We start from the raw sequence: 144,179 nt of genomic DNA on the forward strand, positions 1-144,179 counted from the left end.
GGTTAAGATTGGTCTGTCTTCAATCTATAGTCAGACCACATTTTTCATTTTCTTCATAGTGAAGAGCACACATTCACACACACATTAAAAAGGAATAAATTTAATTATGAATATGAACATAATGTCACATTCATTTCAATCTTGTAGAAAACCTGGTTAAACCTCCCAGAGGATCTCTCTTGTGTCACAACATCATCTTCTTTGTGACAGATTTCACACTTCTTTTATATTATAGGGTAATGACTAAATTGCTTCTAAGGGAAATGGTATTTGTCTAATGGAAGAAAAATATTGGTGCAGTGGGGAGGATCTGAAACTTTCTGAATTCCTAGACCAGTTTCTAACCTGAGAAATAGAGGGCAGATTATATTATTAATCAATATGCTCCCCTTGTCTTGGCAGAAAAGAAAGATGCTCCCCTTGTCTTGGCAGAAAAGAAAGGGGGGCTATGGCTAATCCCAATGAGAATTACTGTAGATCAGAAAGTAGCACCAATTCACAGACATTTTCTACAATATATGTCCCATGCAAAAATGTGACAGTGCTTTTATGCCAAACATATATCCGATAATGACATAATGAAATGCACACACCTTCTGGGGAAAGGGGAAGTTATTTCATTCCATTGAGAGATGTAATGTATCAAATAACTAAAAAGCTCCCTTCAATACCACAATTTTCTTCAAAAATACTCTGGATGCATTATACTAATGCAAAATGTATCCATTAAGACTAACATTATCTACAATATTTTGAAAGAGTATAGACTGAACCTTATGTAATCCTTCATATATAAGTTTCCTGGCATGATATAAAGGAGAGAGTAACAAAAAAAGTCCATGTCAAAACTTCATTGTAGTTCTACATCTCCATTCCTAATTATTTTTCATCTATGTATACATGACTATTTAACAAAAACACATTAAATACCTACCGTGTGCCAAGAATTCTAGTACTGTGAATGAAATGATGAAAAGAAGGTTATTATTTCTTACTTCACAGAACTTATATTGGGCAGAAATATTTTAATCTTTTTAAATAATAAATTCAGAGATTTATAAATTCTCCGAAGAAATAATGCAAAGCAATAAAACAGAGAACTATAGGTTAAGATGGAGGCTTATCAAAAGTCTTTGTATAGAGATAATAAAACATGGGAGATAAAGAGAGAGCCATGTAGGATCAGGAAGTATCATGGAAAACTCTAGTCTATTAAGATGTTATAGGATTTATGTCACATCATAAGCCTATGCAGGTAATGTACAGAATGTACATTGTTAGGGCTCTGTTCAGGTTTACTTTACATTCTTTCTCTGTGTATGTTTGTCCAAAGTTTAGTTACCTGCATTATTAATACCTTGTATCTATAGTATCTTCCTTCAAATGTATTCTTTTGGACTTGGAATACAGGAGCTGCTTTGGGTAGAGTCCCAAGTTCACATCTCTAAGGGGGATCCAAGTGATTGACTGGTAACAAGTATGAAAGCTTCTTGACTCTAAGAAGGAAGCTACACAGTATCATTTGCATGCTTGATACAGCCTAAGTTGTAGAAGATGGTTTGTTCCTGGCTGCTCAGTCTCGAAATAACCACACAGAAAGTGTATAATTAAATCACTGCTTGGACAATTAGCTCTAGCTTCTTATTGACTAGCTCTTACATCTTAATTTAACCCATTTCTATTAATCTGTGTATCACCACGTGGCTGTGGCTTACCAGCAAGTTTCTGTCCAGCACTGTCCATCTCTGGCAGGGTCTACATGGCTTCTCTAAGACTCTGCCTTCTTTCTCCCAGCATTCAGTTTAGTTTTCCCTACCTACCTCTTCTTTATTAACCAATGTTAGTCACAGCATACAGAAGGGAATTTCACATCACTAAGTGATAAAATGAAAACTAAAATTTGGTCCAAAATCATTTCTTCCTTTCCTCTCCACCACTGGTTTCTTCTATACTGTCACCGGTTTCTCCACAGAGTCCAAATTGGAGAAATTGCCTTTGGTCAAACTTCATGGTAGGATCTGTTCCTGTTGAAACAACCTTCAGATATTCTACACACCAACACAAACAGCAGAAATTACATCAAGGTGCATATTGTGTTTGTATAGATTGTCCTGATATTTTAGAATTATGGTGGAATCCTAGAAGACACACTGATGACAATCATGAGGACTGATTTTTGTCTTTCCACCATGAAGTCATGTGACCCTAAGCAAATTCACAAGCCCAAGCTTAAGTTTCTCATGTACTTTGTGTGGAGCAGACTCATGGTGATCTCCAGGCAATCTTTCCTAGTCTAAAATAATACATTACATACATGCACTATATGGATGAATTATAAATAAATGCACATTCTATGATGCTACAAAGGAAATGGCTCACACATTGGAATATGCAAGCCTTGTGAATTATTTTTCTAGAAAGTGATCTCTATTTGACTTATTGTTACCTGCTAGCTTAAGAAAAGATTAACAATCAAAAGGTCAAAAGTCAGCTAATGAAGAGGTGCTATTACAATATTTTTACCTCATATCTAAGTAACCTTGGAGGAAGACAACTGGACCAATGTAAGAAAAGTAGAAAGAGTCCAAAGACAACTGATCTAAGAAATGTCTCTTCTCTGTATGGGAAAAGTTAAAGTTGAGAGGGACCATGCTAAAACCTGGCATATCATGATTGCTACTGAGTCACCAGATCTGGACCTGTTCAGTAATTCCCTTTCCAAAAACCTAGAACATATCAACGTTTCAGAAAAGGGCAACTTCCTGCTGGAAATATGACAGATGCTCAGAAATTCATAGCATTGACTTAAAAACAATTACAGTTGGGCAACCAGATTTAAAATTAGCTATGAAGCATTAGTGATGTGTCCGAGTTTCAGATTTCCAACTCTAGGGATAGAGAGCCTATTAAAAGATCATAGACAAGTTCAAAGAGCAGCTGGCCCAGGACAGAACACAGCATGCCATGGCCTAGAACCAAGCAAATAGATGTAAAATTCAGGCCAACACCACCCAACACCTGTGCTAGGCAAGTTTGCTCACTTTAAATCTGGTTTCCTCAAATGTAAGGTAAGACAATAATTATATGCAGCTTATAGAAGTGCAAATAAATGAGTGCACTTGGACCTTTTATCATAATATATGCTCCCAATAAAGCTTTCTTCTCTTTGTCCGAACTTGCCCACTAAACTTAAAAACAAAATGTTAGCAACAAGTTCCCTGCCTAGCAGCTCTGTCTTCTTCCCCACCATATTCATCCTCATGCTGGTTCTGTTCCAATTACTCATGTGGCAACCCCACTTTCTGGATAAACTAACAGTTTTGACATGCTTTTTCTACTTTATTCGTTGCACTTATACTGAGAGAACATTCTGGCATTTATTCACAACTGAACACTCATTGACATTAAAATGAGACCCCCTGTCCCAATCCTCTATCCCTCTGTAGTCCTAAAGGCTCAATTAGATATTCTTATCAATACTTAAAAGTATCTAATGTCTATTCCATAGGTCCTTCATTTGCTTCCTTCAGTGTATGTGAAAATCATAACAAGGTTTTTTTTTTCCCTGTTTCTAGCAAGTTTTTCCACACAATCTGATCTTGTAAAGAAAAAAAATAGCCTTTCCATCCACAGGCATTTTTGTTCTTATCTCAGAATAGTCCAGCTGCTGCTACACTGTTTTAGGGAACAGAGGACATGCATCTCTCCTGAGACACACCAGCTTATTCAGATACGAAGCAGCTTAAGGTATGAAGTATGTATGTTTGGCATCAAACCTTAACACCACAAGGCTATGGCTTCTGCACATTTACCACAGAGCTGATAAGTGTATGGTTGGTGAGCACAGTGGCTGGTAGGAAGGAGAGACATAATTTGTATATGAAAAATAGCTAAGAGAGCCAGAAGGTCAGAAAAGAGTGCGTCTATCCCAGTTTGCCTTCTCTTGCTGTGACAAAAGCGGTGGAGAGAAAGGGGAGGGGTTAGTTCATCTCACAGTTACAGCCATCATGAAGGGAAGTCAGGACAAGAAGCAGAGACTAGGGAAGAACGCTGTTTACTGTCTTACTCCCCATGGTTTGCTCAGCTTGGTTTTTTAGACACCCTAGAAGCACATGCCCAGGACTGATACCACCTAGAGTGGGCTGGGCCCTCTTGTACCCATCATTAAGAAAGTGCCCCACAGATTGGCCCACAGGCCAGTGATGGAGTCATTTCTTCCATTGAGGTTCCCTCTTTTCTGATGACCCTAGGTTGTGTTACAATGACAAAAGATTGGACCCATAGGTCTGGCTCCTGTACTCTGCAAGCAGAGCCTGCAAAGGGACACTCAGCAAATGGAAGGGCTCTCAAGAGGAACCTGTCAAGGGTGGGAAAAGTGGAAGACCGCAGAGAAGACGAAGGTTCACAGGAAGTCTAGTGGCAACGTGGCTTCACAAGAGCTACAAAGCGAGAAAGACACCACACCCATCACCAGCTGCTAGCTGCCTTGGGAACAAGGAACCTTCTGCAGATGTCTGCAGTGGTACAGGTCTTTAAAGCAGACAACAAGCCTCCCAGGAGGAGAGGCCACAGCAGGCAACACACAGGGGCTGCGACAAAGACTCTCATCTGCAATTTAGATTTGTGTAAGAGAATTCTTCTCAACTCTTATGAGAAAAAAAAAAATAGAAAGCAGAATATGGGAAAAATAGAGGGTTTAAGACAGAGGCATCCCATTTTCCACATTTGTTAAGTTCTCCAGTACTAGTGATAATATTTCAGCAAAGTAAGTATTTAGTAAGCATAGCAAATTGAAATTTCTAGAAAATGAAACAAAATAGAAGAAATAATTGTTAAATTTAAAATCAAGACATGTGTTGATAGCACATGGAGATATTTTTATTTTCACGATATTAAAAATTGTATCTAATCAGGCAGTTGACTACACTTCATCAGTTTGCATAGTTTTGCCTTCTCTGGTCTTCAACAATAAAATTAAAATAAAAATAAAACAAACAAAAAAGCAAAAACCAAAACTGTGATAAAGATGAATAAAAGAACTGTATTTGTAGAAAAAGGAAGGGCAGATGTGGAGCAACCAATAATTCCAGCACTTGAGACACTGAGGTATAGGGAGAATAAGTCAGACACACACACACACATACACACACACACACACACACACACACACACACCGGGGGGAAGAGAGAGAGAGAGAGAGAGAGAGAGAGAGAGAGAGAGAGAGAGAGAAATGCTCTGGTATTAGGCTGCTTACCTGTTTGTTTTACCAGTGGATTAGTTCCAAATAAGCATAATTGCAGCTAATTCAACTCCAAAACTGAAAATGTGGTAATGGTGAAGCTGTTCATGCTTTTCTTGCATGGCTCGGATGAAATAATGCACTGGCAAGGAACTCTGTGGGACTCATTAAAATTAAAAGTGACAAATTCCAAACTGAGGACTTAGCTTAACTGAGTAACTTTGTTGGCAACCCAAGAAATGTGCAGAAATCCAGGTGTAGGTGCACAGACTTATAATTCTAACACTGAGGAAGTAGATTCAAAAAGACCATTGAAAACTTGAGGGCACATCACTCTACACAATGAGCTCCAGTTAAGCTAGGGGTACATAGGGAGATGATGCCTTTGGAAGCAAAGAAGAAAGGAAGGCATGGAGGGAAGGGGGCAGGAATGGGGGTAGGAAGGGAGAAGAAAGTAACATAAAAGAAAACAAAAAGGGAAGAAGAGGAAAAAGGAAAGAAAGGAAAAGAGAGCAGGAGATGAAATGAGTGGGTCTCACATACAAGAACCAGCAGCTTTTAAACCATAGAAACTTTCTTGGTCTTATAGCGTATCATGGTACCAATGGCATTCTCATGAACTGGCTGCATGGCCATTTTCGTGTGTCTAAAATTATGACCAGCAGAAAAGAGATGTGACATTCAGTGCCTGGTTTAAAAAAAAAAACAAATATTTTTTTCCCTTGGCTCATAATAGAAAAAAAAATTCACTGGGACTCTTTAAGACATGGGCCACATACACTCAATGTCAATAGGGCTCAGCATTCAGCAGCTACTCCATGGCTTTTATCTGGAGTCAGGAAGAAATGGTTTCCTGAGTGACGGATGATCCCAGAGGAAAAGCAGATCTGGAGAAACCAGAGTTAAATATCTACAGAAGAAACAAGATCAATTCTTTTTCATGTGTTGTTTCTTTATAATAACCAATGCATCTAGCTGAACCCTTTCATCTATAAAATGGAAATACCAATAAATGTTTTACTAGGTTCCTTGAGAATTAAAATGGATAACTTATGGGTAAAGATATTGAATAAAACATAGTGTAATTTCAAATTATGGTAAGGTGATGTCATGGATTACAGTGTATTAATTTTGGAATATTTCCCAAACATATTGGAATTTTAGATTAGTTTCTTAAATGGTTAAAAAAAAAGAAAGAAAGAATTCAGTGGATACCTTCTCAAAGTTTTATTCAAATCCACCACAACATATAAATAATTAAAAATAAGCAAACAAGGAAAGAGCCTTGGCTGAAGGTGGTCCATTTTCCTGTCAGTTCTCTCTTTGGAGTTGCTGTTCTCTGCTGGGAGTGACACACGGTTCTGTTTAGAGGGGTGCAAGCTCTGAACCATTCTCTCCTTTTATTCTCAGAAATCGAAAACGATCCGGCATAAAGCACTTGCAGCTGTGTTGGGGAACGTGCTAAGTCACGCCTCAGCAATTTATGACCAATTTTCCATTAATAATAGAGAATGAAGAGTGGTTCAATCACTTCACTATCTAAATACTTGTTCTTAAGAAGGGGGGGAGAGGGTACAATAGTCTTGCTCTGCTTCTGAAAGAGCATTAATTCAATATTGTGCATCTTTGATGAAAAACATTTAGATGGCTCTACGTGGTAGGAAGTGAGATTGATTAGGAAAATATTCATAAAGTCCTGCATTTTCAGCATTACCTGGAGTCCTTAGAGAGAGTGAGAGAGACCTGAAACCCATGAGTCAATAGAAGGAAAGTGAAGGGTAGATGGTGGACAGCTAGAGAGAGAAAGAGAAAGTACAACTGGGATTCTAGAGCTTGAGTCGGAGTCTCAGAAACGTGGTATCCTGTAGCAAGCATTCTTATGGGCCACCAACCAGTTTCCAAATCATGGTGTGGAAACTTATTATTAGTTAGAAATGTTTGGTATTATCTGAGGCTTGTCCCATCAGCTCTTCTAAATTAAATTAACCTGTTTCTCTTCTTCAATGTCTTGCCTAAGAACTTTCATTCATTTTTTCATTCATTATTTATGTCTTATTCCACATCTGCATGGCAGCTACCTGCTGGGTGGCCCTGGGCTTCTCCCTCTCTTTCTCCCTTGTTCTATTCTCCTTAAGTTTAGATTCTTCCTCCTACTTATTTGCTCTGCCCACCAGCCCCACCTACCACTCCAATGGCTAGCTATTGACCATTCAGCTTTTTATTAAACCAGCCTGGGGCCTTAGGCAGGCGAAGCTTGCCTAATCTTTATATCATTAAACAAATGCAGCAGACACAAATAAAACACATCTTCACATCATTAAGCAAATGCCGCATAAACAAATGTAACACACCTTTACATAGTTAAAATAATATTCCACAACATAAACAAATATAGCACATCTTTGCATGGTTAAAGTAACATTCCACAATAGTGGATCATTGCAGTAAGAACCCCAAACTACAAAGGACTAGAGGCTCAAGTTGAATGTGTGTTAGAAACAAGACTAGGTAACCGAAATAGAGATGAAGAAGATGCCTACCATCCAAGGTGGCCAGCTTGTAAATTCAGATAAAGCTAAAGACCCATTGAAAACTTTGGTCCTAGATGGAAGCTTGTAACACTTTCCTAGAATGTGCCGTGCTAAGGCCCTCAAAGTAGAAGCAAAAATGTCAGCTGCAAAGACAGACCATGTATCTGAACATAAGTAAAGAAATCACCTAACAGTGTGAAGGAGATGAGGCAGAGCTAGAGTCCCCTTGATGGCGAAAGATGTCTTACCTAGGGTCTACTTGATGTGCTGTCTTAATTTTCTACCTCCATAAGAAAGCACAATGACCAAGGTAACTCACAGAAGAGTTTACTGGGGCTTTATAGTTTCAGAAGTTGAGTCCATGACCATGCATGATGGGGAGCATTGCAGCAGGCAGGCATGGTTCTGGAGCAGTAACTGTGAGTTCACATCCTGACCCACAAGCAGGACACAGAGAGAAATCTAACTGGCAATGACGTGGGCTTTTAAAATCTCAAAGCTCAGCCCCAAGGACACATCTCTTCCAAAAAGGCTACACTTCCTAATCTTTTCCTTGTGCTTGACACCAAGTATTCAACTACACAAGCCTATTGGGGTCATTGTCATGCAAACCACTATATCCAGGACCCACCAATTCTTTCAGAGCTCTGTGATTAACATTTCAATGTATATTTATCTTATATTGGGTTTCCTCAAAAGAAGAACTCTCACCAAGGATCACAGTGGAAGTTTTCTTGGTTTGTTTTGCTTTGCTTTCCTAGGAAGACAAAGGAGGAAATGGGGAAGAAAGGGCTGTTGCTGGGTGGGGGTGACTGTGAGAAGTCAGAGACTAAATAGATAGTTTCAAAAACAGAAAGCAGAAGTATTTTTCCATCTGTCCTTCACTGTCATGAATTTCATTCCTTGGGGGTAGTTGGCACTTCCAGACTTTGCTCAAGTAGAGATAGAGGTACAGGTATTTGAGAAAAGAAGATACCAAAACTATGCATGTAGCATCTATAAAATGCCAAGCAGCTAGTATTGGTTATGGGTATAGTCCAAAGCTTCAGCAGTACCTTAAATATCCCACTCCTTAGTCCACAAATTTTGTCTAGTAGCGCAGACAAAGACCTTGGGTATTTCTACCCAAGATCACCCATCTTTACCAGGAACCAGTCGCAATTGTTATCAAATTTATTAGAGTGTTAATTGTCATTATACAAGCATCTAAGTGTTATGTAAATTGGATTCCTGCAAATCAATGAAATATGAGTTTGTGGAGGAGAAAGTTTCAATGAAAAATACCTTGAATGTTTCCAAAAGCTTTTATGAAAGCAAGTCAATAGAAACATGTTGAATGAGGTGTGGCTCAGAAAGCATTAGAGAAACTGAAGCAACTATTTATTCAAATAGATTGCTTCAAAAGTCACATTAATTTTGCTTCAGTGTAGAGAAATTGAAGTCGGAAATCTTAAGGGATGCATTAGGGGTGTGATTTATTAGGAGAGACAACATATCAGGCTAATTAACAGACCTGGAGTCAGAGAAAAGGCCTTGTTTTACATCGAAGATTGGCAAATGAATGTCAATTTCTATATTTTAAGTTAAATAAAGGTGTTTAAGGCATGAATGAATCATCTTTATGATCATGGGCTTTAAATACATCTTTTCAATGAATCAACCAACTACCAGCCTTGTGTTTGTTGCACCACACTTACTTCAGTTCTCCCCGAGAAAATGTTGAGAAGATAGTGTGGGAAGGTTGTATGGAAGTTTCCCAGGGGAAAAAATAAAATAAAATACCAGGAGCAAACACTTCCATGAAATGACATAAACTGGGATTAAAGATCGCAAAGGTGGGGCTTTACGAGGCCAATGAGATGGACTGATAAACTGGATGAGATAGCATGTCTAAAATCTCAGCATTCCTATGGCTGGAGAGATGGAAGACAGACATGGGAGAATTACAAGAATGCACACCTGGAGTATACAAATCAGTGGCAAAAACAAGGAAGAACCTGCCTCAACAAGGTGGAAGGTAAGAACCAACTCCTGAAAGTTGTCCTCTGACCCCAAATGCACAGGGTGGCATGAATAATGGCATGCACTGACTGTGTAGTCTCACCCCACGTGCGTCAGTAATAAATAAATTAATTAATTAATTTTAAAGGTTAAGCCTTTACTGTGGCATCTGTTTGACTCAATCATGAAGAACAACAAACCAAAAAGATAAATAATGAAATTAAGCAAAGATTTAGGAAGGTAAGTATTCAAGTTTTGTTGATGTACCTTAAACAGTGTAGCACAGTTTCAAGACTGGCTGTACAACTTCACGATAAGACAGACCTCCAAATGTAACTGATCTTCACAATAAAGTTTAGAGACATAAGACTAATGCTGTTCAAGCTCCACGGACTGCTTGGAGCCCCATATTCTTGTCATTTAACACCAAACTCAGTTTATGTGATACTCTGGCTACTTGACACCTGTCATGTTAGAGAGAGCTGTCTGGTTCTTCGTGTTGACACAGTTCAGAATCTGGATACCAGCTTTTCAGCTCAAAAGCATACATTGTTCTTACTATAGACCAGAAATGTTCTAGAAATTTAAAACAAGCCTAAAAGACTTGTGTGTGTGTGTGTGTGTGTGTGTGTGTGTGTGTGTGTGTGTGTGTGTATAGAGAGAGAGAGTCTCAAATTTTCAAAACCAGGTAACCACACAAAGGGCTCTTTCTCCCTGACCTTAAGTCATTCATTGGGTGAGTAAATGCAATTAGGAATGAATGTGGCTATGTTCCTGAGCTTGCATGCATAAAAAGGAGAGTTTCCAGGAAACCTGCAAACTTTCTTTGACTTCTTTCACATGTAATTCCAGAAATAATTAAAGCTAGCCTATAAAGCGAAATGGAACTCAGTAAAAGCACAGAAACATCTAAGATGGTAACTTCTCAGAAATAGCAGAGACCTTACAGAATTTAGTTTTAAGAATTAATTAACCTATTAAAACACAAAATCGAAGCACTGTGTCTCCTTTTTTTTCCTTTCAGTGGTGTAGGCCTGCCTTGAAGCAGACCCCTGGGGCAAAAGTACCAAGGAAAACTTTTCCAACCAGGCTGGTGGGCTGCTGCCTTCTGTTCTCCAGACCCTGCCTTAGTCTCCTTCATTCTGTGGGAGGTCTCACATGCACCGGAGACCAGCTTGCCTTCCTCACATCCTTGTAACACGACGGGCTGGCTTGTTGGGGTATCTGTCTCACCCGGTACCCCACAGCCAGCAAATCCCAAAGAAAATCAATCACACAGAGATCTCTATAAGTTATAAAGCTGATTGGCCCATTAGGTCAGGCTACTTATTAGTTCTTATGACTTATCTTAACCCATTATTCTGATCTATGTTAGCCATATGGCTTGGTACCTTTTTCAGCTGTCAGCTCACATGTTGTTTCTTCGGTGATCTGGGAGGAATGGCGGAGGGAGCTTCCCACTTCCCAGAATATTCCTGTTCTCATCGCCCTGCCTCTACTTCCTATCTGGTTGACCCACCTATAATTCCTGCCCGGCCAATCAGCGTTTTATTAAAATACATGATTGACAGAATACAGATAATTCTCCCGCACCACATCCTTCCAGGGTAGTGCTTTGCCATCATTAGGCTCTAGAAAGTTCTCACTAATCATGAGTTTGCACTCCAGGTAAGCTGGAGTCTATCTAGGCTGAAACTCTAGACCTTGGAAGTATGATAGGCAATATGGTGACTCCTTCATCGTTAGAACTGTGTGCTGATAAGGTATGCCAGAAACACAGACAGACATGTATGTTTCTTTCTATAATGTTTGGAGTTATTAAATAAATAAAATCAGAAGCCATCTCAATTTTGTTAGCTCTAATTCACCTATGAATTTCATGTTGTAGACTTGTTGATGATAATCATAGGTTTTCATTCCAGTCTTAATAATTAATGTTAATTCTCATTACATTTTCTACAAATCTATATGGTACAGAATGACTACTAAATGGTTGCCAAGTTCTAAGAAGTCTTATTCAAGACAAACACATAGAACTGATACAGATGGGAAGAGATCCACTGATGGTGTTTGTATATAAACAAACCTAATTAGAATCTGCCTCAAGACAAAGAGCTGATCCAATGTACAGAGCCAGGTCTGGACAGTGATTTGAGTATTCCAAATCAAGAAGAGTGTCAAGTTAAGCTGAAGTCCAAAGGACAGAGTTGGATTTGTCATCCATTGATCCTGTGAAATAAACCAGACGGTCTGATGCATATCAATGGGATTCACTATGTTCTGTGGGATGCAGATGATGAACTTGTAATATTCATTGTATTTGGAAGTTCAGGGGCCTACATGTATTTCTGACTTCACTGGAAAAGTTTATGCCTGGTAATATTCACCTCCATAAATACATGTTATTCCCATTGTTTTGCTCTATAGATGGTGGGTGCTTACATGAACAGGGAAAATGTAGCATTATTTCTGCCTCAAAACATTGGCTATCAAAACATTGCCTACTGCTCTTTTTTATAAAATGATATTAATCAGAGTGAAGTACAGCCTGAAAGAAGGATGGAAGCAGCATGCATTGAACTACAGCAGCCACAGCCTGAGCTCCACATGTGTATATGGATCCATGTCACATTACACACACCAAGGTTCAGAAAGTGACACATTGCAGTTTGACACTTCAAACCCCTGAAGCTGTTGGAATTACAGGAAAGTGGATGACCTTCTTTCAGAAGCTCTCTGAGTGTTCCTTCTTTCTCCCACCAAGTTCTTATCAAGCTGAGATTTCGTTTTTAAAAAAATGCATTTATGTAAGGTCCTGGGAACCTGCTGAAATTAGCATAGCAGGTCCACTACTAAAAGAGACACCAAACCCAGATAGACTTTATATCTATGATCACCAGCTAAGACAGACCTTGTGGGGAACTTCCTCTGTGAAATGACAGCTTTTACCTACAATGAAGTCCAATCCCCCAGTTCTTCTGAACTGTTGGTAACACCCAGGAAACCAAGAGAAACTGTACCTGGTGATTATATTTGGACACATTCCTAATTCCTCAAACCTATTTCCAACCCCTTTAAAATCACCTATTTTCCATTATTTCCCTCTTCCCTGTGAGGAAATTATTTAATCTTCAACCTTGTGAGACTTCCTTGATTGTTTTTTTGTTGTTTTTTCTTTGTTGCGTTTTGTTTTGTTATGGAGACAGAGTCTCACTTTGAAGCCTCGGCAGGCCCAGAATGCACTATGTAGACCAGGCTGGCCTCAAACTCCAAGCTGCCTCTCTACCCTGAGTGCAGAGATTCAAGACATAGACCATCATGCACAGCATTCTCTGAGTTTCTTATTTTGTTTGGTTCTTATGATTAATAAATTTGTATGCTTTTTTCTCTCACTAATCTGTGTACTGTCGACTACTTCCAACAGACTTTCAGAGACAGGAGGTTAAACTTGCATTACCTTTTTTCCTATACATAAGAAAGGACAAATGACAATTAAGACAGCATGTTGAATTAAGGTGACTGTAATCTCTCCTTAAAATAGATTTTTATGGACCATTCAGATAGGCAGAATCATCACAATTTAATTAGAGAAGAGGGAGACAGAGAATGAAGAGTCCACAAGCTGTGATGGGAGAAGGTTCTGATAGGCACTTGCTGACGCTGAAGACAGGAGGGACTTTAAGGAATACAGGCAGTCTCTAGAGGCTGGGGAGGCAAAAGAGCAAATTCTCTGCTACAACATCCAGAAAGAAACCTGAACCTCCCAGCACTTGGTTCTAGACCAATGAGACACATTTAGAGTTCTGACTTCTAACACTAATAGATAAAGGTTGGTGCCCATTATAAATCCCTGAGCTGATGGTAATTTGTTATATCAGCAACAAGAACCTAATATACTTAGGAGCCTGCTGCTGGTATTGCTGCTGCTGCTGGTGCTGCTGCTGGGTTCTCAAGGGGGCATGCAACCTCTGGGTAGACAAAATGTAAGACAGTGTTGATATGTTTGTGGGTGCATGTTTCTGCACAAAGTACAAGGGCCTATAGGTCTGTGTCTAGAGGAGGTAGTTAGTACTTGTGAATGCAACATAAAAATTCTAGATCACACTGCAGGGAAGGCTCATGGCTACTCAACAGCACTGGGGGACAAAAGTGAGGAAAAAGGACAAGTCTTCATGCCCTTCACCTTTTCAGGTTCTATATTTAAATTGTGAGAGAAAAATGCCACATTTTGCTTTTCATAAAGGAAGGGATAGTCTGAGGTGAGACGCAAGTGAGAGAAGAAAGGAAAGAAGGGGTCGATCTAGGAATATTCTGGAAGAATCATTTTCCACCAACTCTAAGCCTGTTTAAATTAAGATCACTAAAACTCTAGATAGATTTTCCTACAGATACTGGAGGAGGAATAAGGCTTTGTACCTGCAGCAGCATGGGGCGCTGGGGATGCTAGAGCATGTCACCTGAATTGTTCATTGGAGGAGCCTTTCACTTTCACAGTGCTGGTTCCAACAGCTGCTGGTGACACATCATCCCCCCTGGAGACTGGCTTCTAAGATCTTTCCGCCTCAGAAAGGCTACCCCAGATCCAGGGCACCATTTAGGGTTGTCTGAGATTTTAGCCTGATTCAAAATGGCAACTCCTTTGGCTCTACTCTATCCCTTTGTCTCCCACATAGGGGTTTCCAAAAGAATGTCTCAATAGAATTCTTATATAGAAACCATAGAGTTTCAAGTGCGCGTCCTGTCAAAACACATTTTTGGCAGGAGTGAAAATGCAGACAGCCAAACTCTCAAAGGTCATAAAATCAAAAGGAAATGAGAAGAAGAATGGTTATTAAGTTAGTAGAGGTCTGAGCAGCAAAAGTCCACGGATCTGCAGTGATTTAGGTCCTTGAGAGTCGTGGCCTGGGATGGTCTCAGGAGTCACACATGCTCAAGAGCCAAGTATCTAGGTCCACTTGGAAAGTCTTTGTCTTTGGGTCACACTGTCATTTTCAGGATTTAAGAATTTCTTCTGCATCTTTCTCTTTATATTTTATTAGAATAGAAATGGCTAGAAACACAGGCCAGAAGAGATATTGTTCATAGGTTGTAGAGCGACGAAAGATATCTCTGGGGTTCCCATCTTACTGGAGTTTAAATTGCTACAAGTTCAGTCTCCTTGATCCAATACTAACTCTAGCAGTAATGTATTTGAGGGGATTTAAGTAGCTAATGCTGAGTATGTGATCAAACATTATTTAATACTCTTGATCTCTTCAAAATAAAAATTGCATTGACCAAAATAAACCTGAAAGTTTCTACAAATGCTGAATGACACACATTGGGTGGCAGGAGCCTCTTATTACTCTTCCCATTTCCACAGGGTTTGCATGTGAGGATGAATATCGAATAGGAAAAGAAAATCGTCTATATAATCTGGCAAAAAAAAGTGAAAGTACATAAACACTCATTGTTCTTAGTTTGAATGAAAAGACTTAAAGTGGGCATTTAGAGATGTGGGCTCCTTTGTGTTGAATGATGCTGCAAGTTTGTTTTCTGGCCACACAGACTCCAGAAATAATCACACAAAAACTATATTATTTAAATCACTGCTTGGTTCCATTAGCTCTAGCTTCTTATTGGCTAACTCTTACACATTAATTTAACCCATCTCCATTAATCTGTGTATCACCACAAGGCAGTGACTTACTGGCAGTTTCAGCATGTCTGTCTCTGGTGGCAGCTCCATGGCTTCTCTCTGGCTCTGCCCTTCTTTCTCCCAGCAAGCAGTTTAGTTTTCCCCACCTAGCTAAGTTCTGCCCGGCTATAGGTCCAAAGCAGTTTCTTTATTCATTAATGGTATTCACAGCATACAGAGGGGAATCTCACATCACCTCCCCTTTTCTGTATAAATAAAAAAGAAAGGTTTTAACTTTAACATACTAAAATTACACATAACAAAAGCAGTTATCAAGCAAGAATTACAGTTACAATATTTATATCTACTTTATCTTTTATCATAACTAAGGAAAACTATAATTATAAATTCTTCAACTCTATCAAAGATGCCTGAAGTATACAATATTACCTAAGTTAACAGGAAGTGTATTGTAAGCAACTTCCAAAACTCTTGAAATGACAGAGACATTTTGCTGCTGGAACAGTCACCCAAAGTTCTTCTGTACCATTGGCGCATCCATCCTTAGCCCCTAGGAAAGCTTTGTTCGACCCCAAGGGGTCATGACCCACACGTTGGGAACCACTGCTCAAGAAGATGTATGTGAATGACTGGTGCCCTTGGGGAAAGTAAACTTTCCTGCTACTTCTGACCCTGAAGTGAATGTTCAGCAAACAGACTAAACTGATTGCTTTGTCTTCTTTTATATTCCGTTCTCCAGGAGAGTCTTCAGAACCTTTATTAGGAGCTCTTGGCTCTACTAAACTCTTGATATTACCAGATATGGTGGTACTCATGAATATCAATACTTCAGAGGCCATGGCAGCAGCAGGATCTTAAACTAGAGACTAGCCTGGATAGCAATGTCATCTCAATACCTCTATTTAACTAAATAAATGAATAACAATTAAAGGATATTGACTATTTATTCAGAAAATAATTTCATTTCAATGTTAGTCCCAACTTGAAATTACTTGGGAATTTTCTCTTAAGTAAAACATAACAGATCACTGAGCTATTTCTCCCCTACTGTAAACTAATATTACTCAATGTGGTACTTGACTTACTGTTCAAACAGAAACAGGGTTGGACTGGGCCATTGTTCAATGTCCACTCCAGTGACATTAATCTCTACAAATAAAGACAAAGTACAATAACCAAGGATGCTCAGCCCTGCCTGTTATAGTGTAACAGAGTTGTCTGTATCACACACACCTATAAAATGATGAACAGTGCAGTCTAAGTTACAAAAGTCTTCCAAAAAGGTTCTAACTTTCAGAAAATGAAAAGGATGGGCTAGACAGATAGCTTTGTCAGGAAAGTGCTTGCCTTACGTGTGAGGACCTGAATTTAAGGCCAGAACCCATGTAAAAATGCTGAGTATGATGTCACATGTGGATAGCCCAAGCACTGAGGAGACAGGAACAGAAGGGTCCTTATTGCTGTCCAGCTGCTACAGCCCAAGTGATGAGAGCACTAGCCCAATATGAGACCCTGTCTCAAAGGAGACAGACAGTATTACCAAGAATGGCATGACCACACACATAAAAGTGCACCTGCTCAAGTAAACACAAGCATAAACATATGCCTATGTATACATGTGCACAAAGGCACTGAAAATGTGTGCATATAAATAGCTGCATCTTTGTATATGGCATTAGATAATGTTCAGCACTGAATTTCTGTGATCCTATTAAAATCAAGTTAACAGAGGAAAATGTAAATTTATGTCAAGATATTGAGATATATTCTACAGTGTTCTACTTTTCTTACTTTTTCCTGCTCCCACTCAACTATTCGCTTGAAGAGATCAATGATATCACATATTTTAAAATATTCATTATATTAGTTATTTTTATTGTTTGTATTAGTTAGGGTTTTTATTGCTGCAATGAAATACCATGACCATGACCAAAAGCAAGATAGGGAGGAAAGAATTTATTTGCCTTACATTTCACATTGTAGTCCATCATTGGGCAGGAATTCAAACAGTGTAGGAACCTGGGTCAGGAGCTGATGTAAAGGCCATGGAAAAGTGCGTTTACTGGCTTATTCAACATGGCTTGTTCAGTCTGCTTTCTTATAGAACCCAGGACCACCAGCTCAGGCTAGGTACCACCCAAAAAGGGCATATTATCAAAGTGACACTCACTGATAAGGAAATGGAGCACATTTCTTCCCATTTTATCAGTTTTGCGTGTGTGTGTGTGTGTGTGTGTGTGTGTGTGTGTGTGTGTGTGTACATACATACAGGTGTGTATATACATCCCTATGTAATTTTGTGCATGTACTTACATGTGCAAATATATCACTGGGGTGTTGCCTGCCATGAAAATTTTAAAATGTGGCTTTTGTCGGTGAAGACCTAAGTACACTAAGGTAGAAGGAAGTAGGGTGACAAAGCAAAGACCTTCCTCTCCCCTTGAAGTAAATCAATGAAACACAGATCTAAAGCTGAGGGGGGAGCAGGTGAGTATAAAAGAATTTGGGGGTTCATCAATAAAGATGGTGTATAGGATGTTATAAATCAGGGTGAGTTGAGAGTATTCTAGCCAGATTCTCCCCCAAACTACTAAGTAAATGCTTTAATAATGGATTTTGGAAAAATAAGGAGGAGTCAGTCTAGCTATTGCTCATCCAACTTCCAGCCCAGACAGCAAGCAGCTTCCCTACAAGCAGCTCCAGCCTCATCGCTTATGAGTACATTCTGACATTGATGCCTTACCTTCCCCAACCTGTTACTCTATGGATCATATTGGCCTTCTTTGGAATCACTTTGGACAACACATCTGTACTCCAGCTCCTTCTAAGTTCTCCATTTTGAGGGAAAGCAGAGGGAAGTCAGACTAGTTCAAGAACAGAGGTAAAAATATCCTGAGAAGTTGCTGGGATCTTGAACATGTTCAGGACCGGAAAACTTCTGCAATACTGTTGTTCCTTGCATTTGTTTTCTGGGTTGTGACCGAAATCTGGAAAGTCATCCTAGAGGTCAAACTCAACTAGCCGTTCTTGTCTTTCATCCTCCATAACCCCGACACAGACTATTGAGGGTGAAGACAGTGCCTGGTGCCTTGTCTTCTTCATTTTCTATCTGCTGAATCTAGTGCATTCTCCTCTTTCTTAACAAGCCCCCTTCAGCTCTTTTCTTGTTTCCTCTTTGCTCATCACTAGACTCTTGAGTTTAGTTGACCTGTCATGAAAATTTCAAGCAGCGAAGAATCCATCTTGTACTCAGGAGAACGGGAGAACTCCTCTTTACACTCAGACAAGTGATACCTGGGCTAATGCCCAGAGAAGGTCCCCTACAATTTCTTACAGCTTTTAGAGGTCCACCCGAGGGCGGATTCTGAGTTCTCTGATCGCCAAATGGAATTTCTGTCATAGTGAGACATGTTTACAGGAACAGAAATGGCAGAAACAAACATTTATAGGTAGATGTTTTTCAGGTCAACATTAAAGTGTACAGACGTTTGCAGGTGGCAACAACAACAACAAAATTTTACTTACTTATCAAATAGGATTTACAGCAAGACTTTAGGCTGAATAGCTGTGATAATCACTTCTTAAGATGCTTTCTCTCTAGGGGTGTCCTTTCAAAGATAAGAGAAAGGAGTTGCAGGTAGAAACAGGCACACTCTGTAATGTTTGAAGTCATTCTAGTTCTATACAATCCTATAGTTCCTAGGAAGAAACTTCTATTATGCTACCATAATGTATAGCAGTAAATTTTGTTTTGTTCATGTGCATATAATAGTATAAAGTATAAATTCATGTCATCTCCTCTTCATGACCATCTCTATCTAACATATTGTCAGGTGATCTCCCCATCTCTTCTTATGAGTAGTGTTCAAGCCTGGATATTTCTGTAAACACTACAGTTTCTTTTATAATTCTACATTGGTTCATTTAACATATAAAAGCTGAATATATCTCTTAATAAGACAAAACTTCACTCTAAACTAAATATGGAAAAAATAATTAATATCAACAAACTGTGAATATAAGAGATGTTTAAAAATAGAAATAAATAGCATGTTGTATAACCTGGTATTAGGAAAGACAAGAAGATAATGTCTTAATGATTCAGCATCATACACTGGCAAACCAGAGCCACAGGCAATGATGGAGAATTTGGGGAAAATGGGAGAAAAATCCTAGGATGAAAGGTAAGATAAAGGGTTCTGTTTCGTCCTATCAGGTCTGCACCCTGACCACAGTTCTTGCTCAGTTTGTGTATCAAAAGGCCTGGGTCTTCACGTTTCCTCGTTGATGTTGGACACACATCCATTCTTAGATTTCTGTTTTCTTTAGTCTCTCAGGGATTTCTTGAAAAAAAAAAGTCAGCAACTCTCAAAGCATTTCTTTCCTAGCCTAAAGTCCAATCCCATTGCTTTTATAACCAAGACATAAAGTATAATCATACATAAAATTGAATCAGAAACAAAATCAGCATAATCAAAAACTGCAACATACAAAATTAATCAACAAAACCCCCAAGTAGTACTCTACAACAATCAGAACTTCTAAAATTTCCTTTTCACAAAGAACTTCAATGTCTGTTTCTTATTATTTAATACTTGAAGCACACCAATATAAACACTATTCTTAAAATCTCAAGCGACTCAATCCAGAACCTGGAGAAAAATCTCCACCCTCATGTGAGGAGGTGAACAGTATGGGGAGGGTATGCTACATCTATTGTGATAATGCCAGACTTGTGCCCAACACACTTGGGTCACATGTCCCATTCAGCACCTTCATCCCCTTCAAACACCTACCAACCCACTTCCCAGCCAAGTCGGCCTTCTGCCCTCCTGCCCCCTTTTCTGTTCTTTCTTTTCTTCCATTTTTTTTTTCAGGCATTGGGCAGACGGTTACAATTGTGATGCCTTCATGATTGCATCAGCGCATCTTATCCATTAGACAGCCTCGCTCCACTCCTCTCCATCTTCCGGTTCTTCCACAATGTTCCCGGGACTTGGAAGGGGTTCCACGGATGTACAGGTTACTTATCTCATTATTTTAGCTAGGTATAACTCCCCTGTTAGAATATAACCCACTGCCTAAACAGGTGGTCAGAGCAGTCTGATAATCTTAGAGCCCTGCTTCTCTCTGCAGAGGCCTGAACACATCCGCCTTCTTCCTAACAGCCCGTTTTTCCTGTCACCCACCTCTGTGCCATTAGAAGCCTGCTAATTGCTACCTTGGTGACATAGGAAAACAACACCATTGTGCTGCTAATAAAAGACTGCGAATTGCTTCCCATCTGAAATGCAATGGTTTTAATTGACTTTATTTGACTCCAAAAAGAAATGAAGATGCACAGTCACAGTGAGGTCTGCCCTTATTAAAGGGGACTTGTCACTAATTTCAGATTAAATAGAAGCCGGACGCTTATCTATCCTGTTGCTCCTATCCCACAGCATACAGAACCAGGCTTGTGAGTTTCTTTTATTCCCCTTCTCTCTCCGGTTTCCCTCCTGGGACCCAATAAAAGACTTTGGAGCAGGTAAAAAGCAGCACATTATTCTGTAGCTTTATCCCAGCTGTGCTTTCAAAAACAGATTTGCAGGCTCTGGACCAACAGGCAATAAGTCACTCAGCCCATTTGCTCAGAATTTCCGCTGCACCGTTACTGCTTGCTTTCCAATAACGCTATAACCATGGACAGTAACAAATACACGACGGCATTTTCTTCTTTGCACTCAGAAAGCTACACCTTCATGAATATCTCTTCCCTAGCTATTTCCTAATCCAATTTTTTCATGTCAGAGTTAGGAATTTGTGTGACAGGATATTGGTGAATTTCCATAAGGCAGGGCTCAGCCAAAACTGCCTTCCTTCTGTGTAGCTTTGACTTCTGACTTCACATCTGTGACAAAGGAGCAGAGGCAGTAAATTGGTAAATTGGGGGATGGTAGTAATGAAAGCCAAATTATAAAAGAAACATCAGGAATGTTTATTAATAGTGAATAGTTTATAATCCTTATCATGATTTGCCAAAGGTGTTACGTGATAAAACATTCCATGCATTCATTACCTAATAAATATTAATTTGCATTAAGCATTTGAGAGAACATAGTATGTGTAGATACAGTTATGAACAAAATGCTTCATTTTCATACACTTGTAGGAATTATAAACTGACTAGGAAGTAACATGGAACTCAGGCAATTAAAAATATGTTTACAAACTGTGCTCAGGTAATATTGTCATGAAGAAAAATCAAAGCACAGCGACAAGAAAATGACTACATTGGGCAGTCTGTGGTGGCCATGCAAGACCTCTCTAAGGAAATGGCATTCAAGCTGATGTGGTAAGTTAAATATGGTACCCATATGATTTGAAACTCTTCCTGTAGACAGTGGGATCTATGATCTCAACCCTTGAACCTAGGCTCTCTGACTATTGCACAGATGAAGCAGATGTAATGCCGTACCAGTTCCCGGGCTCAGACCTTAAGAGATGGACATCTTCCATCTTGTATTTTTAAGAGTGCATCGGGGCATCTGTCAACTGCACTGTGAGAGAGCCCAAATGATCAATGAGAAGGCCATGTCTTCTATATGTCAGATCTGAACACTAGTGTCATGTCACTAACCAGAAGTGGAGGGTACTTCTGTCATTGTAGTAGATTCCTGACTTAATGGAAAGTACCTCTTTACCAGGTCTGCTTAGAAATGAAGTTGCTGCAACCAATGCCGACCTCCAGGTTAAGTACTACATACTGGATCTCTAACAGTCACAATAAACTTAAGAACTTAAGAAAGGATACTGTATGCATTTCCCACTGCTGTTGCAAAATACCTGAGAAGGGAAAAATTAAAGGAGTTAAGATTTATCATGGCTAATGTTTCTGAGATCTCAACTCATTGTCAGCTTGGCCTGTGGTGAAGAAGATCATCAGAAAGAGGAGGTGTGGCAGAGTGAAGCTGCACCCTCATTATAGCAGAGAAGGGTAAGGAGAGGAGTGTAAGAGAGAGGAAAGAGAGGAAGAAGGAGAGGAGAAGACCAAGGAAAATGTCAAGGGTTGGAATATCCCACCCTTCAAGGACACACTCGTGATTTAGCTTTTCTTCCCCTTTACATTTTTCTACCACCTCTCAATGGTGTCATTAAATTGTGCATCTACTAAGAGATTTTGTTAGAACCCTCTTGATCCAGTCACCTTCAGACATTTCTGCATGGGACCAAACCACCACCCTATGAACCTAGAAGAGACATTTCTGATGTAAACCTTACTTCTCTAAGTACTGGAATATAAAGTTAGAATTGTAGGAAAGCTAGAGGTCAGAGGAAGAAATAATGTGGATCAGGAGACCCCAGAGCACGGTTGGAGCTATGGTTTCTGTTGATATAGACTCACTCTTCCTGCAGCGGTCTGTGTTTATACCTGGGATGAGAAAAGAAAGGCCCAGCAATCTGCCTCATCTCCTTGGAATCTCAGAAGTTGAATCTGCGTGCCTTCTTATTTCTCGGATGAGCTGATTAAGTCATTTTGCTTCATCAACGTTGAAGGGTTTTGCTTGATTTTTCTCCTGGCAACAGTTAATTTTGGTGAAAAGACATCATGAAAATATTGATGGAGAACAGCAATATTAATCCATCCGCCGTTATTTATTAGTGATGTGTTGTATAACAAGTCCAACTCATAAATTTAATGAAATGCAATGCCGTTAATCACTCTCCATTTATAATGAAGGCCCATGGACTTCATTTGAACATTTTCTTCCTGCAATCTGCTTATTACAAGCTTAGCCGTGGCTGCCTCCTCTCTGCTGTGACAAATCCCCTTTCTTCTTTACTTGCTAATTGCTAATCCTCCTTTACAATTCTAAGGAAAGTAACTGCTCTCTCGGTCTTGTTGCTATGGCTTCCAGCCTTGAGTAACTTCTTCCTGCCTTATTGCTGAGAGCTGGCTAGACAATTTTTTTAGGGTGTAATGTATGCAGTCCCTCTAAAGGACAAGTCACCTGAGCCCACCAAAGAATTTGTCCCATTCTGCCCATGATTTGTCTAGAGGTGACCAGTGCGATATGTATGTATTGCTAATAGGATAGAAGGGGAGTCCTGATGGGCCACTCATGTGAAGCAGTCTGCCAGAGAGAAAGAGTACATTCTAGGAAAAGAATGGCCTTTTGGTGCTCGCTGCTTCTTGTTCAAGATACTGCCAAGTGTGTGATGGTTAGTGCTGTAGCAGCCGCCTTGGGAACAAACGGACAGGTATTACTCCTTCGGGAGCGACAGCTAAGAAAGAAGGAAGATTCTGTATTTTTGATCCTATCCAGGGTTTTCCAATAATGAAAACAGTTAAGCAATAGAACTCTTCGTGGGCACAACACAGCTTGATTCTGGTGCTAAGATGGAAAACTTTGTATTTGGCAAACCGAAGAAGAGCACAGGAGCTCAAGAACTTTCATGATAGGACTGTGTGGATAAAAAGGAACCTAAGGCTATGTAAGAAGCACTTAAAAGACCCCTGAGCCAGGCATGGTCTATGTCTGTAATCCTAGCGCGAGAAGGAAATGAGACACCACTACACACACATAAAAGTATGAGCTGTCTCCAGCTAATAAGATGTGCTATGACCTCATTGAAGGGACCCGTGTACTGTGGGTACTCCCCTCTGGATTCCTGATTAAACACAGACCACACCCAAACACCAATTTCCAAGCACACACCAAACACAAAGAGATCCTTTATTGAACAAGGCAAAGGAACAGGTGGCTGAATCCAAAGCAGACAGAAACGGCAGCAAATAACTTTTCAAGTGTTAATTTTAAGTGTGGAGGGGGGGTCTGTGTTAGAATGAGCTAGGATGTGTTGGTAAGTTCTAGTTGGGTGTTTTAATTTGTTTAGTCAAAATAATGCTTTCTGCTTGCTGGACCCTGCTGTTTTAATAGTTAGACCCTGATGATCTGTCTCAGGAATAAGTCAGACATTAAGAAAGTGCCCAAACAGGGATAGACGTTGGTGGCCAGCTTTAAGAAGGTAATGTAAAGGTTTAGCAGGGGAGAGGGAAGGGGAAAGGACAAAAACTGCTGGCTGCTGGCACCAAGTTTGTCTGCCATGCTCAAGCCTGTGTTTGCCATGGTCAAGCCAGCTCGAGCGCTGCACTCATGTCTGAGAAAACATCATAATGACTGTGAGATTCAAGACCAGTTTCAAAGGTTCAGACTCCTTTTGAAGCACTATGGTAGAACATGGTGGTAGGTGATTAGCCACTCTGTGGTGTCAACTTTCCACTGGCTAGAGTCACCTAAGTAGAGAGCCTCAACTAATGAATTGTCTTGATGGCCTTAGTCAGTGTGGTAAGAGCCACTTTGAATGAGTGGCATTTTCAGGTAGCAGCCTAGATGAAAAAGGATATGTCTAAAAGAAGATCATGCTCTTGTTGGGCCTGCCTCTGTATTGGCCGTTGAGATGATTCCCTATTGCTGTTGCTTATTTCAGCATTCCCAGGCTTCCACGGTGGCTGCATTCAGTGGCTCTCCAGGAACCTTCCAGGTTTTCCTTCTCAGATTGGACCTGAGGGGATCCCTGCAGGTGTCATACAGGGAAACATACCATGCAGAGATAAGATTGAAAACCTGGTGCAGATTGACTTCATCAACCTTGATTACAGGAGGCTATTAAAAGGCAGCTTATTCTGAATGTATTTAAGTCCAGCATAGTTTGGAAAAAAAGTTTCCTAGTGTAATACAATCCCCATTGTACAAGGAAGCATAATTACAGTGAAATTCAACTTAGGGTACATGACGTTTCCTTCAAAGAGATGGGTTCTAGACATAGGTTGCTTGTACTAGCTAAAGGGCTAAGGAAGGGTCTGGCCTGGTCTCAGCCGTCTAGTGTAGAGGTCATTTGGCCTGTTATCCACCTCTGGCCTTGGCTGTGGAGCTTGAAGGAGCCTCTGGCTGTAAAGGTCATTTAGATGACCAGTCACTTCTGGTCTTGGTTGTAAGAGCTTGATATAGCCTGGCCCAACAGATAACACAGATCACCAGGGTGTTAATCACTTCCAATTCTCAACTTTCTGGATGGAAAAATAGGTTTTTTCCTCTTTCCCATTGGAAAGACAATCCTGCATGCTTAATATCTCTTGTTTCTCTGGAGATCTGTGGGTACAAGAACCTTCCTGCTATGCTCCCAACAGGGACTGCTGAGGTACCAAATCTAGCAAACTGAATAAGCACTGGGTTCTTCTGTGAAACAGTCAGTGTGCGACCCCACTGCTGTTGAGGCATCACGGAACTGGAGACAATGGATGTTACTATTCTAATGTAAACTGATTTAATAAATTCTATTTATGTATATATGTATGTATGTATGTATGTATATACTAATTCTTTTATTCCTGATCCCCTAAGGAACTTGACAAATGTACACTGTATCTCAGACCTGGATCCACATCTTAACCTTATTCTCTTTCCCTGCCCTTGTTCTGTGCTCCCTATAAAGATTTGGAAAAATCATGTTTGGGCACATTGGTCTCGAAGTACGAATGACACCCACAATTCTATATTTTCAATGATATCCTTCAGCCAACCCTTAGGCACCAGGATGTAAATAGTTTCAAAAATGGTAGGTTTAAGAAAGAGGCACACAAGGGCCTAGAATAGAAATCATGCTACTTCGGAATGATGTTTCTGGGTCTTGGCTATCTGAGGAACAGTCTGTAATGGTAAAAATAAAACAGTGCCATTCCCTGAGGGGCAGCAGCAGGCAGCAGGTCACGAGAGGCAGTGAGACTCAGGTAGGGAGCTGAGACAGATAGACTTGCCATGCATAGAGTGGGTATTTATTTAGTGGGTTATGGAGAGGAATGGGAGAAGGGGGAAAGAGAAGAGAGAAGTGGGGGAGAGAGAGAAAGAAAGAGAGAGAAAGAGAGAGAGAGAGAGAGAGAGAGAGAGAGAGGAAAAGGGAGAGAAAGAAAGAGAAACAGAGAGAGGTGGGGAGGGAGAGAGGAGAGGAGAAGTTACCCTCTTTGGGAGAGAGATAGAAAAGAAAGAGAGCTTGTAGGATGGAAGAGGAAGAAAGATCAGGTTACCTTGGTGGACAGGGAGGGAGTAGGCAGGGCTTGTCTCTTAAAGGGACAGTGCAAATCAGTAGCAGGTCATAACACAGTTCACATAGAAGAAGCTTGACACTCTAGAGCAAAGTAGGAGTAGGTGGTATCTAAAGTATGAAGCCTGTGTGGCACTCACTGTGTGTTCTGAGCCTTTGATGAGCTAGGCTTCAAGGAACATTGTTAAAAATCCTTTAAAGGCACAAGGTTGACCCAAAGTTCCATACTTTATGATGATTCCAAAAGCTGCAAAAATAACTGTACTGTTTCTCATTTTGCTTATCGGATGAAAGCATCAGTGATTATTCTGCTTCTGTTTTAGGTTTTGTTTCTTGGCACAGGTCTTCACCATGCAGCCCAGGATTCCTTGGAACTAGCTACATAGTCCAGAGTAACCTGAAATTCATGATCCTCTAGCCTCAACCATTCCATGGCATGTGTGTTCACCCATTCCAGGATACAGCTTCAGTGGCTTTCAAAACACCAAAAATGACAAGCAGTTAGTTATTCATGCATGAAAGTCAAAGTGAAAGATTTGTCGTAAAGTCACACAGGGATGTGATGACCATCTGGGAAATAAAAAGGTAGGTATCGCCACAGGCTGAAGAGGGAAGACTGTGTTTTGTTATGTCTAAGTTAACATATCTCGTTTTTATTTTTATTTTTTAAATTGTGTGTGTGTGTACATGATTGAAAGTGCTTTGTCATTACTTTAGAGGAAGTGGAACATGGGAAATTGGAGCCAATAAATGAAGCAAACTAAAGCTTAATGCAATAGTCGACTTTATTCAAGCATCGGACAATTTATACTCTGAGGGTTAAGAAAAAAATGACACCAATGACGTTCTTATGAATTCAAGCTGTATACAATACAAGGACAAACTGAAAATGGCGAAAACATATTTTTTCCATTGAAGGTATAAAAATAGTTTAAATATTTAATTGAATAACAACAGCAAGCAATAATAAGTAATCTGAAGTAAATTCACTCCTAACCACCATACCTAGGAGGAGCACAGAAAACACATTGCAACAACAATTCCATGTTTTGAAGAAACTGAGGTCACAAGACTGTTGTCCTGTTTTCTTGGAGTTTTCTCAAAAGCACTCCAAATTCTCCTCGCATACTCCATCCCTAGATCATGTTCCAATAGTGCTTATGGATGTCAAGGTGAGTAGATCCAATGGAACTGGAATTACAGGAGGATGTGATCCTTCTAATGTTGGTGCTGGGAACGAAACTAAATTTCTCTGAGGAAACTACTGAGTCATCTTGCCAACCCAACAGATTTATTAATTCTTAGCCTTACCTCCAATGTAAAATTGTACCCACCATGAAAAACAGTTTGGCGATTCGCTAAAAGGTTAAATATAAAATTACTATGTGGTACAGAAATTCTACTCCTGCATGTGCACCCCAAAATCGAAAGTGGGACTCAGATGATGGTGTGTCAATTTTGCAGTATACTTATTCATAGTAGCCAAGTAGTGGAAAAAACTTAAGTATAAGAAAAGAAAAAAATGGTGCATGTGTATTGCATATGTGTGAGAAAGAGACAGAGAGAGAGGGAGAAAGAGAGAGAGATTTTATTTTAAAGGAAAAAAACTATATATGACATGGCATTGAGGTATCATGATAACATGCTACAAATTAAGCAAGCCTGATACAAACGGACAAAGATTGCGTGATCCCACTTATTTCAGACTCTAAGTTTATTTGTTAGTTTGTCACCACTACTGGAATATACCTGAAATTACCAACTTATAAAGAGTTGGCTACCAGTTTTGACAATTTATGGTCATGACTGATTGGCCTGGCTTTCAGAGATATATGGCAGCCTGTTAACATACCATGGTGGGGCTGTGTGAGAAAGAAAGTCCGCATAACTCATCAAGAGCAATAGGGCAGGGAAGTGCAATCTAGAATGAGGCCAAGGTCCCATAACAGCACTGAGAATAGAAAAAATTCACAGGTACAGAAAGTAGAGTAAAAGTCACAGGTATGAAAAATTGGAAAATAGATAGTTGGTTCTTTCTGGTTACAGAATATCTGAAATAGTGACAATAATTATAAAAAGAGCAATGATGATTTTAAAATATTTTGGAACATATTAATTGCCATTTAATTGCATACTGAAAATGGCTAAAATGCTATATTGTGTTATGTGTACTTCACAGTAAAAAGGTCTCCCATCAAATATTATTAAGATGTGGCTCCATAAGACAATGTCTCATTTCTAATTATTCAACTCATTTACATAATCATTGAGTGTTTATGAAGCACACAGCAGCACAACAGTCCAGGGAAACAGAAAGCCACCCTGTTTCTCCTCAGATCCTTGAAGAGTGTCATGTAAGTGAGATTCTTTTTTACTTTTTTTGAATGAGTGGCAAGTATTACTTTGCCTCAAAGAATTTTGCTGTATGTCCAAGGCCTAGCTGTGCAAGAATAATCCTAATGCAAATACAGACAGATGATTAAAAATTTACTGTGCATAAAGCATTGAACATGGGTCTTATAAACACTTGACTGTTGTGGAATATTAGTTGAAGATGTGTTACAGTTATTTATGCTATGGGATATTTGTTTAATGATGCAAAGATGTGGTGCATTTTTTTATGTTGCATTTGTTTAACTCTGGGTTATTTTGCCTGTCTAAAACACCTAATTGGTCTAATAAACTGATTAGTATTAATGAATAAATAAACTTCTTTGGACCTAAAGCAGGGCAGAACTTAAGTAGGCAGGGAAAACTAAATTGAATACTAGGAGGAAGGAGGCGGAGTCAGAGAGAAGCTATGTAGCCCCACCAGAGACAGACACCGGTTGAAATCTTGCCAGTAAGCCACAGTCACATGGCGATACACAGACTACTAGAAATGGGTTAAATTAAGATGTAAAAGTTAGCCAATAAAATGTTAGAGCTAATGGGACAAGCAGTGATTTAATTAATATAGTTTATGTGTGATTATTTCAGGGCTAATCAGCTGGGAACTAACAAGCAGCCTCCTTACTACAGGGAGGCAGAGAAAATAAATATAAGAGAGAAGAAGAGCAAGGAGGGAGAAAGGAGAAGGAGTCAAGGGAGTGAGGGGTCAGTCATCCATTCACACAGCCAGTCATGGGGTAAGAAGTAAAAAAAAAAAAGTTATATAGAATAGAGAAAGATAAAAGCCCAGAGGTAAAAAGTAGATGGGATAATTTAAGTTCAGAAACATTGGTTAGAAATTAAAGTCAAGCTAAGGTTGGGCATTCATAAGTAAGAAGAACAAGTCTCTGTGCGGTGGGTGGTGGGCCCCCAATGAATAAAAAAAGTAAGTTAAAAAAATCAACAACTACACTTAACATCATAAATACAACTTCTCTTCATAACTCCCAGATTCACCCATCTTCTAGGAATCCACGGGATTACGTAACAATGTACTTACTGTTGAGAAGTATTTTGTTGGTTATATATTCATTATTTGGGGGGAAGTCCATCATACCCTAAGAGCTAACATGGGAAGAGTGTATATAGTCTTAGAAGCAGTCAGTCATAGATGTAAATTTGGGTACCACAGAGTCTTTATGTTCTGGCAACAGGGTTTTGTTTGCAATTGTCCTAAGGCAAATCCCTGGATAATAATGAAACCAAAAAGTAGACAAAGCTACTATTTGGGGGATTTAGGAGCAGGTTGCCCAACTAAGATGTGGACAGCCAGTGTGTACATCCATTTGGAACCTCCAGGCAATTGTATAGAGGGCACCTGAGCCCAGTCACACCTCCAACACAAACAAGTGCACTTTCCTCCATTTCCCCTCCATTATTAGCTGGAGCGTTCTGGTATAACTGACTTGAAGTTCTTCCAAGCATATGCTGACATAGAGATAATCTGGGGTCTAGGAGAGATCCATCAGTTTCTACCTCTAAGAATAAATTCAGTAACATTGACATGATAAGAAAACTACTCTATACTAATTTTCTGAGGCTGTTGTTATTAAGTACCATAATCTGAATAGCTTCAACTGGTGTGGGAGAATTGTCTGTAATCTGTCAATCATGCTTTAAATAAATGCTGATTGGCCAGGCAGGAAGTATAGATGGGAAAACCAGACAGGAAGTAGAGGTGATGCAATGAGAACAGGAGAATTCTGGGAAGGAGGAAGCTGATACCTCCCAGTCCTGCGCAGATCACTGAGGAAGCAGGATGTGATCTGCAGGCTGAGAAAGGTACTGAGCCATGAGGTTAAAATAGATCAGAATAATGGGTTAATATAAGTCATAAGAACTAGGGAGAGGCCTGAGCTAATGGGCCAATCAGTTTATAACTTATGGAGACCTCTGTGTGATTTTCTTAGGGGCTAAACAGCTGTGGGAACTGGGCAGGGCAGAAAACCACAACAAGCAGGCCCCCTCATGTTACATTCAACTTCCTGAAATTCTCAAGTCTCATGGTTCTGGAAGCAAGAAGTCCAAAATCAAGTTGCCATGAAAACTAAGCTCCCTCCTGCAACTGAGCAGAGTCCTTCCTTCTCAGCTTTTATCCCTTGACATTCCTTGGCTTGTTTCTCTTGTCATTTGTGGGGAATTCTTCTCTTCCTATAACAGTGTAACCATAATAGACTAATATAATAGTAATCTATTTACCTATGTAGAAACTGTGTCTACATACTTCACAATGGCCAGAATTGGGGATGCATGGATGTATCATTCAACACATCAGTTCAGGGGAAGGAATTCAATCTGAATGACCTCAGGGCCTTGGGTTTTCTTGTAAAATTGAAAATAATCTTATCAATATAAGTAAGGGGGCTCCAAATTGCACAAATCATTATTTAGCAGTCCTTGCGGATGCAATGAATTGAATTGACCACTAAAAGGCAAACTTTAAAATGAACAGAATCAGAGCAAAAAATAGAAAAACCATTCTCAAAATAAAGCATAATAGGTGGCCTGATGGGAACTTCCTCCTCTCCACACAACATCTTGACTGGAAGTGGCTCCTTCAGTTGTGGAAGCAAATGACTTAGGCAGACTGCAATCACTGCTTTCATTTCCACAGAGCTCAGGGAAGGGGACCTTTGGGTTTCCCAATAGGCAGAAGCCCTCTCTGCTGACTTCCTAGGGACACAGGTCCTGTCCTTAATTCCCTGTGAACCCACTTCTGCTCAGTCAGTTACCTGCTAGGCTGATTGGATTCTCCTGTTGCCTATCTTCCCTTGGAGACCAGCATTGCTGCTGCACACCTCTCTCTACCTGCTTCGCTTTTCCCTGTAAATCAACACCCAAGTAACCTAATTTTACACCTCAGTCTTAGTAGTTCATTTCTGAACCCCTGAGAAAGGCATCCTTCTTCCCAGTGCATATTAGCAAACTTGGAACAGTTCTACGCAAATGTTGTGGGAAGGTGGAAAGCTCCTCCACTGTTCACAGTGCCCTTTAGTGTCTTTCAGACTCAGTCACCTAACATGTCAGCTCTGAGTCTGGAAGGCATTGGTGCTGCTGATCCTGCTGATCCTGCTGGTTTGACATTTGCATTTTAAGGGCAATCAGCCCTCAGGTCCAAAGTATGGCCCCTGGAACAAAAGCATCATAACTACCTACAGCAGTGATTCTAAACCTTCCTAATTCTGTGCTGTGGGAGTACCTTCCGCTCTGCAGCATTGTGGGCTTGTACTTCAGTGACTATTGGCTGAAGGAAATGGATAAGCAGAACTGTCAAATCTTGCCAAGAGAGGGTAAGATGGTTTTGAAAACTCTCTTGCCTGTTAAAAATAATCTGTCAGTTATTCTAGACCTTAATCAAAGTTGGTTGCTTCAACGCTGCAAACACGACTTTGGTGATTGCCCAGGTAGCTAGTTGTCTCTGTGATTTGTTGCATGTTTTGGAAGTTCTTTGATTGCACTTCCTAATTACTCAGGTAACATTATTTCCTTTCTCGGATCTTCTGTGGGGTTGAAGACTAGATAAATGTAGCTACTTTCCTCTCATGACTTGACCAAGTTACATATTATACAAGACTTAAGCTAGTTAGAATAGGATATTTGTATTTATTGTATATAATTTTGTAGGTTTGTACTTACTGTATATAATTTCATAGTAGGCTTAGAACTCTCTTACTTAAACAAAAGGGGGAGATGTTACAGGAGTACCTTCTGCTCCTTCAGTAAATAGTCGCTGAAGTACAAGCCCACAATGCTGTGGGAGCGGAAGGTACTCCCGCAGCAATTCTGCAATCAGTTAATACAGTCCTTCATGTCATGGTGACCCCAACCACAGTACTATTTTTTATATTTCTACTTTATGACTGTAATTTTGCTACTTTTATAAATTCTAGTGTAAATATCTGTGTTTTCCAATGATCTTAGGTGACCCCTCTGAAAGGGTCATTTGACTCCAAAATAGACTGTGACCAGTAGGTTGAGAACTACTGGCTTAGGGACACATCAGAAGTGCATCTCCTTGTGCCTCAGGTCATCCTACTCCATTAGAATCTTGGAGAGTGGGACCCAGAAACCTGGGATTTGACCTACGTATGAGAGCACAGATCTAGAACTTGTCCTAACTTAGGTTACAACTTTGTTGCTTCCATGAAAGATGGAAAGAAGTAGAACATGCATACATTTGATTCCATTCCTATGAGCATCGCTTAAAACAAGGAGCAGAAACGTGATGAACTTCAGAGATTCTCAGAATCATTTCAGATGGCAGAGGAAGGGAAGAATGACCGGTCCAGAGGGTCCAAACTGCTGCATCCTGAAGGTTTTGGTCCACGCTTGTGATGAAGTCAGACACTTGAGAACAGGGAATCCAGGAACCAGAATAGGAAAAGAATTATCCTGGAAATAGGCAAAATGGGCATGAAGGCTTTCCTCTCAATTATCGACCTACTGAGCATTATAAAAGGTATGGTTTACACTCAAAGGATATTTAAAATTCAAATTATACATAATCATTATCCAGTGAGAAAATGTGCTCTCTCTACATTGGATATTTTGGAATGTTTCTAAATCCTATTTAATAGCATTCATAAATCCACATAGCAAAACTCATTTTTATCTATGAATGTGTTCTTATACACTTTTATCCATGCTTATATAGAATAAATATGCATGTGCATATAGTAATGTTATATATGGCATTTATACATATAATATTTATATGTTTTATTTGTTTTATTGTGCTGAAGATCAAACCCAAGGCCTGAGAACATAAGATGGACTTATAGGTATACACATAAAACATACAGAAAGTATTTTCTCTAAATATAGGTATAAATTTTCATATTCTGTATCATATTGTACTTTATTTGTGTAAGTAGTACATTCACACACACTAAGTGAAAATCTAAACTTCACCATATTGGAGTTGGGGATTTAGCTCAGTGGTAGAACTCTTGCCTAGCAAGCACAAGGCCCTTGGTTCAGTCCTCAGTTCTGGAGAAAACAATTCACCACGTGTCCACTACTAACCATATCCCATCTTCCCACACATACCACTCACAGGTAGAGCCATAAACCTCTGCGATCACAAGATGACTCAGGGAAAAGTTAAAAGCAAAGATCAGCTCCTGCTTCCTATTAGACTCAGTGGGTCAAGTAATTACAGTGGGACGGCCGTCTCTAATCCCAAAGTGCTGGGTCGCCACCTTGCCGGAGGTGCCCTTCACACCCCAGCCCATAGGCTCAGAACTCCAGCAGCTGATGCCCCATCCCGCCTCTCTTATGTTTCTCAGTTCAGCCACCCCAATTTTCAGAGTAAACTGAAATTAATTTTCTTCCTAGATTGGGAGAAACGATTCCAGATCTTCTCTTAACGAGGGCATCTGCTGTCACGTCCTACACTGGCTCATGGAGTCACACCCAGTAAGTCCACCGCACACAAATGGTCCTAGCTCTGTTCCTCCTTGTCTTTATTGAGAAGTCTAAACAGGCTGTCTAGGAAACCTTGAACAAAATGGTGCAGCCCTTCCCTTAGAGCCTTTCAAACAAATGACTTCACAGAGCTCAGGGCCATGTTTATTCTACTGATTAAATTCCAGACAAATTGTAACACAGCACTCAAAATAAGCCGAAGCGGTCCAGGGATCATTTTCATTTTTAGGATAATAAGTCTCATTTTTTTCCCTCCTTCTGCTGCTGCAATTATGATAGAATAGAAAATTAGATTTTAATTAACCAGCAGGGTTCCTCTCCTCCAATCACTGGGAATTTTGAGCCCGTAAAACAATCAAGTAGAGAAATCACAGGGCTGCAAAAAACAATGGCTCTAAGGCCTGCTCTTCCTCCACCCACTGAAGTTGCAACCAAATTTCTCAAGCTAAGGTAGAAGTTTGGAAGGGCATTAGACAAATCTGTTGTGAATACAAAAGTTTTTCACAAGAACAGAAACTAGATGCAGCATCCATGGTCCCTCCTAAGGCCTTGGTTGACAGTTCATCATCATCCCCCCCCCCCCCCCGGTTTGTTTTTCTTGCAACAAGCTTGTATCACTTATCTTACTGCTCAGAGAAAGCTGCTACTGTCACCAAGATGCAATCCAACTTCGGATGTGAAAAGCACGCACTGGCAAATTCTGTCACTAAAACTTTTCGGTGCCCTCTTCCCCCGCTGCCCCCAAATCACTTTTGTCTCAGGTACTGGCATCATGAGCCTTATTAATTATACATCAATCTCTAATTTGAAGGTAAGCGCCAAGACTGCAGGGGGTCTCATTAACATAAGATTAAAAGCTGACTCAGAGACTAATTATTTTGTAACCATAAAAACTCAGGCAGTCCTAAAGTTTGAGCAAAGCAGTCCCGCAGCGTGAGCCCATCTGTGAGAGGTGTTTTAAGATCCACCTGCCCTTTTTTTTTTTTCCTGAGTCTGTTTGTAACGCTACCTTTGTTTGTTTTTCTCGGTGCTCGTGAACACGTCTGCTCCTGCAGACGTCCGTGGGCAAACAGCAGGGGAGAGTGATTCCCAAGTTGATGAAAGGAGTTCTCTGGGAATGTGGCGACCAAATGTGGGAGCCTGGAGTAAGCCGGAAAGACAAAGTCAAGGTCCAACACTGAAGAAACATTAAGTGAGCTAAGTTTATTAATGATTACTGATGTAAGTTAAGCGGAGGCACTTCAATAAATGAACAGCTTTATTTGCCTCCACCATAGCTCATTAGGGAAGAATGGAGCGTGCACAGTCTGCGCTAGCAGTTAGCAAATGTTGGTCGAGAATGTCTGTACGTCTCTGCCTTGCTTCCTTTTATTGTTGTCAAAATGAGAATCAAGATGTTTCTGAAATCTAGCTTTAATTAGTTCGTTTGTTCTGCTTGTTTGTGCAGGTTGAAACCCCCGTTTATCACCATGGTCACAGAAGATGGAAGCTTACAGCTGTGGCTGTGATGATTATGTGATTGGGAGGTTTGTTTTAGTTTATTTTTGTGTTTAACTTAAAAGAACGACTCCTTCCTTCTTCTTATCCTGCTTCCCTGTCTCTGTCTCTGTCGTCTCTGTCTCTGTCTCTCTCTCTGTGTGTGTATGTATGTGTATGTGTGTGTGGTGTGTATGTGTCTCCCTCCCTGCTCCCTGCTCCCTCCTCCTCTGCCTCTCTCTCCCTTTCTCACCAGTCGCCTTAGAAACTGTTTTAGCTGTAAGTAACAGGGAATCCAGTGGGCTGTGGTCCAGGGGCCAGGAAGGTTTTTGTGTCCTGCAAAATGCAGCATCTGGAAGTAAAGATTCTCAGCGCTGTTTTGCTGTCCCTGACTAGCCGCTGACATCCTTATTCTGTGCCATGTCTGTGGTCCCAAGAAGGCTGCTTTACGTCCAGATATCCACACTCGGAGACAGGGAAGGAGAATGGAAGCTCTTGGACTGCTGTTACACAAAGAGACGCTCTTCTCAGAGCTGCTCTCAGCCCTTCAGACTTCTGCTTTGGTTTCCCTGACTGGAACTGTGTTGTAGGAGTGCGTGCCGGCTCCTAGGTGCAGAGAAAGTGAGCATTCAGCCTTTTGCAATTTCAAGATGAGAGACAGGCAAGGAAGAAAGAGCATGGGTGGCTGATATTTGGCTAAGCTAAAGTATACACCACACCAGGAAAGCTTGAAGTCTGAGCTGCACCACAATATTTTCTACTTCCTTAACTTGGAAATTGCCAAAATGTGGTCTGCCCAAGCATTGCCTGGGAATCTGTTAAGAAATGTCAGTTCTGGGACAAAGTTAAAAATCTATAGTCAAGCTAATAATAATGAGGTGATTCGGCATCACTTACCAGTTCAAAAGACGCTATTTTAGGAAACATGCTGCAATCGTATCTCCCAAGAGCAATTGCACTTCCTCCTCCTCCTTCTCCTTTCTTTTTCTTTCCTTCCTCTTCCTCCTCCCTCTTCTCTAGTTTAGAATTGAATCTGGGTCCTGTCCATGCCAGTCAAGTGCAGCAGTGCTGTGCTACATGCCTACTCCCTACCAATATGTCATATTTTAAAGGGTTCTATTTTTGTTCTGGTTTAGTTTGATAGTTGAGGCAGGGTCTCAAGTAGCCCACCCTGGCCTGGCACTCAATCAGTGGGTGAGCATGACCTTGACGTCCTGAGCCTCCTGCTTCTACCTCACAGCTGTGTAGGCCTATGCAACCAAGCCTACTGAGAACATGTTCTTGAGAATACAGTGAAATCACTTCCAGAGAATATTTCAAGATACTCGTGGCCTGGATTAGTCCGGGTTGCTGACTACCACCTCGCAAGCTTAAGTTGGAGAAGTGTCTTTGCTGTCACTGTGCCCATGCTCTAATGGAGGAGGAATAGTCTGGGGCCTCTTAATAGATTTTCTATTGCTTTCCCTATAAGGTTCCGGCTGGTCTCACTGGGACACTAAGGCGTTGTGGGTAGTCCAGCAGAAGCACCGAAAGCTTATTAGAAATACAGGTCTGCGGAATTAGCCCTTCTGGTAATGAAGCTCAGCAATCTGTAGCTTAGCCCTTCTAAAAGTAACTCTTAAGGTCTCCCCAAATTTTCACAGCACATGTTCAAGACTAGTATTTGTTATATGCAGGGATTGCCTGTAGATGATGCTAAAATGCAAATTCTCACGAAGCATGTACTTTAGACTACTTTGCGCTTGATAAGAAACAGGTCGATATAAGGCGTAGGGTTTTCTTTTTTGCTCAGTCGTAGAGATTTAGTGAGATAAGGCATAAGCAAGGCTTATTCTCTCTGAGGTCTCTCTCTTAGCTTTTAAGATGGTCACTTCCTTTTCAAATTTTTTTTAAAAAAGAAAATAAACTATCCTTTTTTCATTTTACATACCAATCCCAGTTCCTACTCCTTCCCCTCCTCCCATCCCCTCTGCCTTTCCCTTCCCCTATCCCTTCTGCCTTTCCCTTCCCCCACCCCCTCATTCATTCCCCCACAGAAGGCAAGGTACATTACTCCCAGGAAGGACCAAGGCCCTCCCCACTATATCTAGACTGAGCAAGGCATCCATTTGTTGGAGGACACTGCTTGTTTGTCCCGACCACCCAGAACCAAATTAACCACAAAGAAACTGTATTAATTAAATCACTGTTTGGCCCATTAGCTCTAGTTTCTTATTGACTAACTCTTACAAATTAATTTCACCGATTTCTATTAATCTGTGTACCGTCATATGACTGTGACTTACCGGCTAAAGTTCCATCTGGCTCCAGCAGGACTCCATGGCTTCTCTCTGACTCTGCCTCCTTTCTCCCAGCATTCAGCTTAGTTTTCCCCACCTAGCTCTGTGTTCTCTTTAGCTCTGCTCTACGCTCAAAGTCCTTCTTTATTCACAGCATGCAGAAGGGAATCCCACATTGTCCATTCAAAGAAAATGGGTTCCAAAATGCCAGTACAAGCAGTAGAGACAATGCCAGTGACCCTACAATCTGCCCCAGCATACAACTGTCATCCACATTCAGAGGGTCTAGTTTGGTCCTATACTGGTTCCTTCCCTGTCCAGCTGGAATTGGTGAGCTCCCATTAGCTCAGGTAAACCGTTTCAGTGGGTGTCCCCATCGCGGGCCTGACCTCTTTGTTCATATTGTCCCTCTTCCTACTCTTCGACCGGACTTTGTTACATGGCCACTTTCATCTCCGTCGGTCTTCATGTGGTCTCTGGCCTATGTGCACCTATATCTGAATTTCTTCTAAGATTAAAATCCAATCCCCACAACTAAAGGATACCCTAAACACCTCATTTGTAGTGGCATCTTGAAATTCTTTGTCTCTAAATATGGTTCTGCGGTATCAAGGCCAGGAATGGGGAGTGGCCATTCTGATGAGCTACCTAGTGCGGATGAGGATACCAGATGCAGAAGATGCTGCTGTTCTTATTACCATATGTTAAGTAGCAGTGCCAGGATTCTACATTTCCTACTCTGTCTAGGCAAAGGCTGATCTCCCAGCCTCATTTAAGGAACTGTCTGTATAATTCATGCATGACCATATATCTTTTATGCATCTTTACACTTTAATGTGGTATATAATATAATAAACCTTCCATTATCTGATCTTCTACAAATTGATTCCTCCTGGAGTTCATATAATTCTTAATTCAATTGTCCTGAGGACTCTCCTTGAGAGCATAAGAATTAGAATGTTGGGCTATGGGAGGAGAATCCTAAGCAGCTTTGACAAATTAGAGAAGTGTTACATTACAAACAGGCAAGATAAAGTCCAGCAGGGATAGGCGCAAGACCTTGCCCTTAAGCACCAAGAGAGAATACAGCCTGTGGAGATGTAGAAAGCACACATGATGGGAATTCCAGAATCTCATCACTCATGGTGAGAAATTATCCTCAAAATGAGCAGTCAGGCATGAAATTGCAGGAGAGCCAGACAGCGAATGCCTCTTCTCTAAAGTAATGCCCTGACTTAGGGAGAAACACATAAGTAAGTATTAAAATCTCTCAGCGTGTATTACTAGCTTTTAAATATGATCTTTGTGACAATTGTGTCTACATGGCATAATTTGGGTATTATTTCCTATTTAGGTTGCACCTGCAGTATACCTGGTGCCCTCAACAGTAGATATCATAATTAAAATCAATGCCTGTTACATATCAGAATCACCTCAGTAAACTTCTAGTACTCTGCATGTCCAGGCTCATCTATATTAATGTCCTCGGGCTGCTATTACAAAGTGCCACAAACTGAGTGCCTGGAAAATAGAAACTAGGCTGGAATGCTGACTCACTGAGTAAAGCACTGGCAAAGCAGCCAGAAGGACAGGAGTATCGGTTCCCACCACCCATGTAAATGCTGGGCAGAGACAGCCCATCTGTAATCCCACCACAGAAGAGGCAGACATAGGATCCTAGGAGCAAGTTACTGCATAGACTAGCTAAATCTATGAGCTCTGGGTTCAAGTGAGAGAGCCTGCTTCAATTTACAAGGTGGAGGACAATTGAGAAAGAGACCCAATGTCAACTTTGTTTCTGTACACACACATACTCCACACACGCAAACATGCATACTCCACACACGCAAACGTCTGTACTCAAATGCACATCCATTACATATGCACACACACAAAGAAAAGGAGAGCAATTTTTGTTGCATAGGCTCAAATTAATGTGTTGATCATGTTTCCTCTGAGACCCCTAGGGGAAGGATTTTTTTCTTGCCCATTCTGTCTTCTAGTAGTCAATAGCCCCATATATTCTCCAGCTTGCAGCAGTAAAGCACTAATCTGACCTCTAGTCAGCAGGTGCCAGTCTCTCCATACACCCCTTTCTCTAGGTCTGTCTGACCCTGGGATCAAATTTCTCCTTCTCATAAGAGTACCGGTTACAGCAGATTGGGACCTGCCTTGATGATCTCATTTTAACTTACAATCACTAAGATGTTATTTCCAGTGTAGGTCATAGCTGGAGGAACTTGGAGTTGAGATTTCCTTGTACTTTTTTGGAGGAACACAGTTCACTCATAACAACATCCCAGAACAATTACATCAGAGTGTCTAGGGTAAGGTTCAACCGTTAATATTTTGTAAGTGCCTCCAGAGAGTCTAATATGTTGCTAGGCTTCAGAACCACCAGTTTCGGTGAAGGTTGACAGGGACAGGACTAGCACTGGTATTGAAAAGGCTTCAGTGTGCACACAGGAGGCACGTTGCCAAACTGAAGTCTCTTCCGTTGATCATAAAGTATGGACAAGCTTTTCTCGTCTTAAAAAAATAAAATGCAACATGACCTACCCTTATTCTCAACCAGTATTCCCCCAACCCCCTTCCACTACTGCCAGGCAAATCCTCAGCTCTAATTCTAAGTTTACCCTCACCAAGCTTTGACACTATTAACAAATATATGTCTGTTTACTGACAACTTGAAAGGGTCTCAGGGAACCAAGGGCAACATTTCCTTGGTAGGCCAGCAAAATGGAGACGATGAGCCAGTATTCAAAAGGGGCTCTCCCAGCACTAGTTTCAAGTACCTTTTACACTTAGGCAGAGGGAGAAGAAGGGCACTTAGTTATGGCTCTAGTGTTCTGTAAAGGGACACTATGAAACCTGGTAGCTGGTACACACATAATCATAAGGTCATTACATCCCGGTAAACAGCACACATAGTGCCGTCATCCTCTCCTTGGCTCCCTTAGTCTACAAAGGGGAAAAACAACTTAAGGCAGATTTTTGTAGGCCAGGCTGAACAAACAGTCCCTAAGTGAGGAACATGTCTACGTGCAGAGTTGAGGAAATAGCCTGACTCAGAGTGGTGGTAATAAAGGAGACAGGCACAACCCCGAGCAGAGATGCTCAGCCTTTCACCCTGGTTTACTCTCCATCAGAAGTGCGCATAGGCACACATGAAGAAGAGTCTTTGCTTGATAAAGTTGGCCGTCAGTCTTTAAAAACTAACTCAGTAATCCTAATGGCTAAACCCACATTCTAGAGGGACTATCTATAACAAAACGTGGGAGAGTAATAATGCACTGTTCTAAAATTAGTCTTTTTAGTCAACTGAAAACAAGCACCTCCAGACAAATGAAACGGGAAGATGGCTTTAGGTCTTCCCTGGGGAACAACACCCCAGTAGCTTTATCTTAAATGCAATTGCCTTGACCTTTTCTCAAATACTGAGTTCACTCAGTCTCCAATGGTCCCTGCCTTGCCAAACACAAAAGGCACAGCAGGCTCTTTGTCTCTCTTCCTCCCCCTTGTCCCCTAAAGCAAGCACACACAGCCTTTCCACTCCCTTCCTCTCAAGGGGAGTTTTCCTTTGGCCTCTACCCAGCCATTTCTTTCATTTCCTTTTGAGGGCTTCTCATGGTCCCTGCCCCCTCCACAGTTACTTGTTGGTGTGCATTTTAGACCCCTTCTCATACCATCGTGAATTAGGATGAAGTATATGAAAGTATTTTTTTTATAGGCCCAAAGTAGGTAAACACTGATTTAATATATGATTTAGCTTAATTCTCAACCCTAGTAGTAACATTACTCATTAATCTTGGCTTTAGCTGTTACATTTCTGGTTGACAGTAAAGATTACTATTATGTCTCAATAACTCACAAAATATCTTTGTAATCCTCTTCTTGATGGGACTGGTCTGCAAAGGAAACGAGCAACTTGCAGAAGCTTTTTATATATCAGTTTGGACAAACAGACTGCAGGATTTCCCACCAGCTCCTACCCATTGTCTTCCCATTAGGGCCCTCCCATTGTTTAAATGCCCTACTTTCTATTCTGGGACCCCTGAAAAACCTCTAGGGTCACAGATTCCTGAGATTCTGCTGTGAGTCTAAAGGCAAAAATCTGTTCTAACTGCTTGCTGTCCTTGTTGCAGCAACTGTTGAATATTTATGTATTATTACCTGCTTCTGTAATTCTAACTTCTAAACATATCTGCTTAGCTTAAAGATATTTTCTTAGCTTTAGAAACATGGCACGTGACTTTCCTACGTTGACTGCATTCAACACATCTTAGTCAACATGCCCAGGTGGAATTTATGCAACACCCCCTGGCGGCTGCTTTTAGCATTCTGATTGCCCTAGAGCCCGGGCATCGATGCTCATGGGTGGTCTCCTCATACACTGACCCTAGCCTTGACTGTGAGCTTTGTTTGAGACAATGGGACATTATCAAATATGATACAAGCAGAGGTCCAGGCAATGCTTTTGCTCTTGGAATGCTGTCTTCCGGGGACAACTGCTATGAAGAGGCTTAGAATAGCCTTCATGTAAGGAGATTGTGATGCAACAAGGGTCTAGAAAAGATCTGAAATATCCCAGAGTATGCCATCCTGTCCTGTCCACATGTCATATTAGAAGCAGAATGCTTGCGGAAATTTCTACATTAGTATTCCCCCAGAGCACGGAACTCATGGCAATAGAATAACCTCATGTTAGTTCATGAGGCAAAGAAGCACTAAGAGCTGCAGGATCAACTAGCAAGGGTGGAGATCCAGCAAGCCAGCAGCTGCAGTGTGAGTGGAAAGGCCTCAGGAAGAAAACAGACTGTGATAAGGGAAATTTGGAGGTGACTTTGAGTTCAACGGAAACTTTTCCTCTCTCTTTAGATAGGCTCAACTGGAGTCATGGAGCAACGGCGCAAAAAACTCCCAGGCTACCAAAGCCACCTTGAGCCAGTGGCTTTTCAGTGCTCATCCTGGGACCTTGAAGAACAAAGCTACGGTGCACATAAGGTGAGTTGTAAGGACAAGTTGACTCTAGACTGATGGGGACAGTCTGAGAGCTAGAGAGGAGAGGAAAGGGCCTGTGGAGTAAGAACAGGTCTGAAGAAGTATGTGCCATTGAGCTACGAGTCTGGGGGATTCTTAAAGGACTTACAGCAGAACCAATGTGGGATGTGGGCATACAGGATGAATGAGCAAGACAGTTTAGAAGACCCAACCAGGAGACGTCCAGGTGCCTGATCTCAGTGTCAGTCATGTCTTCATCGAGACTCCAGGCAGGAGTGGGAGATGGTAAGGAACGTGGAAGCAGCAGGCTGTGATCAATTTCTGACCTCTCTCTAGAACGCTCTCAGCCCTGCTCCTTTTACTCGGCTACATTTGAGTCCCCTGCTCTCATCAGTTATGCATGTAAAGTTCTAAGAACCAGGAAACTTACAAGAGAAGTTATAGTCTGAAGACAGGAAATCCAAGAAGAGCTAAGGTTTCAATCTGAAACTGATGGAAAATGAAAGCAACTATCTTCAACTTAAAAGGCCAGTTGTGATTCCCCCTTATTTGGGGGTTGGTTGGTCATTTTGTTCTATTCAGACTTGATTGCATGAGAGGCACCCACACTGAAGAATATCATCTCATTTACTCCAGAGGCCTATTTTAATGCTAATCCAAACACCCCATCAGAAATAATCAGAATATGGCAATTGTTCCTTATTCACATGGAGTCATTGATCTGCTATTAACCACAGAGTGCAGATATTAAATGGAAAATTCCAGAAACAAGGAATTCTGAAGTTTTATGTTACACAGCATCCCAAATGGCATGGTGAAATCTTGTACCATCCCTCACGATTGCTCCTTTGTCCAGTATAGCCCGGTGGATATGCTGTCTGCTTCTTAGGCATTGGCTAGCCATGTAGGCTCTCAGACTGAGAGCTGTGAGTATTAAAATGCTTTGTGTTGAGGTAGCCTTTATTTTGCTTACTAGTGGCCCCAAACACACAAGAACGGTGACACAGTCAATATGGGTATGTTAGAAGAGATGTAGAACATTGATTTTGAAGTCGAGGTCAAAATTCTCAACTTAATGAATAAAACACGGTTGTTAAGAATGATGTTAAAATATTCTACCCACAAAATTGTGAGAAAGAAAGCATCACCTACTACACCTGTGGTGAGGGAAACTTCACCACTGGCCATGAATGTGTATTGGAAAAACACACAGCACACATAGTGTTCAAATTATTCTCTGATTTTGTCATTTGCTGGGGATCTTGGTAAACGTGCCCCCATGCCTCAGAGTTAGTTAGTGTAATGTAACAAGTGTCTGGGTACTCCAGAACCCATTATTAAAGCTTCTGTGCTTTGGTGTGTCTTGCTATATATAAAAAAGTAACAGAAAAATGTGTATGGTTTCTAAAAAAGAAATGACAAAGATCTATAAAATAAGTCCATTCCTTAAATAGATCCTCTAAATAATATAATTCACCAAATACCCAAACACAAAGTTCCAGATTTTCTGACATTCTTTTCAACAGCGTTTTCTAATTCTACCTCTTAATTGCTTCTAGAAGACTCTTTGACCTCATGGCTATTGATCTCGATGGAACAGAGATGGTGGTGTATACATCCATTATGCCATGGGTTCTCCCTTCAGTGACCATAGTGGACATGGCCAATCTATCTAGGCCACAGGCTCAGCTCACCCAGAAAAGTGGTCACATCACTCTCTCCAACACTTGACTCTAGGCATTTACTACAGATCGATCACACAGCATGCACCCTATTTGCTCTCCCTGTCTTGGGCCCACCTGATTTATCACATGCATTAAAACAAAAGCTACTTCCTTGGTTACACCAACCTCTGATATCCTCACCCAAGTCAATTTATCTTCTACCTTTTTAGAAACACCACCAAATTAATCTCTCTAAAGTGCATTTGGAATGGTCTGTCTCCAAACTTGTACTTGCCCTAGGACTCAGAGGTATTTAGTGTGCGGTCAAAGACTGGCTGTATAGCTCCAATCAGCTGTCCTTGCTGGCATCTATGTGCTTGTGATGTGACTTTCCAGATATCTTCAAGAAGAGATAAAAACTACTTCCTTGTCCTCTGAATCTGATATTTTCTAGTGAATGTCTTTGACTAGAAGTGTCACTGTAGGGAGCTAAAGAGATGGTTTGGCAGTTAAGAGCACTGACTGCTTTTCCAGAGGTCCTGAGTTCAATTCCCAACAACTACATGGTGACTCACAACTATCTATAGTGGGATCTAATGCCCTCTACTGGCATTCAGGTGTACACGCAGACAGAGCACTCATATAAATAAAGAAATCTTATAAAAAATCAAAACAGACAAAAGCCCAGCCACACAACTTTTGACCTACAGACCGTTGGGCCTGTGAGATGTGCTGTGACTACTCCAGTTGTCTTCAGAGAGCCTTCATCCAGTCAACTGATGGAAACAGATGCAGAGACCCACAACCAAGCATTGGGCTGGGTTCAGGGAATACTACTGAATAGAGGGAGAAAGACTTGTACTAGCTAGGGAGCATCAAACACATCACAGGGGAACCCACAGAAACAACTAACCTAAGTTCATAGGAACTCACAGAGTCTGGACTGACAGCCAGGGAGCCTGCATGGATCCAATCCAGGCCCTCTACATATATGTGACAGTTGTGGAGCTTGGTCTATTTGTGAGACTCCTAGCAGTGAGAGCAGTGGATGTCTCTAATGCCTTGGATGACTTTTGGGAACCTACTCCACATACTGGGTTGCCTTGCCCAACCTTACTATAAGGGGAGGAACTTTGTCCTACTTTAACTTGATATGCCATGTTTGGTTGATACCAATGGAAGGCCTGCCCCTTTATGAACAAAAACAGAGGAGGAATGGATTAGAGGACAGACATAGGGGAGTTTGGGGGAGAGGAGAGAGAGGGAACTTCAGTCTAGATGAAAAATAAATGAATAAATGTAATAAAAATGAGTAAGTAAGGTAGTTTAAAAAAACAAGCAACAACCAAAACCCTTGAGTAGTCTCTCTCTCTCTCTCTCTCTCTCTCTCTCTCTCTCTCTCTCTCTCTCTCTCTCTCTCTCAAATCTAGGCCTCCTTCTTTATCAAAGATGAGACAAGGAGCTGGGTCACTTAGATATGTCAGAAAATATAGCCAAAATGACAAAGTCACCTGACTACTGATAGTCTACCACAGGCTTATGTGAGCTATAAGCACCAGTTCACAGACATATTTAGGAGATTGGTGATTATTTGTTACAGACTATTTTGTCACCATGGGTAACTAATACACATTTTATATGAAGGATCCAAAGTTAGGTCTATCAAAACTCTTTTTTTTTTTTGAGACAAGTTTTCTCTGTAGCTTTGGAGCCTGTCCTAGAACTAGCTCTTGAAGACCAGGCTGACCTCGAACTCACAGATATCTGCCTGCCTCTGCCTCCCGAGTGCTGGGATTAAAGAAGAAAAAAAATCAAAGCAATGTGTCAAGAAAACAAATATAAATACCAAAAGAGGTGGTTATTATCAAGATTCTTATAAGACTTAGAGACTATAGGAAGCTTCTATAAATCCAACAACATTGGGACTTGCACTTCCACCACTGCTCGGAGACAAAGCCCACAGCTAAGTACTTGCAGTATCTTCAAAGGGCAGTTTCCAGTACCAGTGGCCCCAGCAGCTGATATTCCTACAGGGAACTGAAGCAGGGAAGTGGTGTGACATGGAAGCTGTGCAGAGTGTGGTGTAAGGACATTCGGGGTGGCTGTCATAAAGGGAAACAATAGAAGGCATCCTGGGAGCTTTGCATGAGGTAAAAAAAATAACGCCTTCTGAAAGCTAGACAAACTAATAAATAAAAACCAATCGAACTATTTATATCACAACTGAGTTATAAAAGTCTATTTATAATAATTCAGTATTTCTCCCTTGCCCACAGAAATTGAAACCCGGGTAACAGGGCAGCACAGATGAGTTCATCTCTTGCATCATCATCAGGCATCAGGCATGTGCACACTTTCACAGACACAGTTTCAAGCTGCCTTGTTTCTGCCTTGCTGAGTCTCTCTACATCTCCCAGAGCAAGTGGCTTCTTCTTTCCATCCCATCAGCTGGAGGGATGACTCTCTTTCCCGAAGAGCATCATGGCACAGTCCCCACAGTTGACCTCCCAGCAGGATAAAGGGTGTTTCGTAAAAAAGCCGCAGTTGCAGCTCTGTTCCGTAAGGTACCCGGCATGGAAGATAAAGGCTGTCCCTCCTTTTCCCACCCAACAGCAAAGTTGAACTTGTGATAGGATGCAAAGGGAAAGAAGTCAAAAATTCTTCGCAAGTCCTCCCTGTAACCAAAGTCCTTTTCTCCATCCTTTGGAATCTCAGCTTGGACAAGCGCCTTGTTTTAGCCAGTAGGATAGGAGCAAATGACATTCAATGAGAGGCTGCAAAGAGCTTGCATGTTGAAGCTTGCTTTGTTTCTGCACACTTGGAGGTCCAAGATAGTTAGTTAAAGGAGTTCAGGCTGGCCTTCTGGGGAGGGCAAGTACACAATAGCCAAGGCACTGAGGCCTTCAGTCTGCCAAACTTGTGTGAGGTCATCCCAGTCCACCCAGCCAGAGCACAGCCGCCAGGGGCCTGCAGCCGCACGGGGGAGAGTTAGGCAAGAATAATTCCAAATGTCTTGGTTTACCAGCCCTAATTGCCAACCCACACAATTCTGAGTCAGTAACTCATGGTTGCTTTAAGCTGTTAAGTTTTGAGGTAGCTTGTTTATTTGTTTTTGAGGCAGGGTATCTTTGTAGTCCTGGTTGTTCTGGAACTCACTATATAGACGAGGTTGGCCTAAAAGTCATGGACATCCCCCGGCCTTTGTCTCCTGAGAGCTAGGATGAGGAATAGCTTGTTTATTAAGCAAAGGCTAATAGTTGCACCCACAGAGATAATATATGTGACATCAGAGGTTTATACTGAAAAAGTTGCCACAAACCTTGAAGGAATGGGAGAAGCTGTCTCTTTGTCTGTCATCAAAATCTTATTTTAAATGCCCAGGAGAGAAAGGACACAAAGTGAACAATGTAAGTACAAAATCAAGGCAAAAGCTTCCCCCAAAACCACAAAAATGGAACAGTTATTTTTCTACGAAGAGAAGTTAAAGTGATATAAACTATGTAGCTGTTCATATTTTCTCTTCTCTTTGTTTTTAAAGTAAAATCAATTCAAATTGAATCCCATCTCTAACAGGTGAAAGGATTTTCCCTGATATAGTGTATAAACTGATGACTTTTCGGTTACATTTTCTTCATTCCACAAAAATATTCACTCCTATTTCACTAATTTTTGAACCATTTTTCTCTTTGAAGTATTTCAAATAGTTTATAAACAAGAACCTGCAAGATGTGGCATTTGTTGTACTTATTGATTTGTTCTAGTTTGATGTAAAGGCAAAGCTTAAATTCAGCTAATCCAATGTCCATCCATTTTTGTTGTCTCCTTCTACTTGTTCTGCACTGCCATAATCATGGTTTAAGGAAAGGAAGGGGCAGGAAGTGGAGGTGATAAAGCATTTTGCAATTTTCCAAGTGCTAGAGATAATCTAAGATATGTACATTTTCTCTTGAAATAGTTTCCCCCATAACAATCCGCACTCTTATTAGAACTGTATATCTGCTGACATCTGAGAGGTGCTTCGCTCAGCATCCTCTGTGTACACACACAAAAAAAGAAGAAATATGCTCACATCTTTGATATAAGCCACTTTTATTTGTCTGGTTTCTTATTTATATTTATTTCACTTATTTTAGAACTCCATATTCTTTCTTGACATTCCCAATGGCTTTGTGCCTAAGCATTTTAACTATGTTATTTGAATTTTTATCTATGTCTTTAATCAGTCATATTGCTTTGAAAACATTAGTTTGAACAGTAAAGTCAAATGTTTGCAGTTGTTGTTTGGAATGTGAGTAAAGATATTAATAGAATTTAGGAATTAGGTTGAATGTCTTCTTTTATGTGGCTGAGACATTTATGTGGCTGAGACAACGTAGTGTCTTATTATTGTAATTCTAACAATAAAGCACATAGTGTTTTTCAACAAGGTAAGACAATTGCTGTATAAATATAAGGCATGTTATTCATATCTGTTGTATATTTAGTCATTAATTATTAACATTAATCATCTATTCTTTCTTCCAGGGAGCTTAAAGTCCCATATATTTTACAATCAAAACTGTCAAGAATTGTAACACTACTCTATGTGTTCTCTATAAAAGGAGATATAAATGCCAATCAAAGGGGCCATTGGTTGCTTCATTTAAATTCAAAGTGCTTCTGTCCATAAATTACATTAATAGTCTGTGTTATTCTTGCTTAGTCTCAGAAGCAATCAAAGAATGTGCTGTCCTTTCATTCTTGTAACCCCTGCTTAAGGAGGCAGAGCTCTGGGATCCCATTTGTCCCATACACCCCTAAACACAGAAAGCAAGGCCACCCTCACCTTCACTGCTAGATATCTCGGGATTCAGGATCTTTATGTGAGCGGGGGAAGAGATGATGCAACTGTGCGTGCTGAATTGACTCAGAGGCTGTATCTAGGCTACTGTTATCATAGTGTCTACTGGGTTAAAACCGCTGTGGCACATGGATCTTATTTCTCTCTTATTTAGCTGGAAATAATTTTATTAATTGCTACATACAGAGAAATGTCTCTTAAGATCATCTTAGTACAGAGTCTTTGTGAACTTCTGGAACTATATGTGTGATAATGGGGTCCAGGGCATGTTAGCCTGATGCCAACTTGCATTCTACAGCAAGTAACATTTAAATGAAATTCAAGAACACATCCAATTTAAAACATCCTTGATTAATCCATTTTGAAATGTCACTACTTTCTTCCAGACACCTCTGCAGAATGTGCTAACAAGCAAGAGCAGTGACTGTCTGTTTCAGGAAGGATGCTCAAATGAAAAAGGTCATTCCCTCAGGATAGCGAAATTACCCAACCAAGTATATGATAATAGTTGGGGTAATAATAGTTTTTTCTTCTGTTTTCTTTCCATTTTCTGAGCCACCTGTTATGTGAGCTCGCACACTGATCCCTATTGGAAAAAGACACCTTCGAAGTGACTTGTAGGTCAATCATCTCAGTTGCCAAGCAATGGAAGGAAGAGCAAGCAAACACCTACAGGTTCATTGCCAAAGTGACATCTTGTCCCTTGGGTATCACCTATGATTTTCTTCTCTCTCTTTATACACCTCCTGGCTCTGATGCAAAGTCCTGTCAGAGGAGCACTGAGTGCTCATACTGGTCATCTCGGGAGATCTGTAGATGAGGAAGGCAAAGTCACATGAGTGACTAGAAATGGAATACTGTGGGTTCATTGGTAGTATACCCCAAATCAAGTTATTCTAAACCACCACATTTAATAATCACTATTTAAAGTTTTATTATATAGACATATTTACACAAAACAAAGTAAATATAGGCCAAGAGTCAAGGTCATTTCTTAGGGAAGATGCCTCAGTTTCTGCCAAGTAATCTTCTAGCACTAAAGAAAGAACAATAAATGAAACAGACAAAGTCCTTACTTACACGGAGGCTAGTTTTCAACTTAATGGAAGGAACAACCAATGCCAGGGCATGTTAAACATGCAGAATCTATGTACTCAGAAGTTCTAAAAAAAATTAGTGGAGCTTGGAAATATTTTAAATGTTTACATTGTGTCCAGTAAAACACTTTCAGACGAGACAATATTTTGTTGGAGACAGAAAGGAGGTGAGAGAGGCTATCTATGAGAAGATAACATGACTATCTATGAGAAGATAACATGGTTTTCTGTGAGAAGAACACTATGACAACAACAAAACAAGCCCCAGCAGAGAACACGGCTGGTGCGATCAGGGGATGATCACAGATTTATTTCATCTTCCACAAGGAGTCACCACAATATTTATTTCCCCATGTAACCTTGAAGAGCTTTGTCACCCACACCTGTTCTCTATGAATTATAACGGTTTCACCCTGAACCTGGACAGCTCTTTGTAACTACATGGACTTGTCGACAAGTGACAAAGTAACAGATGTGGTCCTGTGACTTCCAGGCTAGGCCATCAAAGGCAGAACAGCTCTTTCCTGCTCATATTTTCCTCATGGGATGCTGATCTTTGGAAGTAGTCACCATGCGGTGCAGAGGTAAATCCAAGCTGTATGGAAGCTTAAGGGAAGAGGGGCAGGGCCTGAGCTTCATTTGATGGCCAGCTGCCACAGGAGTGAGCCAACATGGAAGGAACCATTCATCTTAATTTGATTCTCCTCACCCAATGACGTGTGTAGCAAAGGAACACCCGAGTCAACATGTAGAGTGGAGTAAGATAAATGTTTACCACTGTTTCCAAACATTCTGTTCTGAAGTGACCACCCTGCTAGATAATGAAAACGAATGGAAAAAGAAGTCTGCGAGAAGGGGCTAGACCAGAAAGGGTACAGGTCCTGGGGGCATCATGCTTTCTCTTTTGCAGGAGAGTCACCAGATCACAACTAAATTCCATTACTTCCCAGACTTGGGTGTCACTGCGAGATTAGGTTCCAGGGACATCTTCGACACCGTCAGGCAGAATTTTGTTTCCAATAGAGGAAGTCTACCTCTTACTTTCTGATGACACTCCCAGATCCCAAACTGATCTCACCCTCCATGTCCCAGAACAAAATTGTAGTGTGCTCCTCTAATTAGTAGCTCTAAAGACCTAATGGAATGTTGACAAACACTGCCCCAGGCTGTAAGGAGCATACCCACCGCCATGCACAGGTAATTGTCAGCCATGTTAGACCTCATGTTGACTATTTGCCTTTCAAGAAGGGCGGACTTCCATGGAGGTGTTTTGACAGTATTTTCCCTGTGACGTAATAAGCCTCCAGTTTGCTGACTTCTAGGGACTGCAGCATAGCCCATCTGTCATGGAGACATTTGCTTCTTTGTGTAGGAGGACAGGCAAGTGCAGCGCCAGAAAGAACACATTTTTCAATACTGAGAACCTCAGAAAGACAAATCTTAAAATAATCCATCCTTGCCAAGGTTTTAAGCAGGATAGCACACCAGTGTGAGGGGCAGTCCTGCTTGGGACTGAGCCAGGGAAAGTTCTCACTTTAGAACGCTATGAGGTTGGGTGGTCTGCAAACATGGGCAAGGAAACTATCAGTGATGGCAGAGGGTGAAGGAAATCACGAACAAAGAGATCTTTGCTCTCTCTACTTCTGAGAGTCTCTAAAGAAAAAAAAACATAGGCCAACATCTACTTTCCTTGGGGACTCCTCCAGGAATTCGGGATGAAGATATAAATTTTGCCAGAACAGGCCTTGCATCACTTAAGATGTTCAAGTTGAGGCAACTCCCTACCAGCAATAAATTTCCAAATGTTCTGTTGTTTTCCCCTAGAGAACTAAGGGGAACCTTTGGGCAAGTATATTTACAACAGAATTTGACAAACATCCTTTTGATCAAACCCAGTTAGGAAGATATAAGCGCTTCTGCTCTCAACTGTTTTAACAATCTCAGGACTGTAGAAAGCATGGAGAATATGCTGAGAACCTTTCTGGTGCATGATATACGTGTTTCAATTGAGAATTACCATCTCAACTATATTGCGATGAAGGAAAGTCACCCTGGCCCTGAAAGGCACACTGAACAAGTGAGGGAACAATGCTTTGCTTTTAAGTGTTGAATTTGTTTGCCTAGATTCTCATTCTCTCAGAGTGACGATGCCAAGCTTTTCTTAAAGAACCTGGTGAAAAACTGTCAGGATTCTTTGAGTTGTTTTCTTTCTTTATGGATGTGAACACGGAACCTAAGAAAAATTATACGATTTATACAAGGCTCTTCAAGAAGCAAAAATGGTACGGCTTATATCCTAGAGTTTAATGTTGTTTACTGTAGATCCTGATAAGACAGAACAGTTATTCCAACACCACAAATGTTGGCACCTGATGTACAAAAGTCATTCATTAATAGTGGTCTGCCCGTACAGACCTATAAGGTTTTGATGAACGAGGCCTTCTCTTAAATTTCAAATACTTAGAAGGTGTCTTCATAAAAGCAGAGACTCATTTAAACTTGCTAAATGGAGAAATGTTGGATTCTAAACACATATAAAATGCTCACTTTTGGTTTCTTATTGCTAAAACCCTGGCATATTAATTAATTACTGGTTGTCTCTTCGTTGTCCACTCTGCAGTTGCCACTGGGCATCTCTCGGGACTGGCTGTTCATTGAGGATAGAGCAGTCAAGCAGGTGAGCCACTTGGCCTCTTGTTAGAGACCAACATAACCAAGTGGTCTCTTCACAGTTGCGATAGCTCATCCACCAGACTTGAAGATCAAGAACCGAGGCAAATTTTTATGACGAAGAGGTCAAGCACGAGTCTGATAGTGAGTTATAATTGCTCGGCATAGGTGAAGTGTAGGATCCCAGACATTCTGGGCAGTTTCTTGGGAATATGGTAAGCTTTGACACAGACAAGAGGGAAGGAGATGGTCACAAAGGCATGCTTGAGGGACGAGGATTGACGACTCCGACCAAGCAACAATTTAGGCCAAAGAAGGCAAATAGGAAAGCTAGATAGTCAGATGGTGAACAGTATTAGTTGTGGAGATGCCCATAAAGGCAGAACAAGACTTTTAATCTTCACTCTGAAAAATAACTGCCAGGTGAATAATGGGCACTGTACAGCTAAGGGCCCTTCCAACTTCCTAACACATAGTCTGAAGACTTGCCAGCGACTTTCTCCTCCATGACCCTCCCTCCTTCCCCGAGCAACACCTCTGGGGGATTGAAATACAGTGAGGTTTCTATGACATAGGTTGTCAACTGTGAGGGATTAGGTGTCTCTAATCATTTTCTCAGCACATACTCCAGCGGCCAACAGGTCACACGAATAGTCCACAAGGAATACATCAAAAGATGAATTTCAAGTGTGTATTTCTCTTTGCTTGTCTGTCACTGGACTGTCAGTTCTCGGTGAACTAAACCCAGAATACAAGCATATTAAAAGACATTTGCTTCAAAAATTATAGATATTTGCATATTTTGTTATTTTTGTCTATATCATAGCTATAACTCAAATTCAAATATACTAGTCATGAAAGATTATGTGTAGGAGGAGGAAGCTGTCAGTTACCTTATGAATGAAACATTCAGGATTTAAATTCAGCACACTGGTGACCATAAAGCCAAAAGTTTATCAACATGTTAAACTGAAGTATAGGCCTTACTTATTGCCTTCCCTGATTGCTTCTCTTAGCTTCCTAACTTCAGGGTCCCTTTCTTATCTGTCCCGTTGTTAATCTTTTGACTGGGTGTGAACAGACTAAGAGAAAAGTGAGCCCCTGCAAATTTTTTTTGCTTAGAAATAGAGACTGGGAGTTGCTGCTCTAACTCCTGCCGGGAATACTTCTAAGCTATCCCGTGACGATGTTCAGCTAACCTCGGGAGGAGCCACCATATGGAGCAGAGCCCATTGTCTACCTGATGTCACGGAACAGCTTGCTGTGAGAACATTGCCAAGATTAGCAAGCCTGAATGACCTAGTCACTGATCCTAAGTACATGAGCAAACCCAGCTTAGACCATATACCAGCCAGCCAGCTTAAAGATACACAGAGAATAATAATAAATGCTAGTGCTTTGGTCCAATACATTTCAGGAGATTTTTATGTTTTGTCTTGTTTGGCTTTGTTTTGTTTTGCATAACAACTAATTGACACAGTGCAAGCTCGAGCTATACATTATTGTCTCCTGGGGCTTTAGGGCCTAACTTTGTGCCTCAGGCTGGTCCTAAAGTCATGACCTTTCTATGTAGGTTTCCTTCATACTGGAATTACAGTCACACACCCCCATGCCCAGTTTGTGGGGCTTTAAAGTATTCTGATTTCTGTTCTGCTTCCCCTAGCCTAAGATATCCTGTCCAATCTGTCTGGGAGACCGTTTTATTTTGTTTGTTTCCTGGGTGATTTTTAAGTACAGCCAAGATTAGAAATTTCTTAACCTTTAAGCCCTGTCCTGACTCTTTAGAATATTACATTCCAGGTGGGGTTATTTGCTAACTTATATCTAGGTAATGCTATGATATGTTTGCTTTTGTACACAGATCATGAAAAGAGAAAGAACCTGTTTTCTAACATGCAAAATGTCTCTCAAATGGTCCTTCCAGGCAATAAGACTGTAATTTCTGCCCTTAGTGCAAACATGCTTATGCTACAGTTTATGAGAGAGGTGAGGTTTCTTGCTGCCTCTGCTGTGGATGCTAGCTCGAACAGATTCACATTTTGGCTTCATATTTAGATTCGAGGTTTGGCATGAAACTATAGGAAAGTAGTAGCTCTTTTGAGGAGGAGGCAGAGGACAGACATTAAGAATATTACACTGTTTTTATTTTCTAATTAAGTATGTGTCATAGTTGGTGAGGGCGACTATAATCTAGTGGTGAGGAAGAAGGGTCAAAATAGTTTTTTATTGGAGTGTAAGATCTGTGGAGCAGATCCTGCAATGCCCCAACCACTGGACGAGTGTATTCTTCTCCCCAAGCTGATGGGAGTATTGGCTGCCACATCTCACACTTGCCCGTTTCTGGGAAATCGCCTCCAGCAGGCAGAAGCCACCTGCCAGGAAACACCTGGGTGGTTATCCCTCACGCTCCACCTGCAGGCAGGCTGTCACTGACAAATGTCTAACAGACTCAAAGCCTGACCCATTTTTCTCAATCCAGGACAAGCTTCTGGTTTGATGCAAATTCTAGAGTACCTTTTTGTCCCCTGCCCTCCTCCCTCGCCCCACTCTGCCTCTTCCTTCCCTGCAGTCCTAGCTTGGTGAATCCGTTGCTCTAGACTCCCACCTTACGTTCAGGTTTTAGGACACACAGCCTAACAAAGGCTTCCTGAAAAGTCAGGGATAGTCCATCCCAAGCTGCCCCCACAGTACTCTGACTTTATCCCTTCTTTCTCACTGGCTCCAGGGAAGACACGGTTCTCGCTTGCTTTAGTTCTACCCTACAAACTTCACCTTCTGAAAACCCAGGCAACACTGTGGCACTACATTAAGAAAGGTCCCTCTGCCTCTTTCCCTTCTGACATCTCACATCCCAGGTCACCTGCATCTTAGGCAGGTTCCTAGTGAACTTTCTGGAAAGCACTCAAGTTCAAAACAGAGCACTCTTTTACATCAGGACCCTCCCCCTCCCCACTTCTTCCTCCAACACCCACTAATCTTTCTTCCACTTCCTTCTTCACTTAACATCACCCAGGAAGTGTTTCCCTAAGCTTATACGCAGGAGTCCTTAGATGCCATCTTTATGTACGATACTCTCCTTTACCTCTTGTTTTATCCACGAGTCTTTTTGCCCTACTTAATCAGTAAATCCTTAAGAATAAGAAACTATGTCTTCCACATAACCTATATTCCATATCACCACATGCAAAAGATGTGTGTTGACTAATGAACTAGAAGGAAAAGTCGAAAGTTATATTTAGGTTTCCCAGCGCAAAAGAAATACAATCTAACCTCGCTGTCAGAGCGCAGAAAAGGTTAACTAAGTATTCAGAACTTGCCATTTCATAGTTTCTCATCTTTAACAATTATATTCTCTACAGTAAGGACACAGCAGTGTGAAATGCTTAAATGCCAGTCTCCTAGTTAATTGTGAAGATAGATACATTTCCCCTCTTTGGCAAAAGCTGCGGCTGTTCCACGTAATGACTTTAACTGTAACGGAAATGAGGCAGGACAAATCAATTTTTAGCCCTTGGCAAGTTAAGTTTGTCAATACAGAAAGCAAACAGCAACAGAAATTGGTAGTTAATATTATGGTTTTATTCTAATATTGTAACGCCTTCCTTTTCTTTCTACCTATTAAATGTAAAAGCCTATAATTAACACAGTTTATTCAGCCAATGTAAAGGTCATCTCTGTACCATTAAGAACAGCTCAGTTCTCAACCGATGCTATGGGCAAGGGGTAAAATATAAGACTAATATTAGCAAGTGAGATGTGTTTTACTATTATTCAGTTGGGGTTGGCTGAAAATGAGTCTCAGAAACAGAGGAACAGAGTTAAAAAAAAAAGAAACTTATATTTGTCTCCAGTTACCTCAAGAATTTCCTATCTAAAGACTTGATTATTTTAAATTTTCTCTAGAAATCTGGCTGGCCAGAGGTTTAATATGATGTAACCTAGCTCTCTATCCCTCTATGACCTATGAGAGATTTTTGCTGTGTCACAAGTTGAAAGGGACCCAGATGGCACATGCTAAATATATGCTTAAAAGATATTTTTGGTCTAAAATATCCTTAGACCAAAGACATTGAAGCAATAGGGGTTGCTCGCACTGACAGTATAAACAAGGCAGGTGTGGGAACAGGCCTCCAGAACTACAGAGTATGTGACAAGCTGGGGAGGCAGAGGGCCATTGTAAAGATGACCTGTGATGGATGTGATGATGAACAAATGCTAAAGATGAGATGATCAGGCAAGTGAACACCAAACCCTAAATCTTGGATAACAAAAGAGGCATAGGTATGGGACATGGGAAAGAAGTAAGAGGGGGGACAATAGAAAGGGTCATCCTATACTTGAAACCCCTAGAAGCTGGCCAGTATGCCTTTCAGAAGAATCTTAAGAAAGACCTAGGACGTGGTATTATATAACCAAATGTAAGTATCTGATTTCCATGGTGACAGAATTCTGAGTACAGCCACGGAACAGCAGCCCCAGCTGAAAGACTGCAAGAAAGAAATGCACCTTCTTGGAGCCCACCGGAGCTACTGACTTAGAATCTGAGATGAAGCCCACAGTGTATCTGGATAGTTTTCAGGTGATTCTCTGCGCTCTGAAGTTTGGAAAACAGTGGGTTAGGGAGCTGCCAAAATCATTAATAATAGGACGGTTGCACACAGGACTTCACAGCAATTGGGCCAGCATGCGTACGACTTGCACAAAGTCAAGACAGACAACATCCCAGCATGAATGGGGTAAGGCAGCCTGAAATCCCACCACCAGCTGAGCAGTTATTGCCTTTCAATAGCTGCTGAGAGAGGGAGAATCAATGTTCTTTAATGATGTGACTCGTCATGGGTCTACCATGCTCCAGAGCAGACTCTACTCCCAAGATTAGCTGGGCAACATAAATGGGACTCATTGAGAAAGTAAAAAAGAAGAAAACAACTCGAGTTGGTTAGGCTGTCAGGTAAAGATAGAAAGGGCATGCATAGGATGAGCTGGGCTTCGGGAGGATCAAACTCCACGGGACACAATTGTCAAATAGTGATAAAAAGTATTATTTTTAAAAGAAAGTATATATCCCAAAGGAAAAACATATTGACGTAATGCAGAATTCCTTTATGGGCCTCAAAACCAAACAATATAGCATAAAATTCCCAAAAGAACTTAAAAAAATATATAGTGTATTTCATCACAAAAACCAAGAATAGATAAAATTACTTGTGCACTTATCTTAGACTCTTTGAGAGAGTGTTGAATACTGTCTGAAGGTATAAATTAGAGTCAGAAGTCCCAGAAAAGATCTCTTGATAGTGAACCAAAAATTGAGACTGTCTGCAACAAAATAAAATTTGGTTCACTTTGAGGCCACACAGACTTGCACACATACACACACGCACACACATGAGCACGAATGGGGGTCCTGAGAGATGGTAAGAGTCTTGTCTAGCAGTGGCAGATCTAGCAATTGTGTTTTGGCTTCTCTGCCAAGAGCATGTATCTTTAATTCCATACCAAACAGACCAAATAGACAAATCATTCATCTGAGAAGCTGCACCACAATAAATATTGGAAATCTGCAGTGGGTCCCAGGAGGAAATACAGAAGAACTCTGGCCTTGCTCACCTCTAATTTATCAGTTTTATTATTTCTCACACGAATATTGCATTAGGCTGTTTTAATAACTTTCCTCCAGCAAATGAATTTCTCTCGAATGTAGACTAATAACAGGCACAAAACAAGTTCTTTCTGGTCCCCAACGCCGAAAGAAAATTACTTCCACATATTATAGCTCAGTAATGACAGCATTTAGTGTAAACTCCATCATCAGAACGATCACAGAATGGTCCGGAAAGTGCCTATTTCCACAGAACACTGAACTAGGCTCATAATTCTGGTGAGAAGTGTCTAGCTTCATGCAAGGCACTGGCTAGCAACCTGGAAACTCTATTTGTTTCTCTCAACTGATGGACATTAGGGACACGCTGTCAAGAGGATACCTCTCTCGCTTTATTTCCATTCCACACAAAGACCTGTACATTCAGTTTCAAGACTGAGCGGTCTTTGTTTACTGAACAAGTTTTTTTTTTGTTTGTTTTTTGTTTTTTGTTTTTTGTTTTTTGTTTTTTTTTGCAGCTTCTGTGTCTACTGTCTTACTATTGTACTAAGGTTTGGTGAAATCCCGATTGCCATACAAAGAATTCTGGCTCTCCAACCAAAGGAAAAACAGTATGCTCAGAACTGTGTAAGAAAGCCTGATAAGAGAAGCTTATGGCTGATCACTTGCTTCTACAAGACCATAGTATTTATAGGATATAGCGGCCAATGAGTATTAGCTCTCATCACTACATAGGAGATGTCATTTCCAATGTCTCAATCAGGTTGCCTTGATTAAATCACTAAACTCTTAACTCTCCCACTTTTCTTGCAAAGCAAGTAGGTTATAATGCATGTAAACGGAGACTGCACCCTGATTTCTGCCCACCCAGACCTGAATAATCATACAGAAACTATATCAATCACATTAACTAACTCTCTTTTTTTTTTAGATAAAAATTCCTTCATTTTTTTATTTCTGGTACCACTACCACAATTTACAGGGCAATACTGATGTAATGAAAAGAAAAAGACAAAGCTACAACAGACGAAAGTCCTCAGGAATGTACATCTAATTGACACTACATTGCATTAATCAATGGCTGCACCTTCTGCAAACTGGCCAGGACAGTCCTGAACAAGAAGGGCCTCCTGTTTAAGCTGCAGTAACTTTTCTGACTGTGGATCACCGCTCCTTCTGTGGCAAATTTTTACAGTTCCTCTAAGGCATTTAGGACAACCGTCTCAAAGTGACCTGCTGCTTTCCTGACGCTCCTCGCTCTCTCTCCTGCTAAGAACTATAGCCTTTCCTGCTGCTTTTTTTTTAAACCTTCTGCTTCCATATCCACCACTTCCACCACCAGATCCATAGCCACTACCACAGCGGCTGCCTGAGCTTCTTCCATCAAAACTGCCCCCTTTCATGGGTCCGTAATTTGATTGCTGTTGTCCACTATAATTTCCATAGTCATTATAGTTCCCACCACCATAGTTACTTCCACCAAAATTTCCTCCTTCGTTGTAACCATCATATATATCCTCCTCCACCACCACTACCATATCCACCACCGTGGTTTCCACAGCCTGGTCCACCACCACCCTAGCCTCCTCTGCTGCTGTAACCAGGACCACCACCCTAGCTGCCACCATCACCTCCAAATCCATTACATCCACCATCACCACCTCCATGACAACCTCTGCTGCCACCACCTTCACCACCATAGCATCCTCTTCCACCAAAGTTTCTACCATGACCAAAATTATCTCCACCACTTCCAAAGTTTCCTCCATGATCCAAAAAACTGACAGATCCACCTCCACAACCTCTCTGTGATCCAGCAGACTGCATTTCTTGTTTAGAAAGGACCTTTTTCACTTCACAATTATGCCGACTAATAGTGTAGTCTTTCTGAACAACAATTTTATCAACTGTGTCATGACTTTCAAAAGTTTCAAAGGAAAATCCTCTCTTTTCCCCACTCGGCCTGTCTTCCATAACTTCTATGGTTTCAATCTTGCCATCTTTATCAAAGTAATCTCTCAGGTTATACTCTCCTGGATCCTCTTTAATACCAACAACAAAGATTTTCTTCACTGTTAAATGGGCACCAGGCTTTTCAGAATCCCCTCTACAAGCAGTTCTCTTTGGTTCCACCACATGCCCATCAACTTTGTGCGGCCGAGCACTCACTGCAGCATCCACCTCTTCAACACAAGGGTAGATCACAAAACCAAAGCCCCTGGAACGTTTTGTTTGGGGATCCTCATTACCACACAGTTTGCAAGTGTGTCCCATTTCTCAAAGAGTTCTCTTAATCTATCATCTGTTGTTTCAAAGCTCAGACCACCAATAAACAGTTTCCTCAACTGCTCTGGTTCCTTTGGGTCATGCTCTCTCCGCCCCCGCATCCCCGCATCGGCATTGGCAGGAGTCAGGCTGGGGGTGACCAGGCGGCAATTTTACCTTCATTTTGAGCTAACTAATGCTTACATCTTAAATTAACTCATTTCTATTATTTTATATTTTACCATGAGGCTTGGAGTTTGTTACCTCTTGCTTCTTGGGAAGCTACATGGCATCTCTCTGACTCTGCCTTCTTTCCTCCTCTATCTCTGCTGGAATTCCATCCTTTCTCTATTCTGCCCTGCCAAAGGCTGAGGAAGTTTCTTTATTAACCAATGATAATAAAACATATTCACAGCATACAAGGGGAAATCTCACATCAAATGTACTTAGGTTCTTTCTATCTCAAACAGTCTATATACCCATATACCGTTCATTGCCTGATTCCATGATGCATTCCTCTGAAATTAATCATAAAATGATCTTACATATTAATCAAATGCATGAGATTTTTAGTGACATGTACATCCTTTCGGCTAAACTTTGAAAGTTTCTTTTTTTTGAAATAACACACAACTAGATAAAATGATACACTAACGTTTACGCAAACAAGAACTTCCTTGCTCAACATCAGCACAAGCAATTAGAACCTGACTGGCAGCATCCCAGAGCTTCTGGTCATATACAACATTATCTTTGGATCTGCATAGGAAATGTGTTAGAAGATGCTGGTGCGTGTGGAAGAAGGGAACCCTTACACTCCGGGAATGGGAATCAGGCTAGCCATTATTGACACTGCCGTGGAGATTCCAGCAAAAGCACACACTGGGACCTGTGAGAAAGCTCAGCATGGAGAGGCCCTTGCTGCCAAGCCTAAGGTCCTGACATAGATCCCTGGAACACGCATGTGGAAAGAGAATACTGACTCTGGAAAGCCATCCTCTGACCTCTGTATGCCTACAGATATGGGTACATATACACACATTAAACATATAATGTAGCTTTATTCAGCCATAAGTCAGAATACATTTACATATTTGGGAGGAAAACAGATGGAATTAGAGATCATAATGCTAAATAAAGTCTCACCAAGCCAATTCGCAAATGCTTTCTCTCCTGTTGGGGAATGGAGGACATTAAAATGTGAAGGGGGCTTGCAGATACATGAAAGCAGAAACAGAATGTGGGTTATAAGAAAAGGCAATAAATGGGGTAAAAATGATCAAAAAGAATATTATACGCATATATAGAAATGTCATGTTGTAACCCATTTCTCTGTAGAATTAATAAAAGCTAATAAAAATGAATGTATCTGTTAAAAGTAAACAAGAAACTTTTTGGCTAGAAGTTTGGCTTCTCATTAAAAATAATAACAACAGAAGTAACAAAAATCCATTTAAGAAACAAAAGCGAATAAAAAGCATCCTGTATGGGAAATGTAGAATAGATGAACTGAGATAATCTTCACATTTAAACTCCCCAGAAATCCCATTTCTAGTATGTGATGTCTACATTAATTGATCACCTATAAGACGCCCCAATGCAAAAATATCCTATTTAGAGTCAGCTCGTGTCTAAATACCTATTGCTTCTGCTGCTTTCACCAGGCCTCCCGTGAAGCCCCACTGTGCTATGGCCACGTTCACTTTTACAGTTTTCTTCTCAAATTCACAGCACTTTTTCCTGCCTGCCTGGTGGAAACATTTTTCAATACAGACAGACTGCATGTGCACTGGGAATGGCAGTCGGCGGATTGAAGCAGACAGATTTTCCTTTCTCCTGTACCGTTGTCTTTGAAACATATGTCTATTCTAAATTCCAGAGGCATTTCCAATGCACGTAGACTGTCCCTGCACCTCTCCACTAGTTTTTGACATAAAAAGACTCTTATTAGCATCCCAAGATAAATCTCACAACTTCTACTTCTAAAGCCATATCTAAGAGAAATAGTTTGAAAATGTAAACCTTTTACTTCTTACTTTATCTTGAGCTTTAAAAAATAAAAAGGAAAGAGAAAAAAAAGCAAAGAACTTTTAGATCCTATTAAGAAAAAAAGCATTACAGGCTTTTGGGAGACACCATTTCTTTGAATTTGGAAGAAGCAGATTAAATCAAATGTCTTCTACTTCATTGTAAGTTTCTCATACAGATTCCCCTCCTGCCAGAGCTGTAGTAACTCAGAGAAACAGAATGGAGAAGAGAAAAGTGAGGGGGCAGGAAAAAGAGGAGGTAGGGAAAAGTGGACAGTATGGGGTTCTGCTTCTGACTATCCTAGATCCCTGGGCCTGGAGAGCATGGGCTCTCACATGAGACTTGACTTGATAACACAACTTTTTCCTCTTGGTGATCTGCGTTATCTCCTCCCACCAACTTCCTTCCCAACGAAGCACAAGTACCCATGACTGGGGACAAGTGTGTGTGCACCTAAACAAGGGTGGGGTGGAGACCTAGAAACTCGGACCCTAATTCCAAAGTAAACCTGGAGGCCCATTTCTGATGGAAAAATGAGTAGCTAAACTCCATCTGTAAAACCAGAATTTTTTTTCCCTCTTGTTTGTTGGTTTGTAAAGTTTAGAGGGCTCAACAGAGAGAGTGGACTAATTTTGCTTTTGTTTGTTTTGCTTACCAAATGCTGGAGAATCTGGAGGATTTGAGAGAGAAAAGGATGTGACTTCCTGGGCATTTCCTGAATCATAGGGATGGAAATGAGCCTTCCTGGGCTTAGGTTAATGAGGAGAAGCCCAAATAATGCTGATATGAACACAGTTGAATAAATGTCCTTGTGATATGATTGAGCATCCTTTGGGTATGTGCCCAAGAGTGGTATTGCTGGATCTTGAGGTAGGTTGCTCCCCAACCTTCTAAGAAACCATCATACTGATTTCCAAAGTGACTGTACAAGTTTGCACTCCCACCAGCAATGGAAGAGAGTTCTCCTTCCTCTGCATCCCCTAGAAGCAACCTAGATGCCCCTCAACCAAAGAATGGATAAAGATAATGTGGTATATTTATACAATGTCATACTACTCAGTGGTAAAAAAACAATAACATCTTGAAATTTCCATGCAAATAGATGGAACAAGAAAAAAAATCATAAGTGAGGTAACACAGACCCAGAAAGATGAACATGGTATGTACTCATAGATACCAGTGGATACTAGCAGTAAAGCAAAGGATATTGAACCTATAGTTCATGATCCTAGAGAAGCTAAATAACAAGGTGAACCCTAAGAAAAACATACTTAGATCCACCTGGAAAGGGGAAACAGAAAAGATTCTCTGACAAAATTGGAAGCATCAAGGTGGGGGGGGATAGGGAAGATGGAAGGGGAAGACAAGGAAAAAAGGAGAGGAGGGAGGAGAACTTAAGGGAATGGGAGATTTGAGATGGAGGAATAACAGAAATGAGAGCAAGGAAAAAGATATTTTGATGGAGGGAACCATTATGGAGCTAGCAAGAAACCTTGCACTAGAGAAATTTCCAGGAATTCACAAAGAAGACCCCAGCTAAGGCACTAAGCAATAGAGGAGAGGGTGTCCAAACTGGCCTTACCCTGTAGTCAGACTGATAAATATCTTCAATATCACCATAGAACCTTCATCCAGCAACTGATGGAAACAGAGGTGGAGACCTGCACTGGAGCACTGGACTGAGCTCCCAAAGTCCAGAAGAAGAGTGGAAGAAGTGAAAATATGAGTAAAGAGGTCAAGACCATGATGGGGACACCCACTGAAACAGTTTACCTGAGCTAATGGGGGCTCACCAACTCCAGCTGGATAGGGAAAGAAACAGTATAGGTCCAAACTAGTTCCTCTGAATATGGGTGACAGTTGTATGATTGGGGCAGACTGTGGGGCCACTGGCAGGGCCATCAGGATTTATCCCAACTGTTTGTCATGATTTTTTTTTTGGAACCTCTTCTCTTTGGATGGAAACCTTGTTCATCCTAGATATAGTAGGGAGGGCCTTGGACCTTCTCCAAAGCAATGTGCCTTACCCTCTCTGAAAAATGGATGGAGGTGGGGGGCTAGGTGAAGGGAAGTGGAGGAGGGGAAGGGAGTAGGAATTGGGATTGGTATATAAAATGAAAACAAGACTGTTTTCTTTTTTAAAATAAGCTTTTAAAAAAGAAACCACCTATGTATTTTGTTTCTGGACATCTTGGAGTGTTAAAAAAAAATGAGGAGAAGCCCAGGAAATCTGTCATCAAGGGAGACAAACAGGCAACTTCCTATTTAAGCAAGCACTAGGATGCATGCCTAAAATTGCTAGGCCCTGTATTAACGGAAAAAATTAGGAGCTTCTACTGCAGCCTTAGTCAAGGCCCCAACCTATGGCACTCAGGAATGTTTTGGTCTTGTTGTTTTTTTTGTTTTGTTTTGTTTTGTTTTATTTCATATGTATGTGCGGGTGCCTGCATGTATGTATGTGTATGTGCATGAGTATGTAATTTCCTGATGCTGCAAGAAGCCAGAAGAGGGTGTAGGATCCCATCCCTTACATCTGCATCCCATTAATTGTAGCCCAGAATCCTATAGTGTCTCCTTCAGCTCTCTTCTCCACGTTATGTTGATGGCATTGAAAGAGGAAGGAAGTATCCTCCATCCTAAATGGGTGTGCTCTGTTGAGCATGGGCCTCGACAAAAAATACTCCTTACCAGGGTAGGGGCATGGAAATTGAAGAAATATAAGAATATGAAGATGTATAAAGATAATAAGACAGAAAACATAGAAAGTATGGGGAGGGCATTCCAGTGACTGAAATTCTGAAATTCACCCACGTTTCTTTTTCCACAGCTTTTATATCAACATAAACTGGGGAGAAGGTAACAAAAGACTTTATTAACATGATACAAATGGTAACTCACACAGTCACCTCTGAGACATCAAATCATTAGCATTTTGTTTTCTAGGTAGTGAAGGTGCTCCAGGTCATGTATGTTGAAGAGTGCCCTTCCTTAGGTGACCTCAAAGTTACAATAGAAGGAGCAGAAGTACATTTGCATATCCTGACCACCTGTCTGGATGGCACTGAGCTATCTTAATTGCAAAAGAATCAAGCAATCACCTACTGATTTAGGACATGCAACTATGATTTGGCATGCTTGTCAAATCTCCAAACTCTCTGATCTTCAGACAAGGTGGAAATGGACCTGCATATTTTTTTTTTGGCCTCCACAATGCTCTATTGTGCATTCCCCAGAAGTGAACCATATCTGAGTTTACTATGAAATCACTGAAAATCTGCTTTTAATAGACCCATCTCTTAGTGCGTTGTGCATTGCTGTATCAGAATGCCAAGACTGGGTGACAATACATTTATTTGCTTTACAGTCCCTGAAGTGTTCACATGTTCCATGTTTACTGAGGGCTGCTCTATGCCTTGAGTTTCCTTGTCTTTTGTAAGCATCCCTGGCATATACCTACTCATGAAGGTATGTCCTACATAATTTAAGCACCTGTGAAAGGTCTACTCTGAGTACCACTGCACTGGGGACCAAATTTCCAAAACAGAGCTACCCTTGTGACCAACAGTGAAAACTGAAGCTTTGGAAGTTTACTGAATTTGTATAGGATTCCAAAGTAAAAAAGTTATGAAGACAAAATTCAAAAGTATACCTTGAGTGCATGTGCTGTGTTGTATAAATGGGAAAACTAAAGGTACATTGTGTTTGTAAAGACAGAAGTTTTCAATGGCATATCGAGAGAGGTAAATTAAGGTTCTCATGTGGAGAAGTTTAGATGGGATTTGACTCTCACTAAAATCAAAAATCCATAAAGGGAGTCCACTTGTATGGGTTTTCAGAGTCTTTATGAACAATGTACAAGAACCTTCTTTTCTCGAGACCTGCCCAGACTTAGCTCTGTGAGTAACAGCCTGGAGGTTAATAGGTAAATAATTGGAAATGTAGTATTGCTTGTGTAATCTGTTACTCTGGATGCTAGCTCTCATAGTTGCAATGTTCCTTGAGGTAATGGGAAGGACAGCTGTGTGTAGCTACAAGGGCAGGGACTCCACACCAACTATATCATGATTCCCATGGCAAATTTTCATCTACTACGATTTTGAATAAATGTAAATGCCCATTCTTCATGTAACCCATCTGTAAGACATGAAAGTGATCTTGGATTCTCCTCTTTCCCCATCTGTTGTAAACATTGGAGACACTAAATGGAGAGCACAGAGTGAAGCACACATTGAAGGGATTTCTTGCTCCTCTGTGTCTGGGAATGGTCTTATGCTCTCTTCTTCACTCACGGCAACTTCCACACCATCGTCAATGAAACATCCAGGTGACCTCTCGCTGCAAACACACATAGCTGTATATCTCAGTCTCAACACTTTATAGCACAGAACAGGCGGCTGACATAGAACAATAAACTGAGTTTATGGGGATTTATGCATAACTGCCTCTGTTAGTTGATCAGAAACTTCTTGAAGTCAGAGACTATCTGGTCCTCATCAGTCCTAGCACCCAATCCAGTGACTGCTCCCAGTATATTTGGATCAAATCTTTGCACAATAAGTGAAAGCACACAAGCATTGGGGGTTGGCCTTTAGGATCAGCTAGCTGTATTCCCTAAGTCCCAAAGATCTTCTTATCGGTTTTCAGAATATCAAAAGTGTACTGTCACTCAATTTTCTTTTTTTCTTTCTTTCTTTCTCTCTCTCTCTCTCTCTCTCTCTCTCTCTCTCTCTCTCTCTCTCTCTCTCTCTCTTTCGAGATAGGATTTCTCTGTATCTTTGTAGCCTGTCTTGGAAATAGCTCTTGTAGATCAGGCTGGCCTCGAACTCACAAAGATCTGCCTGCCTCTGCCTCCCGTGTGTTGGGATTAAAGGCGTGTGCCACCATTGCGCAGCTGTCACTCAATTTTCCTTGTGACTCTTTATCAGTCATTATCCTCTCCCTTTCATTCTCAACTCTCAGATAGCTATTTCCTGCTCTTGACTGAGGTTAAGAAAAGCCTCAAATTATTGTATAAACTCTGACATGCTCCTGCAATGTTCTTGAGTGAGATGAGACCCATCTACTTGGCAATTTGGAAGAACTTTTAGAAATCTTTTAGTATCTTCTTCATTTAGATTTCTCTCCCCCTTACCTCCCGCCCCACGTAACCTTGTGGAGTCAGTTCTCTCCGTCTACCTACATAGGGATCTAGGGAGAAAACCCATATTATCAGGCTGACTCAGCAAGCGCTTTTATTTTCCCAGCCATCTCACTAGCCCTCCATGAAAAATTTGCAAATAAAAAACAAAGAACAAGACTGACTTACTTTCTAAAACTTCTCTTAAAACAAGGATATGGGGATGTTTTCTAATTTTGCCTAATGGAGACTGATCACAAACATGCTAGAGACTAGTAAGGGGTGGAAAAAACCTTGTCTTGAAAAGATAGTCAAGGGAGAATCATTGTTCTTTTTCCAGCTGGATGTTGCCATGGTTACATGTGATGGATGAAACTATAGCAGCCAACCTGTAATCATAAGGAGACTCCAGTAATGTAACAATGCAGGGTGGAAGGAAGGATCTTGATGACATCAGTGAGCCACTGTCACATCTTTGGAGACAGATGTTTTTAGATTTGGATAGTCCCACGGGTGGACTTCACTGCTTATTTCAGAAGCATCTTGATATAACAGGGAAGTTAATTGCCTTGGTCAAAAAGACTGGATTGCAGGAAAATAAAGCAACTAACATTAAAACAGAAAAGGGAACTAACAATATTGGCCTAATATAAGCATCACACTCGATCAAGAGCAATGCAGAAAGTACCTCACTAAATCCTCAGCATACCCTAGGAAGACATTAGAAATATTTTGTTTTATAAAAGAACTCACAGAACGGTTAAGTAATTTACCTAAGATCAAATAGTAAGTTTCAGTTTTAGAAGCCCAACTCATGTTGGTCCAGTTGAAACAGAAAGCGGGATTTTGTGTGCCACATGCAGACAGAGTTAATATTCCATTACCATTACATCATCCTTTTGTTTGGCTGAGTGCCCTCTGTCTGATCTTTTTCTGTGACTGGATTTGGTTGGGAGACTGTAAGGCATATGGGGAACAAGGATGCTTTCAGAAACATAGCAGTATGTGTAGATGCGTAAGGCTCAAAGCTACCTGGGGGACTTCGTATAATACATAGGGCCAGCCAGGGCAAACACAGCTCTCACTGAAAAAGACATACATGAGCACACATGTTACCAATACTTTTACAAAGCTCTTACCAATTATGAGTTACTTGATTTATTTATGACATAATCAAGGAAAACTTTTAACAAATCAATTGTGTCTGGTTTGGACTGGGTAAAAACATCTATTTACTTTTCTTAGTCCTTGGAAATTTCAGTATACCATAATTATATTTCTAATGACAGAAGATTCATCCCAGCTCATTGTGTATGCACTGCATGCTTCTCCACACAGTTGCATTGCAATAAATGAACTTGTTCATTATCCATAGTCATCTTTTTGTTGTGCAATGTTTCAATTTTTGAAAGCCATGTAATCACTTCATTGTGGTGTTGGGAATTGTCATTATATAATGTCTAAAATTTCAAAAGGATGCAATTTAGGGATTTTGATCTTATAGCATAAATATATGCCTGACACGTAATATGAATAAACTTACTCCAGATGGCTGCTCAAAACAGATAAATCAAATTTCCCAGTAGTAGCAAACTCAAGCCTCAAATATAGTTTTTTCCTTGATTAAAATAACCAGACCATCCATGTCAATCAAATATGCTAAATGTGAGAAAATTAGAGTGCTTGATTTTTTTTAATTAGATTTTCTGGTCATTTTAGGAGGTTGAGTTTTTGGGGAGGGAGTGGGGATACTGAAGGTAAGACCCTCCTTCCTGAGAAGCCTCCGGATTCAAATTCAGTTTCATTCTTGTACCAAAAGATGTAGAAGTTCATCCTTCTGTGACTTCACAGGAGCTGGCACCATGAATTTCACTCACTAACATGTAAGTGGCAATGTCTCCAAACTCTATTTATAGGCCTTTGAAACACTGACCAGCCCAGAAATCTACAGAAAATGTTAATGGGGGGGGGGGGGACTTGGTTGAGTAAAACAAATGACCCTTAAAGTCAGAGAGCGGTGTGTTTACTGACTACATCTCCACTAGCCCTGTCTTGGGTGGACACAGCATAGCACAGGAGCATCTTCAAACAGCTTGAGTTTCTGCTCAGTTGCTAGCAACCTTCCTGAGTTCAGCAGCTACTAAAGTTCAGTCCCTTTCACAAACTCTCATGTGTGCAGTTGGAAAGTAGGCGTAAAGGGAAGCAGTACACGATCAAAACCTTCAACTCTATTACAGAGCTGCTTGCCAGTCTCCCTTCAAAAATATTTTCCACTTACCATCCCATGGAGACAGGTGAGATCCATGGACACCCACCCGCCTTTGCTCCCATCCCTTTTAGAAAACCACCTTGCCTGGTTATAGGGCTTAAATGCCCCCCTGAGATCTTACAGCAACCATGCTACTGAAAGACCTCAAAGCCTACAGCTCAGCAAGCTTTTGTCCAGGTAATCACCTTTTAACCAGTGCAAAATAATGGCAAAAATACCAATTTCCTGAATAAAAGAGAGGAAATAGAAGATTAGCACTGATGAGTAGGCCAGAAAAAGAAAGAAATGTAGGTGCCCGATAAAAATTAGCAGGATTTGAATATATGAAAATAAAAACGTGTGTTTCATTTTACGGGTAGGATTAATAAAACTATTTTTACTTTGGAAATCATGAATTTAAAAAGGGTAAGTTTCTTCAAATTTTGCTGCTTGTGATTGTAGGACATGTGCTGTAATGAAAATACAAAGTATTCACAAACTCGGCCAGCATTTCCTTCTTTATAACTAAATCCTTTCCTTAGAAATCGTATTTCCACAAGGCTGTGGCCACCCACCACAACCCATCGGGCCCCGTTAATGCAAACGTCCTGACTAAATTCCTTTTCATCAATCAATTATCTCAAATCAGAAACTCTGGGGGATACTTAAAACTCTCCACTTATCGATAGCCTTAGTCAATGTCAAATTATACCATATGGCACTTGATGTATCCATTAATCCTCATATAGAATCATAATAGAAGGAACATATTCTATCAATTTCTCACATCCTATCTAATGGGCACTGTAATAGAAGGCATGGTTATTCTGCATAGGAGGGGCCTATTCACTCATGTATGCGTCACAAATACTTGCCTGTATTTCATTAATGCCTAACAAGGTCACATTCAAACTCTCATGCAACGAAGACTATAATCATAGCCTTTTTATAGAGAGATATCCTAAAGCAAATCCGTAGCACACTTGCCATGAATAATATAGGGTATAAACACTCATAAGGCAACCTCCAATAGCAATTCCCAAAGTAAATATGATTGCTGTATCTCGCCCAAACCATCTGCAGTGGACAGCACAAGGCAAGGGACCCTAGGGAGATGCCTGGCATTGTCATTCTCAAGCCTTAGCCTTTCTTGCTAGTGTCTCCACTGAGGTAAGTTCTTTCAATTGAATTGAAGTGAAATGTGTGAGCTGTCTGGCTACGCAGAATCCGGCCGCATAGTGAGTCCCACCTGACGTCCGGCTGAGATCCATTACCCCTTTTAGGGAACTTGCCATTTTTAAAGAAAGGGGAGCTGCTCTCACTGGGCAGTCAGGGCTCTTATCTGCGCAGCAGCCAGTCACTGGCTGGGCCACATTTTCTGCTAATTAAATTCACTGTGGGAGATTCCTAGCATGCGTCTCCATGGGAAATGGATCTGAAAATCTGGATGCTGCCCCTAATTGCTTCTGGTAACCAGGTTATAAAGCCCGGTCAAGTCCGAAGAAAACAGAGCTAGATAAAGGTGTCTAGATTTCAGAGCACATGGGCTTCTGCAGCCTACAGCCAAAAAAGCGAAAGCCAGGCTCAGCTACAACAATGCCTGAACTTTGTGCTTCTCAGTTACTTACCCAGGGATGCGGCGAACAGGAAATGGGAAAGAAGAACAGTGGTAAATGACAGTATGCGACTTGCCTAACCTGAGCCGAGATTATCTCAGGCCCGGGCCTTGGCAAACTATCCAAAATGACAGCCTCACTGTCACCTGGGAGCTTGCTAGAAGTTCCCAAACAAGGCTCCTGCCTCGGAGGGGCTCAAGCAGAATAACTAGGGGAGTGGAGTCCAGTAATCGGAATGGGAACACATCCTTACCATGTGAGTCTGAGACCCATTAAAGCTTAAGAAGGCCTGGCTTCAAGGGCACAGCGTCAGGAGTGAAGGGATGTGATTCAAAGCATCTGACACCAGGGAGACCTTGTAGCCCGTGTCATCTGTTTCTCATTGTTTTGGTTACCATTTGCTCGGGAACACCACTTCAAAACTCAGCAACTTAATGCAACCATGGCTCCTCGGACTGGCTGGACCCAGGAAGGACGTTTCCACTGCTTTGCTTGTAGGCAGATGGCGAGAGGAGATGGAGTCGCAGGAAAAGCGACTTGGCTAGACACCCGAGATGGCTCCTGTATTCGTATGCCCAGTGTTTGCACTGTGATGACTAACAGCTGTCAAGGCATTCCCCATCCGCACAGACACTCCGTGTCTCTGGCATAAGCTACTTCACAGCATGGCCGTCCTTCCTATTCGATGGCTGACCTTCTCTAGAGTAAAAATCCTAAGAGGGCTTCAACGGAAGTCATCAGGTCTATAGGACTCGGGTCTGATCAATCACAACCACACTTCATAGAAACAGCCCAGGCTCAAGGAGAGAGTCCCACATAATCAGGGATGAGGTCATCTCTAGAAACCAGCTGCCACATTTATGAAGTGAAAGAGAGCTATATCCCTTAAAGGCCTTCATGGTTATTATATCTCATGGTTCTCTGGTCAAGGAAATATCCGCACTTCTTAGAAGTCCATTACATCTATCTTGTGGAGGCCCATTTCTCTATGCTATCACCATTGCTCACTTAGCCCTAAGCACACACAGTCTTGCGTTGTGATTTACCTTCGAAATGTAGTTACTCTGACTTTCCAACTTGGTTATAAGATCCTCAAGGTCTTTATGCCTCCTTGAAGCACCATTACCTGATGCAGTGGCAAATACTTTATGTTAGACGTGTAATGAAGATATGATGATGACAGTGACAATGATGTTGTTGCCGCCGCTGCTGCTGCCACCACTGCTGCAGCCGATGCTGCTGCTGCTGGTGGTGGTGATGGAATAGAATAGAATCACAACTTTGAATTCATCCTGTCAACTTGAATAAGTACAGAGCAACCATTTACAGAGTTGAAAAATAATACACAGGCTTTTTATAATTTTTTCAGACATCTTTTAAAGGCTGAGTTCTTATGATAGGCAAAACAGGGCTGGGAACATTACTTTCTACTGATGTTTTATTTCCTTCAAATAAACACTCAAATGTTTTTCCTTTTCTCTATTACTCCTCTTTTCTTTTCCCCTTCCCACTTTTCCCTCCTTTCTTCCTTACTTCTTCTATCCTTTCTTTTCACCGTGCAGAAGGAACTGTGGCATGTAATCATTAAAATACTTTATGTCTTCCAATGATGTTTTTACTCCTGTGAACTTAGTGTGGCCACATAGCTGAATGTGGACAGTAATGCTCATCAGCTCAGTCCTATACTCTAATGACCTCTTGCCAACTCCTGTGGCAAACTGAAGGTGGCAAAACCACTTTGAAGCTCTGACACTGTATACTCAGGAAATGAAAGCCACTTGTGTCTCTGAGTCACAATACAGAACAGTCAAACAAAAACTATTCTCATTCCTTAAACAAGAATCAAATCTCTATTGTGGACATTGAATTGAGGGTTTATTGTAGTAGCTAAATCTTCACTCATAGACCAAGCTCATGCCCAGAATCAATATCATGTTGTGTCAAATGTCAACACTTTAAACTGACATTTAAACTGCACATTTTAACCAAGAAATACATTTTTACCAAGAAATATATTTTTACCAAGAAATATATTTCTAACATACTCTCTTAACAGTAATTCATTAGTGAATTTGTTTAAATATTTCACATTTTTCTCAACCAGATTCCACAGAACGTATATTTAGAGCAACATTTCATTACTCATACAAAACTGAAGTTTCTAATCTGTTTCTACAACATATTTTCCATCAAGTCCCCAATAGGATCTCAAAAACAACCTGTGTATATTTCACTCTCTGAATCTGTTACCTTTTCTTATTCTATATAAACTCATTCAGCCACTTCAAAAATTGTAAGGACCTATTATTATATGCCAGACAGACCTATATCCTTGAGATGCCAAGACAAGTAGAGCAAACACAATCAGAGTAAAGTCCTTCCTAGTGTGTTCTAGAAGTGGGGGTATGAAAAGTAAGGTGAAGGACAAACTAGATCGCAATATCTTACAAAGGTGGGAACTACTTCTCTGCACTTTGAGAGGTGAGTGACTCTTCACGAGGCAGAGGAAGAAAAGTTTAAAACAGACTTTAGAAGTATGACAGGGGAACCCTTGTATCCTGCTGGGATGTCCATCTTAAGGCTAAGAATCTCAATAGCATGGACCAATGATGTGTGAGTGATCAGCTTAGGTTCAGGACCAAAGAGCGAAAGAGTGGCTTGTGATTATTTGTTCAGGTCTGACTGTTCTACATTTTACATTTTGATTCCAATGTTAGCATGGGGGCACCTAGCTCAACTGAAGGGATCCTTGTGATCTCACAGAGAGAACTGTCCCAGTCTTATGTACATAAGCTTGGCTCAGCAACGGTAGCTTGGCTTCCTCAAGGTAGTTAGATGTCCCGAGCTTCTGTGTGCACTCTCCATCATTCACACCCTGTTATTCTCTGATGTGCTCCTCATTGGATGGCATTGTGACCCAGAAAATTCCACTTCCAACCATGTTGGAACAAGTAGTCAGTCTTCTGAATTCTGACTACAAATGATTTTTTTTTTTATGTTTGACTTATCCAGACAGGACCAATGCCTGGCCTCACTGCTCATCTAAGTGTACAATATCATTTATCCTTTCAATTTGGAGCACAGTATTTTTGAATAAGAATAATTGTAATTAGTTTGGTGAAGTTTGCGATTTACAAAAGAAAATAATAGAAAAGAAATTCCAAGGCTAGATTATGATAAATGTTATTAGTAATTTAGATCTCGTCTTATTTAGGTACAGAGGAATTTAAGACATGATATCATGTAATTAAAGTATACTCGAACACATAAATGCATATGGATATGCTATCTTGGTTTTTTACAGTATAAGGAAATACTCTAGGACGATTGCCTCCATAAAGAAAAGCTGTTTACTTAGGGTTATAGTTATAGAGGTGCAAGTCCAGGGGACTCATTTGGTGATGACCTTCTTCATGACAGAGTTTCAATGTGGCACATAACATCAAAAGGGAACTTATTAGAGTAGTTTACAGGCTATTGTGTAGGAAGTCCACTAATGACTGTCTTCCAATGGAGAAGCAAAGAATCTGGTAGTTGTTCAGTGCATGACACTAGATGTCCAACAACCCCACTATGATACTAAGTTTCTAGATAATTCCTAGAGAGCGTCTGGTCTTCAGTCTACATTGGAACCCTGAGAATGTAGGTTCTAATACCAGCGAAGGAGTGCCTCAGCAACAAAGTAGGTGGGCTTGCCAGAAAGAGTAAGGGTAAGCAGGCAAAATGCAAAAACTTCCTTCCTTTCCTTTTCCCATGTTGTTTTGTGGTCTGGCATCAGAAAGCCTGTCATAGATTTAGAATGGTTATCCTACAGTAAATGGCCCACACAAGGAAGTCTCTCTCAAACGTGTCTACCTGTGTGGCTTTTAGTTGATAACAAATTTAGCCAGGTTGCCAACCAAGATCAACCACTGCATGATAATGAACAGAGAATGCAAATGTCTGTCTGTGTGAGCCTCTTCATTTTCTTACAAAGCCATGAAGATACAATAATGGGTACTCAACCCTAGTGATTTTCTTTACACCCAATCACTTTCCAGTGTCCTCAGTTAAGAAAACCACAGTGGAATCCAGCTTCTACTCTCTTTATATCACTCATCTATGTCTCTGGGAAGTAAATTCCCACATGAGACTTTTTAAAGGAGAGACACAAGTAAACCATAGCTAGAGTATTCATGCCATAGTCACGGCACACACATGCGTGAATGTGTAAACTTATACACAGAGATACATGCACGCATGCATACACATACACACACAAACATTCTTAGTAAAAATTTTCAAAGCAAAGCAATTAATAAGATCTTCTAAAATCTTAAGACATTATAAAATTGTTGATCATAGCATAAAGAACATCTCTATGATACCGAGACAGTAAAATATAATAAATGTATTGTTTTCAAGTTTATAGAAAAAGGATGCTAGAATGACTCTAGGTTACAATTTTTGAAGAGAATAATATAGCACTATTGTGAATTAATAGAATAACTAAACCTTGGGAGAGTACAGGTGACAGAGAAGAAAGTGATGAATTCACTTTACTATCCCAAATGTGAATATTTTTAGACTTAAAAGTTTGACATTTTTGTATAACTGATGGCTTGGTAGAAGGAAAGGGCTTAGAAGCATTGGCCTGCAGAGGTCCTGTTCTAAACTATAACTGCTAAATTGAACCAAGTGGTAGAGAGCAGTACTGGAAGTCATCCAAAAACAGAATTCTGAGAAAAGGGGATAAACTGGACCAGTGGAGTGAGAAGAACGACATCAGCCCATCTATCAAACACAACCAGGTGGCTTTATTTCACCGCACTTGTTCTTGGAGGAGAGGAGTGGACCACACACCATTAAAAATGACAGAAAACTCAAGTTGGTACGAGAAAACATGAAAAAAAATCCAAAGGCAGACCATATAATTTCTGATGATTCCACAGTCAGACAGCAACCTTTGTTTCTACTTATTGCCTTTAGTTTTGTAAGAAGTAGTTTCAGCATTTGGTAGGGTAAGCCTACACATGGATATGACATTCAGGTTGTGTTTTCCTCGATCCTAATGAGAAAAATAAGTTTATTTTTCACCATCAACCTCAGCACTGGCTGGTCATCATGAAATCACCTGCTCATTTTATCATGTGGCCAGGGGAATACTAGGCTGTAATTGGCTAGCCTGGATTCGTGACAAATTTTCACCCTGTGAGGTATTTGATGAAGGCCAAATGACGAGTACTAAGCAAAAGAAAGTATCATCAATAAATCTGGGAGTTGTTATTGATAATATGGAAGCTGATACTAAGTGGGTAAATAAGAATTATATACAGCTAGATTCTGCATGTATTTACTTATTTGGATAGAGAGAAACACATACACACAGAGAGAAAGAGAAAGACAGAGAGCAAGCACCAGACTATGGTGTTTATGTGTAAGCCAAAGGACAACTATTTGGGGAGTTGGTTCTCCCCTTGCCTTGTTTTGAGGATGGGTCTTTCTTGGGTTTCCCACTGAGTTGCATACTCCGGGCTAGTTGGCTGAGCCGACTCTCTTTGTTACCCCAAGGCTGGGCTGTGCATGTGATTGACGTAATAAATGTACTGTTCTACTGGTGAGGAGCTTAGTTAGCTTACTTAGCTTTCATCATTGAAAGTGAGCTTTTTTTTCATGGTAAGAAGAAATGAGGAAGGAAAAGGAAGTGCCACTGTGCATTTCCATTGGTATCGTGACTTGGAGGAAGAGAGACTTGGGAGCAGGTTAGAGATCAAGCATTGCGGAAATGCTAAGAGGAAAATGGGACAGTTTCAGGTCATCCTCCGGGTGCAGAGGAAATCTGAAGGTGAGTAGTGATGGGGGCTCCCATGCTGTGAAAGCCACCTAAGTTCTGAGTCATCTGGATGATGCAAATACCAGCTTGGCTGTATAAATCAAGCCTATCGCTAGAAGAAAAGTTTTGACATTTGCTAAATCACCTACAAAAACTTGCTGTGGTTGTTAAGAAGAGCCCCCAAAGTGTTTTCTTTCTAAAGCTAAATGTCAAACTCCCTTGAAGATCTGCTCACACCTACAGATAGGTGGTGGGAGGGGATACTGTGCAAATTAGAGGCAATAAACTTTCCAGACATCTTTATCTCAGTAACTGCTCAGAGACATCTCCTTAAATCCTTGGCACCTTTTCCTCCCATGTTTTGGTAATCCACTTCTTTAATGTAATACTTACAGCACATTTGGAGATGAAATTGTAGCACTAGAAGCTATTTATACACAGTAAAAACTGGCCCAAACTTATGTATTACGTACACAGTGTAGCCCTGGATGTTTTATGGGGTAATCTAGCAAAACAAATACACTCAGATTAATAAAGTAACTTTCTAGAGTTGCTGTTCTTGAACAGGGGACTCCAGCACACAGGCAAAGAAACCTTACTCAGAACTCAAATGCAAGTTAGGCATGGTGGCACATCACTGTCAACCCAGTACTTGGAACATAGAGGCAGGAGGATTCTGTGTTCAAGGTTAGTCTAACTACACAGTCAGGCCCTGCCCCTAGACAAACAGTCAAACTAACAAGAAGAGGAAAACCAAACAAGCCCACAAAATAACAAAATAAACAGACAAAGTTTCCCTAAACAAAGCTCCCTTAAACAAATCGGAAGCTATATATGTGTGTACATTTTCAGGAGCCTGCTAATTTATTACTAAACCGTACCAGTTACTGAGAGGAGAGAAAATGGAGACTGAGTGGAGCAGTTCAAATATTTTCAAGTCAATAATTCTAAAGGGGCATTTGACGATTTGAACATTTTAGTAAAAATATATCAGTTTTATGGTGACTTGAGTATTTGTAAATGACAGGTAAACTGTATGTCTTAGTTAGGGTTAATATTGCTGTGATGAGATACCATGACCACAGTAATTCTGATAAAGAAAAATTTATAATAGGGGCTAGCTTACAGCTTAGAGGTTTAGCCCATAATGGCGGGACAGGGCAGCATGCAGTTAGATATGGTGCTCGAGATGGTAATAAGAGTTCCACATCTTGATTCACAGGTGGCAGAAGGAGACTGCATCACTGGCCATAGCTGGAATATGGCCACTTCCACAGTGACACACTTCCTCCAACAGAGCCACACCTCCTCCAATAAGGCCACACCTTCTAACAGCGACAGTCTCTATGGGCCAAGCGTTCAAACACATAAGTCTTTGAGGGCCATTCCTATTTGAACCAACACACTGTAATTATGTGAACATACATAGAACATGACATATTCTAGTGAAGAAGTTTATAAAAATGCCTGGAGAACTGCCCCAAACAAACAGTTTCATCAAATTCTTGCACTTAAATGATGGCTTCCATTATTTTCCCAACAGCTGGGAACTGAAACAGTAAGAATCTTGTGCTTTCTAAGGAGTTGGGGTAGTCAGTTGATTGGAAATGCTGGAAAAATTTTAAAATATTTAAAAAGAAAGAAGTGATGCTAAGGATCCCAAATATTCAACACCTGCAAGTTCACCATATGCAGTTCAACAGGAAAAAAGAAAACACATTATTGTTGTTATTAAATATTTTTGAAGATGCAGAATAGCCCAACTGTCTCATGGTCTTGCTAAATTTGGAAAGACAAAGCCAAGGAATCTTCCTTTTTTAACCTCTTTCATGAGGAATCATGATCCACATTTGTACACCTGGCTTAAAAAATCATTTCTGTTTGTATAGTGAGAGACTCTTCTGGACACACAGACACACACACACACACATGCACAAATGTGCACTCTTGGGAGACATGTGTAGGTTTAATTCTTGGGCATCTTTGAAACACTTTTTGTTTAAATAGTAGTTTAAGTTCTGTCTAGGATACAAAGCATTTGTGCATAAGCATGCCTACACATCCTTTAAGTTTTCATTCTTTCTGCTTCTTGAAAAGTGTAACACCTGACAGGAAAAAATGTCTTCCTAACTCCTCAAGGGTCTATGTCTATGATCTGGAAGCTTATACTTCAGATGTAGTAGTAGTATTCAAAAGGGTCTGCCTTCAACAACATCGATTATGTTACATAACTAATATAAGCTAATGTTTTTAATGTTATCTTCAAATGTGTGTATCTTCCATGGGGAGTGTAGTGATAGGAGTGGAGGGCTGCATTCCTACTGCCGGCTCACACCAACCGGCTAGCTTTACCCGAAATAACAACACACAAATTGTATTCATTTAAACACTGCCTGGCCTGTTAGTTCTAGCTTCTCATTGGCTAATTCTCACATCTTGATTAACTCATTTCTAATAATCTGTATGTCACCACGAGGTCGTGGCTTAACAGCATGAGTCTAGCCAGCATCGGGAAGGGGAATTGTGGCATCTGCCTGATTCTGCGTCTTTCTCCCAGCATTCTGTTCGGTCTACTCACCTATCTAAATTCTGTCCTATCAAAAGCCAAGGCAGTTTCTTTATTAGCCAATGAAAGTAACACATAGACAGAGACCCTCCTACATCAGGGGAGAGCATGCAAGTTGTTAAGGAGGGACTGCAGTGATTTGAACTGGGACCATGACAGGCTGCAAGGAAAGCAAGTGCAGTATGGGGTACACTGGAAGACAGGCTCCATCCACCATGGAGACACCACAGTGACTCTTGGTGCAATTAGCATGGTTGATTTAGACCTCTGCTTCCATTTAGACCAATCTACTCTTGCCATCTTAACTTTGGTACAATGGCAATTTTTGACAACAGGGTTTATTTGCCTTCCTTCCATTTTCCAATGTCTCCCAAAATATCCCTTGTTAAAAGATGGAAAGGGAGAGAGAGAGAGAGAGAGAGAGAGAGAGAGAGAGAGAGAGAGAGAGGTGGGATACCACTGAGTTCCTGTTAGAGAGCTTTTGTTCACATAGGAAATTCAGATAGAAAGCCCTTACATGGGAGGCCAGGTCTTAGCACCCTCTTTTGTTCACACCTAGGGCATAGCTTTGCTACTTCCTTGGCCTTTGAAAGTTATAGTAATCCTAATGGCATCACATAGATATGCCAAAACCTTAGGACTAGCCCATAACTGTTTCTAATGAAGAATAAAGATCCCTTAGGTCAAAGCCATCCCATTCAGTACAGCTACAGGAGTCTAGACTGTCATGACAGTCTCAGCAACAAAGAGTCAAAGAAGCTTGTAGAATAGTTCATGTTGTTCCTTTTTCCAAGCCCAAGCTGTGACCTTTTCTCTCTGCTGTCACCTCCTCAGCCATCTTTCTTGGGAGAATTCCAAGTGTAGCTGGATAGTCAGCAAGCTGGACGATATTTTATTTGTTGGCATTGTATGAGAGAGCCAGAAAGAGCTAGGGACAGAAATCTATTTTATTTTCCTATGTACTTTTTATGATTTATGAAAAATTGATCTATTCCCTTCGGTTAGAAAGCCATGAGTCAGAGAAATACAGTTACAATAAAGTGGCAGTGTCATTTCTAAAGTAGACCATGCTGTGGACTACAAATGATGGCCAATTAAAATAAGTTATTCCTGTCTTGTGGGGCATTGTGGAATGAACTATCACCCATGATGAATTAAAGCCAGGGTTCAGAAGGCTTCCTATTGACTAGCCTGTGGTATAATTTATAATTATTTCTGTTTATGGGCAACACGGGGCAAAGGAGCTAGGAAAAAAAAACTGGACTAGCTCTCATCTGCAGATGAGTAAGAGTAATGAAAAGGTACATGTTTAAGAACTGGAGCCATAAATATCTTTTCAGTCACCACAGTATCAGGCATCTACACGGATATAGATATATAGAAGAATATCTTCAGCTTGTAAGCTAGCCAGCCCCAGTACAATGGACTGGAAAACTATATCTTCTAGACAACTCACATTCTGGGAGCCTGGGATCTATCTCAATGCACATTCTGTGTGTAGTATTTTATGACAACAGCACTAGATTTTAAGGGAGTTCCTTCTCAGTTTTGAGAATCTTCTCCTCTTTCTCTTCCTTCTCCTTCCGTTGTTTCTCTTCCTTCTCCTGTTCCTCCTCTTTCTTCTCCTCCTCCTTGTTTTCTTTACTTGAAACTTACTCTGCAGCTTAAGATGGCCTTGAATATGTGATTCTCTTGCCTTTGCCCTCAGATGCACGGATTACAGGCATACCAATATAACTAGTTCTTTGAATCTCAATTTTCTCCCATAAAAGTTCAAGAGAAATAGATACTCATGTCTTACTCATCCCCTTAAAATATATTAAAGAACCAGCTATCTGCTGACCCCTAGACTAATCTTCAAGCAGTATCAAGAAGGAAAATGGGAATATTATTCACTCTGTTTTATTTGGGATTTCTATTATTGTGATGAAATACCATGACCAAGATAACTTGGAGTGGAAATAGTTTATTTGGCTTACACTTGTATATCACTGTTCATCATAAAAGAAAGTCAGAAGAGGACCTCAAACAGTGCAGGAACCTCGAGGCAGGAGTAGATGCAGAAGACACAGGAGTGCTACTTTCTGACTTGGTCTCCATGGCTTACTTAACCTGCTTTCTTATAGAACTCAGGACCACTATGCCAGGGATGGCACCACCCAGCACACACACTTGTCTACAGTCTGATCTTATGGAGGTATTTTTTAAAATTGAAGTTCCCTTCTTTCAGATAACTCTACCTTGTATAAATTGATATAAAACTATCCTAAATACTATCTGAATGTGGTGTGGGAAGTCCTTCTATCTATGTGTTGCTTTTATTGGTAAATGAACAAAGAAGCTGTTTTGGCTTTAGAAAGCATTAGAAAGGTTGAGATGTTCTTCTCTAGTCCATACCTTTGCCTGGTCCTCTCGGCATCTCTGGTTTACCTGACAGTGATTCAGTTCTGTGTTTCTTCTAATGCTGACTGTTCAAATGTCCTTGTGCTCCTATGGCAGTCTGATCCTCCAAATCTATCCAGTTCTCCGTCCTTCTCCACCTTGCTTGTACTTTTTCACCTCCAGAGAAGGTGGCATGGTAAGGTTAGACACAGTAAGTATGGGTGAAATTTCCAGAGTGGATCATTCATTTCTTAGAAAAAAAAAACACCATACAAGTAAAAAAATGTTACATACAAGTAATATAATCTGGACTGAATCGGTTTAATTTATGAGTGTGTGTGTGTGTGTGTGTGTGTGTACACAGAATAACGATTAGTGAAAAAGGAGATCATGAACTTGGAGGAGACTGAGGAGAAGGCTATATGGTAGTGTTTGAAGGGAGGAATGGGAAAGGAGAAATGTTGTTATATTATTATCTCAAAATTAATTTAAAAATTTATTTAAGGGAATTCAATTCCATTACTGTCCATGCAGGTCACTTAGGTTCAAAATTTCTGAAGACAGCCCTTTCTCAAAAAAGGATGTTTAATCCAGTTGTGCTATTAGCCCTTTATTCCTCTATATCTCCTTGAACAAAAGTCACATAGTCATGACAAACTTCAAAGCTCTCCACTGGAAAATTTCTATCAATTTCTTCAAACAATTTACTTTAAGAACAATTTCAGGGTAGGCGTCTTACTTGCTGACACCCAACATCTCTGAAGAGTTTCACTCATATTCATTCCTAGAGAATAACATATAAGACTTAGAAAGGATATGGTAGCATTGCCGGTTATAAAAACCACAACCTAAGTTCACTATCCAGACTTAATAGCTATTGCCAGAGAATACACTACATACACACTGCCAGAATATAAGTGTAGATGTATGAAACTTCTCTGTGTAAGCTGGTGAGCTCTACATTATGTCTTCTTCATACATCATATCCGAGACAAGAGGTCTTCGGGCTTGGCTGTGAGTAGATACTCTCCTGACCTTAAGATTTCCACTGCCTCAAAAAAAAAGCAGATTCTACAAGGCGCTGAGTGGGAGTCTCTAGGAACGTTAGGCTCTTGCTCGGCCATCTGCACCTTCTCACTGTGAGATTATACAGCTGCAAACTTGCTGAGGTCAGGGGTGTGTGGGTGTGGAAAGCTGTGTTTGTAAATGCCATTGGCCATTTCTTTCCACCGCCTTGGAAGGCGTTTTTGTTCATCATAACATTTTATGTCCTTAAAACAGGTCACTTGGAGTCTTGACAGTCACAAAACTTCTTCCACCCAGTGCTGTGACATCCATGACTAGCGTGTCTTTGGAGAACTCCATTGTACAGTAGTGAGGATGGATTTCCAGCTCCCTTGGGAAGCTTACCATGAAATCATGTTTGTAAATCTGTTCACCTTTTCCACCACTTTGTTTATACTGAAATTTTTGTAAATGTGGTCTCTCTGTGTTCTACAGGCAATAAACAGAATGAGTGAGCAGCGTAGGAAAAATGCACTACAGGATCCCAATCCGTGTCCCAGAGACTTCAGGGCGACACTACTCCAGAGAGACCTCATGTGCTTGCACCTGTTGGAATTCAGCAATGGCTCACAGGTTGGACGGGAGTTGCCAGGGGTTTGTGTGCCTCCCCTGGGCAGCCTCCACCAACAGCAAGGTGCTTCTGTGCATGTTTGTTCCTAAATCATGGTTAAGGTTTCATCCAGCCCAACTTGAAACAAGTATTTCAGCAGAAAGAAGTCTCCACGAGAGTGAGGGGAACACTCATCCATTGTTGGTGGGAATGCAAACTTGTGCAGCCACTGTGGAAATCAGTGTGGCGGTTTCTCAGGAAACTTGGAGTCAACCTCCCTCAGGACCCAGCAATTCCACTCTTGGGAATATACCCAAGAGATGCCCTATCATACTACAAGAGTATTTGTTCAACTATGTTCATAGCTGCACTATTTGTAATAGCCAGAACATGGAAACAACCTAGGTGCCCCTCAATAGAAGAATGGTTAAAGAAGGTGTGGAACATATATACGTTAGAGTTTTACTCAGCGGTAAAAAACAATGACATCTTGAATTTTGCATGCAAATGGATGGAAATAGAAAACGCTTTACTGAGTGAGGTAACCCAGACCCAAAAAGAGGAATATGGTATGTACTCACTCATAAGTGGATTCTAGCCATAGTTAAAGGTCTTTGAGTCTATAATTTGTGATCCTAGAGAAGCTAAATAAGAAGGTGAACCTGAAGAAAATCATGTAGCTATCCTCCTGGATAGTGGAACTAGGCAAGATTGCCAGGCAAACTCGGGTGCATGGGGGGTAGGGGGTGGAAGTAAGGGAAGATGGTCAGGGAGAGGGGAGAGGGGGAGAATTGGGGAAGGCTTGGGGGAATGGGAGGGGGGGAGGGAGGAAGGATGGTTGGGGGAGCAGGGAGGTTTATATCTCAGCTAAGGGAGCCATTTTAGGGTTTGCAAGAGACTTGATTCTGGAGGGGTTCCCAGTAAAAATTAAATAAAAAAATAAAAAAATAAAAAAATTTAAAAAATTAAAAAAAAATAATAATAAAAGAAAACGCTTTACTGAGTCAGGTAAGCCAGACCCAAAAAGAGGAATATGGTATGTATTCACTCATAAATGGATTCTAGCCATAATTAAAGGTCTTTGAGCCTATTATTCGTGATCCTAGAGAAGCTGGATAGGAGGGTGAACCTGAAGAAAATTCACGTAGTTTTCCTCCTGGAGATTGGAAATAGACAAGAGTCCCAGGTAACCTCGGGTGCATGGGGGGGGGGGTAGGAGGGTTGTTGGAAGGGGAGAGGGTTAGAGAGCAGGGAGCAGGGGAGGAATGGGGAATGCTCAGGGGACTGGGAGGGGGGAGGGAGGAAGGATAGATATGGGATCAGGGAAGAATATATCTCAACTAAGGGAGTCAGTTTAGGGTTTACTAGAGACTTGATTATAAATGGGATCCCAGGTCCAAGGAGAGATCCCCAGATTGTTCTCTGGACAGAGGAGAGGGTGCCTGAACTGGCCTTGGCCCATAACCATACTGATGAATATTTTGCTTATCACCATAGATCCTTCATCTGGCGATGGATGGAGATGGAGACAGAAACCCACATTGGAACACTGGACTTAACTCCCTAGGTCCAAATGAGAAGCAGAAGGAAAGAGAACGTGAGCAAGGAAGGCAAGATCAGAGGGAACCTTCATCCGACGATACAGACGGAGACCCACATTGGAGCACCGGACGGAGTCCCCCAAGGTCCAAATGAGGAGCAGAAGGAGGAAGAACATGAAAAAGGAAATCAGGACCGCGAGGGGTGCGATCACCCACTGATACAAGGGGACTGATCTAATGAGAGTTCACCAAGGCCAGTTGACTGGGACTGAGCGAGCACGTGATTCAACCAGATTCTCTGAATGAGGCCGAATTCTTTGAATGTGGCTGGCCCAGAGTATTTCTGAAAAGCCATTGACAATGACACTGGGACTTGTTTCCTCTGCATATACTGGATTTCTGGGATCCAGTCTGTTTGGATACTCACCTTCCTGGACCTGGAGGGAGGGGGGAGGAGCCTGAACTACCCACAGGGCGGGAGACCCTGACTGCTCTTGGGGATGGAGAGGGAGGAGGAGAGGGAGTGGGGGGAGTGGGAGGGTGTTAGGAGGAGGGGCGGAAATGGAGACTTTTGTATTTTAATAAACTTTGAAAAAAAAAAAGAAGAAGAAGTCTCCACGATACGTGGAAATGTCACTAAATTTAGAAAGCCACAAAATTCACAGCAGTTACAGAGAAATGGGAGGGAAGGACAGACAGGAAAGGGGAATTCATTCTGTCCTGGGTTCTTCTGATCTCTGTGCTTGCCTTCTTTCCTTTCTCTTTCCCTTCTCTGCCTCTTGTTGAAGGTTTGTTTTCCTCCATTTTATTATCACTGCCTTTATTTCCTTACTCAAACTCCTGAAGACAACAACATGAATAACACAAGGGAGAAAGTGTGTCAGAAAAAGCGGTACCCTGAACAATAAGCTCTGTCCCCCACCTTTCCTGGACCCTTTCCACTCCCACCAGTAGTGCCTTGAATGCTTCAGCTAATGCTGAGAGCCTGAGAGTAAGCAAAGGCACGCAGGGCACACTAACTAGAAGCAGGTAGTACATCAACAATTAGAGCACAGAGCTGCTAAAAGCTCTTACCCAAAGGATTCTGCGATTATACTGTGAGCAAATTAAATTGCCTGCTGCTTCCATTCTCACCATGTGATGGGAGGCACACAGTGATAAAAGATCAAGAAATATACTGAATTGGATTTCTGCCTAAAACAACAACAACAACAACAACAATAAAAAACAAAACAAAAAAAACCCAAAAACCATAAAAAACAGAGTTGCCAAAACTTGGAAGCCAACATTGAGTTTTACAAATGATAATTTCCACAAAAGGAAAAGAGGAATTCTTGGTGCTAATTCTTTTATGGAAAATGGGGACCAAATCCCTGAGGAATCTATGTTCAGGAAATACCACAATCTGGCATTTCCACAAGTGGATAGTGACAGCCCTCCGGTTTCCAAACAATTAAGGCATACATTAATCTTAACAAGTCTTCCTAGTGGGGCTGAGATGTCAGTCTGGAAGTGTTTCATACCTGATAGAAATTCAAGAGGGAGGAAGAGGAAGAAGTCGAGGTCCATTCAAGCATTTGATGGCAGTGCATCAACGATGACCAATCAAGGCTTTTGCACACAGAACTGCCAAAGGGAGCTCAGACTCAGCAACAAAATTCCCGTATCAGCAAATTAGGCAGTTTTCGTGTGGGAGAGCCATAGGCTGATAGGGAGCCTAGATTGGGATCCCAACATTTAATTAAGAAGTCAGCCAAGATTGAGATCCCAACATTTAATTAAGAAGTCATCCTTGCTTGTTAACAGCAAACACCTCTAGTATTGCCCTCAGCAAGCAAAATCGTTCAAAGAAACTTGCCAACACCCCCAAATATGAACTTACTGAAGTCACACAATAACACAACAGTGAAACACACACACACACACACACACACACACACAGAAAGAGACAGAGAGAGACAGAAACAGACAGAGAGAGAGAGAGAGAGAGATGTGGAGTTAAATGAACCTGTTTCAGGAAGAAGTTGACAAGTTCTCAGTAATGAATGCAAGTTGTGCACCACAGTTCCTAACCTGAACCTCTAGGAGCTGAAAGGAACCTATCACTGTAAGCCTATTAATCATGAATTCCTAAGGTCTTATGAAGTAATTTCCGTCTGGTTCCCTTCTGTGCAGAACCCAGAATGAAATGTGTTGTTCAGCAGATCCCCTTCCTTATTCCAGGGTGATCCTTGTTTATTTAATGCTTTACTAATCACCCTAGGGAAAACAAGAGAGAAGCCTTACATAGACTGCATCGTAGATCACACCCACAGTCTGTATATTAAACAGTAGTTCCAAGCCTGCCTTTACTGGGAAGTGGCAGAACCTTTAAGAAGTAGGGTCTATGTACTAGCGGATTTTGAATCATGTGGAGCCTGTTCTTGAAGGAGATAGAGAGATTCCAGGCCCTCTCTCTTCCTTTTTACTTCCAGACAATGAGATGACTATCTGTGTTCTGCTGTGCACCCGCTGATACAATGCAATGCTTCACCACAGGCCCAAATCAGTGGGGCCAAGGCACTGAAACCTCCAAAACTGTTGGTCAAAAATAAACCTTTTCTGTTTAAACTTTTTCTGTTTAAACCTTTCTATCGCAGGTACTTGTTATAATGATGGAAAGGTAACTATCACAGACTTATTAATTTAGTTCATCAAATCTTACCACCATTGTCTATACTACAGCTCTGACTTTTTTCTTAGTTCTTGCTCCAAATTTTTTCCTTGTGTTGTCTTTGGTCATTTAGGGATCCTTAGGCTGTTTTCACATACAAAATCTGTAGCCCTCAACAGTCCTCATCATTGGTCCTAGAGTGAACTCTTTCCAGATGAGAAACAGCACATGCAATCATGACAGTTCAGCAAGTGTTCATTGTTGCCATTGGCGTGTTCTCAAGTGAACAGATAAATTTGAATGACATTCCAGGGTGATGACTATGCACTTGAAATGGCATATTTATCATGCCTCTACCTGCCAATAAATCAAAGAATGTACACTTTCTTTACTGAATAAAATGTTGCCTATAATTAAAATAGTCCCTTCTCCTACATCTACATAATACACACACACACACACACATATTTACAAAATTTTTTAATTTTAGGAAGAGTCTATGAATGCTATTATATTTAATCTTTTAACATTTATCCCTAAGCCACTCAAACCATAAAAATAATATAAGTTTACACATAGACTTTCCATACTCTAGCAATTCACCACTAGTGTTTAACCAAACGAAATGAAAATATATGACCATAAAAGGTTCTACAAGTATATTTAGAGCAGCTGTATTCACATAGCCTAAGAATTGGAAACAAACCAAATATCCATCAACAGGAGAGTTAGGAAATACAGCGTGCTATATTTACACAATAGAATACTGTTCAGCAATATAAAGAAACAAATGATGTATATAACCATCACACAGTTGAATTTCAAAGAATGAAGCATAATATTGGTGGAAAAAGATCCATACAAAAAGCCTGTCTCACATAATCCTGCTTATGTGACACTCAAGAACAAGGAAAACTATTCTAAAGTAACAGAACACATAAAATAACTGTGGAATGGGGGAGGAGCTGTCTGGAAATACTAAGAAGGAAGTTTTTAGGGTGAAGCAAATGTTCTTTGTCTTGAGAAGGGTGTCTGTTGTGTAGATATATACACTTACACATTCACATATGCGATTCTAATGAACTTGACCCTATGCAAGCCATATCTGAATTACAGCAAAGACTTAAAAAATAGTGTACTATTGGCATAGTTGAGAATTAAATTTAACATTCTAAGTGTATACTCAAGCAATATCAAAAAGTTCACTTTGTGCAGTTACATAATAAGTTTATCACTCAGTTATTCCAAAGGTTCCTGTCTCCTTCAGGTATACCACACATATCTCCTGTAGATTCTCCGCTAAAGATCCACTTAAGAACCCACTGATGATATCTGAGCCCCTTCTGATCCACATGCACTGGCAGAAAATACAAGGACAGGGTTCCATGACTGAGTTAGAGCATCTACCACGTATCACCATTGCCTTCCATCCTTTTGAAACATAAAATCATCACCACCAACTTCCACTCAAAAAGCAGGAAGAGTTGAGTCAATAAATCATTAATACTATCAGCATAATTGACTTCCTGGGATGAGCTCTAAACCATGATTGAAGTTTCTCCATTAAATCAAACATACTAAGGTGATTTTGTAATTACCCATAAATAACATTGCTGTGTTCATCCCTTCAACAGACCCTAGAACATGAAACTTTTTGGCAAAGAGATAAGGTCACAGATAGCCGCAAAACACACATGGTGACAGGTTTAATAATATGGGATCGAGTCCAGATTTAAGAAATGATTTTTAAGTTATTTATTTTAGTTTTGGATATTATAATACAATTGCATCACCCCCCATTTCTCCCATGAAACCCTCCCATGAATCCCTGCGTGCTCTCTTTCTAATCCATTATTATATTAATTATTATTATATGTATGTGCATATTCCTAAATACATTAAGGACAACTTACTCAGTCTATATAATGTTACTTTATGTATGTTTTCAGAACTGACCATCTGGAAATGGATAACTAATTGGAGTGTTCTTCCCTGGGGAAGACTTTTTGTTTTCCATTCTCACCATTCCTTAATTGCCTGTAGTTCTTAGTGTATGGTTGTGGTCTCCTGAGCTTTATGCCTTCCACGCTAGCAAGTCTATTATTGCTTTCCTTGTCCAGTTCATCTTTACTCAGCAATGTTGGGGAGACTTTATGGATTTAGTTTCTGATGCTACAAGAAGACAGAATTTTGTGGCAAATTCCTTTCTCCTCTTTCTCTTACAATCCTCCTGCCGCCTCCTCCACAATGATCCCTGAGACTTGGATGCGGGAGCTATATTGCGGATGTCCACTGGGACTGTCTACAACCCTTGTGGTTTGTTGTAAACTTCTCTATCTGTTGTAAACAGAAGTATTCTTGATGAGGTTCAAGAATTACAGTTATCTGTTGGCACAAGGACAAATGTTTAGGATGGAGTTAGAGATTATGCCAGTTTAATAAAGTGACACTTATAGGTTCTTCTCCAAGATCCATGACTTCACTAGCCCTACGTATTTGGTTAGGTTTCCAGTGTCAGGTATGATTTTCCTCTTGTTGAGCACATGCAGACAATGTCTCCACGAATCTAGAATCCTGCTTTCCTGGGAACTAGCTCTCATAGTATCTGAAGGTGCTATGCAAGCTGCCAAAGAAGAAGAGTGACCCACAGTCATACCCAGATACCCAGTTGTAAAGACTATGAACCACATACCAGCCTGGCAAAATGCAGGGTACAGTAAAGGCACTTTTATCATGAGGTAAACAGAAGCATTTAATTGTACTTAAGGTTTGTTCAATAAAAAAAATAATGTTTGTTATTATAAACCTAGTCAACTGCCCATGGCTAGTGGAGTCATTGAACCCTAGCAGAGAGCCTACTACTAAGTCATTTTTCTAACCTGTATAACTTCCAACTACATTCTAAATACTTATCCTTATATCCACAAATCAATGAGCTCACCCTTCAACGAAGAAGCTTCCTTTGAAGTAGATGAACACAATTACAAAAAGACACACTGCCAAGATGCAGAGAACTGCTGACCATATGGTTCCCAGACCCAATTGATATATCTACAATACAACCATAATCCCATGGCTCGTGGGACATTATGGGGGTTGGGATTATAAGAGGACAAGGACATCGGCTGCAAGGCTATATCTTCTATTTATGACATGGAATCTGCACTCAAGCAATCCTGACAATATGGTTGCCCAAATAAGAACTGCACTATGACAACAGTTTACATGTCAGTGCACATGGAGGAAATCTCACAGAGCTACACACGCACACACAGAGAGAGAGAGAGAGAGAGAGAGAGAGAGAACAGAGAGAGGGGGGGAGAGAGGAGAGAGAGAGAGAGAGAGAGAGAGAGAGAGAGAGAGAGAGAGAGGAGAGAGAAACGATAACAATAGTAGGTCAATAATTTTAGAGGAAATAGAAGGATATGGGAGGAGTTGGAGAAGGGGTATGGAGGATGTAAGTAAACATGAAATTTTCAAAATAAAAAAGAACTTCAAAATAAAAAAATAAAAGAAATAAAATGGGACTTTCTTAAAAGAAAAAAATCAGTGTCAGTGAAAAGTCTTATTCAAGGCATAACAGAACTGATTACAGTGTTCCTATATTTGAGTTAGTCTCTGAAAAGGTAAAACTTGAAGGATAAGAATAGTGGACATTCCAGGGAGAACTGGAGAAAGGGACTGTATCTGTTGCTTTTGCATGGATTTCTTACAAAAAGTACAACTATGGTGTTTTCTTTTTTACTCTCAATGCAAACATACTGAATGTTTTCATTTATATTTCTCTGTCAGCTCTAGCTATTTGTCAGTTTGAGAAGCAAATGTGGGTAGGAACCTCATTTCCTGCCAACAAGATGATGCAGACTTAAGTGTCATAATTGGTGTGAACTTCACGGGTCTTTAACTTCTGGTTCAGGATCCAACCACTCTCAATATTTTCAAGTAATTAACAACAATAAAAATTAGAATCATAATGAAAACCTGAATTTCTCTTGTGAATTAAATTCTAATCAATAAATGAACTTACTTTCTTACTGTGCTTAAGAATGTATGCCTAAATTATTTTGTAAGGCCATGGTAGAAGCCTAGCCTATTTATAAAATAAAGTTGTTGAAATTAAGATGTGAGTTTGTTTCCCATAAGGCTGATTCGGCATATGGTGTTGGTGCCCCTGTCATGGTGACCTTCTGCAAGCAGCAGCCAATCGTTCCCTTGGGGCTTTTTCTTTGCTCTTGACAAGCAGGCCTGAAGCACTGGAAAGTTCATACCTTCAGAAGCATATTCCAGCCAATGAGAAGAGAGCGGTGGATAATTACCTAGACTATCCTCTCTAGGAAGGACAACTCTTGAGGTGTGTTCTCCTCTGCCTCCTAGTGGTACCCAGTGGTAGAAAGCCCTACAGTGTATCTTATAATCGGCACACACACTGTGGTTAGCTTCTCCGTCTGCCTTCCCTGTCAACACTTCATGCTTAAAGCTTCTGCAATCTGACCACATGGGCTTTACCTCCACCTCAAGCCTAGACTCAGACTTAGGTTTCCATAATGTAAGTTTGCTTAGACCCAAGCCCTGACCTTGACTAAAAATTTTTTGTTTGAGGAAAAATAATGTACTGAGAATCTAGCTCTAAATACATAAATAAATAGTTAGCAGGGGTGAGGGTTTGCCCACCGAACTGTAGAAAGTAAAAACTTCTATAAAAGGGGAGTCTATATCAGTGTTTCTCAACCTTCTAATGCTGTGACCTTTTAGTACAGTTTCGCATGTTGTGGTGACCCACAATCATAAAATTATTTCTTTTTAAAATAAATTTATTGATAAAATTATTTATGTTGCTACTTGATAACTGTAATTTTGCTACTGTTATGAATCTTAATGTAAGTATTTGATATACAGGATCATTGATATATAACCCCCAAAGAAGTTGCAACTCATAGGTTAAGAACCACTGATCTGCACTGACATTTTAATAGAGAGGTTTTATTGATAGGAATTGTCTGGTTGTTTCACAGTATGCTTATAAGGTCATAATTTTTATCAATGGTATGTGTCTTAGGGTATGTGTCACAGCAGGTTTCTACTGCTATGAAGAGACAACACGACCATAGCAATGCTTCTAAAGAAAAACATTTCATTGGGATGGTTCTCTTACAGTTCAGAGATTCATTCTATTGTCATCATCATGGTGGGACACAGTAGCATACAGGCAGATGTGGTGCTAAAGAAGCAGCTGAAAGTCCAATACCTTGCAGGCAACAGGAAGTGATCTCCGTGACACACTGAATAAAGCATGAGTATATATGAATCTTCAAAGCCCCCCTCCACAGTGACACACTTCTTCCAGCAAGGCCATACCTACACCAACAAAGCCATACCTCCCCATATCGTCACTTCCCTTTGGGGGCTATTTTCTTTCCAACCACCACAATATGTAAAAAATAAATACAGTGTTAACCTTTCTTTAGAACAGGCAGGTGCATGGTGTGTCCAGCAACATGTCAGTTATTCCCCATCAGACTTAGAGTAAATTTTAAATAGAACACCTTCGCGAGGACATTCTTTCCCCAGCCCAGACCCTGCACGCCAGCGTATTAGACAGAAACAGCAATTTAATCCAGTAGTTTCTTCAGTCAGTTCTACAAGAATTCTTCAGTAGCTGTTGGCTTCATTGTACCTATCTGCGCACGCTGAAGTTATGTGTTAGGGAAGATAATACAAGTCCAGTGCTTTTATTCACCTTCAAGGAAGAAAAATAACTTTTCAAGTTGATGTGCGATTGGGACAAAAGACCATCTGGGGCAGTCAGGAGAAGTCTCTCGTCTCAAAGGGAGCATGAGCACGGGAACAAACTTGGATCGGAAGTTAAAAGCATAAGGGTTGTCACCAGTTGGCACTGGTAGGCTGTACAACACTGAAAAGACAATATGATCTTCTTTCTTGGCCTTGGATTCTTTCTGAAATTAGAAAATTCCTTCCTCTTTAATTCTGGCCTCTATCAGTAAAGCTAATTTCCTATTCAAGTCAGTGATGGGAATTGTCAAAGGAAGGGCTGTGATAATCTCCTGGAGCTTGAATATGTCCTAAATGATGGATACTGGCTCGAGAAATTGTGCTTTTTTAATTCAAAGGCCTCTTAACCTAAGCCCTTTAAGTAATTTCCATAATCCCTTACTAGTAGAATTCAGAAAATATATCTTATTTTCTGCAAAATAAGTCCAGAACCTAGGAATTTAAAATGAAAGGGGAAGAAATGTGTAAAACCTCACAAGGCATCGGAGCTAGACAACAAACTTGGAGGTACTCATTTTAAAAGGATGCATGTTCTTATCATCAAGCCAGCTGGAAGTAGATATAAGTGACATGGTGATCTCAGTAATCTGTAGGGGGTTGAGGTGGGGCTCCAAGCCCATCTCTAACTCTCTGTCTCCATTCTCCAATGTGGATTCATATATTCTCAGGTTTTTTATTTGTGAGTGTATTTTGGTCCATTTACCAATGCTATAACAAAATACATGAAGCTGGATACTGTGCAAGAATAACTGCATTTAACTCATTGTATGAATTTGATATTTTGCATTCATCTCCCTCAAGATTATGGCATAAGCACTGACTCCTGTGGGGACTTCTGAGACGACAGCTTCACAAAGTCAGATGCCTGTGTGTGACAGGGAGAACACCATGTAGCAAGACAGACAGCCAGAGAGGGAGAAGAGAAACCTTTCCTCTTTTTATAATTATTCACTCTCAAGAACTAAAAAGGGTCCCAAAGGAATCACATTAATCTCTTTCATCACATTTTCCTCCAATAACCTAATAACCTAATATCCTCTCACTAGGGTTCACTTGTTAAAGGTACCCACCATTTAACACACCATACTGATAAACAAGCTTTGGTGAATGATCCACATCCAAATAACAGAGATGGATCACTCTTCCTTCACAGGTCAGCCACAAGACCTGTGACCTCACACCCCTCTCATTCTCCATAATAGTGGGCTGAACTTAGTACTCTCCATTATAAAATGAAATGGAGACATAGATTACTTCAGCCCACAGAAGAAAATGCTGCTTCCTCTACACAGATGAGAAAGTAAGCCTCATAAATATTCAATACCGTGATAGCCAAGACTCCAACCTACGTTCATGGAACTCTAAATTACAAGTAAAATTTCCCCCTTCAAATGTTACTCATTTTACTTTTTATTATACAATAATGTTCATTGTAACACAAACCAGAAGGATCAGGAAGGAGAAAGGTAAAGTCCTGGAGAGGCTCACAAGCCCCATGCCTAGCTGAGGAGCTGTTGACAGATAGATGACAATAAGGGTTTTTGAGAAAATGAGAGTCAATTTTCTGTAAGGATATAGCCCCTGGTAAGTCAACCACACTCCGTTGGACAGCATCCACCCAGGAGTAAATAGACAGCACAAATCGAACTCTGTGGGTTATTTAGAAAGAAAAAGAGGACATGAAGTTGGAAAAAGTTGCAGAAGGTAGATTTGAAAGAAGTTAGGAGACATGGAGGGAATATGATCAAAATACATTTTATAAAATTTTCAATAAATTAATAAAAATATTATATTAAATAAATTATAAAATAAAAAGATAAATAATTGCTACTGAATATTAGACTCTTAATGTTAGGAGGTATTTGTGGAATGTTAGTCTCCTATATTTATGTTAATATAACCACATTTGTTGTCTTCTACTGCCTATCACTATCGTCTCAGAATTCAAGCTCATTTTTCTTCTACATTTGCAAGTTGATATACCTTGGCCTTACTTTCATTTGATCAAGTCACAGGAATCTCTATTTTCTTCTAAAAAAATTATCAAATAGAGTGACTTTTGGAAATGAATTGAAATCAAAAGATTCCTTAAACCTTGTACCCATTTGTGTTTGGATCTCTTTCAGGAATCTCTATCCACTGATCTGTTTGTCTTCCACTCAAGCAAAATGTCCTGATCAGAATGCCTACAGTAGGCTGAAAAAAGCCTCCTCACTAGAGATGTGTGAGCATTAATGTTGGACTCTGCGAAATTGACCTCACTTGGTCACAGAGCCTTTGCAAATGTGATTCAATTAAGGAAGTGGACAGGAGGAAATGACCCAGGATTACTGGTTGGTATCTGTACCATCACCTGTGTCCTTGTGAGAGAAGACAGCATCAGTTAAGACGCAGAGGAGGAAGTAGGCATGACTCCATAGGCAGAAACTGCAGCGATGCAACCTCAGGCAGGGAAGACTGGTGCCAGAGGCTGGAAGACACAGGAAGAGAGAGGCCCAGGTGTTCCTAGGCACGCCTTTACTTCCTACTGCTGGCTTCCGGAGCCCGAGAGAATGCATTGCAATTATCCTTAGCCCCCAGATCATGTAGGGATTTCTTGCAACAGTAATAGGAAGCCAATATTGTAGCTCTTTTAGAATACAAAGTTGTAATAAATGGTGTTATGTGTTGAAGAGATAGCTCAGTAGCCAAGAACACGTTATCCAACATGAGGACCAGAGTTCAGATGCCAGCACACATGTAACAAGCCAGGCATTCCATGTGTACACGTAATCCAAGTTGTTAGAAGTTGGATACAAGAGGATCGCTAAGGCTTCCCAAATTCCAGCCTAGCCAGAAATAACTAGATTCATGAAAACCTTGCCTTAAAGGACTAAGCAGAAAGAGATAAGAAAGAACATCTTTTCTTAGTCATTATTCTTTTTCAAATTTCCTTGTTTTTTTAAGTCACTTAGTATTCCAATATAATTGGAATTTTGGCTAAGTCTAATTCATATTAGACTTGCACTACATCTATATATTATTAGGATAAGTTGGTACTTTTAAAATATTAGACTTCCCTTCTAGGAATATGATGTTTTTCTTTCAATTAACTTAAATAATTTTTTATACCTTTGGATAATATTTGAGATTCTTTGTCTTTTTTAACTATTCCACATTTTAATTTTATACTCATTCTCTTGTTCTGTCACTAATAAGTTTTCTAATTTGCTGTTTCTCTTATAAATAAAGATTTTGGTTTTTTGTATTTACACAATTCCACATATCCTCACTTTTCACAGTCTTACCTGATCATCCATGTTCATTACTGCTCTAGTTACAATAATCAGGAAATGAAAACAGCCTTGATGTCTAGCAACTGATGAAAAAAATAACAAAAATATGACACATTTATATAATAGAATAATAACAAACTTATGACTTCCTCAGCTAAATGGATAAAACTGGAAGCAATTGTTCTTAGTAAGGGAGCTCAGATCCAGGAAAACAAACACTGAATGTTTTCTCTCATTTGTGGATGATAGCTTATAATCTTCAGGTATGTGTGTTCTATCTGGAATACTCAAAGAGTTTGGGAAATTAACTAGGGGTCATGGAGGGTGCTTTTAAGGGTGGGGAGATAGAATATAGAACACAGTGATATAAAAGGTTGAAGAGGAATAATGAACGAAAAAGTTAAATGGGGTGGGGAATGGGAACACAGAATAGAGAAAGCAATACAGGGAGGGATAGCTAACACTAAAGACATTTCAAAAAGTTATCTGAAAACATTCTAGTATAGAAGCTTCCTACAATATATGCTTACATGTGTATGAGAAGAATTTAAATTGAGCTTTCCTTTAATGGGACAGTGCTACTACTAGACATCACAAGCAAGCAAATAGAAAGCCCAGCACCAAGCATGTGTTATCTCTTTAGGGTTTGTTGGCCAGTGAAATCTCATATACCCCTTCCCAAAACAGGAGACTATTTTCAATGCTTCTGTCATCCTCTGAAAACTGACAGCATGAGCCTACTGATGAATGCACCACATACTTCAGTCATAGAACATGGAGAAATGAAGCTGGTCCTGACTTGGAAGCCTCATCCACATGAACAGCTTTCACAGTGCTGGGAAGTCCTAAGCACTGTAACAAAAGAGAAATGTAATCACAAGTCTCACCTGCCTGTAAACCCTGTGAGCTACAATAATGGCCAGCCTGTTAAGACAAACCCACTGGAGCAATATAGGAGCACTACTATCATATGAGTAACCAATCACTTTCTGATTGGATTTAATGATTTTTCACATGTTAAATTCACACCTATTTAAAGAAGTCATAGGTTATAGGAAAACCTATTGATATTATTCGGCTAGATAGTTACAGTGTTAAATCTAACTACCTAAAGACCTAATGTTATACCCATAGATTAGCAAATCTCTCAACTCCCTTCAAAGAAGTCTCTTTTTGCAGTAGATGGCAATTAATACAGAGACCCACAATTAGCCAAGGTACAGAGACTATGAGACTGCAGAATGCTCAACCCTAAATTGCATAAGTCTCTAGGACCATTGTAGAAGAGAGGGTAGAAAGATTATAAGAACCAGAGTGTATAGAGGCCTCCAGGAGGCCGGGGCACACACCACCTGCACATATGCAGGCACAGATAGACACTTCTACACATAATTAAACAATAAAATAAAATCATTACAAATAGGTCACAATTATATTTCTTCCAGTTTTTCTCCTTTTGTTCACAACATTTTCTCTCCAAATTCCTTAATTTGAAAATGAAGTTCATTTACTTTTTGTTTGTTTGTTTGTTTGTTGATTGCAGTGTCAAGGACCCATGCATGCCAAGAAAGCATTCTATCACTGAGCTGCTTCCCCCACATAGTGTTTTCAAACAATAAGAGAAATAATTAAATTTTGCATAATATAGTTTTAACCAATCCACATTCCTTTATACCAAATGATCATTTCTTCATTATTTTCCAAATACTTGATATACTATATATTTTTAATTTAATTTCTTTACTGATCCAGTACTGCTTAGAGGAGAACATTCATTTCCATATAATCATCCTTCTGGCCTTTGTATTCCTCACTTCTTGTTTAATTATATATAGTCGGAAAATGTAGCAGGTATAGGCAGGCAAATCTCTGTGAGTTTGAAGTCAGCATGGTTTACAAGAGCTAGTTCTTGGACAGGCTCGAAAGCTACAGAGAAACCCTGTCTCGAAAAACCAAAAAAAAAATAAAATAATAAAAATAAAAAAATCTCTATATGGGATGTATTTTATTGAGATTTCCTCTGTGGCTAAATATGTAATCGATTTTCACAGATATTCCAGAAAAATAGGGAAAGTATACATTTCTTCTCAACAGTTTGCAAAGTAAAAGAAATACATTCACTCCGGGGACTTCATCTTATCATGCTTGTACTAAATTGGATTTCTCGATAATATTCTTCATTACCACATACTGCTTCCAACTTTTGACGTATTTGACATTTGAAATTCATACAGCTGTTTATCACCAGCTAAATTACCATTGAGCTTTGTCAGTTCCCTTGTATTTATAGTCTGTTTGCTTGGTTTGGTGTGTATTTCTCTGATGAGATTTTTGACAATGAATTTACACAACTTCTGTGTCTCCTTACTGAACAAAGCTTTGGCCATGATCTATTTTATTTTCCTTTTTAAGGTTTTGTTACTACACCTCATTCATTTATTTGACATTAATATTTTCAACTCTAATTTCATTTTTAACTTGATTTCTTAGTATATTTGTAATTATAGTTTTGATTATCCATGTTTTATCTTCATTTCATGTATGGCAATGCATGAGATAATTTATTTTTGATTTTCACAATAGTATAACATTTTTATTCTGACAGAATTCAGATGATAGATATTTATCTGAATAATTGATGTTTATTTGAATAATTGGTGTAATTATACAAATTATTTTATTTACTCTCTGTTGCATCGTGTTCTTTTCTGTTCCTTTGTAATTATAAGCATATAAATCTAGGGCTATTTTACTCTTGCATATCTGTACTTTGCATATTGCCCTATTTAGAGATCCATGTCATGAAACAATTATTAGTTAGATTGCACTTTTGAATATTTTCATTATGATGTTTCATTTTTAAATCATATTTCATCCTATTGACTGAGATCTTGTAGTCCTGAGCATAGATCACAAATAGAAAATACAAACTCAAAATCAGTTTATACTGCTGTCTATTCAAAGACCAGACTATTTTTGTGACCCTATAAAGCATTGAGATTTCCTGCCACCGTAAAGTAGGTAATGAGTTCTTCAGGGGCATCAGCTGTCCTCTAATATAGCTCTTTGAAACAATAGAACTCAGAGCTAGCTGTTCTATTTGGGACATGGGTCACCTCCACTTCAGACTCCTGTCATAAATTCTAGGTTATTTCACCCAGGATTCTCTTAAGGTACAGAATAGGTATTCATAATCCTCTTTTGGATTATTGTGATTTTATTATAAAAGATATTACAAATATAAAAAGTGAAGTGTGGGGTCATATGAGCATGCAAGGAGCAGCTCCACACAGCCCAAGCCCTCACAGAAAAAGGTGGCAGGGGTCAATGCAGAGGCCCAAGTAGCAACGACAGAGCCCAAAATGGAGGAAGAGAGCAGTGCACCCTGCTTGCTGAGCGGCAAAGGAGCTCCAGGCCCAAAGGCTCCAGCTCCAAGACCTACTCAGAATGAGAATAGCAAGGAGAAGACATAAAAAGAGGAGATAATTGCTTTGAGTCCTGTGCTAATCCAACTAAAAGATACAGAGCCTTTATTACCAACATACCTTTGGATGTGAAATGGCAGTCACTTAAAGACCTGGTCAAGGAAAAGCTTGGTGAGGTAACACACATGGAACTCTTAATGGGACTGAAGGAAGTCAAGGGGATGCACTGCTGTTGAATTGAACATGAAATAAAGGACGAACACAGTGCTGAAGTTCTAAAGAAGCACAGTCTGAGTGGAAGACAACTGACAAAGAAGCAGAGCAATGCGAAAGGCCATAGCCAAGACTGGTGGGGTAGATATCCTAAATTATCCGAACATCCCACAAAGGATGATCCATGCATTACAGGCTGGAAGACTTGGAAGCAGAGCATTTGTAGTAACTCTGGATGATAAAGCTGTCTGGACAAAGCTGAAGTAAGCATTTAGCATGGTTGGTGGGGTGGTCTGAGCAGACATTCTGGAAGATTAGAATGTACGAAGTTGTGGAATAGGCACTATGACTTTTGAACGAGTCACTGAAGCTGTGTAATTTGATAGACCAGTGTATGTCAAAATGAGATACATGAATGAATAAGAGGGCCTTAACAAAGGGAGAATTTTTTTCTCCTCCTGAATGTCCATAGCAACTTCTCCATGGACTCATTGGTATCATCATGAGCTAGGACCTGGAGGGAAGCCTAGTGATGTCAACCACCTGAATAAAGGCACTAGAATGGGAAACCTAGGGCCTTCAGGAATGGGAATGGAAGACATAGGGTTTGGAATAAATAAAATTGGAGGCATAGAAGGACTCTTTGTTGGTGGTATGGAAAACATGGGGCAATTTCAATCTGGGATGAACATAGGCAAAAATAAATGAGATCCCAAGAAATGCACTGAATAATGAGAGATCACTACAAAGCAGGGAGGAGGTGTAGCTGGAGACAAGGTCCCTGCATGGCTCCTGGGATGGAGAGGATGGGCCCTGGCATTCACCACATTGGTGGTGCTGGCATGGAGCCCATGGAAACAAGCCATGGATCAAGTGGGCTCTGACATTGAGCGTATGGGCCTGGTCTTGGACCATATGAGTTCAGTTGAGTGCATGGACTCTGGTGAGAACATGAACACATTAGGTCTTGATCATATGACCTCCAGAATTGAGTGTATGGGACAGACCATGGAACACATTGGTCTGGTGTGGAGCACATGAGTGCTGGCTTGGGCTTGCCTTGGGTAAGTTTTCAATCTCTTGCCTTCAGGTAGGAATTATGATCTAAGACCTATAGGTGTTAACTGAAGTTTCTATGCTACTCGGTCCCACAGCCATGCCACTGACTGTGTGAGCCAAACTAATTGAGTGCATGGGCCCTGCCATTGGGCTTATGGATAGCGTGGCTTTCACAGGCATGGGGAACAGCCTGGAGGGTATAGGTCTGTTATGGATTGAATAGCCACTGGCCTGGAGCATGGAGACCAACAACATGGAGTACATGGGTCTTAAGAGCATGAGAGTCAACAGTCTTGAGTACATGGGCCTGGAGCAAATGGGAATCAAAGGCCTGGAGCTTATGGGCTCTGTCATGGGCCCGACATTGGGTGCTAGCATTAAGAAAATGGGCCTGGCCATGGGTAGAGCCAGGAGGTGCTACTTTTGAACAAGCCATTGAGATGGATTGGGGTAACTTTGGAGGAAACTTCACAGTTTCCTTTGGCAGAGTAGACTTCTTGCCAGATAACTGTGAGAAATTTCTTATTTGATTTTACATGAAAATTGCTAAAGGGCAAATTCAACAAATGTGGCCATGTGCTTTACTCTGAAATCAAGATGGAGAACAGAAAGTACAAGGAGTATGGTGTAGTTAAGTTTGACTGACGTTTCTGTCCCACCCGGTTCAGCAACCGTTCAATCCCAAAGAAACACACAGAGGTCTACATACACAGAGGTCATAAACTGGCTGGCCGAATAGCTCAGACTTCTTATTAACTCTTACATCCTACATTAACTCATAATTCTTGTCTGCGTACGCCACGTGGCTTGATAGTATTTAATAGTGAGGCATTCTCATCTTGCTTCCTCTGTGACTGTATTACAACTGTAGACTGACCTTTCCTCTTTCCATAATTCTCCTTTTCTCATTGATTTGCCTGTACTTCCTGTCTGGTCACCCCGCCTATACTTCCTGCCTGTCTACTGGTCAATCAGCATTTTATTAAAATAATACAAGACCAGTGTCCCACAGCATATAGGTAACAATCAAGATATATATGCCACAATAGCATAGATATACTTTGTTGTTAATAGCACATGATGTGTAGGTACAGTATTAGTGAATGTTAGTCCTTTCTTTTTTCTAACTTGACTATTAAAAGAAAGTTAAACACTAGTTTTTTCAGGTTCAAGTACTTATCCATTTTCCAGACAAGATGTGCTTATCTTGCTATGTAAGTGTAGATAAATTATTCTTTGGACTGTCAGTTCAGAAACAAATGCATGGGAAAAGCTCAGCCTTAGCTTAAGCCTGTTCCACTATCCAGTATAACTTAAATTAATCCATTTATATTAACCTATGTTTTGCTTGTAGCTTTCTACCTTTCTTTTATTCTGTATGTCCACTCTCTCCAGGTTACATTAGCATCTCCCTGTACCTTGATTTTCTCCTTCTTCTTCCTCTCTTTTCCCCATAAGTCCCACCTCCCTAGTTATTGGAATTCAGCTTTTTATTACACCTATCACACAATACAATTTCACACAGTGCACAAATATCCCACAATATTTTACTTTTTTGTCTAAATAAAAAGGAAAGGTGAAACTCTAAGATAACTCTTCCCTTGCTTTGGCAAAGTTTGGCAATTGCTTCCTTTTATGCCCCAATTGTCCAGTTTAGATAGCATACCCTCAGGTGTCAAGGCAAGGGGAGTTTCTTGCCCAGATGCGTAGCTTTGCTATATTGAAAGCAAACTCCATATGGAGATTCTTTGATTCTCATAATCCTTTTTTGAAGTAAATTGGTGTTGCCAGGCACAGACAAGTCTCATCATCATTAAAAGCCTCAAGTTATTAAAACATTTTAAATGTCATATTCTGTAGGTCTCTGAAGTGTTTAAAGATGATTTATCTATCTAAAATAAGTCTCTGCCTGACCTTAAACATACCTAAAGTGTGTATAAGTTTGATTGTTATAGCTGACTAACTACTAACCTGTATTTCTTAATTAAATTATCCTAAATGGTTTATAATCATAGCTTCCAAGGACTAGAACTTTACATCGCATTTTTAAATGAAATGCACAGATACAACACCTTAAACAAGAGTAGGAACATGAATACAGTATAACAAAATAACCTTAAATTTGTATCGATATACAAAAATATCATAAGCAAGAGTAGAAACATATATAGAGTACGTTCTAAAAATAACTTTAAATATGCATCAATATACAAAACTCCATACCAATGGAAAATATTTGAGACTAGTGGTGTTTAAAAGTAGACTGAACAATCTATTCTTTTATTTCATCATTTTTATACTACACCTCCCTTTTCCCTTCAGAAAAAGAACCCTGAATCTAATCTCTTTTGTTTCTGACCTAGACCAATAACAACTTATAACCAATCTCCCCGCATATAATGAGAAACATCCATAATCCATCAAATGACCAACCCCTCACTCCATCCCACATCTTGGGAATGTGAGCATCATGTTCTATTGACTTCTTCCTGTTATCTGGGGGTGGTGACATCCTTATAGGACTCTGAGAAAATTGGAATAATGATCAAGTAATGGGAGAACTAACTGTACTATCTTTTGCTTAGTCTTTAAGTACATTTTTAAACATACTATATCTGTTCAGGGGCTTTCTCAGTATGGACCTGACTTTTTGTACATCTGCAGCATTTTCTGACCACATGGGACAAATCTTAAACTGTTTGACTAGGCCCTTCACTGTGTGACTTTGACTTATGGCAGTGAAAGCTGGCTCCACCCAGTTCAGGTCTACCTAACCATCCTGCCTTCATCTAACCATCCCAGCTCTAGGAAGGTTGCTATGTATGTGTTGTGGCAGGCACTTATATCCAGTCTCCTGCTGCAGAGTAGTAGCATGTCGGCTGCACATAGCAGGCCCTTTAAATGAGCCAGGCCTCTTAAATAAGCTGTGCAGGCTGTGAGCAGTAGGCTCTATGTACATTCTGCACGTCAAATACTAAACATCTATGGATTTTCCTTTGGGCTGCCAGTTCACAACAAAATGACATAGTTACTTCTTATTAATTATGAAAACTTGGCATTAGCTTAGGATTATCCCACTAGCTCTTATAACACATTTATATTAATCTATGTTTTGCCTCATGGCTTTTTACCTTCTTTCATTCTGTATGCTCAAAACTCCAGGTCTCATTGGTATCTCCCTGCACCTGATTATTTCTTCCCACTACATCTCTCTGCCCAGAAGTCTGTCCTATATCTTCTAACTATCTATTGGTCATTCAGTTTTTTATTATACCAATCACAGCAATAATTTTCATACAGTGTACAAATATCTCCCAACATGTAGGTGCATCCCTTTTCCAAGTCTCTGCTGGATGAACCTCTTAAGCAACACTAACCCTAAAAACATCAATCTGTATCTTTAAAAGAAGTGTGACATCTCTGTCATGGACTCTGGACTCTGGGATCTTCAATACCCCTCTCCCTATTAGCTCTCCTGGAAAGCTAAGAATTGTGTATCTTCAACATCCCTATATAAATGTTTCCACTGAAAGCAAGAAAAGGGGGGTAATAATAATATTCATGGCCACATCATCCCAGGGACCAAATTTCTGGGGATGTTCGTTAGCTAAACAGTATTGTTATAATAATTCTTATGTACATTTTAAATATATATTATTTTATGACACATATATAATGTATATAATTATATACATATATATTATGTAGTATATATATTAAAATGGAGAAAGGGACTCAAATCTCACTTTATAGTAGAGGCTATTGAGACTCAAGCAAGGCAGTTAGTTACCCAATATCCTACAGTTAGTGAGTCATGAGGACTGAAATAAAGTTTAAGTGTTCTGACATCTACCATTGTAATTTTAAATTACCCATGTCTAATATCACTAGCCTATTGTCACCAGGATCTCTTCTGGAATCCAGTCAGCTCCCTAATCCTTGTGACTTCTATTAAAAGAATTCAGATGAGATGTAGCTCAGTGTAAAAACAAGTTGAGCATTACAGAGCAAAGTAGAGCATTCTCGAGGAGCAAGAGTAGAAAATGGCCAGAAACAACCTGCATTTTAGGCAGGGTTATACAATTTCTAAGGTCTTTAGGACATCTCTTTCAAAGGGTATTGTTCTGTCTAGGTATTGGCAGACCCATTCTGATGGTAGGGCAATGATGTGCACTTAGTCTTTACCAAAAAGCCTCCAGCTAAGTGATCAGCATATAAGGTTTAGATGGTAATCTATTAATGCCTTTCTAGGTCATTTACAATGTCACATGTCCACACAGCGACAACTTGACTCTGATCCTACTCTTTATATCAGCAATTAGAGTCCAGCAGTTTCAATATTGGTTTGACAAACTGCTGATTGTGAAGGAGAGGTCCATGCGCAATGACTGTCAGACTTGCTAATATCCAACTAACTGCCTAACACTATGGATTTTTCAAAAGTGCAATTTGCTTTACTCAGTTTCAAAGAAAGGCAAATGGACTACTTCCACAGAAATGGAAAAAAAACTCTCATTATCTTAATAGCAAAAAAGCAAATGAAATTTTCAGATATTTGATAGCTAAAGACTCACCACTGACTTCATTTTTTTCATTATGTCTTGTGTCCCTACTCATCCAGCTGCTGATTCTATTAAGAAACTTTGAAGGGGCTGAGATTGTACATGATTTTGAGTCATGAGTAGCATTGTCTAGACTGAAGAGAAGAGTGGGGAACTGTCTGCAACATCATATGGTTATCCCTAAGATTTGCCTTAAAAAGTTGCTCTTTTGTAAGGATTTCCAGAAAGGAAATGTGAGGAGAAGAAAGACATTATTTTGAATCAGGCACTTAGAGATTGCTTTTACTAAGGGCTTGTTACTTGTGTGTGCCTACTTGGTAACTGAAAGCAGGGTGAAAACCTGGCATCTCTGCCCTCATTTTGTATCTCCTTTACTTTGGCTTAGACTCCTGCTTGACTCTGTCCACCTGCCATACCCTGGTAAAGGGTAAAGGGACAGGAATAAGTCACTGTCATACATATGCAATCACCATGGATTTCAGGAAGAGCCAGACCTTGGAGGAAAGAAAATCCCCACCCACAGGAAGGCAACAGTCCACAAGAATGAGACTGCACCCCGAAACAGAAGCAATCTCCTGTAGGAAGCAGATAGGTTCCCTCAGACAATGAGGGCAATTAACAGATTAACCATCTATTTTATAGTTTCTTCTCACAGCCTGAAGTCTTCCATGTCTTGAGATAATGAGTCCTAGCAGGAGACATCTGCTGAGGTACTATAATTCCAAGGGCGCTTTCATTATAAAGGAATATGCTTGAGTATCGCCCACGATAAACAAAAGCAATATGGATGACCAGGAATTGGCAGACTTCACAAATGGAGCTCCTACCTGCTCTGCTCTGTCCAACCTGTTCAGTGAAACAACTGCCAACCTTGTGTGCAATTTCAGCCTGGCTCATCTGGCTCTGAGCGCCCAGCACACTGGCAGGCAAGGAGGAGAAGGAACAGTTCGATTCATCTCTCGAAGCTGGGCCCCCCCTTGAATGCCTTATCCCCCCCTTGCTGCCAGCTATAGAATATATAAAGTACACTTCATAAAAGCAAAAAAGCATTTGAGAAGGAAAGAGCAGAGTACAATTACCTGAAAGAAGACTCAGTCCACTGCCTGCGAAACGTCTAAATCTGGAGACCTCAGTAGAAAGATTCTTTTGTCCCAACAGAGGAAGGGATTGGAGCATTTGAGGCCAGGTTGTGAACGAGAGCCTCTGTCTGACAGAAATAGTGTGGCCTTATCCCCAAACAATGAAACTCAAAACAGCCTTGGGCAGCTAGAGCTTACCTACACACTTTGGTTGACAACGATCTCAAGTCGTAGGTTGCCAAGCTCTGTCATTCAGCTCCTCCATTTACTTTCACCTGATTCCTTACCTTGGGAATAGACCTGAACTTGACTTTTGGAAGCCAAGAGCACTCAAGGAAAGTCTTAGGACAGAGAGTTCTAGAAAGATGCCTGGCTGTTCAAAGTTCCCTAGTTAAAAAAATTATTTTGGTCAGTAGATCTTTTGGATTCAATCCTATGGGCAAAACACCCAGCTTACATTATTTCATAATAACATGGCTAAATAAGTCACACCCTCCCTGATCATTAATTCCTCTGAGGCCATGAAGGGGAGTTACAAACCTCTTATTCCCAGCTTCTATCAACACACCTTGAGTGAACACAGGAGTGAAAAATGAAATAAATTCCTTTAACACTAGTTCTACTGGCCTGCCTCAGTAGCCACACAGTATATTCGAGGCCAGTGACTAGGGTGATTTTGAAGTTCCTTTCATTCACCCAGCATTGAGGACCTGGAAATGCATTCTATTAAAGAAATTCATTCATATTTGCGGGTCATAGACACCATTTCATTTACTTCTGACTATATGGTGACGTGGAAATGATTACTACCAATTTTCACCATGGTTGTAAGAAACAGGCTGGGAGGGACAGCCATCTCAGGATGATGTAGGTAGGAAATAAAGGATCTAGAGAAACATTATCCCCAGAAGTCTCAGTCTCCAAGTTCATATTCTCTCTTCTCCTATCCTTCTGCCCTATTCCATAGGAGGTGAAAGGACCCTCAAACAGTGGGGAAAGACTTGGAGGTCTCTTTTTTGGTACTGATAAATTTTAATCTCACCTGGAATTTTGCAAGAACAAGCCAACAGTACAGACTAAGATGCCTTTCCCTGCCCTGTATGGGTCATCCTTCTCACACTGCAGCCAATATTTACTGCACATGGATCAAACCCTTTCCCCCTAACTCAGACACTATGCCAGGCATTGAAAAAGCCACACAATAAACAGACACTTACTCCCAGCTTTCAAGAGTTTCTCATCACGGGAATAAAACAAAACAAAACAAACCTTCTTAGGCAACATGTAAGAACAGATGGAAGTTTTTAAGTACAATATTGTATAATGCAAAGGAGTCCAGGTTTTACAACGGGGCTCCTTAAAGCAACACGGGAAATGCCCTTGTTCAAATCTCTTAGGTTTCTTAAGCAGTGGTGGTAACAGAAGGTCATGGAGCTGTGAAAGAGCCCAGAGTGATTCCCACCTCACAAACATTTCCAAACAGTAACGAACTGGCTCGTTTCTACAAAGATTGTTGTGCAAGCCAGGCAAATTGCTTTATGGAAGCAAAGATCTTCCTCCATTTTGGTTGCCTAAATCTCTGAATATGTTTAATAATATCTGATAGCAGATCTCACACTGATTTGTCTCTGTAGTAATCATGGATAACAGACTACTTTATCCTATAAATTTTCAAGAGTAAGCCCCAATGGTTCCAATCCATACAACAGGGTTGCAGTCAAAAATGGGGCCCTCTTATGTAGAATAATTGCATTTATTCAGTGAAAAGAAGTATGCTAGAATTTGCTCATAAAAGCTCAAAGAGAGCCAGGCAGTGGTGGCGCACACCTTTAATCCCAGCACTCGGGAGGCTGGTGTGAGTTTGAGGCCAGCCTGGTCTACAAGAGCTAGTTCTGAGTCAGGCCCCAAAGTTTTAGAGAAACCCTGTCTCGAAAAACCAAACCAAACCAAACCAAAACAAAACAAACAACAACAACAAAAAAACCAACTCAAAGAGAGTCAAAAGAGTCAATTGCTCAGTCTCTAGAAGTTCTATTTGCCAGTTATAAAACACAAACCACAACTTGCATATACACACACAAACACACACACACACATATATACCACACACACACAAAGGTAACAAAGACTCAGATTTTCATCGCTTTAACTATTTTATGTTTTGCTACCTTCCATGGTCTTGAGGTTATTTTCAGATACTATTTGTGTCCATGTGTTGGGAAACCTTCCCAGAACTGTATTCTAAGACACCAGACTGGAAATTTGAAATCAGTCTTTGGTGAGTGTTTATGCTATGATATTCAGTTAACACTACAAATCAAAGCCTTTTCTCCCCTAGAGAGCCAGTTGCTATACACTGCCAACACAGCCCTAAAGAAAAGCTTTCTCTCCCATAAAAATAATGCAAGCAGCATATCTTTAATTACAGGTCCAGGGCAAATACAGGCACAGACACAGCTGTGTAAAAGCCTGCTCAGGAGACAGATGAACAACCAGAGGCTGATGATAGTGAAGAGGATGTCACAATGGGCAGCCTTCTCAGCCATGCTGCCTAACTGGTTAACAGTTGACCAGCGTCTTAGGGGAAGGCATTCATTCACAGTGTTTCTAGATTTTCAGATGCACTACCCAGAGAAGTCTGCCAATAGTCCGCCAGAAGATACTAAAGTGGAGAAGTACAGATTATAATGCAGGACAAAACGAAATTGTCAATGAACCAGAAATAGTTCACCGCCAAACACCATGAGAGCAAAGTCCCCATCACTCAGGAAGGGCGGAATGCCCCCGGGAGCCAAGAAAGATATCCAGAAAGTGAAGCACACGAGGTGAATTTCACATTTTTGAACTCAGTGCTTTCATTCAGTTGACATTTAGATAGATTTTAGTTTTGAGGATGCCATCTATAATGCAATATTCTCCAAGAGATTTCTCCTAGGCTAGAAAATACCCTGTCTTACCTGTAGCATACTACCAATGTATGCTGTCAAAACCTGAGAATTCACCATCTGACTATTGAGCCCTTGAGGCTAATGCAACCCAGTTACTAAGTTTCAGATTATACTTTTGTTTTAATATCATAGACTTAAACGTATATGACTTTATGTGGTCAGTAGCTATCCTATTTGGACAAATTCAAATCTAGTAAATTTATAGCATGCAAACAGCATTCAATCAGGCTGGATCTAAGTCCTATAATTAGGATAGCAACTAAGTATGGTTCACTGGCTCAGATGGCTTATTAAAGTATAGTCAGATCTGCAGGATCCTTTAAAGACTATATTTCTGTTATGTATTTTTAAAAAGCCAGTCTCATTACTTAATAATAGCATTTTAGTCAATGCCCCAGGAAGTGGTCCCCCTGAGCTAGGTAAGAGAGCTGGTAAGGATGGTTTTTTTTTTTTTTTGGTCCAAGCTCGTGTCATTAATTTTATCAGATCTACAATGTGGTCTAGTCTGGCTTTTGAGTACATCTTGACCAGTCAGAAATATCATATCCAGCAATTTGTGGATGCACCTATTGTGCATCAGGTTCATACTGAGTTTTATCCTCTGGTCCCTGACTGTGGAACTAGCACCGCCCCAGTCTCTCTCCCCCCATCCTCACATCTGCTGGAACTATAGTTTTCAGTAACTGTCTGTTCTTTCACATTGGGATAAGATATCATCCCTCACTTCCAGGGGCTTTTTCCATGGAACAGAACAATACCTGAAGAATCACCACAGCATGACCCACTTAGCAGACCCAAACTCCTGTGATTAGGAGGCTACTCAGCTAGGGTTAGCTATGCCAATTTGCACAGGTGAAATTGGAATCTGAACCATCCTTCCAAAAAAGGAGACAGCCCCTTGAGATGTCCTTTGTGGCTGGTGATAGAGTTGGATCCTGTGAATATCTCATCTAAATCTAATTTTAACTTTTGAAATTTATTTCACGTGTGTGGAAAACAGTCTAAGGCTCCAGCACATGTATGCAATCTGTAATGATCAATTAGTATTTCTATCCTATTCAATGTCTATTTCTATGTGCTGAGAACCTCCAAATGTTTCTAATACTTTCAAAATTGATAACAAATTAGTGTAAAATTTAGTTACCCAATTGTGCTACTGTGTTGTAAAACTCTTGAGCACTGAATCTTCATGTATGTTTTTGATAGATTTTCATGTTAACTTTCAAAAGAACTTAGAAATTAGTTGAGGCTAAATCAATTTAACTTCTATAAGCCATAATACCTGGGCTCTCAGATTCAGGTTGGCTACATTTATTTTGGCTTGGTTATTAAATAATAGTTTTCTATTTTGATGGCTGGTTTGAGATTTTTCTATTACTTACTTATTTGCTTTGGAGGAGTTAGTATCTTTGTGTCTTTGTTTATTTCTGTTCAACTGAGTTTTCAAAAACATTAATTATATAAACTAAAATTTTCCCTCTTCGTCATATAGTTGCATCCATGAATATTTACAAACACAATATAGTGATGATCTCTATTAAGAAGCAGTTACAGTCATTACAAAAGATTCTCCCTTGTCCAATTGCAGTTACTACTTTCTTTGGTCCCAAGACAACATGATCTGCTTTGAGTCCTGGTTCTGCCTCTTCCAGAATGCCCTGGGATGTGATCAAAGAGCAACTGGATAGCTATGCTCCTTTGATGTCTTCCACTTACAATACTGAATCTAAGAATAGAATGTCCTGTTTCATTCATTCAGGGGCCAAGATGAGGGTACCACTTGTTACCAGGTACCACTGCAAGCACCATAACCAGACCTGCCCCGAAGGCAGTAGAGGAGCTGACAGCCAACATTACTGACAGGTCATGGAAGTCTTCTCAGAGGAGGAAATACTTAACTGGGATCAAAATGGGAGCCAAATGAAGAAAAGAAGGAACTTTCCAGGTAGAGAAGTCAGTGCCTAAGTAGACATTAAATAGAACAAAGCTTCCTGTCCCAAAGAGGGCTATTAAATAGCAATGCATTCTATATTTCGGTTTGGAGACCAAAGGTAAATTAGATAGTCTTAAGATTCAAGCCCAAAATAGGTGTGCTCCTAAAATTCAGTAACCCTGGACCCAAATAAAATTAATGCAAGCTTCCAGCTCCCAAATGCATTCGCATCATCAGCCTTAAATGGACTTCATTAGTAATGAGGCAGAATTCTTTCAAGCTGGGAAGCTATCAGCTGAACCAGAACACATTCTACGGGAAGCCTCTCCCTGGAACGAGGGTTTGGGAAGATGAAAGCAGGGACTGAAGACAAGTTCTCAAACTTCCCCTGACATGGAAGCAGGAGAAAATGATTTAGCACTTAATAGGATTATAGGCCCATTAGTTTTCCCATGGGAATTTTAGCAGGATGAAGTTGAAAAATAATGGACAGAGATTATAGGAAAATGTTCCTACGTTCAGAGGCAGTAGAATGCTTCAGTAGTTGACCAAGTGCTTTATTGTAGACAAGTCCCTTGAAATTTCTGGTCCTATTCTTTCCTGTCACACACACACACACACACACACATGGAATAGTGCAGAAATGAAGTCAGGTCAGGCCATTTCAGAAATTCTTTCTAGCTCTTCTACTTTGTGGTTTTAGAAGTTGACGTCAAAACCATTGCACTTAAGGAAGCGCACAGCACACTCTGAAGTGGAACTCACATAAAGGCTGCATTCACGATACCGAGGTTAAGTGAGCACAAAGGAGCTCTCTGTGGAGGTGGTGGGTGGAGGGCGGAGGGTGGAGCAGGAATCTAGGAGGTCTGTTCATGTACTCCACCACAGATCCCAAATAAACTCTTGAGGTTATTGTAGCAGTGGTGAATGTAAAAAGAAAAGAGAGCTCCTATCGTCTCTACCAACCACCCTGCACCTCTCCCGGGTCACCAAAAGGAACTCCTGAGGTCACTGTACGCTGCCATTTGTCTTTAGTAAAAGGTCATTCCAGCCCCATCTGTTCACACCAGCTGAAATGGAGTCCTAATCAGTTTCCCTGAGACTGCAGAAAGCTAGCAGAGCTGAGGACAGGTCAGTGTGTCCCACATGCCTGGGGACACTGAGATCGTTCTAAAGAGGGGAATTTTCTACTTCTCCACTGGGTCACTGCTTCCTTATTGCTCCACTTCACCTCCGGTTTGCAACTGCCCCTGCCCAACAGTCCTACCACCAGCCCTGGACATTTTCCGACCCTGTAGGTGGTGATCCAGCACTTTTCCTAGCTCATTTATTGCAGAGATGGAACTCTGAGATATGTGACACCACAAGAAGGTCAGGTGCATAAGATGAGCCATTGTTGCCAAGCTGTCTTAGATTAAAAAGGGGGCGGGGGAGGCCTAGAAAACTAGAATCACTGATACTCAAATTCCTATTTATAAAACAAACAAGCAAATGACAACAAAATCCAAACCAGCAACACTTCTCAAATAATCCTTTTAAGGAAAACCAAAATGGAGAACATATCTAAAAGTTATTATATTGGGGCAAAAATATAAGGTAGAGATGGTAGAAACTATTTACTCTTTTCTTTTGTGTTTATTTTAAATAGACATAATATTTATACATATTAATGTGCACAGGATGATAAAATGATACACTGCAGAATGTGTAATGTTATTCTCAGGGCAAGCATTTGTAACTTCTCAAACATCCACGCTTTCAACGTGCTAATAATTCGCAAGCTCCAGCTGGCTATAGTTACACATGCCTACAATCATAACCATGGCAGAAGCTGAGGCAAAAGGATCACAATTTTTGAGACCAGCCAGGGTAACTTAGCAAAACTCTGTCTCAAAAACAAAGATACCAAAAATGGAGCTCAACAGAATAGCACATAGCTAGCCCATACAGGGCCTAGGTACGATGGTCAGTACCAGGAAAAGAACAATTTTTCAAATCTACTTGTTTCGAATATGAAATGAAATGTTATAGAATGAAGTTGCCCTGTTTTGCTAGAATTAATTATTCCTTTCTAATTGAAGTTTGGAACTCTAAACTCTACTTTCACTATTGGCCCCGTTCCCTGATACTCTTAACCTTTAGAGACCATCACTCCATGCTCCTCTTCATTACGATTAGACCTTTTAGCTTCTACATAAGAGTAGTGATGCACCAAGTTGTCTTTTTGTGTCTAGCTCATGTCATAATGTGTCCCTATCCTAGCCATGTTGTTACAAGTGACAGAATTCCATTCTTCAAAATGAATCTGAAGCTCAGCCCTTATCCTCATCACAAGGACAGATATGCAAATACTGAGAAAACAGGTACATTGGAATGTTCTTTGCATCAAAGGCAACAGACATAGGGACTGCAAAGACAGAAATCACACTTATGCGGTCTTATCCATGTTTTCAAGATAAAGAATAACTGGTTCTCAGGTTAGATGATTTCACTGCATCCCTGGCTTTGCATAGTTAGTTCCTCCTACTTTACCTGGGAATTGGGATCATTATTCATGGCAGCTAGTATATATTATCCAGACAAGAGGTGAATATGAATTCTTAACCCAATTTTTCCTTTGAAATTTCCATAGTATCTTGAACATACTGGTATCTCCCTCTGGTCCCAATTCCCAGAAAGACCCCCTTTTATCCTCTCCCTCCCAACCTCCTGTCCTACTTCTTAATTAATTAACTCATTTACTTATTTTAACCCTCTGAGTTCAATTAGTGCTGCCCATGTGAACAGGCATGTGAGATCATCCACTCCGGCATGGAGAACCTACCCGTGACCATATCCTTAAAGAAAGGTGATTCTCCCTTCCACGGCAGCCACCAACTGGCCACACAGATCCTCAGCTGCAGGAGGGGGAAGTCTTGGAAACCCCTCCACAATCAATATTTAAATTGTTCACTGGCTCGATCCTTTCTAAGTCTTGTGTAGATAACCTCTGCTGGTGTGAGCTCACGAGGGTAACAGCTATGTCATGTCCAGGGGACAGCATTTCACTACACTTATCTCTGGCTCTTACATCCTTTCTGCTCTGTCTTCTGCAGTGCAGTCTAAGCCTCGGGGCTCAGGGGTGGGCATAGATGATCCATCAGTTGTTGAGCACTCATGGCTGTTTATTCTCAACACTTGGACCAAGAATGCAGCTTCTGCATTAATCACTAAATACTAAAGTAAGAAGCTTTTCTGACCAAGGTTGGGAGCTGCACAAATGTGTGGTTATGTGCATAATTATTAAGAAGACAGTTGGACAATATGACCATTTAGAAAAACGACATCAGTGGGTTCTTTCCTGGAGGCTACAACTTTAACCATAGTTTTTTGTTTTGTTTTTATCTTGCTTTCAGGACAAGGCATGAGTTTCATCTGCCATGGAGCAGACCGCAAATCCAATCAACAGAACAGTTGGTCACCCCATAAACAGTTGTGCCACTATTTAGTAGTGGGAACATCTTGGCCGGCAAGTTGAAACTGCTACATGAATGGTCCCGTGCTGGATAAGAAATTGACCCCTTTTCTTTCCCCAGCAGCCTGCATAGCATTTCCCAAAACTACAAAAGCTAGCCAGAAGGGAGAGTTTTATGGTCAGTTCAAGATTAATGTTCAAAGAAATGGTCTTTGAGAAAGACAGTACAAAGGTAGCAACGGGCTTATTTAGTTTCTTAAAAGATATTTTTCTAGGAGAGAGAGAGGTTAGACACACACACACACACACACACACACACACACACACACATTAACAAGCTTTTTAAGACAAATAGTCTGACAAAAAGTAAGGAAAAGGATGGTACTTCCTTTGTTCGCATCAGTAGAAACCAGGTCTCTTATTATGAACTGCTACACAGCACATACACAGGGATGCACACACATGGTGCTTACTTGAATTATCAACATTTTGAATTAAATAGGCAGAGACCTGTCATGAAGCATTCCCATCTTGAATTAGCATTTTCCCAGTTATGACAATATCAGAGTCCCTGCCTAGGTAAAATCCAGCTCTTCTACCCCTTCAGCTCTCAGCAATTAGAGTTGGGGTAGAGACACCCACACTGATTACAACCAGAACAACAGGATGCTTGGGCTACTTCAGGTCATTAAGTCCCAATCTCAGGAGAAGGAGCATGCTAAAGTCAAGGCCTGGAACATCTGTAGAGGCACAGAACCCTGTGCTGAAGGTTTAGTGCTATTAGGAGTTGCTGGAACCTTTAAGAGCTAGAGCCTAGTGAAAGATATTAGGCCATTGGGGACCCCCATTTCTTCCCCTCATGTCTCATCTCCTGGACACTGTGAATTGTGTAATCTACACCACGCCATAATCTCTCCATGGTGTATGTTTTCACATAACTAGTGAGTGTAACCAACCATAAACAAAAATATCTGATACTGTCCCCAAATCAAACTCATCTAACTTTCCTCTTCTCCAGTTTATGGCTTCAGGCATTTTGTCACAGTCACCAAAGCTACCACAACATCTGAGCATTGTCATGATTTGAAGAAGTCACGGTGATTCTAATTTACTTCCAAGCCTAAGATCCGATCCACTAGATTCAAAGCGTAAGGGTGCTAGTGATGAACTAGATTAAGACAGACAGATCAGTTCCTGATCCTGGCTCCACCTTAGAATCCAGGGTTGTTCATATTAGTCTTGAAGCATAGGCTACTCTAGGCTCTACTGTATCAGGATCTCTGAGTGCACAGGACTGGAAGCCAAATGCTTGTAGTTCTTAAAGATCTCTGCACAGTTCTAGGTTCTAACCATAACCAGTAGGTTAATAGTTGACCTACTGGGACTAGCAGGAAGACTCATGGGTGAGGATCATTCTTGATACCACCTGAATAGTATTGTCCCTGTCAAGGGGCAGTACTTTGAATCACACTTAGAAAAATGGATGTCACATTTTCACTCTTGGTAAACTATTACTGGGCATATACGTGACTCCTTTAAAAATAACACTATCTAAGTGAATTTGGGGTCTGGATATAGAAGTTACTAGCTGATGGAAAGGGTTTTCTCTGTTTGACTATCGGCTTTGTGAAGTTGACAGAATACATCTTAGTTATATTGATGTGCCGTTGTTCCTTTTGCCTTTACCACCAACTCAAATCATAGCTTTCATCTCAGAGGAAATATGAAAGCGTTTATTTTGTTGCCAGATAGGAGTGACCCACGTGACAGGTCCGAGCTCTGGGGCTAGGAAATGAGAAAAGATGGGCAGAGCCTCAGACAGGCATAGCATACTGCATATACCCAGTGTGAAAGTGTGCTTCCCTGTCTCAATGACATTTATACAAAAGCATATAAAAATGACATCATTCTAGCAATAGCTCTATAACAAGTTACATAATGCTCACACTGATTATTTATTCATCATTCCCCAAGATCATTGTCTGTCATCTTCGCCAATTCATTCTGGAGATCCATTTTGGTGTCATGTTATCTAATCCCTTACCTGAATTTTAATGACCTTTATCCCCTTCATCAGGGATAGAGAATACGGATTCTGATTGCTCAAATGACATGTGTCCTACATAGAGGTAGTTAATGAACTTTTATAGTCACAAAACAAAAGAAAATCATTAATTAAGGCAAGTGTGGGAACATAGGGTAGGCATCTTCAGGAAAGGAGGGAAACTTCATAGTGATTTTTCACTCTATTTAATGACGGTCTTAGCCATTTGGTTGGTAGAAACTAGTGGTGAGTAAATATAATCCCAAGGTTTTACTGGATAGTTGAGGAAACATTATGTCAGATACAGAAGTGGGCTATTAAAGGAACTAGACAGCCCAAGATAACATGGCACAGGATTTGAGTCAATCCAACTGTCCACAATCACAAAGATCCACTCAGCCAGTCAGGAGTGGAGAAGAGTCAGCATCAGCATGACTTACAGGGGCGGGGGACACTTGAGTCTTCATCAGCAATCCCATTCCCAATTTTACTATCCAAAGTAAGTCAAAGATTTCAAGGTAGAGTGGACTGCCTGCTCCCGTCTTGTGTCGACAGTCCAGCCTACACACTCACATGTCCATGCCCCCCAAGAGAGTAGCTCTGGGAAAAAGATGAAACGTACCCTAATTGAAGGACGGAAGGTAAAATTGTTCCAGTGGTTCTCAGACTTCTGCCTGGATGGGCATCACCTGGCTGGCTTGTTAAATTCTCCATCTCAAAGATGCCCATTTACTCATCTGGGATGAGACCTGACACTCGGACAATGCTCAGCTATTGATGACCCTGTCCTAACAGTGAACCTAGAGATCCTGGACTGTCCTGTGATATAGTTAGGTCTTCTATCTATCTATTGTTTCATTGGTTAATTAATAAAGAAAACTGCTTGGCCTGATAGGTCAGAACATAAGTAGGCGGGGAAGACAGAACAGAATGCTGGGAAGAAGGGAAGTGAGTTAGACGCTATAGCTCTCCTCTCCAAGATGGACTCGGGTTAAGTTCCTTCCCAGTAAGCCACCAACTCATGATGCTATACAGATTATTAGAAATGGGTTAATCAAGATGTGAGAGTTAGCCAAGAAGAGGCTGAAACTAAGGGACCAAGTAGTGTTTAAAATGAATACAGCTTCCGTGTAATTATTTTGGGTAAAGCTAGCTGGGAGCCGGGCCGCAGCCCGCTCTTCCCACCACTACAGTCCTGTACCTCTCTTTTTTATTCTTGTTCATGACACTACCAAAAAAATAACATTCTGGGCTTGGCTTTAGCTCTTTCTATACCTCCATGACCACCCAAACTTGGGCATGGATTGAGGCAGCACTTGAAAAATGCTTCGGAAGGCGCTCAGGCACTGTTAAGGGAAAATAACATGCATAAACAGACCCGGTGGTTTCGAGGGCGCTCCCAGCCTATTCACCACCATCTGCAAAGGGCTCTTTGTAGCAGGCAGAAGGAGAGAGAGTTGGTGGGGGCTGATTTCCACACAAAATTCTTGTTTTCATTTTGCCGTTGTTTTTCACCTCCACCCCCATATTTTCTCACCACTACCCTGGGCTCACTCCATTTCTTGCCCCAGGAAACCATCTATCATGGTTATAAAGTAGAAGAAGAACATTTTAGAGATGTAAATTTATGGATGGATCCTCAGTGCTGTAGTGTACTAAAAGATGATAAATAAATAAGAGCCTTTTCATAAACACCAGGGAATGTGAACTTACTTTAAAAGCGAGAGGATTTTCCAGAAACTGGAGGACACTGAGCAAAGCACAAACACAAAGTCAAGTTCACTTTGGAAGCCAAAGGAAAGACAGAGGCTGGCAGGGAAGAAAAGGTGGAGAGACCCAGAGAAACAAGAAAATGAATAATAAAAAGAAGCTCTGAGTCAGACCACTGTACACAGGCGTCTTTTCTCAGTCTGAGAATACTCTTTCCAAGAGTTGTGCCCACTCAAAACTAACGTTCTCATAACGTCCTCAGCTCCCGAATCTCATAAAGCACATCAGAGCTCACTTAAAGGTTGCAAAATAAGCAAATAAAACTAATCAAAGCGCAGGGAAGCTACTATTGATCTAAACTTTGGATTTAGCAAGGTCTCTGGAATTTTATCTGGGCACCTGTACCAATAGATGCCCCACTACTACAACGCTTTTCCTGGTTGAACGCAGGCACTCATTAACCATTAGTACTCACTTTTCGCAACATCAACCAACCACCTGCAATATTTGTCAGAGTGTCAGGGAAGACAGGAGTTGTTTTGCTTTTTATCACAGAAACACATGTGACAATACCGAGTTTCAGGATTAACACTTCCAAAAGACTGCTAGTTACAACTACACTGAGTCCACGTGGCTCTTCCACCACTTTTAAAATTATTTCTGTTTAGGAGGAGTTTCTGTCCCAACTGCCTGCTCCTAAATAATTACTCAGAAGTTTAATATAAATTATAAATACTTGACCTATAGCTCAGGCATATTACTAACTAGCTCTTACAATTTAACCCATTTCTATTCATCTATGTGTTGCCCCGATACTCGTGACTTTTACCTCGATCCCATTTTGTGTGTCCCACTTATTCCCCATCTGGATTGCAAGCCCTATGACTTCACCCTTCTTCATCCCATCATTCTCAGGTTGGCTTTCCTGCCTAACTTTATCCTGTTTAGCTATTGGTCATTCACCTTTTTTATTAAATCAATCATAGTGACATATATTCACACAGTGTTCTGAAGGATTATTCTACAGCATCCTGTCATATTCAAATGATAGTGTCAAATGACGAATACTTATAAAACTTTTGATCCACTCTCTCATTTTTCACATCCAATCAGAGTATCAACTAGAGCTTTAACTAGAGACTCTTAAAGCCACAACAAAAGACCAACTGAATTGACTTACTGACCCTTGTCATTAACACCTTTCAAAGCTCCCAAGGGGAGTCCATTGTGCAGGTCTCTAAGTTTGCTTTCTATTGCTGTGATAAAACACAAAGACCACAACCAACCTGAGGAGGAAAGGTTTTATTTGGCTTACATGTTCTGATCACATTACATTATGAAGGGAAGTCAGGGCAGGAACTCAAGATAGGAATCTGGAGGCAGGAATTGAAGTAGAGGAGTGCTGCCTACTGGCATGTACCTCTGCTTGCTCAGTTTGCTTTTGTAAACAAATAGGATCACCTGCCCAGTGGTGGCAACACCCCGCACACACATACACACAGTGGTCTGAGACCTCCCATCTCAAGCACTATTGAAGAAAATATTTCCACAGACTTGCCTACAAGCCATCTGATAGAGCTATTTTCTGAAATGAGATTTGTTGTGAATTTGTGTGAAGTTGACAGAAAACTAACCAAGACAGCTTCTCAGGTTGAGAAACCCTTGCATAGAGCAGGCTTCTAGGCAGGCTGGAGGTCCTGCATCTTCAGCAGGTTCCCAGGCAAAGTGATACTTCTGCCAGAGAGAAGACCACAATTTGGGGGAAAAAAATCTTAAAGGAAAATGAGTGCCCGTCATTAAGAGCCTTTGTAGTGATGGGTAGGCCACCGTTAATAGGAAGGGTCAGATTGTAAGCAGTATATCCTGCAGCATAGAGAATGGACAGAATGTGCTCCAGTGTTCTCGGATGCCTTTACAGAGGGCAGACAGCTGGAGGTGTGTAACAGCATGAGAGAAGGTTGTTTTGAGAGTTCATAGTTTCCGTACTACTTAAAACTTGTAGTAGCTGAGATACAAAGATCCAAGCACTTCTCTGATAAAACAATAAAACCTAATGCTTACAATCTCTCTTTCAAAGAACCTTACCCTAGAGATGCTCTTGTCTCTTCAATTTTTATTCACTATACCTGAAAGTTCTATGTCCCCAACTAATAGAGAGCAACATTTAAACTCAGAGATGATTACAGACTCATGGCTATTGCTAAAGTATTCTACAAATAAGAGCAGTCATATCAATGATTTATTAAATTTAGATGCACTAGCAAATTCATAATATAACTATGCCAATACTTCTCACAAATGAATGTGTATCCCAGTGTCCCAGGTTTTGCTAAAATGAAGATTTGGATGTAATAGGTATGAGAGAGTCAAGATTGATCTTCAGAGCACACTGCTGGTATCCCTCCAAGAGATACACGCATTGTAAGCATCCAGGAATACAGCACAGCTTCCTTCAGTAAGTTCAGCTGTACTCGGCTCTGACATTTGGTGGCTTTAGCTTTCTTAGCTGTGCCATTCACAATATTCTGTTGTTTTATTAGGGACATAACAAATGGCTAAAAGAATAGACAGAGAATTCTTCCATGGCACCGTGTCATTAGAAAAAAATGTGCTTTTTGATCATTATATTTTAAACTACTAACTACTATTTTCTAAAAAGTTACATGTAGCCTCACTTACTTCTACCTTCATCATTTTTATATTTAAGGTGCTTGCCAGGTGTGGTAGTACACACCTTTAATCCCAGCACTGGGGAGGCAGAAGCAGATGGATCTCTGTGAATTTGAGGCCAGCCAGGACTACAGGGTGAAATCTTATTTAAAAAAAAAATAAAAGGAAAGATGTTTTCTATATCTTTTTTAATATGGGATGTGAGAGGCTTTGGTCCAGTGTTAACAAAAATAAAAACTGGAAGTTATACAACTTTTCACACAAAAGTTTTAATTTGAAGAATGGCAGTTAAGGAAAAATGAGAATTCCAAGGAATTCAGGCTGTCCATCAACAGAGAGAAAACACAGCATTTTGTTAGATTCTTTGCAGGGTCCAAGGGATTTAATCATGATTTTTTTTTTAAATTTCTTTCTCATGGTTTAAACAGACTCTTCCACATAAGATACAAAAACAGATCAGTGGCCAAGTTGTTATCAGAGACCTTCTGACATTATCTTGTACCTGGGAGGCTCCCTTGGATAGGGTAAGGGAATGAGGAACAGACACATTCCACACATAGTCAACATAAGAGGAAGGCATTTCAGAGGGCCACAGGCTCTATAGATGAGAGCGTGAGGGTCCTCGTCTCCATGAGTGTCCCTGTTAATATTTTAATATGAAGCTACTTTCAGTAACTGTATGCAAAATGAACATGTATGAAGTCAGCATTGCTTCATGATATAATTTGTTACTTTCGTTTGAACATGGGTTGATGGGAAAAAATTACAATTTTTAATTTATAAAAAAGAAAAAACTTTGTGGATTGGGGAAAGGAGAAGGTATGTAACTCATATCTTGAAAACAAATACTTTTTCTTGGCCTCTGTCAAAGGGGAAACAATTATCAACTTTCCAAAAATGAATTCCAATCTCAGAGTACAGGCAGCTCTTATGTCAGATCTGAGACGTCGAAAACGAGAGCAGTGTTTATTTGCAGAAAGATCTCCCAGTTGGCAGTGTCATTAAGATTACCTTCTTACACGTCCCATGAGATCTAAGGGAAGGGATTTCAAAAGGTCTCCAAAAGAACGAAAAAGTCACCTCCTCCCAACACACACAGTGTAGCTGCACTTAGTCTGAGTGTGTGCCCAGTCTTTGTTTTTAGAGTCCTGTCACATTTTCATCAGTGACAAGAAGGATAATGGTGCCCCATCACTCTCATATAAATCACCACTTTTCACTCTAATATTTATAATACACTTATCACAATAATAGTCCAGGTTTCCCACTGCTCCCATGGCTTTGGTAATGACCTAGAACCCTGGTCTTGACTGTGCTTCTTGTTTTGGCCAATGGAAGAACAGCAACTTAGAAGCAAGTAAGAGCCTGAAACACCAGTGACCCGTTCTCTCTCTGTGATGCTTCAATTGGAAGTTCGTGAGAAATGTGGGGAGAGCAGCTATCCCAACAGGGCCCAGTGAGGCAAGCGGTTCCCTAGCTGGGCATCCACTGCCAACAAACACATGCCCAATCTAGGAAAGCTAGCTAGACTCAGCCCAGATCAGAACTGAGACACCAATTGCCATACTCAGACCAGTGAGGTTGCTTTTGAATATGGCTTCCTTCTTCTGCTAGTAACTACATAGTCTGCAGGGGAAATCAGGTCTCTAACTTGTTCCCACATGGGACACCTCATTTCAAACTTACCACAGCCCCAGAAACATGATTGTCTCAGGTTCCAATTAGGCAAAGTCGGGAAGACTTGAGACAGAAAAAGAACATTTTGAGCTAATATCATCTAAACATTCTGAAATCTTGAAGTTCACAGCATGGAGAAGCCCATCCTCTAAGAGCAAAGTAAACAGCAGCTATAGATAGAATCAGTATAAACACACCTGCCTACTCCTTGGCACTTAGAGCCTTTTGTTTTGTTTTTCATTCAGACGCGGGAAGAAGCCATCAGCAGGGCGCCTGAAAGTTTCTGGGTCTTTAATCAAACAAACGATAAGAAAAATCTGTCAGTCTCACCAAACAATGATGTCTACAGTCATTGTTGGAAAAGAAAAGAAAATACTGTGATCTGGGTTTATATTATAGATAAGGGAAGGAAAGGGGGTTTTAATCAAAATGTTGAAATATGAAAGCTGTACAGTAGTGTAATACAAAGCAGGGTACCACGTACTATTCACCGCCAGGCAGAACCATGCCAGATCCTCCAGCTCTGGCTTTACTCTTGTTAGAGAAGCTAAAAGGCAGTTTACTGATCCCCAAAGGCAACTCCAAGAAACTGTCAAATTCCTATGACAATGTGAACTCCACTTAACATTTAATGGTATACAACAAGGCCAGTGGGATGGGTCTTCGGGTGAAGGCACCTGTGATCAAGACTAATAGGTCAAATCCAAACTCCAATATCCATTGTCATTGGAGTGTAATTGTGGAGTGTTGTGGCATATATGTACACGGTGTGAAGATAAATTGTCGTGATTGCTTTAATTAAGAGATGAATGGCCAAAAGCTAGGCTAGAGGTATGGAGGGGGGGACTTCTGGGCAGAGAGAGAAAGGGAAAGTAGGAGATGAATCTAGAAGTGAGAGATGAGAGAGACGCCATGGAGACATAGAACAAGTCGGACACAAAGAGTGGGGGAGGGGGAAAGGCCACATCGTAAAACATAGATTAATAAAAGCAGGTTAATTTAAATTATGAGACCTAGTGGGACAAACCTAAGCTACGGCCAAGCTTTCATAATTAATAATAAGTCTCTGTGTTATTATTTGGGAGCGGCTTGGTAGAACAGAGAAAGATTTGCTACAGTGGAGACATTTAAAAATTTGTTCCCAATGTCCCGCCTGAGATTTGCAACCATTTTCAAACTGCCTTCAGTTAGACACGGCCTCTTGCCTGGTTTGAGAATGACTCCTCTAAAATGATCTTCCCGGGGTCCATGAGGAACTTCAATGTAAATCCACCTACTTTGGTCATCTTTAAATTAAAAAGTGGGGAGCAATGAAAGGCTGCTTCTTCTTCAGTCAAGAAACAGGACATATTTGAAGTTCTACTTGAAGCAAATACTCAGTTGCCTTCCTATATTACTTGTTACCTACTGAGATTAAGAAAATAATTTAATCTAGGGATTTTAGACCATTGTCTGATGAGTTTACCCTAATGGCTCAGCATGTGTCTGATTCTGATTTTTCCATGCATTCATTTCTAACTAAACTCTGAACCCTCACCAACGCTGGCTCATCCGCCTCTGTGACTAACATGTCTACTCTTTCACTCTGATCTACCGTGGGCAGAAAGATTGTTAGAGCAAAAGGAGGTTGGAGGGTATTATTATACCCTGTCCAAATTATTCCTTTCTCGTAGGGTAGTAACCCAAAAATGTATGTCTAATCCTGCACAGATGTGAGGAGCACAGAAGGCATTCTGGGAGATTTGTAGAAAATCTTTGCTTGACTACAACTCTTGCATTGGCGTAAAAGAGTAACCAACATCCAAAACCTAGCTCTGTTGAGACAGAACTTGTGTGTCAGGCTCATGAGTGACTCTGCAGCCCTCCCTTTATGAGGCAGTGGAAGAACTGGATAGAAAACAATGACAAAAGAGTTGTTTTTCCAGAAGAAAGGACTTTATAATTACAGGAAACTGCGAAGTCCCTGTTAGGATTGGTCATTGCTGTTAATGGGGTCTGAAGAGGCCTTAAAATGGAATGGAGTTCTCAATTGATTCTGTGCTGTGTAGAAAGCTGAGCAGGTGTGGGGCAACGCTCTTGAAGAAAGGCATTTGGTACATGGGAAACTTATCTACTACAAAACCCAAATAAATAAGATATTATATTTACTGTCTTACAATGTGCCTTTTGTGGCCCAATGACCTGCTGAAAACATTTCCTTCTATCAAAATACAATTAACTCTAACATTATTCCTTTTTAATAGATGCACAGTGCAAGCTGAAGCTCCCTTATGTGAATTCCTTGGAACCAGAAGAATTTTAGATTGTGGAATACTTACATATGTATAATGAGATGTCATGAGGATGAGACCCAAGGAAAAAAATAAAAAGATGTCATGTTTTCATGCACTAACCATATAGTTCAAATTTTATAGAATATTTTTAGTGTGCTTGTGATTTGATAGTGACCTGTCCCATGAGATTAGATGTAGAATTTTCCACTCTGTATTTTGGAGCATTTGGGATTTCAGATTTCCAAATTAGAAATACGCAACTATTTTTTCCACATTTCCTTGTAGAGATACAGGACTGCAATGCAAAATGTCAGCCAGGTCTCATGTCAACTCTCATTTATTTTCTTTAAGCATATTTCTGGAAACGTAGTTGTAAGCCAGAAGTGGTAGCTACTTTGTTGTCATGTCTCAAATCACTCACTCATGTGATATCACAGATAGAAATAGATAGGACCATGCTAATACATGGGGCATGTGAAGCCTGGGCTCTTCTTCATTGAAAAGGAATATAAGACTATCAGGCAGCCAGACTATTGCAAATGTACTATCAGTTACTGTTATAGTCAGAACTCTTCCAGACACATTATAGGACAAATACTCAACTATAAGTGGCTTACAGGGTAGGGAGCTATGATCCAGGAAATACTAACTCTGACATGGAGTGGAGAGTAGGGAATATGGGTCATCGTTATGAGGGCACGCCATTGAGTTAGTTACCACTGTGTGGACTACCGGTTGATTTTTCTGGCGAGTACGAGGCCAGGTAGATAACTCCTCAGGTACCTCCTCCTTTTTAATAATCATCTCCCAGCAGTCATTGTTTAGAGGATGCTCTCAGAGGAACTGATTCTCAAGCACCTCCTGCCCACCGTGGGCAGAGCCAGGCAAAGTGACAATGCAGAGCCAGCACACTCTGAAGTGGGATGGGTGGGAGAGCTGCAGTAAACCGTGACAGACTACAGCGGAGCAAAGTGGATCAGTTCTATAGTGCTCTGTACTGCCTAGCTAGTCTCCTTCAGTTACCTGTCGTACCAGAGCCGAGAAAGAGAGCTTCATAAAGCCCTGTGTTCGGTTTATCGTTCACACTACAGCGTGAGAATGAACTGTGACAGCCATTCATGTGCAATAAAACATGTGTTTGAAACGTCTGCCTTCAGCCCTTGTGGAGCAAGAAGGACTAAATTTTTTCCCTCACCTGAATTGCCAAAACAAACACTAGACAAAAATAAACGAATCAATGCTTACTAGTGTGTACTCCTTTTGTGTGGTTGAGTAGTGTTCAATTGAATGAACGCCACAGTATTCATTTATTTATCAGGACAAGAAAATTGCAGTAGTTCCAAGTAACATTGTTTGGAATAGTCATATACACATATTTATGAGGACAGATTTTCATTTTTCTTGGTTAAGTACCTAGGAGTGAAAGTATGGGTCATATGGTAAGTCTATATTTAACATTTAAAAAAAAACCCTGCCAAACATTTATAAAATATTGTTTTTCACACTCTCGCCAGCTGGCACAGTTGCTCCACAGCGCTATACAGTAGCTCCTCAGTGTGTGTTCACTTCGTCGTTCCCTCGACTGAGAACACTGAGCATGCCGTTCTGTAGTTAGTGGCCATTCAGGAATACGTTCTATACGGTGTACATGTGAATATCTTTCAGTTTGACACTTTCTTTTCATCCATCCCTTCGGCTGAATATGCTCTTTCTGTACTCCAACTTGAGATACATTAATATATGTAGTCCAATATGAGATATATTAAGCGAATGTTCTGTCCCTGTTGGTTGCTTGTGTGTTCCTCCTCTTGATGGCTTCTTTCAAGGACTGGTGTCTTGATTTTGCTCCTTAATAGCCACAATTTAATTTTACTCCCAGGACAGTTGTATTCGCTAGAAGAATCTGGTATTGTTTCAGCATTTTAGAGATCAGGAACCTATCATTTCCCCATCTTACTCGAAGCCACAGTCAGTGACAACGTCAGCATGAAAATTAATTTTTATTTTATGAGTCTAGTTTTGTTCAGAACCCGAGTGTGTCAATTCAGGAGTGATTCTAGATTTTACTCGTCTGAGTGACATCCGGGAAAGACCCGTTTTGTGTGGTGCTATCTGCTCTCGTTGATAGACGGTTTCAAGGCTCTACTTATAAATCTGTATTCCAGCTGCAGTTCCTTCTTCCCACCCACGAAGAGCGATGTGGGGAGAAACAGAAGGACAGCAGTCTTAAATTCCTTCAAGCTGAACGCTGTTTATTAAACCTGGCAGATGATGGCAGAGCAAGGTCGCCTGCCCTCTCATCTCTTCTGACCTCCCATCATCTTCTTTTCCCTTCTTGGAGTTAAAAAAAAAAAATCACATTTTAATGCTATTCATAATTCATGAAAAGAAATGATAAAATCAAAACATATTACTTCTGGCTTACAAATGCCGGCACTACTATTAATTATTTACAGCTCCTAAAAGAAGGCAGAAGCAATCCCAAAGGTGAGAGATTAAAAGAAAGTAGACACACTGAAGGGGCATGAGCAAATGTGCATATACACACACACACACACACACACACACACACACACACAATGAAAGTTGATTGAAATCCTTTGTACAAAGTTTCTTGTTATCAAGCATGATAAATAGAAATTATTCCTCAACTTAAGATACAGTAGTTTAGCTAAAACTGCAGACTAAGCAATCACCTCATCATGGAACACCTTTCTGCCACAGATGAGAAAGTTGGAGTCTAAAGCGAGGAGGCTGCTCTGGGTCCACAGACAGACAGACAGACACAGAGCCAGTGCTGTCTTCTAAAGAGCAGGACTTCTGTTCTTAAGTTTGTCTTTGACTGATAGATAATAGTCATACACGCATATGGGTGCAATTTGATGTTTCTTTAAATGCATATGTTGTAGATTGACCAAGTCAGGCTACTTAGAGTACCCATGACCTCAAGTATGAATCATTTTGTTGTAGAGAGAACACTGAAAATCTTTTCTTTTGCTGTCTTTATGGTACCGTATAAATTATTATTATTAGCTATAGTCATCAGTGCTATACCATAGGGAGCTAGAATTTGCCCTATCAACTGAGAGTGTAAATTAATTGCATAAACTCTTCCCTTTCTTTCCTTGCCCAGTTTGTTTCTGAGTCTGAGTCTCTGGTCTCCGGTAATGAATATTCTGTTGTCAATTTCTGTAAGTCTGGTATTTTGTAGACAAAAGTGCTCATCATTGAACTATATCCCTAACTAAAGGCCCACCATTTTAGATTCCACAAAAGATCGTGTGCTATTGATTGCGTTTACTCTTTGCTCTTTTGGGGTCCACCACCCAGCACCCAAATAAATATACAGAGAAATATTCTTAGTTATGATGGCCCAGCCTTAGCTTGGCTTGTTTTTAACCAGCTTTTCTTCTCTTAAATTATCCCATCTGTCCTTTGCCTCTGGGCTTCTATCTTTCTCTTTTCTGCATAACATTCTTTATTTCTCACTCCATGACTTGCTGTCCCTGGATGTCTTCTCTCCTCCTTTTCATGCTCCTTAATCTTATCTTCCCAGATTTCTCCTCCTATTTATTCTCTCTGCCTGCCAGTTCCACCTATTTCTCTCTGCTGCCTACCTATTGGCTGTTCAGCTCTTTATTAGATTAATCAGGTGTTTTAGACAGGCAAAGTAACACACCTTCACAGAGTCTAAACAAATGGAGCATAAAAGAATGCAACACATCTTTGCATCGCTAAACAAATTTTCCAAAGCATAAACAAATGTAACACATCTTCAACTAATATTTCACAACAACCATGCACTTGTATTAATGTAGTTTTCAGGTTCAAGGCCTGGCCTCTAACAAGTCCAACAGGCACAACTTAGTTTCCTATCCCTAATACTCCAATATAAAAAACAAGCAATAGTGAAAAGTTTAAAAAAAAAAGAAAGAATTATTCAGTGCAATCACATCGAGAAGAGAAACAGGTCCACCTCCAGGTTCTGACGTGGGGCTTGGGTTTGAATAGAAGACAAGTGATATGTACAACTAAATAGCCTTGGTCAGTATGTGGTCCTGCTCATCACTGGCCCTTGTTGTCTTGGACCATGTCTGTTCTTTAAGGAAGTTCCATAATCTGTCAGTGCATTGTTAATTTTTTTCCTGAGAGACAAGTTCCTCATCTGACTAGAACCTGGGTTTCAGTCTTTCCCTTCATCTAGCATAATATTCCTAGGGAAATGTTTTAATTCTTTGGCATCATTTTTTCAATAGTCTGATAAAGAAGGGCATAGTTTCCTATTTTTAAACCCAAAACTATAAAACTACTAGAAAAAAAAAATCAGGGAAACCTTCATGACACTGGACTAGAAGTAATGTCTTAGATATAACCCCAAGAAAGTAAGGTTTTTGTAAAAAAAGAAAGAAAGAGAGAAAGAAAGAAAGAAAGAAAGAGAGAGAGAAAGAAAGAAAGAAAGAAAGAAAGAAAGAAAGAAAGAAAGAAAATAAGAACAACAAAACACCCACAAACAACACAAATAAATAAAACAACAACAACAAACCAAGGTGCTGTATACAGAGCAAAGTTAGAGTAAATCTGGGCTAAATCAAAAAATTAAAACAAACTAAGTAAAGATAAAACAAGCTAACAAAAAATGAAATGATTTGAATGGACTAAAGGTGATATACAAATGGAGCTGGAGAAATCGTTCAGTGCAGCAGCTTAGCGATTTGTTCTTGCAGAAGGCCCAGATTTGATTCCCAGCACTCAGGTGGTGGCTCACAGCCATCAGTAACTCCAGTTTCAGAGGATCTAATGTCCTTTTCTGGCCTCCATGGGCATTGGGAATAAAATAAAAATAAATGAAAAAGAAGAAAGCAGGTTGGTAAGGCCAACCTTCAGAAACCTTCAACTGGAATACGAGTACACAGGAATCAGGGCTCCTCTGAGGCTGTCAGGACAAACGGCTTGTGCTGAGAACTGAGCTGATGCAAGGCAGAGGTTAGTTGTGGAGGATCAGAGCTAGCGGAAAAGCTAACAAGAAATTTGAATGGGGTAGGAAAGATTTAGACGAATCAGTCTAAATTTGCTATAGCCGTCTAAAAATTCTGTCTAGGCCCATGATCTCAGGAAATTAGTAAAAACCAAAATCTACTTCAAAGAGAATCCACTCATAAAAAGAACTACATACTCACGCACACACATGTACACACACGCACACGTGCACGCTAAGGGCAGGTAGGTCTGGGAAGGCCTAAGTGGAAAGACACAAGTGAAAGCAAACAAGGAATTTCCAGCTGTGAGGAAAACACCAGCTGTTCTCTTATCTGGAAGTTTTCAGCTCAGCTAAACTCATGCACTGTACTCTCTTATATTAAACAAAAGGACTTTTTTAAATATTTTTTTTTCCTGCTCAGCATTGGAATTTCACCAGAACTCTAGAGAGGAACACATTCAATGTCAGAATTTGTCTTCATTGGAGAGAGGGAAAACACAGAAATTACAGAGATACTGATGGCATGTCTGTTTCTGCACCAAACAAGGGAAAGTCCTCTTGGGGAACATCTGTCTTCCTTAGGTGACTGTCCATCTCCAGTCCCCCAGTTCCAGCTACACCAGGCAAATGCACAGGGGTCTTTTCCCTGCAATCTTGCTCCAGGGCCAATAGAAGAGGTTGTTCTGTTTAGCTGTACATCAGTTGTACAAGGAATCTCAACACTGGCCAAATGTAAAGAGCGCTCTCTCTCTCTCTCTCTCTCTCTCTCTCTCTCTCTCTCTCTCTCTCTCCCTCCCTCCCTCCCTCCCTCCCTCCCTCCCTCTGTCTCTTTTTGTATTTCTGTCTGTCTCTGTCTCCCACTCCATCCCTCCTTCCCCCCCGCCCCTTTTCTTCACTTCTCATCCAAAGACTTCCCAACAGGATCATAGCCTTCACTGGCAGCAGACACAGATTAAGAATTTTCTGACAGCTTGGCAATCTAACTATACTATAACACCCTATTTCACTTTCTTTTCACGTTAAAAATCCACCTATGAGAGGTCACTCAGCAGTTAGGAACACTGGCTGTTCCTATACAGGACCAAGGCTCAATATCCAACACCCACAAGGCAGTTTACAACAGTTTGTAACTCCAGTCCCAAGGAACACTGTGCCCTCTTCTGGTCTCCACTAGCACCAGGCCTACACAGGGAACATAGACATACAAGCAGACAAAATATTCATAGACGCTGGGTGGTGGTGGCGCATGCCTTTAATCCCAGCACTCAGGAGACATAGGCAGGTGGATCTCTGTAAGTTCAAGGCCAGCCTGGTCTACAAGAACTAATTCCAGGACAGACTCCAAATCTACAGAAAAACCCTGTTTCAAAAAAAAAAAACAAAACAAAATAAATAAGCAAACAAGAACAAACCAACAAAAACAAAAAAATACTCATATACATAAAATTAAAAACAAAACAAAAAACAGGCATCAGTTTCTTCTCTTCAGTGCTTATATTTTGACTTTGAAACATACTACAGACAAATATGCAAATACTGTTTCCTCCTTATAAATGTTATGCAGTTAATGATTTTAGAAGAGAGGTCAATCACAACTAACAATGAATGAATGGTTGTTCTCTGATGTCCACTTGGAACTAAATTGCCCAAGTTCCAGTAGGGAGTCTGGCACCGGGGAGGAAGATGCTTAGCCTCTGATTGAGGTGGGATGCCTGTGCTGGTACGCGGACTCCAGTGAGTCCTACAGTAATTCCAAGATGGATTGTGCCTTCTATTTTTGGATTCACACTGGGAAGCCAATTAAATTAAAAAGCTATTCATTTCACTATATTTGTCTCCAGGCTGCTCAAATAGAAATGCAAACGACTCCTATTGAGTGAGTTTTCTGCCTTAAAAAGAACAAGACTCAAACACCAAGCTCTGTGTTTGTCCCAGAGCCCAACTTGCCTTGAGGGGCGAAACACAAACCCCCAACTCAGGGCTAATTATTGGTTTCCTTTGCAAGTCTTTCTCAAACGATGCACAGCCACCTTCTCTGGCCTTCACAGTTTGAAACAGTTGTAGAAATTGGGCTCACATCTACACAAATGGACACAACCAAGAGAGAGAAGTTCATTTTCCTTCCCCACAACTCAGAAAAAATGGAAAAAAATGACAGTCCTCGAATATTACAAACATGTTTTCCATTCACCATAGGACATAGCCTTGTAAAGAAGATCGTTGCCTGTAATCTCAAACTCTATAGGCTCAAATTCTACACAATAGTCTACACTCCTAATAATTCAAATGGAATTACCAGGAATAAGGTGTGCTAATGTGACTGACCTGATTTATGGTGTATGTACAATGACGTCCCAAACAAAGGTGCTAAAGCTTAGTTGACTTAACGAGGTAGGACCCACTCTGAAGCTGTGGGTGGAATCTACCTGCCTGAAACATTAAGGAACTGAGATTAGTTTGGAAGGCACTGAGTAGACATTGAGGAAATGACTTCTTATTTCTCCTAAGAGCAGAAATGTCCTTTCAAAACTACATTGACCGGTTGCTTATCCAAGAAAATTATTTGAAGCAGTTAGCTTTCAGTTTTGTTTTTTTTTTTTTCCTCTGAAAATACATATGGCCTGTAGGGCGCAGGGAGATTGTCCTCTACTAGTCCTTGTACAAAAATGATTTCAATAGCCTATAGTCTATAAAATAACAGCCCACAACCTGCCATTTGCAGATCATTTTGTGTACCTGGCCAGCCCAAATTGAAACTTGCCCATCACCATTGGCAGATGAAATGTTATGTTGCCTCTAATGGCAAGGCCACAGAATCTTAAGAAAGGGGAAGACATGGCTTTTGGCAGCCTCGGTGGCCTTCATTATGGTTTAGGGAGACTTATGGAGCAGGCTGTAATAAGCAGGACAAACAAATGTGTCCATATTTATGAAAGTCTGAAACTATTTCCTAGAAAAGAAGCCATTTGGAGAAAATTGAAAATCACTTGACTTTATCTTCAGTTTCATGAAAAATATCCCCATCTGAGGCCGCTTAACTGCTTGTAGAAATTCACATCTATCTATAAATGACTGGAGAGAAGCAGCAAAGGAAAAAGAAGAGAAAGAAGGTAGACTTATATAGGAAAAGTCCAAGGTCTAGAGAACAGCATGACCATTTTATTAACCTGCCTTTCAAATTTCAAAATGTTTCTCTGTATTTTTCCTCTTTCTCATAGCAGATCAAATATGAACCTGGTGCCTAATCTTCTATTCGGGAAAAGCTCTGAAACAGATTTTAGTTTTTGGCAAGTGATGAAAATAGCAAGTTGGATCAAGATGAATGGGTATTTTTTTATTTCTTTATATTTCTACTGTCTTCTAAAAACGCCCAAAGTCATTAAAAGAAGCAAGCATGTACCAGAAAGCATAGTCTACTCTTAATACTCCCAAATTGCAAAACCATTTATTATAAACCAATCAAACTATCATCAGGAATAGAGTAAATTACAGAGTGTTCATTTGTAGAATGGACTACCAGGCAACAAGGAAAACCACCAACTCCAGTTACATGCAACAGCAAGAAGTAACCTCATAGCAGGAAAACCCAGCCACAATGCAGTCATCCTTGTATTTGCAGCACACTGATGCCAGGATCCTTGAAAAATACCAATCTCTGTGACTCCCATACTTAAATAACTATCGATTATTATTATTATTATTATCCCCCCAAGCCATTGACTCTAAGTCCATAGCAATCTTAGTATTAGCTGATTGAGAAACTGAAATGAGGGATTCTTGGGACAACTTTAATGCACAGCCCTCTAAATTTCTCCTGCTGTCACTCTAACGTGCTGTATCAGCACAATATTGGGACTCAGAAAAAATGCTGACAGAGACAGGACAGCAAACGCTCATTTGCGCTCACACCTCTAGGGGCAACAGGGGTAACCTGGGCAACTGTTGGTCTCTCAGGACTTGTTCCCTCACCTGGTATTAGGTAAGTTACTGGTGATACAAGTTAGACTAACTAGGAATAAATGGGGCGTTTTGGATTTTCCATTCCTGGTTTTAACACCCCCGAGTAGTCCCCTCAAATCCAAACTAGAGATTTCCTGTGTAATTAATAAAATGTTTCTTTCTTTAAAATGTTTTTATTAAAAATAAAATTACTGTTTCCCCTTCCTCCAACCCTCCCAGTTCCACCCTACCACCCCTTCTACCCAGTCCTCCTCCTTTCTGTCCCTCATGAGAAAACAAACAGGCTTCTAAGTGATAATAATATAACCAATATAATATATTAAAACAAAAAGTAACACATTGGAATAGGACAAAACCAAAAGGAAAGAAGCCAAAGACAAGGCACAGAAACAAGTGGACTCGGAGATCCACTTGTGTGCACACTCGGGAACCCCATAAAAACACTAAACCAGAAACTGGAAACCATAATAACATGCAAAGACCTTCTAGGGTAAAAGAATGTATGTATATAATAAAAATAAAAAATAACTTTAAAAAATAACCTTGACTTGACATTAGAAAACAAGGGGATACCAGGCATGGGTCTAATCTCTTCAGAGTAGTTTGCTTCCTCAGTGAGACTCCCTTGGAGAACATGAATTTTCATTTGTACGTGGTTATCTCTTGCAGATAGCGCCTGGGTTAGGGGCAGGGGCATAAGTGTACTCCTTGCAGGTCTAGGATGCCATCAGGTACAGACCCTCGAAGGCCCTGGGCATACCACTTCTGTCAATTCGTATGTGTATTAATCAAGGGCCTTGTTTCCTTGGTGTGAAAGACCCCCAGTATGGGGAGACTCTCACTCAAGCCTCAGGATAACACAACCCCCCCAGTAACTCACAAGAGACTGTCCTTGCTGCAATCACATGAGGTTTATTGACAGGAGCCAGTGCACTGGGGCTGAGACTCATAACCCACGCAGGGGAGGAGTTTGACCCCGAGTCACTGGGAGAAGGGGTTTTTAAGGGAAGAAACCACAGCCCAGTAATCCAAAAAAGTAGGGAGGGCGTCATAAAAAATTCTGAAAATCCAGTGATGATCACAAGGGGGCAACTCCCTGTTTCTCAAGATTATTCTCAAGATTACAATCTAACTTTATCTTCAGCTAGTTCCCGAAACAGTCACTTAACCGGCTAATCCAAGATTTCTGATTCTTCTCTCCCTGCTTAGATTTTTGGCTCTATTTTTTCCTGCTAGGGGGTTCTGGATTTATCCAGGTCTTTCAGGTGAACTCTTCCCCTTGGCCTCTTACATTTTTTCACCTCTTTCTTCAGGGATCCCTGAGCCCTGAGGGGAGAGATTTGATGGAGACACCCGATTTAGGATCGATTGTTCCAGGGTCTCTCACTCTCTGCATATTGTCCAGCTCCGGGTCTTTGCACATGTTCCTACCGGCTTCAGGAGAAAGTGTCTTTGAAGATGGCCAAGACACTGATCTGTGCGTGCAACGGAATGTCATGAGGCGCCATTTCATTACTTCGTTATTTGAGTAGGACAGTCAAATTCGGTTTCAACCTAGGCATGTGAGCTATCTAGTCTCAGGTGTTTGGTCACGCAAGCAGTGCCATGTATGGGTTCCATCTTGTCTCCACAAGATGGCCATTAAGGCAAATTGGATCTTGGTTGGTTACTTACACAAGCTTTGTGCCGCCATTGCAATAATACATCTTGTAGGCAAGACACCACTGTAGATCAAAGGGTTTGGGGCTGGGTTAAGATATCCTAAGTATCTAGGTTGGTTCGCTTTAGCAGTCCTGCTCACAATCCCATGTTTCTTAGCAGCTGTCATCTGCTTATGGAAATCACCACAGCACTACATAGGACCCAAACTCTCTGGGTATTTTTCATTGTTACATGGTTTTTTTCTTTTATATTGCTTTTACTCTCTCTTTAAAGACTTTATTATTTTTTAAACTACTTGTTTCTTCCTATGAGTGTCTACATGCTCTCTCTTTTATTTCTAATGTAAGCCTGCCCACATTTTTAAACACACTGGAACCTGTTTAGAGTTTTTTTTTCCATCTGGATCTGTCTTTACTGTGTATCTGTAGCATTTTTTGACCCTGTGAGCCTTTACAAGCTGAGCAGCACAGCTAGCACCTCCACTGCAGCTTTGGCAGCTGGCTTTGCCTGCTTCTCAGGTCCATGATAGCCAAGCCTAAAGCTTACGGGCCTGGTTAGAGGTAGGTGACCAAGAACTACATTCAACCTCCAAGATCTGGGATGCCAGTGCCCTGCAATGCGGCAGGCATTTTTACTTAGTTTTTTGTTTCTACTTAGTGTGAAAAGGGCTGTTTTAGTGTCTGTCTGTCTGTCTGTATGTTGGTTTGTTATAAGCTTTCTTGGCCCCTATGTAAATTTAAGCCCCATGTTGGAATACCAGAAAATATTATTTTTTTTTTTTTTTGCTTTTTGTTTTTTAAACTCTTTGCTCCTTGATGGCCCACTACCCAACTCCCAAATAAAAGAATAGAGACTTATTCTTACTTATGAATGCCCAGCCTTAGCTAGGCTTGTTTCTAGTCAGTTTTTCTAACTTACCTTATATTATCCCATTTCTCTTTTTTTACATTTTGTCTCTGGGCTTTTTACCTCTTTTTCTTCTATATACCTTGTTTTCCTTCCTACTCTGTGGCTGGCTCTGTGGCTGGGTGGCTGACTCCTGGAGTCTCCCTCTCCTCCCTTTTATGCTACTTCTTGCTCTCTTCTCCAAGCCTAAATGTCTTCTCTGAGCCTGAATTTCTTCTCCTGCTTATTCTCTTTGCCCACCTCTCCCTTCCTTCTGGCCACTCAGCTTCTTTTCTAACAAAAGATTTGCCTGTGTGCTACCATGTCCCACCATGATGCTAATGGACTAAACCTCTGAACTGTAAGCCACCCCAGTTAAACGTTTTCCGTTATAAGAGTTGCCGTGGCCACAGTGTCTCTGCACAGCAGGAGAAACCCAAAGACGGGGGACTTTTTTTTCCATCTTTTGATATCTTCTTCAATTTCTCTCTTGAATCTTTCACTTGCTTGTTTAGAGTTACCTCAAGATATTTCATTTTTCATATTATTTGAGACTATATTTTATTTTTTATTGTTTTTAATTGATAATTATTGGGCTCTACATTTTTCTCTGCTCCCCTCCCTGCCTCTTCCCTCCACACTTCAATCCTCCCCCAAGGTCCCCATGCTCCCAATTTACTCAGGAGATCTTGTCTTTTTATACTTTCTACTTCCCATGTAGATTAGATCTATGTAAGTCCATTATACCTATGTAAGTGTCCATGTCTATAGTGTTGTCTAAGTTCTCTGGGATTATGGTTTGTAGGCTGGCTTTCTTTGAGACTATTATGACTAGTATTATTTCCCTGATTCTTTCCTCAGTCTGTTTTGTCATTTGTATATAGGAGGGCTACTGACTTTAGTGAGTTAATTTTGTATTCAGTTACTTTCCTGAAAATGTTTATCAGCTGAAGAAGTTTCCTAGTGGAATTTTAGGATCACTTATGTATAGTATCATATCATGTTCGAATAAGAGACTCTGACTTTGCTTCTTGTACCTTACTAGGCATCTCTTTCTTTAGGTTATGAAAATTTCTTCTGTGAAAATATTTTTGAAAATATTTTCTGTGCTTTTGACACAGGTTTCTTCTACTTTCTCTATTCCTATTATTCTTAGATTTGGTCTTTTCATAGTGTCCCAGATTTCCTGGATATTCTGTGCCATGTTGTGTGTGTGTGTGTGTGTGTGTGTGTGTGTGTGTATGTGTGTGTGTGTACCATACATATGTTAGATATATAAAAATCACATATATATATACATACATATATGATTTAACATTTTCTTTGTTTGAGTTATCTATTCTTCTACTTTGTCTTCAATACCTGACACTCTCTGAGAGCCTGAAATTTTCATTCTCCAGATTTCCCTCAATTTGAGTTTTCTTTATTGATTCTATTTCTATTTTCAGGTCTTGAACTGCTTTATTTATTTATTTCCACTGTTTGTTGGTGTTTTCATAGAGTTCTTTAAGGGATTTATTCATTTCATCTTTAGGGACATCTACCATACTCAAAAAGGCTATTGAGTGTCTTTTTCTTGTATTTCATCTATGTTGCAATTCTCAGGTCCTACCATGTGGTAGAGTTACTGGGTTCTTATGGAGACGTATTGTCCTCCCTGGCTTCTATTGATGGTGTTTTTATATCTGCATCTGGGCCACTGGGTTTGGGATGATTGCAATTGAAGGTGCTGCTATATACTCTTGTCTTTTTTAGATGACTGCTTTGTTCCTTGCTTTTTATTGCCTTCTCTGGTTCTTAGGAGGCTATGGTAGTTATGTATTCACTGGGTTACTGATAGGTGTGACCACCATTGGGGGTTCTGGGTCCAATGTGTTTCTCAGTATTGGAGCTGACACTTTGGAATGGGGATGGGATGAGGATAGAAATGGGGTACACCAGAGGGAGGAAAGCATGGTTTCCACCAGGATCTTCTTAGTCTACTGGGAATGAGACAGAGAGTGAGGAGAGGCCATAGCAGGTAGTCTATCACATAGCTGGGATTAACACCTGGGACTGGATTAGGAGGAGAGAAAGGATGGTGGAGATCTGAAGCCAGTCTGCCTGATTTTCTGGCCTTGTTGCATGTCTGTCAGACTTGGCTGGTGGGTTTCAAGGGAATGCCTTCTGGAGGTGGGGACTGGGATAACAGAATTGGTATGGACAGAGGCAGAGAAGATCTTGCTACAGAGCTGGGGATGGGGCTAAGGAACTGGATTTGGAGGGAAGGAAGGATAAGTGAAGATCTGCAGTTAGCTTACCTGCCTCCCTGACTAGTGTCCTACATGTTCCCTGGGGAGTTCCTATTAGTATACTTGGATACTGTCAGGATAATTTAATAAGTAGTCAGTCAAAGACTTAGTCATAACCCTGTAAAGAGACGTCTATAGCAAGGAATGAACACCAACATCCAGTAACATTGTAGCAGAAAACCAAATGATCCAGTGTAGAAGCAGATCCTCCAGTATCAGTCAGCCTCTAAGCTACAGCTGTGTGTTAGAATCGGTCAGCTACGTTGTTGAATTCTTCAAGCAATCTATGAAAAAGAATAAGGACATTTTTGTTGTGTTTCGTTGGTTTGTTAGGTTAGGGATTTTTTTTGTTGCTGTTGCTGGTTTGTTTATTTGCTTCTTTCCCTCCTTGCTTGCTTTCTAATTTTACTTTGCTAAATTTGGGGATAATTTCACATGTGTTTGTAAGTAACTAATATTCTATATTGTATGTGATATAGCTATCATTATTCAATAGTCTATCTGGGTTTATTTATAATGTGATATCAGAGAGTTAAGGGCACAAGTGAAGGCATATGCCACTTTTCAAACCTTCATTGTACCATATTTTCTTTTAGACCAGAACACACCAGATAACTGAACCTACATTCATGGGCATCTTAGAATCTCTATTGCTGAGATGAGACACCATGATCATGGTAACTCTTATAAAGGAAAACACTTCCTTGGGGCTGGCTTACAGTTTCAAAGGTCCATTATTATGGTATAGAGCATGCCGGCATGCAGGCAGATGTGGTTCTGGAGAAGGAGCCAAGAGTTCTATATCTTGACCTGCAGGCAACAGGAAGTGAACTTTCACACTGGACATGGCTGGAGCATATGAGACCGCAAAACCCACCTCCACAGTGACATACTTCCTCAAACAAGGCCATACCTTCTCCGACAAGGTCATAGCTCCTAATACTGCCACTCCAGTGTGCCAAGCATTCAAACATGAATCTATGGGGGCTATATCTATTTCAACAATGGCATAGGGTAGGTTAACTTACTTACTATGTGAAGGTAAACTACATAGCAAGGTTGGTGGCTGTAAAATTTGTCCATAAATCCATGGACACTGTATTATTTTAAAAGATGGTGTCTACTCCTCTCCTCTTACATGTAGGCTGAATATAGTGATTCAGTTCCAATGATTAAAATATGATACATTTGGTGGTGTGTGACAGTCATGCTTTGTCATAAAAAGAAAAACTTTTGCTGCTTCCCTCTATATTATGGCTTCTTTATTTGCTTTGGAAAAAGACCATCACTTGGCACAGGATAGACATAGAGAGGTCTATGTGGAGATGAACTTAGCAGCCAGGTTGGCAGCATGTCCTCCAGCCCTAGTGAAGCCTTTAGATAATTGCTTCCTTTCCACATTTTACCTGAACTTCTGAGCTAAACCACTACTGAATATTGCTCATCCACGGCAACTGCAAGAGGTAGTCATTAAAATGTTATGGGAAGTCCCTAAGTTATGGAATAACTTGCCATGCAGCAAACCACAGAGACAAGGAAGGATGAAAGACCTGTTTCACTTTGCTTTGGTTTTCAACCCACATACTTGGGATCTTTAGTCTTACTTTTTTTTAGATAATAGGGCCTCTTGTAGCTACTCTAAGCAGGAAAAACACAGCAGGGGGTGTTCAAAAACCTTCAGTTAAGGTGACAGCATCAGCTTCAAGGTGTTCCAAGACTAAAACAATGCCCAAAGCACAAGGCACCTCTGCTCCAGTCAGAGTCTCATTCCCACTGCACTGATTCAAAATATCTCAACACATTCTAAAGTAAGTTGGTCACCACACACTAAAACCTCCACCGTAGAAAGAGGCCCTTCGCACTCCATTCACCCAACAGTGGCTTCTGTGAGCACCAGCTATTTCACGCTGTTCTCAAAAGTCTAACACAGCTGAAATTATTTGGAGGAAAGCATTTTCACGAAATAATGAACAACTGAATGATGGTTATGAGTTATGCTCACTTCTTCTCTCCATACAAGACCCCCATCATTATATTATTTCTATAACAATAACTCTGGAAATCATTTGTGTCTTTCTATTTCTCAAACCCTAAATTGCTTTTTGTTGATTTATTAAGTTTTTATTATTATTTGGTTTATTTAAGTTTCAACTTTAGAGGCATTTCCATAAATTGCTACTGATGGCCTTGAGTGTCAGGTGAAGGCCAAGTCTGAGGTTGGACCTCATCAGTCTTAACAGAAATCTGGAATCAAGTTAGGAAGATGGCAAAAGTTGTGTCAAATGATAAAGACCTGGGGGGAAAGCAGCCTGGGTGGCCCTGTTTTCTCATTTCCTCTCACAACTAAAACCACTTCTGTGGAGTGAGCCTTCAATCTCCACTTCACTGAAATGACATCTAAGCCAGCCCATGCACTCTTTGTATTGGCCCGGAGCTAGTGAGAGCCCAGACCTATAAAACTGCCATTCTAACACAAATGCCAAGCTGTTCCCGCCAAATTCTGCTCACAATGCCCTTTCCCTCAACAATGACCTCAAATATCATGTCCTCTACTTTCTGGTCACTTCTGCTAATCTATCACCAATAAGGGTAACTTGCCAGCTCATCAACATTAACTGTTGCCAGGCCTTAATATCCATTCACTAAGAATAACAAAGTCCTGAATCATCTGTGCCTGGCTTGGCTTGATTATTTCTGCCACATCGTAACTCAGGGAGACCATTCCTTCTACTTCAAGGACATGGAGCAGATACCCTCATTCTAATGTTTCCTCTTTAAGAAAATAGACTATGTCCAAAGACTACACTGACATTTGGTTAATGTATATATGTATGTACATGCACACACACACTCACAAATATGTATATAATACACACAATGTTTGGTATGTTTTCTCCAGAGTCTAATAACTCCTAGCAAGAATGAAGATTGATGCATCGTCTGTGCTCTCCACAACCAAGAGGCTGAGTCTTAGACATCATTTACCTGCTTTATTCATTTATTTATTGATCTAATGGTTATCACATTCTCATCAACATTTGAAACATTACCTTAGAAAATTATTTTTCAGGAAATCAAAGCACTGGAAGCTCCGAAAAGAAAACTCGTCATCATAATTTTGAGACTATTAAGGAGGTAGGATTCCATCAGATGCCTTTGCCATACATCCACTGACTTTACTGCTCTGTAGAAAGCCTCATAATTCCTCATGCTGGGAGTCAGTTCTGAGCCGGTACCTGTGACTGCTAATTGTACACAACATTAATGGAGACTGTGGATGGCCCTGGCTTCCCAACTTGTCAACTCCACTTTGTAACTCCCGGTTTACCAGCTGGGACTCCGATGGGGCGTTTTACAGCAGACCCTGTGCTGTGCTCGTGAAACATTATCATCGCGTAAAATGTTATGCTGTGCTATTGATTGTAAGTAGTGTGGAGCCTGCCCGTGGCATCTGTGCCTTAATCACCTCTTT

General features: G+C 40.5%; 1 long non-coding RNA gene and 2 pseudogenes across 2 annotated transcripts; 2 read left to right on the plus strand and 1 right to left on the minus strand.

The window, feature by feature from the left end:
• The first annotated feature begins 35,335 nt into the window (after window positions 1–35,335).
• LOC146892679 (uncharacterized) lies at window positions 35,336–49,441 on the plus strand. 2 transcript variants are annotated; one of them, XR_015004179.2, is made up of 4 exons: window positions 35,336–35,540; window positions 35,796–35,874; window positions 42,982–43,107; window positions 47,045–49,441. It is a non-coding gene; the product is annotated as an uncharacterized LOC146892679 (long non-coding RNA). The 2 variants fall into 2 exon arrangements; XR_015004180.2 differs by lacking the exon at window positions 35,336–35,540 and adding an exon at window positions 35,582–35,693.
• Window positions 49,442–60,200: 10,759 nt separating this feature from the next.
• LOC125413869 (heterogeneous nuclear ribonucleoproteins A2/B1 pseudogene) lies at window positions 60,201–61,425 on the minus strand (annotated as a pseudogene).
• Window positions 61,426–62,024: 599 nt separating this feature from the next.
• LOC125413868 (heterogeneous nuclear ribonucleoprotein M-like) lies at window positions 62,025–103,226 on the plus strand (annotated as a pseudogene).
• Window positions 103,227–144,179: the final 40,953 nt, after the last annotated feature.

This window comes from Myodes glareolus, chromosome 10 (genome assembly GCF_982192425.1).
Source record: "Myodes glareolus chromosome 10, mMyoGla1.1, whole genome shotgun sequence".
NCBI lineage: Eukaryota > Metazoa > Chordata > Mammalia > Rodentia > Cricetidae > Myodes > Myodes glareolus.